The sequence below is a fragment of the Falco biarmicus genome, chromosome 7 (genome assembly GCF_023638135.1).
Source record: "Falco biarmicus isolate bFalBia1 chromosome 7, bFalBia1.pri, whole genome shotgun sequence".
Classification (NCBI taxonomy): Eukaryota; Metazoa; Chordata; class Aves; order Falconiformes; family Falconidae; genus Falco; species Falco biarmicus.
The window spans coordinates 37,961,908-38,103,322 of NC_079294.1; the positions used below are offsets into that span (position 1 = coordinate 37,961,908).

A 141,415-nucleotide genomic window follows, 5' to 3' on the forward strand; every position below is an offset into this window, starting at 1 on the left:
CCACGCAGTTCCTGTACCACCTCGGCCAAACAGCCCTCACCCCACGAGGAACAGGAACGCAACTTCTCCATCCTCTCCAGCTCCACACAGCCACAGAGAAGCTCTCGTGGCGGTGCTGGCCCCAAGCAGGGCACACTGTGGACACAGACAAGGGCAGCCTGCAGCAGCCAGAGAATTCCCAAGGAGAGCATCCCGCTGGCCCCTGCAAGGAAGAGCTGGGGATGCCCCAGAGGTGGAAGCACCGACCTCTCTGCTCCTACAGCAGCCCCAGAAAGGGGTCCTGCTCCCCGCAGAGATACGGCTCATGTGCCAACTACGTGGGCAGGCATCTGCACAGACCCAGCTGGGATTTTTGCTAATTAGCAAGGTGTGCTACGAGGCAGGTCTGCTCCCCTCCACGCGGCTGTGCCAAGCCACTAACAGGCCTGAGCGGGAACTGTGACACTGGGCTGATCCCCAGCCCCACACGCTGGAGCCAGCTGGGATGAAAGACTGGCTTCCCCACCACAGGGAGGGATGTTATGTGCTTGCACCAGTTTAAGAAGTTAAACTCGTTCGAGAAAACATCTGACAAGATTTAAATACCACAGCACCGACTTTGGCTCCAGCAGTCTCCAAGCTAAGGGAAAGCATCTGTACACCACGACCTTGGCCTGACCTAAGGGGGCCACTGGCCTAAGGCAGCCAGAGGAAGGCGAGGGCCACACGCCTCTGTCCGTACCTGCCACCCATCCCGGATCTTCTGGTTGAAGATGCCGTACTCGTAGCGGATGCCGTAGCCATATGCTGCCAGCCCCAGCGTCGCCATCGAGTCGAGGAAGCAGGCTGCCAGGGAGAGGGGAGAGCAGTGAGCTGCACCTCCCCGGCGAGCCAGGAGCCCTGGCAGACGGCAGGTCCTTCACCCCACGGCCAGCCAGTGGCCCCAGGCAGCAGCCCTACAGGGACACGAGCCAGGGCCAGCACCCGCTGCTCGCTCCCCAGCCACCCAGCGCCTCTCACCCCGTGCTGGAAAGGCTGGAGCAATAAACCCCGCTGAGTTTAAGTATCCCCCCCCACAGCGGACGTAAAGCAGGGCTGTGCCCCACCACCCAGGCAATGAGTGTTTTAGGGGGCTCACTCACCAGCAAGCCTGCCGAGACCACCGTTGCCAAGGCCGGCATCCTCCTCGATTTCCTCCAGCTCTTCCATGTCCAGCCCGAGCTACAACCGAGGAGGAGAAGGCGATGGGAGACTTTCTAAGTGCCCGGCCCCGTGCAGGGGAGGCACTGCTGGCACACACTCCTGGGTGCTGCCCTGCACCCACCGCTACCATCTTCCCCTGCAGGCGGGCTCCAGGAGGTGGGTGGAAAAGCACCCGACCCTGCAAAATCCATCCCTGCAGGTGGGACATGGCGGTTTGCCCCCAAAGCAGTCCCTCTCCCCCTCCACTGCTGCTGCACGGTGTGGCAGGGACAAGCTCTGGTGTTTAAAGCCACTACGCCAGCCTTTACAAGGGGGACACACACCCTTGACCTTGCCATGGACAAGCCTCTGGGGCAGGGGGCACCCAGACATAACCAGGGCACTGCTCTTGTGGTCCCAGACATTTTGGGCAGGTCTCCCAGAGCTCATTCCCAGCCCCACTTCCCTCTCTCCATGCCCCAGCCTCATGGCTGCAGCCCCCCAGGGGCCGGTTCCTGCTCCCCCAGCACCCTCATCTCCCCAGGGCAGGCACCCAAGGGCCCACCCCCCTGGCTCCAGGCATCACCCTCTAACAGAGACACCCAGAGAAGCGGCTATACCACTTTTCCAGGGAAATTTAAAGTTCCCAGCCCAGGATGCTGTGGGGAGGAAGAGGTTTTGCCTATGCAAAGCTCCTTGGGCAGCTCAGCGGGAAGTAAGACGGTGCCTTGCCAGGGCCGAACCACCCTTTCCCATGGAAACCCCTTGGTCCAATGTCCCGCTGATGTCCCACGGTCACAGCAAGTGGAGATGGCCCCAAGGCCACGGGCACCCATGTGGGAAGGCTGGACCCGCACCCCTCACATGGAAGTGGGCAGCACCTTCTCCCAAACCAACCGGCCACAGGCAAGTCCAGGAGCACCAGCACCGGCCACAGCCTCGCCGGTGTTCCACGGCACGAGGCTGCACAGCTCTGAATTTCATTGGCAGCCCCGAATGCCTACCACAGTATTGTAAGTGATTTATATTACACCAAACATTTTATTTTGGAAACGTTTGGCATTTGCATCTAGGGGGCTCAGCGTACGCAGTAAGGAAGATTTGCCTCAGAGCTTGACCTGCCACTGCTGCAAAGAGGATGATTTCCAAATAGTCACACCGTCTGCTTCCCCAGGCTACCACCAGGTACACCAGGCTCTTCCCCTCCACCCTCACCCACCAGCCGAGCCGCCATCCTCATTGCACAGTCAATAGATAAAATATAAAAAAAACCCCAAAAGTAAGTTCCTCTCCTTTGAATGTGTTTGCACAAAAGCTGCTGTTGTGCAACCACCCCAGCCGCATACGACGGCGTTGCTCACAAGGGGTGCAAACCACCAAAACCCTTCAATAACCTGAGTGCCGCCTGGTGCCAGCACCAGGCTGGGGTTGAGTTCGGCTAAGGTTTTATTCTCCACTGCCATCGATTACAGCTATTAATGGCCCCATGCGCACCATGAGCTTCCTTGCCATTTATGGGCTGGAGCCCTCATCCTGCCGGTGCTCTGCAGCACCGTGCTGCATCCCTCAGCATGCAGCCACCAGGCTGGGCAGCCCCGATTGAGCAAGCACCAGCACACGGCAGGTCCTGGACCAGTGTTTATCCATTACAGCACCGCTCGCAGCTGGGGAAGCAGTCTGCAGCCAGCATGGTGCAACACGGACATCCCCAGGAGCTGGAGAGCACAGAGCCCTCCTGGTCCAGGTCCTCACCGACCCCCTGGGATGCTCACCTGGTAGATGGCTTCGTCGCAAGCGTTCTGCAGCCCCAAGTTAATCATGGTGTTCTGCAGAGTCCTCCCCATGTAGAACTCCAGGGAGAGGTAGTAAATCCTCTGAAAGAGAAAACCATCCCTGGTCACCTTCCCCAGAGCTGGAAGATGCTCCCCTGGACCCCAGAAGCCACTACCAGGTGTTATCTGGAAACAAGAGGAAAAACGCAACTCTCACCAGAGTCAAGGTGGTTTGCACCAGGAATTTGAGGGCTGGGGCTCCCCAGAGGCCCCACGGCAGCCGTGCCCTGCAGCCCCTGCTCTCCCACTGCTGCTGTTTCCCAAGCGGGGAACAGCAGAGCGCCGAGACAGTTTTGTTTGGACAAGCTCCGGCGCCCTGTCCGACAGCAGGAACAACTCCACCATGGTCACCCCGAGCACGCTGGTGGCCACGGCCGTACAAAGTTAAACTTTAAAGAAGAGACATTTCCTAATACCACCCTGAGCTGCAAAGCAACCAGAAAACCAAGCGAGCCATCAGGGCCAGGCACCCACGATGGCCACAGGGACACAGGCTTCCTCTGCCACCCCTGGGGGGCTTGGTCTCAGGAGCAGGGCACGCTTTGGCCTCCCCTCTCGCCAACACCACGGGCGCAGGATACGGCCGGTAAGGCAGAGCCTTGCGTAAGCCGTGCCCCAGCGTCAGCACCGGCAGGTTTTAAGGAAGGATTTAGGCCGGAGGAAGCAGCTGACTTGACAGGTTTCCCCAGGACCTGCGCAGAGTCGGGCTGGGGACAGCGATGGGATGCGCTGGCCAGGATCGGTTGGGCTTACTGGTTTGGCCCCAGCAGAGCTGGGAGTGGTGACGCCGGGCAGGTGGCACCTGGCACGGCTATCCAGGCAGGTCCCCACAGTCAAGCCCTGGAAAAGGCTCATCTTTTTTCTCACCCCTACACGACACGGGGAGGGGAGCTCTCAGGGGGCACGGTCCCAGCGAGGTGTTGGCAGGGAGGAAATTGGAGCTGACAGGGCCACCCAGGTGTCAGGAGGGGATAAGGGCTTAATCCCCCCGCGGCCAGAGCCCCACACGGGGCAAGCCAGCGGGCGAGCAGCGGCGCAGGGGCTCCGGCACAAACTGGATTTCTCACGCCTGGGATCACCGTCGCACAGATGAGGCTTGTGCCTGTTTTAAACAAGGCCGGTTTGCGGCTTGGCTTCAGGGTCATCAACTCCCTTTGGATAATTCACCCTGGAAAGCTTTGCGGCTGCTTTTGGTAAAGCGCAGCCGGCGTGCGGGACAGTAAACACGGCGCCCTGCGCCCAGCTCCCGGCCAGGCTGCGCCCTGTTTGTTTTGCAAAGCAAAGGACAGTGGCCTCGGCGTGTTGATGTCCAGCCCCTGCGCTCGGCGGAGTTCAGGGGAACATCCCCCAAACCCGAACTCGACATTCCCCACATCCCCCTACCGCGCCCCAGACGTTACGACGCTGCCCACATCCCCCCTCTCCCACCCCATGTCGCCCACCCCGGGGATGCCGAGGGGGGGTCCCACCCCCACCTCCCCCCGCCCTGCGAGGGGGGGTGGCTCCCAGCAGCCCGGGGGGCGGCTCAGCATCCCCGCGCTCCCACCTTGGGGTCCTTCTCGTAGTAGTACTGCTGGGTGCGGATCCAGCGCCCCACCAGGTGGTCCCGCACGGTGTGGGCCAGGGCGAAGTAGTAGTCGCGGGGGGTGGCCACATTGCGGTCCTTGACCAGGGTGAAGTGGAGGTGGCGGTTGAAGCCCCGTTTCAGCTCGGCCACGCTCTCGGCCCCCACAATCCCGCGGATGCTGATCTGCTTCCGCCGCTCCTGGTCCGACAGCGGCCGCGACATCCCGGCGGGGCTGCGGGGACACGGGGAGGGGACACACACCGGCACGGCGTTCCGCCTCCGCCCCGGCTGGCGCCGCCCCGCCGCCCGCCCACGCGTGGGGCGGGAGCCTCCGGCCACCGGGGGGGAGCGGGGGGGGGCCCGGGGCGCACAGAGGGGCGTGCGAAGGGGGGGACACGACACCCCGGGGTGCACAGAGGGGCGTGCGAGGCGTGGGGGCGGACCCGGGGCGTGCAAAGGGGTGGGAGGCCCCCGGGGCTGGACCGGGGCGGAGTGTGTGCGCGCAAAGGGGGACGACGACGACCCTGGGGGTGCACAGGCGGCGGGTGTTGAGAGGCGGGACGGACCCTGGGGGCGCACGGGGGGGGGGATCTCGGGGACGCACAGAGCGGTGTGCAAAGGGCGGGGGGGACCCCGGGACAGTGCAAAGAGGAGGAGGGCACGGAGCCGGGGGCCAAGCACGGGTACCTCCCCCACGGCCGCACCTACACCGAGCAGTCCCGGTGCCGCCGCCGGGCGGGGCGCGCTTATCCGGCGGCAGCGGGCGGGGCCACGCGGCCCGCGGCGGGGGGGGCGGGGCCAGGGGGCGGGGCCGGGGCCCTGCGAGGCCCGTCGGGAAAAGCCGCTCGCCCGGCCCGGACGGGAAGTGTCGCGGTCCCCATCCCGGCCCCCATCCCGATCCCGGCTCTGCGCCCCTGCACCCCGTCTCCTTGCAGCCCTGCCCCTGCACCCCACCCCCTCGCACCCCTGCCCCTGCACCCCACCCCCCTGCCCCCCATCCCCTCGCAGCCCTGCCCCTGCACCCCTTCCCCAGCACCCTGCCCCTGCCCCCCATCCCCTCGCAGCCCTGCCCCTGCACCCCTTCCCCAGCACCCCTGCCCCTGCCCCCCATCCCCTCGCAGCCCTGCCCCTGCCCCCCATCCCCTGCACCCCCTGCCCTTGCAGCAATCTCCCCTCGCCTCCTCACTTTGCCTGCTCCGCAGTCCCTCTGGAAGTGGTGTTGGATCCCAGTTGGCTCCGAGCCGCTCGCAGCCGCCTCCCCAGGCAGAGCTGGGTGGCTGCCTGCCCTGCGGAGTCCTGTCCTGCCTCCGGTTCCTCCTGAGGGCAAGGATAGCTGAGCTGAGCGTACAACGCAACACCTCTTCCTCTTCCTCCAGCTGTGCCTGCGCAGGGTTTCCAGCCTGGCGCGCTTTCCCTGCCCAGTTCGGCAAAGCTAAACCACACACAGCCAAGGAGCAGCCAACGCCACTGCTGCCCCGCGGGCCGGCCAGCCCAGGCGCTGCTGGGGCTGACCCAGCCACCCTGGCCATCCCCTCGGCACGAGGCCGTGCGCTGAGCCGGGTCCTGGCAATGAGCTGCAGCAGCTCGCCAAAAGTTCAGGAACCAGCCCAAACTGCACACGTGCAATGCTGGAATAAAAGGAATGTGACCCATCTTCCTGATTTTTCACAAGGCAGTTGAGGGGTTATTATCCTGCCTGGGCAGGGTTGCCTTGCCCATAGGTGCCAGCCCAAGCAGATGGGGCCTCAGTGCCCAGAGCAGGCGTTTCATGCCCAGGACCTGCCCTCCGATGCAGGTGGAAACGGCAGCCGTGCAAACGGTGCCATGCAAAGGGCTCCGAGAGCTGCTGAGCGTGGGGCAGAGCCCTGGGTGGACCTGGGCAGACGGAGCCCCTGGTGCTGCTCCCTCAGAAGTTGGAGCTGGGATGCAGGAGCCCAGAGGCTGTGCCCTGGCCTCCAGGGGCCAACCCGGGTGGTGGGTGTCCTCTGGCCCTGGGCTGTTCCCTCCCCGCCGTGCGTGGCTGGGTTTTACATGCTGCAGGCAGGACGCAGTTTCCCGTATCCCCGGTGTCCTGGGCATGTTCCCTCTCTGGAAAGGACAAGCACCGTTCTGAGACATCACTTAATGCACTTAATGTAATGCATTAGTGTTTTTTTTCTTTAGCCCTGGACTCAAGCCCATGATGAGCTCAGAGGCTTCACATTGAAAACCTCTTCTGAGGTGCTCTGAGAAAATGCAGAGCAGGCGCTCATATCCAAGCAGAAAGCCCTTCTCAGGCCCCTGGAAGAGCTGGCCTTGCCTTTCCTTTGGAAATGACCCCAACGTCACTCATCCCTTCGTCTTTGCCCCTGTTTCTGGAAGAAAGATCCCCCCTGAAGGGATGTTGGTGTTGCCAGCGCTGCATCGCAATGCTGCTGGGCTCTTTCACTTCTTAACATCTCATGATTTCCGTCATTTTCTCTCTCTTCCCCCCCTGATCCTTATCTCCATCTCTCGTCCCGGAGGGGTCTCAGGGCAGGGGCTGGTGTTCGGGGTGGGGGGCTGCACTGGGCTGGACGCTCCAGCTTGTCCCCCTGGGGAGATGCTGCTCCATATCCAGCCTAGGCAATTCCCCTCTCCCGCCGGATGCCATCCCTCTTTCCTTACACCCCAGCTCCTCAGCACCCAGGACCGTCCCTTGGTCCCCCAAACTCTCATCCTGATGGGCTGCAGGCAGAGCGGGGAGCCCCAGGCAGGCACTGTGTTGCTGTGTGGCAGCAGGGCTGAGAGCTGCCCCATCCCCTCTCCCGCTGTCCCAGCTCAGCCGCGTGCTGGGAATGGTGCCTCACCACCGCTCCTCGTGCACACGAAGAAGGGCGGCGGGAGTTTGCTTGGCAAGGGAAAGGGTCAGCAAAGGGGCTGCTGGATTTGGCGTTCATGGCTGTGCCCGGGTTAGCTCCCCGACAGCCCTGCAGAGCTAATGCAGGGGTTGCAATCACCCATCTCCCGGAGCATCTCCAGCTCACGGGGTGGAAAATAAAAATTCCTGTCCTTGCTATCCCGTGGGTGCTGCTGCCTTACTGGCCCTGGCACCACCACGGAGAGAGGGTGCTGCAGTGCTGCCATGCCAGGGAAGGGGACATAGTGGCACCAGCTCCCCCTGCCCCTCAGTCATCTCACAGTGCTGCCGCCACACTGGGTTTCAGCTGGCTTCTGTGCCCCCCTCCCTCCCATGAACCGAGTTCTGTCCGTTCTCTGCGCAGTCTCCCAATAGGGACAGTGAGGGATGTGCGGTGTGTTCCAGCACCCTGCACTTGGCAGGGGGCGTGAGATGGGAGGCAAAGCCGGGAGCTGTGGTGGCACAGAGATGCTCTGGGAAGCTCTGCCCTTCTCTCATAAAAGTCCTTTATTAGAACAGCAAGCATGACACTTCTCTTCAGTACAGCGGCTGTATGCAGCTATCATCGCGTACAGGGGGACGACGTCTTACAATCACTGGGAGTCTAACAAGCACCATGAACATCCTAAAGAACGGGGGATAACGGCTGAGAGAGGAGCCCCGGGTGAGCCGGCCACGGGGGGCTCGTCAGGAATTCACCAAAGAGCTGCTCGGCGTTGTCCCGCAACACGGCTCTCCTGCAGCTGAGAGAAACTCCTCGGTGTAAGTCAACAAGATAGCACCCATCCAATAAATTAGGTAAACTTAATACTGGAGCAACAAGGGAACGAATGGGACCGTCCTAGAGGAGGGCACGCTGGAAGGGAATGGTCTATTTACACTTGTCTTTCTGCTGGACCGGTACTCCCATAGCATCCCACCCGAGCCCGGCTGGATGAGCTGCAGCTCTTGGGCCGGGCTGGGCACGCTGGCACCCCCCCGGCAGCGACACCGCTGCCCCCCCAGCTCCGCCAGCCACGCTGGGAGATGGCGCAGGACCGAAAAGCGAAGCGTGGGGATGTGCACATGCAGGCGCCCTTGGCACAGGAATGGGGGCTGGCGCCAGGCACGGCGCCATGACCTCCCACTCCTCTCCTGCCTCTGAATTACCGGAAAGTCAGGGTAGGGAGTGGAGGCTGACGGGAACTGCTGCCGGCAGCAGGCGCAGGCAGGGCAGTGGGCACATATTCCTGAGCGCGTGGGAGGGCTGTGGCCAGCTCTCCTTGCTCCCCATCCCCATCCTCATCCCCATCTTCATTGCCATCCCCACCCCCATTCCACATCCCCATCCTCGGGCTCCCTGTCAGACCCTCACTGCAGAATGAATTCTCTGGTGAACAGAAGGACACTATCAGTATTTAAGGCTAGGCTTTATATGGCAACTATAAAAAAATAAACACTAATCTCCAAAGAGCCAGGCAAGGGCTCTCCGGCGTATGGCTGTGGCACGTGTGCTGGCACCGGGCTGTGGGGAGCCAGGGGAGAGCACTGCGCAGGTGCTTGGTGCCGGAACAAGGGCCTGCCGGCACCCGGAGCACCTGGGGACAGGGTGGCCACCCCCTGCCCCACCGCTGCGCCCCACAGAAACGCTTCGGGGGGACAAGGGACCGGGCCGGGTGTTTTGGTAAGGACATGGAGACTGACTGGTAATCCAGGACCCACCTCTACACATGACCAAGGGCACTCTGCAAGAAAGGCCACGGGGAAAGAAATATCCTGCAAAGTAACGGGGCTGGTGTGGGTGAAAGCTTCCCCGTGGCAGGGGTCCCTCCTCGGTCCCTCCGGCCAGCCCCACAGGAGGGGAAAGCGCTCTGACAAACGAGACGAAACCGCCTGCCCCTCCCCCCCGCCCCCCGCAAACCCCAACTGAAATCAATAAACCCAAACCTAAAAGCGGACACAGAGGAACATCTCAGGCTACCTAGGTACTTCATCAGCCAAAAAGAGCTAAACAGCGAAGCGCACACACACAGGACAGCGCAGGAGGGTGGAAAGCAGAGATGGCCACAAGCCGGGGTCTTCCTCCCCGCTTCGCCTCCCCGTCTCCGGCTGGCGGCTGAGCAGGGACCCGGCGGCTCGGCGGCCGGCCTCGTCCCACAGGAGGGAACGGGCTGGCTCCTCTCATCCCGAGAAGAGGCAGCTGGCTCCAGGAGCATCCTCATGGCATGGCCGAGCGCGAAGTGTAGAATTCAGGGACCGGCAAGCCAGTGTGCAGCGTCACCTGCAACGAGAGACATGGGGCTCAGCCACGTCCCTCGGTGGCTGGTGGGACAGCTCATGGCACGGCAGCTGGCACGTTGCCCCCAGGGAGGGCAGGAGCAGCACCCGGGGGGAAGCAGGACAGGCTGTCCTCAGAATGGTGGCTCCATCTTGCGTTTTCATGACTCGCTGGCACTGCTGGAGCCCATATGAAGCGGGACGGCTGGTCCCAGCAGTACCAAGTCCCACATCTTCCAAGCTGGCTGCAGACAAATCCAACAGTCGGCTGCCAGAGAGGTGGGACGCTACAGCAGTTGGGTCTTTCTGCAGATGGGTAATGGAGAGGCCTGAAGGACACGCGGCCACTCAGTACAGGAGACCTCTGAGAAGCCCCCGAGCTCAGCACGTGCCGCACAGCGGAGGGGACGTGGCCAGTTGCTGGAGGAAGGTCCTTGGCAGCGGGGAAGCTGAGCAGCAGCAAGTGCTGGGGCAGGGCCATGCTACAGCGTGGGGGGGTGCCCAAGTGAAACCTTGCACGGTCCCTTCCAGCCCACACTACTCCACGATTCTGTGAAAACGGGAGCTAGGCGTTCGGCCTGGCATCATCTGGGGGGGGGGAGTGATGCGGCAGAGACTGTGACACAGGGACAAAAGGAAAGAAATACTGGAGACCTGATGCTCACTGTGTCGAGGAAAATCCTGGTCTGTAAGGGATACAGGCAGGCTCTGCTTGGGCAGCCTGCCTGGGCAAGGGGCCAGGGCACCCATGTGCTGTGCATCCGTGACTCAGTTCCCTCCACAAATGCTTTCATTTAGGAGGAAAGCACAATTCCTTCTTTTATTGGAACAGCAGCATTTTCCCCTTCAGATACAGACTTAGAGAAAACTTTTGGGTTTATTAGCAGCCTTTTATCAGCGTCCCAGGGCATTTCTGTGTCAGGGGATTTAAGCTCTGCCTTGCCCAGAGAGCTGCCAGCGAGCAGAGGTGCTCCAGAAACACACTTGTCTCTTAGGGCTGTGTAAGGGACTGTGGTAGGAACGAAACCCATCACAGAGCAGGGCGTTTTTATCACACCAAATTAATGCAACAAACTCCAAAACCAGCACAAACAAGATGGGCTTCTGTAATGTTTCCTAATTAAACACGGCATGTGACACATTTGCCAGCCCTTCTCCAAGCCGGGCAGACGGCCCTGCCTGCGAGGCGCTGGGGGTGGGACACTGGCAGGGATGCTCCCAGGGTTTGGGATGGTACCAACCAACTGCAGCCCCAGTGCTGCTGCAAAACTGTCACTGCCTTGGTGACAGCACGGTACGCCCTATACCCTGACGGACAAAATAAAGCCTGCCCTAATCCACCAATCCCTATCTTAGAGGCCACTTCGTGCCTCTGCCCTTGCACAGAGGTGATGCCTTGGACATCCACTGGCAGAAGACCATGCCAAAATGTTCTTCACCCTGAGGTCATCTGTTACGTGCAGCATGTCCTAGGATGTGCCTGGGCACTTGTGTAGTGTTGGAGGTGCAAGCAGTGGTAGAGTGGATCTGCCAAAGCCAGGCTGGGTGAATGTGGAAGGTTCACTGGGGGAGATGATGGCAGGGGCATGATCAGTGAGAAAAATGAAAGATGAAAATACCGGATAGGCCCAGGGAGCCACCACTTGGTGATGTTCAGGAGAGCAGAGAGCTTGGGAGAGAGGGAGAGAAGAGGGGTTTGAAACTCCCCAGAAGAAAATAGGCTTTCAAAGGTGCCCTTCTCCCTCGTAATGCTCCTGCCTGGGTCCTGGGATGGCTGTAAGAGCTGGTGAGGCTCTTGTGGGGTGTCATCATGGAACAGAATTGTCAAACCCCATCAGCCAGGAAGGGCTGGAGAACCTGGTGCTCCAGCAGCCCCGATGGAGAAACATGGAGCAAGGAGCTGGACACAGCAGCTGTCTGCAGGAAGGCCTGCCCTACTTCAGAGACTCGCAGGTGGTTTAGTGTGTGAGTTTAGCTCTTTCCAAACCACCCCTCTTGCACAACAGCCCTCCCCGCCCCGCAGAGCCCCCACGCTGCTGAGCGTCAACAGGCACCGCAGCCACAGCGGCATCAGAGGGACCCTGCCAGCAAGCTCACCCGCAGGGAACGCTGCTGCGGTGCTCCACAGACCACGGGCAGCACACGTACCTGCACGTTCCTGTTGAGGCTGACCGCTGGGAAGAAGAGGCCCTCCAGGTTCTCGAAGGCGACAGGCCCTTGCTGGTCCTCGTTGATGGAGAACGTCAAAGTCCTCCTGGTCAAATCCAGCAGCACTCCCACCGTGGCACCTTTTGTTATGCCACCCTCGGTTCTGCGGGGACGAGAAGATCAGATCATCTCTGTGGTTTCATGTCCCTTGTGCTCCCAGTTCAGGGTTCAGGCCATGGACCTCAAGCGCTGATGATACTAAACTTCACAGCTCACCTGGAGGCAGGCCAAGACCTGCATCCATCCCAGCCACGCTCACAGCTCCCTGGGCACCTCCTCCGCAAGCCTCCCATGGAAGTGCTCTCTGCTTCCCATCATGTCCCCAAGGGCAAGGCTGCCTACCAGAGCGGCCACAGCAACACAGCCATGGGGTAAAGCAAGTGGACCCGGGGAGCAAAGCTGCAGAGCCCACCTCAACACCTGCCCTAGCCCTTGAGGCTGCAGGAAGGTGACACCAGGCTCTGCCCAAGCTTCCAAGCCCCCCAGCTCTGCTGTCCCGTGGGGAAAGCGAGCAATAGCGTGGCACAGGGATAAAGGCAAGCACTATTTTCTTGCTGCACAAGTTGCAAGGCTTTGGGTGTTAATGAGAAAGGGGTGCCGCACAGGGGTGATGCCGTGCATGCTTGGGGGAAGTCAGCACGGGAAGAGTCACAGTAGGCAGGGAAGGAGTACTGGAGCCGGGCAGAACCTGGGAGGCAGGGACTGGCCTTCGCCTGGGGCAAGGGCACATCCTCTAATGGAGGTGGTTAGGAGTGATGTCACCCTTCCAGTGGTGCCACTGGAAAAGTCACGGGCTCTTACTTGGGCTGAGATGGGGCTGTGGTCTCTGGGAGGAAGACCTTTTTCCAAGACCACGTACCTGTTGGTGTGTGAATTGTTGTGCATGAACCAGCTCCGATTATTGTCCACGTACATGGCCCAGGCCTTGTCGTCCTTGCCCAGCATGGCATCCTTCAGGACATCAATGCGTGCCACACCGAAGGCTGGGTCAGGGTGGTTATCGTACCGATCGATTGAGAGCTCCCAGTAATGGAGCCCTTTGGAAAAGCCCGTTTTCCCCAGCACAACCCTGTCATCATAGCTGTTGCAGGTGACAGTCAGGTTGTCATTAGAAAAGATGATGTCAGCATGGGCAGAGGCAGGATCGAAAGAAAACCAAGCAACTGGAACACACAAACGACATCAGGTTAGTCTGGCGGGAGCAGAGCCGTCAGTGACCGAGCCACGCGGAGCGGACACCAAACAGCGCATGCCGCATGCAGGGCCGACACGCAGCGCGAAGGCACGGCGGGGCTCGGGCTGCTGCCCACCGGCGTGGCAGCGAGAAGCAGACAGAGAGCTGCACAGCGGAGGGGGCTGCTGGCTCATGGAGGGCACCTTCCATCACAGAAGGATGCTTTGAACTTGTGCGGCTGCAGCCTGCCAGCGTGGATGAGGCTTTACGGCCGGGACTCAGACGAGTTTTGCTTCTGCTGCTCCCCGGTGTCCATCTGTCACCATCCCCTCCCACTGTCTGTCTGTCTCTGCTCGTGAGCCCGCAGGATCCTCACCGCTTCCTAAAATTTGGCCCTAGCAGAAACATGCAATCCCGGCCAGGTCTCCAGGCTCTAGCTAACACAACTTACTCTTAGGACTAAGGGTTACTCATGCAAGCAACAGGTTGCAGGGTCAGGCCCAGTGTGGGAAGTGGACTGAGAAGTAGCAGATAAACTGCGTGTGTGCATCTGAGGACTGGCAGTCCGGGGAACCAAAAGCACATACAAAGGTCTACATCGACAGAGATGCTACGTCACACCAAGAAACCTCCCTGCGGAGCAACCGGCCACACATAAGACAACGAGCTAGCTCATGGGAAGGCTGGAAAATGCCCGAAAACCTCCACGACTTGGTACAGCTGCTGGTTTAAATGCACGGGACTCGGTTACTGCAAATCTGACAGATACAGTGTCACGTCCTTGACAAGACAGAGGCACGGGGTTTCACAAGCCACCAGCCCGGTTCCCCAGGTGGTTTTCTCCAGCGGTCACTTGAAACGTGAAGTGACACATCCACAAAACACTCTCATGCCTGCAGGAGTAAATACGGCTTGAAAAATAAAAACACTCTGGTGAGATTTATTCATTGGTTTATTGGATCGTTTCACAAGACAGCTCACATGCACGCGGGTGCCCCACTTTCACAACTCGACAGAGGTGATTCCGTACCTGCCACCATTTTTTTAATGTCAACTGTGGTTATTCCCAAGGCAAGGCATGCAGGAGAGAAAACAGCACATAAAGTTGGGTAAAGAAGGGAACGAGGAACAATTTCTGCTTGCCTGCTTCTCCAGCGAGCGCACGGACCTTTCAGCATTTTGCACAAATGTGGGGAGAGACGGAGCCAGGGTGGGCTGGGGCTGCGAGCGGGCGCAGGCTGGCCGGCACGGAGTGCGAGCTGCCCCAGGAGGGAATCCCGCCGGGCTGGGCACAGGGCTCCTTCTCCCAGGGGATGAAACGGGCCCGACCTTGCAGGCAGTTGGAAGGTGACAGGCAAACAGCTACCACCAGTGCTCGCTCCAATTAGCTGCAGAGGGGCTAATCACCTCCTTGGCATCTGGCCCACATTCAAGCGCCCTTAATGAATGGGAATACAAACTGCTTTGAGCAAGAGGATCAGTTCTTAATCACAGGGCCGCTTCCAGAGCACTGACTTCAGGCTTCTCTTTAAAACCACAACGGGGAAAAACTTAAAATGCCTTTATATCATTCATCAGTCACCATTCCGCCTCCAAATTTGCCTACCGCCATGATACTCCGAGAGTGCTCTGCAATCAGGGTACACACAAGAAATGCTGCTCAGTCACTAAAGTTAAAGATTAAAAAAAAAAAAAAAAGCAAAAAAGATGAGCAACACAGAGTAGATGCCAGTTAATTGTAATAAATATACTTGCCTAATTGAGAGTAAGGCGTTCCTTGTGTCTCAAAATTGCACCCTATAAAGAGATACTACATTTCACACATCACAGCTAAGAAACAACCACCTGAAAAACACTCATGAGCGTCTGACCACTAACTAAGCGCCCAGCCAGCCATGGGAGGCCTGATTCATTAAAAGCCAGAGAGCATGGAGAGGGACCACAAATATGGGTTGACCTGTGAGTTTGAGTGTGGACTGCTGGCCGTTTTGGTGAGTCTCACCTCTGGGAAGTGTGGAGCATCTGTTCTTTCATTGCCAGATCCCACCACAGCCTTCAAGAGCATCAAGTCTGATTGCTACCTGCTTGGGATGCCAAATCATTGGACTTTCCTCCAAAAAAGAGGCAGGAAATTTTAGCCTTGGTGGAACATCTTGGCTGCTTGGTGAATATTCTCTACATTGACTCTCAGTTGAACACTTCAAAAACACTCCTTGGGACTGACGAATGAAGAGCAGCCACTGGCATGTCCAGTGGATAGGGACCACCAAGCTCTCCTGGGCTGCCGTGTGTGCTGTCTGGGCAGGAGTGGGGCAGGAGAGGGGGTCTGGGGGGCAGGTGCCTGGCCTCAGACCCCCGCTAGCACCCAAAGGGCACCAGGGACCGGACTGCAGCCAGGGACTGATCCAGGAGCTTGTCCTGATCCAGGAGCTTGTCCTTGCCAGGAGGAGAGGGCAGCATGAAGCCCCATGTTGGCACTGTATGGGAGAGCTTTTATGAAGGATGTGGTATTTTAAGGAAACCCCTGTCTAGCTCTGTGACTGGTTTTCACCTCTCCTCTGGCAAGGAAACAGGCTTTTCACCCTGCTGACGTGCGTGTTGGTGGGAAAGCGTCTGGCCGCAGTTGCGCTCCATGCCATGCTGCTGGTGAGTGCCAAGCAGCACCTCCTGAGGCTGTTTTAATGAATCGCGCCCCGGGCCCCTACTCAAAAAGTGGTTTTCAAGGTCTCTGCGTATCGCTGTGACACAGATTCACCTGAGTGCCAAACAGCGCAGAGATATGAGCACATTCAGGACCCTGTTTTGCCCTGCCCCACCACCCCAGGCCGTGGCTGCAGAGGTCCCTACTTGCACACACAAGACCTGCTCACGGCCATCGCAGTGGATCTCGGTACACTGGACACAAAGTAAGAAACGTCCGTAACAAAACAGAGTCGAAGCCATTAGCGCACAGCAGTACGATGAGAAAAAAAAAACCAACATAAAAAGCACAAAGAAAAGAAAGTTGCAGGGTCCCGAGTTATTCTGGCAAGGGTCATGCTGCAGCATTCCTCATTCCGGGTTATGGGATGGAAATCAAACAATCGGGGGCCCCCATTCTTCCTGGGTTTACACCAGAGGAAGCCATAAATTACTCCACTGGAGCCCACGGCATAGTGTAAATCCAGAGTGGTGGAAGAATCAGGGCCCAGGATCTTTAGCAACGGAAGATGTGCAAAGACTTGTTAGAAAACAGCTCTGAGAGATGCACTGTGCCTGCAGCTCCTTCGCCGGCTGCCCGATACTGTCACTCATTCTGCCTGCACTGCCTATGTCCCACCACAGCCCATGAGGACCGGGCAACAAGGAGGCAAGCAAAGCGCTTGTTGGTGCTGCCAGACGAGCAAGGTATCACAGGAGTGGCTTCCTCTGCTCTGCAGGAAACAAGACTTCGATACGATCACGTCTGGTTTTGCAAAAGCTGAGCCCAATGCTCAAAGCTGAGCGGACGAGAGCTCACGTCTTCAGGGTCTTAAGAAGCCAGACTGCAAGAGGTCTGTGAGCTGGCCTTAGCCAGACCTTGCTTGCATCTAGACTTGCTTCTTTCTTAAGAAGGGTCTAGATTTAATCAAGCAAACTAATTTCGCAGAATAAATCTCACAGCAGAGGCTACGTTTCCTGGTTGTATAGGGAAAGCAAACCATCGAGATGTCCCCACAGGTTTCTCCCAGGGAGGGTCTGTTCTTCTGACTGTCCCTACACACAAAATCAATGCAAACTAGAGATGGGGGATCTGCTGTGCCAGCTGGCTCTGTGAAATGGTTCAGCCATGCTGGCCCTGCCAAGCACAGCACCCATGTAAGGAGTTACTGTGCTGCTCCGTCACCCCACGACTAAAACTGCCCATGCTGGTACGTACAGATGAAAACACCACGAGAACTACGTCACCGAAACTCCCTCTGTGGCAGGAGCAGGCCACTGACAAGCAGAAGGAGTTCCCCCTGCCATCTGCATGTCATGGGAAAAACAAACACAACAGAACAAAACAAACAAATACTTTGGAGATGCCCAGAAGCACAGACCAAGAGGAAATGCCAGAGGCACTCAGCTCACCGGCTGAATTCAGGGACTGTAAAGAAGAATGCAAGCTCAGCTGGTGGGCCGAAGATCTTAGCTCAAAGTAGGATCTCCCCGGAAAGCTGGGTTGTAGATTAAGGGTGGAGGAGAAAGGACTCATTCTACGAAGCTGCGATCTTTCCAAAGGCACTGGAAAAGGGAGGGTCTGTTCTTCTGACTGTGTGTCTAAACGTAAGATCAATGCAAACTAGAGATCAGAAATCAGGTCTGCTGGACGGTGTCACTCCATTGCCCGAGACCAGAGCTCGGACCAGAGCACAGACGCTTTGGCACGCACGGACCCTGCTTTGCTGCAGCGAGCATGCGTACGGTGTGTGGAGCAGAAATGTCTGGTGCTGTGCAACCCAGCGAGACCCTTCAGGAAAGCCTTGCCTCTGACAGTATCGGCAATGAACATATTTTCATCTTCCAAAATGTTCCCATGTCATCATGACAAATTCAATATGCTTTTCTTTAAAGCGAGTCCTGCACCTCTTCACAGTAATGCACCTAAAAAAATTCACAAGTTACCATGCACACTTCCCACCGTTCTTTAATAAATTTCATACCTTTTTGCGCACAATAATTAGTGGCGTAAAAACCAGTCGGTTGGTAATGCTGACAGGCATTTTGCAGGGCTATACTAAGCTACATTACCCTAAGTACCACCAAGCACCCACCTTACTCAAAGGTTGTTCGGGATGTTGTGTTCTTGGTATCCCTTTGTACCTGTCAAAACACATCTGAGCCTTACAGTAAGAATTTAACTCATGTGATTCACAGCACAATGTCAGAGTAGAGGGGACCTCTTGGGTCATCGGTTCCTGTTCCCCGCTAACACAAATGGTCACCTCCTGCGATGTCTACCCTAGCCTTCTCAAGGGATATGTTAACATGAAAACGTAGAATTCACCATCCTCCACACACTCAAATCAGATAAACTCCCGAACACCATATCCTCAGCTTTCCTGTCTCAGCTGTGAGTATGGATTGAGCTGGAAATCACATTAAAACACATAAAAGGAAACATTTCTTTGCACAGTGGATTGTAACTTCTGCAACTTGCTGCTGCGTGAGGCTGTGGAAGCAAAGAGCGTCAGTGGGTTCAGACACAGGTTAAATGATTGCACAACAGGTCAATAAATGGAGCTCAAGGTTAGGGAGGGATGTGCTCTCTAACATCTACCAAGAGTGAGACGAACTCCTACCAAGAGTAGCCGCATTCATGACTCTCCCTAACCAGTATCTTATGTTCCTGTAGCTCCTTGCAGACTGTTTTCCCTTGTGTTGTTCACCCCTTTCCAAAAGCTGCCGGTTAAAAAGCCCTGGTTGCTGCGGAGGGTCACTCCATGGCTAGTAAGGGACTCAAAGTTAGGCCCCAGATGTGGAACTGGGCTTGAAAGAAAATAAAACCTTCTGGTGCTCAGCTAGGCTGGGGAAGGGCTCTCAGGCTGTCGTGCCCAAGCCCCTTTGCCACAACTTGGCCAAGTTCGGCAACCCAGGAGAGGGGACGGCAGGGCACAGGGTGTGACAAGCCAGGCATTCCTCCCTGATCCTCTGCTCCTAGGCTTGTGTCTCACCAAAGATATAAGCCAAAACCAGGCTTGCCTTGAAACTGCTGTCATGCCTAAAGCTAGAGACTCGGAGCAGCTGAGAGAAGGGGGAGTGGAGACACGGCTCCACTCCCGTGCTGGCTCTCAGTGCAAGGCTGCAGGCAGGAAGGGCAGCAGGCGCTCAGGAGGGACTGCTGAAGGCACGAAGCAGCCCAATGGAAGGGCCAAGGTGTGGGCAGTCAGAGACCCATCGAAGGGTGAGAAGGGAGCAGCAGGTTTTGGCAGGAGGGAGGCTGAACCTCTGCGCCAGCTAGGAGTTCAGATCTGGGCTTGGGGGGCAGGCAGGGACAGTCCTCTTCAGCACTGTCAAACTCTTCTTCTCCATCTCCACCTGGAGCGAGTTGGTCCTTCATCCCACCATCCAGCTTTCTGGACAGCCCATGGGAAGAAACAACACTGGAGGGAATCAGAAGCCATCTCAGAAATCCTTGTAAAGAAAAGCAGCCCAGCAGCCAGCCCACTTGCAGACTCTAATCCCACTGCAACTGGGAGGTCTCCTCCTCTGTTCTTTGCTGCTGTGCATTAGGTGCCTGTTTCAGGGAGTCTGCATCCCACCACGACCAGCAGACCAGAGCCAGGGGCTTCTGCAAAGCCTCCCAGTGGCTGCTCTTGCTGCAGCCATGAATGCACCGAGGCTGTGGGTGAAAATGGGAATGTGCCAGGAAGAAAACAGACTGGGTCCCCAAGTCAACAGGAGACTGGCCAGAGGCTGGAAGATCTGTTGGATGGGGAAAGATCAAGACAGCTGGGGCTGCCCCAGCACAGAGAGGAACAGGCTGGGGGAAGACTCAAAGCCCCCCAGGGCTGCGGACAGCCAAGCAGTGCTGCTGCTGGCCAAGCTTTCTAAGATGTCTGTGCCTTGGGACAGGGTCACCTTGCAAACTTTCTTTCGGACCGATTTCCAAGTCTGCAGCTGAACTTCATTCAAGTGCTGAAGGAACAGGTTAAGCCAGGCCCCACATTGCAGTGCCTTGGAGCCTGCAGTGACGGTCCTGGGAGGCACCGGCTAAGATGTGACAGGGCAAGATACTCCTAGGGCTGCTGTGAACAGCCTGACATCAGCTAGGGAGCTGCAGCTCAAGGTAAAGACCATTGCCTTCGGCCCTTGCTGTCATTTGGCTGTGCTGATGATGAGGAACTTCATCCCTGGGAAGCCCCAGAGGGCCCAGCATGGGCGAAGGGCTCCGGGGCATGGATCTTCTCCCAGCTATGAGAGGAAACCATAGCTGGAAAGATTATAGTGGGAACCCTGCAAACTCCTGGCACCAAGCATCAGCTTTGGAGAGTGAGCTGCAATTTCCTCATCTGGAAAATGTAGTTTCCTTTGGGGTGGACAGGAGAAGATGTGCCACACCGCTGGATAGGAAGGTGCTCTGCACCTTGCTGTAGGCTTGCATGCGTGCCAACTTCCCATGTGCCATTCCTGACAGTGCTGCCTGGCTCACCTTGGCAGTTTGGCTGGGCAGGACCACAGAGGCATGCCTGGGGAGGCCCAAACACAATTTTACCCTCTTCTCACCCTTTTCTCTTTAGATGCTGAGGCCCTGCAAGCCATTTCATCCCCTGCTAGCCACTACAGGCCATTTCACTGCTCACTGAAGGCAGAAGAAAGACTTCCGTTAACTTCCACAGGCTGCAGATAAGGATCTTGTGTGCTAGGACTAGCCAGCTTTTAAGTAACAGCCTCTCAGCAAAATTTATCATAACCACTTACAGCAGGACAGCCATGTTCAGAGAGATGCTCTCTTCATATCAAGCCTGTCTCTTCTTTTGTCCTCTCTTCCCACACGAATACTGCAGCAAGTTGCAGAGCATGGCTGAAGGGGAAAGCTAAGCCTACTTCAGACAAAACAGCACTTAAAGGCCTGATGCTGCTGTAAAGGCCAGAAATAAAAGCCTAACCGAGAGCTGTGATGTGTGAGGCGGCTCTATTCAATAAGCCACTTGGATATCCAGAAGCTGCACGCAGATGTAATTTATTTCATTTTCAGTCCAAAAAGCTCAGGCAGCCTCTAAGAGCAGAAAATGCTCCAGGCTCATTTGACTTTTTCTCCCTCTTCCTTTTGTGCTGGAATAATAAATGCAAAAGCCCATTCAGTGAAAACACTGAATGCAGCAAACTTTCCTCTGATGCTCAGAAGAGTGAAACTTCTGTTGGCTGGCACAGACCAAGGCACCAGCCCCAAGCACAGCCTGGCCTGCTGGGACCATGAACAGCTATTTTCTTCCAGGTTCCTTTGTATTTTGGAGCTACGCAATAGGTGAGCTTGGCTCAAAAGTGAAAACACCTATGAGAGGAAACCATAGCTGGAAAGATTATAGTGGGAACCCTGCAAACTCCTGGCTAGAACGACTTAAAGCTGAACTAGTTTTGGTTAGGAAACTGTCTCAAATGGGTCTTATGAGACACAGATGGGTTGAGAAGCCAAAGCTCCGGTTTCTCCTGCAAAAGCTGGTGAAGCTGGGTAGTGAAGTGAGTGAGAACTGTTGACCTTCAGGCTTTGGGAGTGGTCCTGGCCACCCTCATGTGGGACTGGATCCAGGCTGTCCCATCTCTGGATCTCCAGAGGAAGGCTGCAGCCTCCTTGGCACTGATGCTCAGCTTCCCAAATGCACACACAGCTCTCAGCCAGACGCGTCAAGGCCTTTGTGGCCTGTGATTTGAGTTTTCTGCCTCTTGCCTGAGAAGGTTTGTCACAGCTTTGCTCTCCTCTCTACCTCTGTCACATATGACTCCCAGTCCTCACCGACCTGTCCTGCCCATGCATCCAAACCTGGTACGTGCCCTTTCCAAATTGGAATGGTTATCTCCTGCACCTGAGCACAGGCGAGCGAGTGAAAATGCTCTGCATAGCCTTGCTCTGCTTTTGTCTTCCATTCTTTCAGCAGAAAATCCTTTTTTCTCCCTGCTCAAAGCCACCAGAGATGCCTTATGGCTCTATGGCTCTCACTCTCCTTCCACCTCACCAGCAGCCCCATGAGCTGCGTGTGTTCCCTCTGACCCCAGACTGCATCTGCCAGTAGTTGCTGAGGCTGCAGGAACGTGCTGCTGCTGTAGAGCCAGCTGCCAGCCAGGGCTGGTAATGCTGCTGGGAAACAACATCTTGACACAGCTTGGAAGACAGATTTTAGTCTGGGAGTAAGGAAAAGGGATTCCATCAAGTGTGGAAAACTACCAAGGAGGGGTTTCTTGCCTGGCAGTAAGGCTATGGGGCAGCAGATGTGCTGCTGGGGGCTCATTCCTTCTTTCACGGCTTCATCACCCACTGCTTCTGACTCCCACCTCGTTTCTTGGAGCTAGCCTTACAACTCTCCACCTGCATGTCGGAAGCAAGCCAATTTTCCGCCACAGATTAAGTGTCTGGTGTGACAAATATACTTAAAGTCAGGTGGGGAAACTCTTCTGCAACCTGCAAGGGAGTGTTTAATACTCTAGCTGAGCACTTGCTGGTGCTGGAGTGATGCAGACGATGCGTAGCCGCTCTCCACCCCATGGGTCTGCAAGGACACCTGTGCAGTAATGTGGTCTCTCTGCTCTCTGTTGTGTGCTGCCAGAGGCTGAAGAAGACATGGTGTGGTTATGGCGTTGTGCGGCCATGCACAGCCCTTAAATGTGTCTCAGGAGCAATGTTGACAGTGTTGTTTTGTTTTAAATGGAATTAATGAAAACATCTGAGTTTCCCTTTGTGTAATACAAACCCTGCTGCAATCAAATTCTGAATACCTCTCTGCAGAATGCCTCTCACTGTACCTCCCCCCAAAACACCTTCTGCAAAGGAAAGGGGTGAGAGAGAAATTCTGCCACTGTCCAAGGCTCCTGAAATAACCTTTCCCCTACCGTCAGCGCTGGCTTTCCTGCAGTGATTGCCGAGGTACTGGAGGACCAGTGGAGCGGTTCCCTGTATCGCAATGCTAAGCTTGGGTGTGCTGGGCAGGCCCCACACGTGCGTGTGAGCAGTGTCTGAGTGTGTCAGGCTGGAGCTGTTGCAATGCCTTACCCTCAGATGTCTGGAGGACCAGGGTCTTGCTGTACGGGCTGACTCCTGTTTTGTTGAAGGCTTTGACACGAGCACTGTACGTGCTGTTGAAGTGAAGCCCGTCCACTGTGCACATGGTCTCCTTGCCCACGTACACCTCCTGCAAAGCAAGAACAGTTAGTACCCAGACCACAAGAGTCCCAGGGGTGGGAGAATAGCTCATGGTGGTCGTGATGCACAGGGTTCAGCCATGCTCTGCTACCTAGGGCAGACTTATGAGCACTGGATACAGCTAAAGCAGAGCAAAATGACCCCGTGATTTGTTCCTTGACAAACTTTGGGCTGCATCAAAAGCAGTCAGGCCAGCAGGTCCAGGGAGGGGATTCTGCCCCTCTGCTCCGCTCTGGTGAGACCCCTCCTGCAGTGCTGTGTCCAGCTCTGGGGCCCCCGGCATCAGGGGGACATGGACCTGCTGGAGCGAGTCCAGAGGAGGCCACAGAGATGCTCAGAGGGCTGGAGCCCCTCTGCTGTGGAGACAGGCTGAGGGAGTTGGGGCTGTTCAGCCTGGAGAAGAGAAGGCTACGGGGAGACCCTATAGCAGCCTTTCAATATTTAAAGGGGGCTTGTAAGAAAGACAGGGACAGACTTTTTAGCAGGGCCTGATGCGATAGGACAAGGGGCAATGGATTTAAACTAAAAGAGAGTTGATTCAGACGAGATATAAGGGAGACATTTTTTACACTGAAGGTGGTGGGACACTGGCACAGGTTGCCCAGAGAGGTGGTAGATGCCCCATCCCTGGAAACATTCCAGGCCAGGTTGGACAGGGCTCTGAGTGACCTGGTGGAGTTGCAGATGTCCCTGCTCGCTGCAGGGGGGTTGGGCTAGAGGGCCTGTAATGGTCCCTTCCCACCCAACCATTCTATGATTCTATGAATACTGTGCCACAAAACCAGTTCCTGTAGGGGATGGAGATGCTATTCATATTGGTCCAAGTCATAAGGCATCAATCCCAGCCAAACTCCCACTGAATCCCAGAAGAGCTCTGCCAGAGAATGTATACAGACTGAGCCCAGGACACAGAAAAATCCTTGCAGAAAACAATTTTGCATGCTCTTGGGTGGCAGGATCAAAGTGTGCTTTGAAAGAAAACAAGGTGATCACACCAAATGGGCACTGACTCACCAGCATGTCACGCTTTTGCTGCTGTAGCCCCGCTCAGAGGAATAGAGCTGTGCAAGCAGGGACAGCGGTGAACAGGCCTACAGGCTACCAAAATCCATGGCTCACAAAACATTGACTTGTAATTAGCAGATCCATGACAAATCCCTGTTTGCTGCCCTTCGTGGTGCAGATGGAGGCTCTGCGCAGGCAGCTTGCCTGTGTAGGAAAACTTCACTGCCCTGGCTCCCACTCCAGAGCCCGCTGTGCTTCGCTGCCTGAGTGATGGGGGTGCTGCTGCTTCCAGAGCCAACACTTCAATCTGACCCCTTTCCTTGCAGGTGGGTGCACATCTCCAGAGCTTATAGGGCTGCCTGCATGCTCCCCTGCACTGCAGAGCTGAGATGATGGCTTCCACCCCTCCCGATGCCCTGAGCGGGGCTAGGAGCAGCCCAAGTCACAGCAGGCCTGGGAGCAGCAGTTATTCAGTGCTCAGGGTCAAGGAGCACAATGTAGGTGTCCTAACAACCTGGGTGAGATTTGTGATGGAAAGCTAAGGAGGCCCTGATCCACCTGGGCTCCAGCACCCACAGAGGTCTCCTGCATCCAGCACCCCGCATGAGAGCACGGCTCCCACTTCACCACCCCAGGTCCACTGCAAGGAGTCCCTGTTAGGCTTGATGCCCAAAGACGGAGTCCTCTTGCCTTTGGGCACTGTCTCAATCTCTCCTGCCTGTTTGTGTGGGAGGTAGGTAACAGGCTTGGCTACACGCTGACTTCCTCTTGGCAGGACTGTCACCTGTATGACAGTCAGCACTCCTAGCTTGCTGGGTAAATCACATCCTGACACGGTCAGCTTGCTGCTTTTGGGCAGGAGAATAGCTTAATGATCTGAGAAGCCAGCAATGTTCCCCTTTGTGGCACCAGCTGTATCCCATCAGCTGGAGCAGCTCTCTATAAGCCTGGCAGCAGGAATAGCATGCACATCCAAGCCCCTCCAAACTGCTGGCAGAACGAGAGAAGATCGGTGCGCTGGGGAATTGCCCTCACCTTGCTGGGTGGCTGTGCTGAGCCTTGGCCTCCCCACACCCTGTTTCCTGCTACCTCCCTCTCCAGATCCCATCCATGCCACCTTTCTTCTGCCTCAACTCTGCTCTGGCTCCTGCATAGGTTTCTTGTGCATGAATTCAGAAAACACAATGGGCTGGTCCCTGTGCCTGCTCTGGTGGATGTGAACATGCCAGGATAATTATCAGTGTGTCGGATCAGAGAAAAATAATATTTTAATTGTGTAATTACAGCAATTTAAAAGCCCTCAGGCCTTAAACACCTCTGCTTGCTGGCAGCTGGCAATCCATGAGTCTCATGGCAATTAGCATACCTTGCATGAAATATTTAGCAACCTAAAAAGATGGAGCTTCAAATGCGTTCTTTGTGTTTGCAAGTCACACTGCTCACTGGAAAGGCATTTCCAACTCCTCAAATAACCTTGCTCCCAAAAAAAGCCTGCAGCTTGTCTGCATCATCAGCTTCCCTGGCCACCCCAGCAGCAAATCTCACGTTCCCACGGAAGGAGGGGGACTTGTAAAAAAGTCTAGAGAATTCTTTGGTCACTTCATGGCAGGGCAATGCTGGAGCCAGATGAAACACATTGCCACTGAGACTGGCTTCACGCACTGGGCACCTACCCTGAACTGGCCGCCGTTGCCATCATCGAGCTCCAGGATGTAGCCTTCCACCTGCACCGTCGACAAGGGGGGCTGCTTCCAGGACAAGGTGGCACTGTTGTTGTGGGTGCAACACTCCTCTAGCTGCAGGATCGGGGGAGCCGGCACTGGGGAGGAAACTAAACACAAATTAGTGTAACCCTGGCTGCTAGCACCACAAAGGAGGAGCAGGGGGATAGCCATGGCATGCATGTTTCAGCTGGAGCGTGGATGATGCGTTTATTGCCTTGGTGTGAAGCCAGCACAGCACAAGAGATGTAACTACGATCTTGTGCGTGTGAGGTGGGGAGGAAGTAGAAAGGACTGCTCTCCAAACAAGCTCCACCAAATTCCTCCACCCCGCAGCCTGGTAAAGCTGAGATTTACCCAGAGCTTTTCTGCTTTCTTCCTGTTTTCTAATGCATTTTGGTGAAATATGGCAGTGCAGCAATATACCTGGTATAGAACTGCCTGGATCCTTCACAGCAGCCAGTCCCAAATCTGCGACATTTACCCACATGCTCTGCAGAGCTGGCTGCAGCTGTGGGCCTGGCCACAATCTAGCAGCAAGCACTGCTCTCCTTTTCCATCGAACAAATTCACTACAACAAAGCAAGTGATGCTGGAGCAGCAGGGATGAGTCTCAGGACCTGCAGAACAGGGAGCATCTGATCTTTTTGCCATAGTAGAGTCTGTCCTAAAAGGGGTGGCAACTGCACAAACTATGACACCGGGTGGAGAGGTGAGTGTGTCTCTCAACAATGCCTTTTTAGCACCCTTGACCTGCCTGAAAGGGCTCAGGGTCCTTCCACCCTGTCTCAAGCGGAGCACCCATTTTGGGGGTTACTGTGGGGTCCCCAAGGCTGCCCCCTCTGCCAGCCCACCAACAAACAGCCCTTGCCGCTGAACACCTCCCGGGGAGGCACAAGCACATTTCAGAGAGGTCTCCAAACAGGCACCAGACAGTCCTTGCCTTCAGCCTCTGCACACCTCTGGTACTGAGGCTGTGAGGCTGTGTACCCTATAGCCTCCCATCAGCTACACAGGGGATATAAAGGACCGTCAGGGCTTTTTCTGCTCAAGCTGTAGATGCACGTGGGTATCACAGCCCACTCCTGCTCTGAAAAGCATGGAGGGGTGACAGCACAACAGGGAAAGGGGATGTCCACTGACACATCCCATCCCCTGCCCAGGGACAGCCCTCCCAAACCTCCTCTCAACAGAGCTGCTCATCCTCCATCCTTATTCTCACTGCGCAAAGTCTGACAAGAGCCAGAGAAAAAAAAGACATGGAGAACCCAGACAAGATATGGAGGAGCTACGGATGCCTGGGAGAGAAAAACCAGGCTTGCTGGCAAAGGTTCACCATGCACCACCTCCCTCTGCCACTCCTCCACCTCCTGGCTTGGATCCTCAGGAACAACCAGGCTGAGTGCCTGGAGAAACGGAGTGGTGAAAGCCCTCACATTACAGCTGATACAACAGAAGGGATGCTGCTTGTGCCCAGCATGTGCTGGCAATGGCTGCGGGATGCTCTGTACCTATTGCTCACCTTTGCTCTTTATCAAGACCTCTGGTGTTGCCTTGCCTCCCCCAGTGCTGACACCTGTTTGGGATCCAAACCCAACCTCCTGCAAAGTCTACAAAATGCAACTTATTTTCACAGTGAGGGTGAGATGAGAGGTCAGCCTCTCTCGGGTCTGCTCTGCCTCCACAGAGGAGGGTGGGCAGCTAAACCAGCAGCAGATTTGCTCTTATTAATTAAAAATAACTCCCCTGGGCTAAATTGAAAGGAAGGACAGGAACACGCTAACATCTCCACAATTGTTGTGTAAGCAAAAAAGTAATCCAGCCCTCCCTCGGTTTGGCTCCCCTCCCTATCAGAAAATGTTACTGACACTTCAAATTAACAGCCTGGTTAAAGATGAGCAACTATGGCCGCTCCCAGCAGCCATGCCCAATGCACCCTTCTCACTGCAGCAAATACCAGCGGGGCCATTATTTGAAAATACTTGCTATCGTTAGAGGAAGCGAGTGGTCAACAGCCTTCCTGTGCCTGACTGCTGAGAAATGCTGCTGTCTGCAAAGGGCTCCTGAGTCAGGAAATCCAGCTGTGAAGGCAATGAAGAACACGCCAGTCCCGCAGCTGGTGGTCTTTCCTCCAGGCAGCTCATTTGCACCCACTGAAGGTACAGGCCTAGATTCAATGTCCTCCTGAGCCTCCCTGCACCACAGCCCATTTGCATCTTCTGTCAGCTTTCCTGGACTTGCCAAATCACAAATTGCTCACAGGTTGCAGCTGCTCTCTGCTTCCTGCAACGCAAATGCAGTGGCTCTCCGTGCTACCAGAGAGTGAGCACAGAGAGAATGGAGAACAAGGAGGAAATTAAAACTGAAATGAAGGTCTAAAAAAACAATAGCGAGGAGAGGTGAGGGAGCAAAGACCCCAAGCTACGTGGCATGGCTCTTCATACCTTTGTATTTGGAGGGACACCGTGGCTGCCTGCAGCAGGCAGCTGGCTAGCTGGCCCATGCCAGGTGCTGCTTAGCACTGAGCCAGGGAATGTGTGTGAGTACAGGTGTGGGAAGTGCCTTGTGCTGCTCCTGAGACCCTGGTCCCAGCCTGCAGAGTGCTTCTTAATGAGGCAAACCCAAGCTCTCAGCACCTCAGTCTGGCACACAGTTGCCCAGGGATCCAAGACAAGGAGGCAGATGACTGGCCCAGGGGTGCAAAATAGGGTCTGGGGTGCCGAATCTTGCCAGAAGATTAAGAAACTCTCCTCTCCTGCCTCTTCTCTGTGATGCCTTGCATGGAAGTACTCAGCATGAACCAAGACAGGCTTTTGAAAGGCACTAGAAATATTCTTACCTTTCATCTGGACAAAGTCGAGCTGATGGATGGACTGCAGCAGAGGAGCATTGTCAAGGTTCAGGTCGAAGTCCGTGGTCATCCGAGGTGTGAGCGTCCCCTTTCCCCACTGGTCCTCGGTTAAGTGCACTCTCCTGATGAGAGCATCGGAGATCTGGTGGCAAGGAGCATCCTCAGCTACCGAGAGCCACCAAGGCTACATGCTGTGCCTTGTCCCTGCCCTGCTCCCCTCTTTCTCTGGGCCTCCCAGGCTGCCACTTCTGCCCCTGACTACCAAAGGCTGGGACTTCACACATGGTTTCTAGCATCGTCCTTTGCTGCAGGCTCAGATTGGCAGAGGGACCCCAGGAGTTTTGGGGACTATTTTAAAGGCAGGGTCTAGCACCAAGGGACCAGCTCAGGAATGAATGGTGAGATGCAGTTCCCCAGTGCAATATGACCATCTCTTGCTGGAGAGCCACAAGACAGCACTTTATGATCACTGCTCCAGAGATACGCTACCGTCTGCTGCAACCCTCTATTCCTCTGGTCAGAATAACAAATATCCCTGGCCTGGTTCTGCTTCTGTCCTGCTTCAAACCTACACGTGATGAGAGGCTTGATTTTATGACTGGAAAAGCCGGGGACATCATCTTTGGTGTAACCCCCCCAACTCTGCTGTGTTACCCTAGGGCCTCTGGCTGCATGATACCTTTGCCATTCCCCCCGCCGCCCAGACGTGAGCAGCTCCACACCAACCTGCAGGAAGCCGCTGGGGTCGTTCTCCTTGATGACCTCCAGGCAGTACTCCATCAGGCCCGTGGTCTGGCGCAGCTTGACCGTGCAGTGAGAAATCTGGTCTCGTACCACCTGCAATGGGACAAGAAAAGCAGCGTTGCTCAGAGCCGCGGGGTTTGGGGAGACAGGGAGCAAATGGGCTTCAGTGCTGCGTGGCTACACAGGGATGGGCTCAGGTCAATGTGAAAAGCGACAAAGACTCAAGGGAACAGAAAAAGGCAGAGTTGGCCAAGACTCATACATCAGATTCCAGACCTTTGAAAACCTGGTGCTAAACAAGCCTTGTTTAGCTCAAAATTATTAACCCACATAATTATTTAAAGCAGTAGGGCAGTTCCATGCTCTGTCTTTAAAGACAACTTCCAAAGCTTATGAACACCATGCACACCAAATGCCTACCTCCATAGACACATAGCTGCTGCCCTATCCATCCCTGGCATGCAGCCGGGCTGCAGGGCTGGCGCCGGGGCAGCTGCACCCAACCACCAGCAGCGCTCCTGGCATTTTGGTATTTCTGAGAGAAATGAAAGCACCACCTCCCCAGCTTCAGCTCTGACTCATGGTCTGTTTGAGATGCTCATCTGCCCACCGCCTGGGATGGACCATGCTGCAGAATTGCCTCATTTTCTCCACCGGCTGCAGCAGGAGTGTGGGGATGAGCTCAGAGAAAGAGATGTGCTAGTGAGAGGAGATAAATCCTGCTCGCCTTGCATCAGGGCTCTCTATGGCACACTGAGCTCTGTCTGGGGCTGCCCAGGCTGCATGCTAAAGCATGTCTTCTTGTACCCATGGATGGTTTCCCCAGGGGAATGCGTTTCAGCATCCCAGCAGCGAAGCACAAGCATGTGGCTTGGCCGGTGCCTGTGGGCTCTGCTGATCTTCCCTGAAACACAGCGGGGAGGACAGGGTGCAGGCTCCCGTACCACAAGGATATATTTGAAGGTTGGCTGGTGCCTCATGCTGAATCCCCACAGAAGGAGACAATGCAGGTCTGCACCCAGTGTCAGCAGGATTTCTGTCATGGGAGATTGGCAGAACAGCTCAGGAAGAGAGACTATGCTTTAGAGAGGAACGTGCTCACGGCAGATAATTTTTTTTTCTTCAAAGCTGTGTAAAGTTCTCCACTAGGATTGAACAAAGCTAGGCAGCTCTAGAGACCCCAGCTATCCAGGATGTTACAGACAGTAAAGATGAGCTTTGCCTCAGCAGCTGCAGCTGCAGTAGGATGGAAAAAGCTGCAATAAGCAGTGATTAACATTTCTGAAAGCGCAGTTGTGTCCTCAGCACCACAGTCAGTGAATCCCAGCATGCCCACCACTCCATAAGCACAGCAGCACTTGAATGACCACCCTGGGCTGGGAAGCACCTCCTCCTGTGAGCACCCCTACTGCTCTGAGGGATGAGGAGGTGAAAAGAAGCACATGTCAGCCTCCTGCGGTGAATAAATATGAAAGCTTTTCCATTCTCCCCACACAGCTGTATCTGGTTTTTTTCTTCTCTCGGCCATTTTATGAATGAAGGAACCCACTGGCTGGATACTTCTTGCTGCGTACTTGTGGTGCAAGTCAGGAGCACCGTGGCTGAGATGGGTGAAAGATCAGCCCATGGACTAATAATATGGTTGGACTCGATGATCTTACAAGGTCCTTTCCAACGTAACTGATTATATGATTCTATGAATCTGGGCTTCAAGGGGGGGTGATGACTCCTGCAGGGCAATCAATCACACCATGTGTTGATTAATTATAATTTAATCACCTCTACTTAATCACCTAACAGGAAGAAAAGAATTATCAGTCCTGCAGCTCGAGACAACATATCTGCTTCTGTGAAATGCCACAGAGCACTCTCCTAGATGGCTCTGGATTTTTTAGGGAGCAGCCACTTCTTGCTGCTTTTAGCAATCCCAGCCTATGGCAGAGGGAGGCCAGAGCAAGCCCAGGTGCTGGGAAGGGGGATGCAGCCGGTGCACCCTGTGTGCAGGGTAAACAAGGCAGCAGGGGGAGCTCCCATATTGTTCCTTTGGACCAAAAGACGTGTTAGGAGGCTTGCAGAGATGATGGATCACTCTGAGACAGGGCTAGCGAGCAGCATGATTGGCACACGCTGGTTTTGGCATCAAACGCTGTCATTAGAGGGAAGAGTTCATTCAATGTCAGTTTCTAACACTTGAGTGCACTGGAATGGCTCTGCTGGGATGGAGCGGAGACAACAGCTAGTCCTGGAGATCTGGACTCCTACGCTGACCTTTTCTGAAAGCGTGGGCAAGCCCCTGGGCTTCATTTTGCAGCCCTTCAAAGGATGGTCAGTCCTTTGGGGTGGGATCCAGAAGGTGCAGTGGGGGTGCAAAGCCTGGCAGCAACCTGCAGCCCCTGCCATGCAACGCCCCTTGCATTGATTTGATCTCTTCTGCTCAGGGAGAGGGTGTTGGGGGGCTGTTCCGCTCTTGCGCGGGATGTCAGTTGTATGGACGTTGGGTCCCTCGGCTGCAGACCACTGTGTAACACTGTGAGATGAGCCCAGCTTGTGGGCTCCAGCCTTGCTGTTAAGAGCATATCCTGACTGCACCAACAGAGCTGGAGCAAGGTTCTGCACTCCCTGCTGGGCTGGGCTGCAGATGGGTGGGTGGGGATCCCACCCTGAACGCCCAGAAAATCAGCCTCCTTTCATGCGAGGCCCTTCTGTGGGGAAATGCACATGCCACCAGGAAGACAGCAAAGATGGGATTGGTAAAACAATCTTCTTATCTTCTTTGCAGCTTAAATTTGTGTCTGATTTGCAAATGAATTTGTGAGCCTCTCCCTGCCCGAGTAGATGCTTTATAAGTATTATCAGCAGAATTGCCATCTGCTACCTCCAGCCAGACGTGAGCCTCCAAGAAACAGCATTTACTCGATGAAGACAGACACAGTGTCCCAGGACAGCCCTGGACATGCAACTGGATCCCCTGGCACCCACTTGGCCAAGAGATGGGGTTACCAGCGAGGCAAGGGGACCTGCCACCACTGCTCCGGTGTTAGCATGAGACCTGCGGGGCTCCCTGGCACTGCCTGGGAGGAGGGAGCTGGGGCATGGAGATGCCAGCCCAGGCTTTGCCCCTCTATCAGCAGGGTGAGGTGAGGCCAGTGCCAGGCAACTCCAGGCTGATTAATAACTGAGCTTCCTGGCAGATTATCCCTGCTAATAAAGGTCTGGTTGGGAGTGGAAGCGCTTGCTGCAGGCTGCCACTGAGGCTACGTAAAACTTTATGTATGTGAGTGCAAAACGAGATACAAGAAATTTCATTTAAATGTAAATAAAAGCTTTTTTTATTTTTCGTAAACGTGATCAAAGACCAGAACAGAAAGGCTGTGGAGTCTCCAGCCTGGGAGACATTTAAAACCCAACTGGAGGCAGTCCAGGGCAGCCTGCTCTAGGTGCTCAGAAACTGCACCAGAGAAGCCGCTGCAGCTCTGTCCCAGCCCGCACCTTCAGCCCCGTCGATCCTGCCCTTCTGTAACTCTGTGATCCCCTTTGGGGACCAAGCATCTATTTATCTGGAGAACTAGAGCGTGAAACAGCAGTTTAATTGTAGCATCTACACAGCAGGCAAGCCAACAGTGGAAATCCATGTTCCCTTTGCCACCAACAAACTGTTTTCAAGGCAAGAAGAGGGATCTTTGGTTGGGACCTAGGTAGGACTTTGTGGCATTACTGCTTCTGTGCTCCACATGAGAAATGGGATGCAGTCACGAATCACTTTGATTAGGGAAAGTAAAGGTTTTAAAAATAAGACACAAACATCTCCCACACCTTTGAAGGGACAGTCTAAACCCAGTGGGGCCGATGAATCAGAAAAGTTTTCCACGCGGCCTTAAGCATCCTGTGGTTCTCCTCATGCATCAGGAATTTCCACTCCCTGGGGTACCTCAGCTCCCTGTTACCCTGGTAATGAAGGGTATTTCAGTGAAGAGAGCTGAAAGTGAAATCTGGAGGTTCCTCAAGCCTTTGACTTGTGCAAGCAAATGAGGCTGTGTTGGGCTGAGGATCAGGAGGCCTCAAAAGGCTTGCAGTATTCACCAGACTGCCAGGGAAACCAGGCTGCCATGACTTCTGCATGAAGGTAGACAGTTCACAAACCTCTCCTGAAACTATGCAGGGAACACACCTCACTGCATGGTGGCATCTTCTGGGAAAGGGCTAATGGCTCAGCTGCTGAAGGCATTTGGGCAGTTCCATACATTTTGTTTGTGGTTGCTTTTATCAAATGCCTTTTTTTTCCCCTTTAGGTGCCAAAGGAGGCAACAGCCAGAACCTGGCTGCTAATCACTACCTATAAAAAGGACTTTTGCTGTGCACTCACAGCAGTTCACTACTACCTTAAAATAGGACATTTATTTCAAGAGCTTTTTTTCCCCTGTAAGATGACATTAACTATAATTTACATTTTAATACAGCTCCTAGAAGGCACTAACATCTGCACTCATCTCTACTTAAAACGTCTTCCTCACCTTCCCCCTCTTTTGAGTACTCAGCTAGATAACCAGTTTCCAAGGCACTCAACCTCACTTGAACCTTGGGTCCTCAGCGTCTGAGATGAGTCCTGCAGGGAGGTCACGTGCAGGACACGAAGCCTCCACTCTCCTGGCACACCATGGCCAGGGTAAGGTCACCCGCACAGTTGCAGGGATGGAGGGTGGTGTTAAGGGGAGCGGGGCTCCTGTGCTTCACTGCAGTGCTGCAAACCCAGATGGAAAAATCCTGGACGGAAAAATCCCCAGGAAAAATCCCCAGAACAGATCCCGACACTGATTGTGCTGAATCCCACAACCACGTGTCCTCTGAGCACAGCATTTCCAGGTGGATGTTTCCATGGTGACTTGCCTCTTGCTATTGGGAGAGGAGGCTCAAGCTGGAGCTGGGAAAAGCAGAGCTGCTGCGTTAACAACCCTGTGCAATGCTGGCGGCTGCATGTCCTGGAAGCTTGCATAGCCAGCTCTGATCAAAGCTTTTGTACAGCACCAACAAGTGTGGGAAGGTGTGATACAGAGACCTGGTCTCCAGTGCAGAGCCACTGGAGGAACATAGCACATGGACAGATGCTACGGAGGACAGACTTGATACAGCTTTTCAGCAGAACAAGTGGAAAGCTTGAGGGACATCAGAAAACTAGAGGCATCCCTGCAGCCTGATCACAGCTCTGCAGAGCTCCTCAGCCTCAGTGCTCGGCTCCTGGTGCTGATGCCCTTCCCAAGGTGGCCAGACATCATGACAGGGGAAAAACTGCAGAGTGTGGAGGGATTTGTAAGAGAAAGCAGTGGGCTGGTATTTGCATCTTTGGGAAATAATCTACCTTGTGATGAGCTTATCTGACCTGTGTGTCCTGTCTGGTGTTTCCAGAGAGAAATGGTATGGCACAGGAAACTAAACCGCACCGCCTTCTCATCCTTACACACCAGTCCTGATTCCCAATGACCTAATCCAACAGGGGACATCAAGTTCCCTTGGGCTTCCTGGAAAATCCTGCCTGTAACACCTAAAGAAGGGTCATGGACCAGCATTACATCTCTGGATATCCAGTGCTATAGGCTAGAGCCCTTGGTGAACGTTTCCTATATAATTAGCTCCCCTGAGAAATGTGACAACTGCTGCTTGCCTGCAAGGGCTCTGCAGTCAAAGCACCGTGGTGAAACCACAGAGCAAAGACATCCTATGACCTGAAGGCCAGAAGGCAGCCAGAATGGTCCACCACACTGCAGAAAGCTTAAAGGAGGTACATGCAGAGACCAATCCATGCATGCTGTGGATTGAGGAGAGATTTCTTCCTGGGACAGCACTGCAAGGAAGCCTCTATGTCCCCTGCACAAACCAGCCCATGCTGTAGGGCATCTTCCCTTGGCAAGACCATACTGGTCCTTTAAAAACCAGGGTCAGCGATGAGGAAGCAGGACAGACAAGGAGGTTGGTCCTAGAGATGGAGCAGGCACCTGGCCCCGCTGCTCCTCCAGATGTCATTTTTTAAAGCCTGGGTCCTTAATCTGAATCCAAGTGTAGGGGGTGGGTGGGGAAATGCTTCCAAGTTCATTTCCTCCCAAACCTCTCTCCACTCTGGAGTAATTAGTGCTGGCCCACAGGCAAACCTGGATTTGTGCTTGCCTCCATGAAATATGTGTCAAACCAAAGTAGGTCAGTCCTGAAGCTGAGCTGACCCCAACTCTGGCTGCCTCACAGAAATGGGAACTTGGGCTCTCCGGTGAAAGGCGCCTGTGGCACAGTGCCAGCCGGCAAGCTTTGTCCCTTCATGCCTCTCCTCCTCGCCTACATGGTGCCATGCCCTGCTGTGATGGCCAACCTCCCAGCAGGCAGGAGGGGCAGCCCACGGGGAGATCATCTGCGGCCAGGGCATTGCGGCTCCATGCCAGCTGCTGGAGCAGCTAGTTTGGATCTGAAAGGGGTCCTGGGTGGCACAGCTAAGCCTCACTGGTCAGTCTTATCTGCTCATCTCCTCCTCAGCTGAGATGCTCTGGGGACACGAAGCAGCAAGTGGACATGCAGGCCAGGCTGGGATGCTCTGGGCTGGTCTCCTTTGGGAAGGGGTGAAGCTATCACCAGCAGTCAGCAGCCAGTGTCCCATCCTAATGTGACCATCAGTCAGGACAAGCCCTGTGGTCCTGCAGGAAGACCCACCATGCATCCAAATTCAGCACAAAGTGCATGCCAGGGCATGTGCAGGAAGAGACGGCACCAAGCACACAGCATGCTGCTGCGGCAGGGTGGGCAGAGGTGGGGAGGTGGCTGTTCACAGAGGTGGCACAGTGTCACACCACACACATCATCCTTCCTGACACCCTGGAAGGATTCCTGCTCCCTCAGCAATGCTTCCAGTGCTCAAGAGCCTCAGAGCAATAGCTGGGGGCTTTTATCCCCCCCAGCCAGCCCCAGCCTTGGGCAGTGACAGGGACATCCCGTCGGGAGGCAGCTGCTCCAGACACAATGCTGCTCCCCTTTCATGTCTCGACCCTTCGAGTGAGGCCAGCCCAGCCTGTCCCCAGCTGGAGCTGCAGGTGCTGCCTTTGTCCAGGGGACTCCTTGGAAGGGGCAAAGGGGAAACTGCCCCATGCGGTGATGACCCGGGCAGCCCTTTCCCCTGGGTAACAGAAGCAATGCTGGGGATGGGGGTGGGGGGGACAGGCTGCAGGGTCGGTGGCGAATCTCGCCTCAGTGGCCTGGTGCGGCCAGGGGACCCTGTGTGTGCACAATGAGGATGCCAAGGAGGTACCCAACAGGCCTGGGGCTCTCCTGCAGCCCCTGTCCCATCTGCAGCTTGTGAAAGCAGGCAAGACCCTCTCTGTCCCTGTCCCCCAGGCCAGAGGGGAAGGATGTGCATTCACCCGGGCTGCATGTTAAGGCTCTGTGTCCCAGCCTGACGATGCTGAAGCCACAGGAGGCAAATCTCAGTGTGCAGGACTCTAGCTGGCACTCAGGTGGGTCAGGGCTGCACGACTCTTCCCACACAAGCCTAAGACCAAGGCAGCACCACTGCCTTTATTACTTAACCCCTCTACCCTGCAAGAATTAAAACTGAAAATCAAACAATTTCAGGCTAAAAATCTGAGCAACACTCCACAGGCTGCAGAGCAGAGGGGAGCAGCTTCTGGATTTTAAGCAGCAGCTGCTGTGATGCTACTGGTAACTGGATGCAAGCTCATGTGCCACATCTGTTGGAGAACCCAGCACCACGGAGCCCCTCCTGCCCACGCAGCTCCCTTCCCATGGTGTGTGGGGAGCTGTAAAAGCTTGGCCCTTCAGGAATGGAGGCTTGAGGGCTGATTTTAACAGAGTCCAGTCTGAAACCCAGCAGCTGTTTCTTCTTTTAAGGTCCAGGACTGCCTAAAGCCCAGTTGATAACAAGGGTGGATGGGGGTGGGACATACGTGTGCATGTGCTGGGGGGACAGGCAATATGGTAAGAGCAAGCAGTGGGATGCAGATCCTTTCTTCTGGCCAAAAAGTGAAAGGTCTCTGTGGGTTGTGCTGAGCAGGGAAATTACTTTGTGCTGCCTGGCTTTGTAAGAGTTTAACTAACCGTGCCATGAAGGGGAAGAGGGAAAGAGAGCCCACCAGGCAGTGGAGGTCCTCTCTGTGCCTAGAAGACAAGCTGGCGGCATGGCATGCCTATTTGAGGTTGTGCTTTATTGTTGGACACTGAGCACTGATGCTGGGCTCGGTCCCACAAAGCTGCTATTGTCCATCTCCTGATGGAAATGCTCACATGCCCTCGTGTTGCAGTGCCCATCATCTGCAGGCAGACAACTGGCAGCCTCCTCCTCCATTTTAGGCAGCTCCAGGAATCCCTCTGGGAGCCTACTGGGTGGCCCAAATCAAGGCCGGGGGGGGATGCAAGTGGAGCCAGAAAAGAGACATGGATGTTTCTAGCCAGAACACTGAAAAGCCCTTGCAAGAGGGACCCTGGAAGCACAAAGTGATGTGAAATGCCTCAGTTGCCCTGTATCAGTGATGGCTGAGGTGCAACTAGCTTGTCCAGCAGGTACTGGGCTATGCTACACCTGCTACCCCCCAGTCCCGGGTGAGATTTGACACTTTGCTTCCATTTTCAGCCGTAAACCAGCTGAAAAGACACAGTGTAGTGACTGCAGTAACGACACAAGCCAGGAGCCCCTTTTCACAGCTGACCTCAACGCTCACGTTGAGAGCTGCACCTCAGCTCCCCCAATGCCAACAATTTACCTCTCAGTGCAACCACCACCTTGAGGCTATGAGGTGCTCACCAAGTACAAAACACAGAGCAATTCCTGCTCCTGCCTGGTGATGAAAGCGGCATCTCATGACAACATGTGCCCCACGACTTCAGCTGAAGACAGCAGAAGTTACAGGCACTCAGCATCCTGCAGGATCACACCAGTAGCTTCAAACCAATGTTGTACATTTTCCAGCCTGTGGATGCTGTACACATGGTTGTGCTGACCTAATGACTAGTAACTGGCCCAATTCGGTAGGAACCACCACTTGGAGGAAGCAGCACTTTGTTCAGGGCCTGTCATGCTGGGAGTGGGCTGGGCATCTGCAGCAAAATGGAATTCAGCTAATGTGAAAAGCAAGAGCAGCTTTCCAGTGACCTCCCTGCTCCTCCCGTGGTACTTCACCCCAACAAACAGCACGACAGTCCTCATCCCCATCTGGTGCCAACCCTGCAGAAAGCTCTCTGACCACCAAGCCAGTGGGTAGGGGCTCACCTTCAGCTTGGTCTCATGCTCCTTGTTGACCCGGGACAGCAACTGGGCTTTCCTTCTGTTGAGGGCATCAATGAGGGCATCACACTGGGCCACCAGACAGGCCTCAAACTCCACGCTGTTCTCCTGTGGGTCAGAGCAGAGCATCACAGCCCGGGGAGCATCTCTATTTCAGTTGGGAAACCTTGTATTTTTTTATGACACCACATGAGCCATATTTATATATGCAGCTGCACCACTGCAACTCACAAATCCACAGCAGTAGCACGTGGGATGCTTACGCCCTTGGCTCATGGCAAATGCCACCATGGTGGCAGGTGAGGAACAGGTTTTGTCCATCCTGCCACACCCTTGGATCTACCTGTGGCAGAGATGGGAAGGACTGGGGTCTCTGCTGCTCCCTCCACGACACAGGCAGCTTTGGGAGGAGCAGTTTTTGGGAGGGCTGCAGGGGGTAATAGGAAAAGCCAGGTGTGGGCCCCTTTGGGAGGACATCCACCAAACCAAGCTGGGGATGATGGGACAGAGGATGGCAGAGAGCAGCTCAAACTGGTAGGAGGGGGCTGTTCCTTGGCCAGAAGACACAGTACCTGGATTTGCTGCACCATGTTGCGGAGTTGGACCAGGAACTCTTTTGCTTCCTTGGCTCTGTCTGACAACCCATTCAGGGCCTGGGAAAGCTGGCTCTGCAGAGGGAAGAAAGAGTGAGCTCATTTCCATGTCCTGGACTCATGCTTGCGCTGGAGGAGCTGATGTGCAATTTGGGCTGGGGATGGACTGCAGCCCAGCACTGCCTCCCCGGGCTGTGGAGCCTTCAGCAACCCACCAAGGTGTCCTTCTGCCCCTGCTGGCCTGAGTATAAGGAGAGGAAAAGGAGGGTTAGCCGTCATCATGGATGTCCTGGCTTTGGGAAGCAGATATTCAGTGTCCGCCTTCTCCACAGGCTTCCCTGCATGATCAGGGACAAATCGCACCCATCCTGGGTCTCAAAGTGAGCCAGTCACTACCTCTGCTGGATCTGCGCTCTCCAGGGAGCCAGACACCAAAATCCTGTAGGATCTGACCCATGCCTGCTGAGGCTGACTACCACAAGGGCACAGGTCAGGCCACCTGATTCAGACTGAAAATCTCCCAGTCCCTCCTGAAAGCTAACATAAAGCAGGGTCCTCCATTGCTGTGCAAAATACTGACTGCTCCTTCCTCCTCCAGTGCTAGGGGTGGGAGCACACACCCACAGCCTGCTCTGGCCTGTGCTGAGCTGAGCAGCGTAACATGGAAATAATAATGATTGTCTTGTGCTTTCTCATTTTCATGGCGCTTCCCAAACATTAACTCAGGAATCTTTCTCTTTTGCCATGATTTCAGCAACAGTTATTATCTCAAGAGCTGGGCAAATCACCCCTGAAAATTTACCTCTCAGGACAGATTTTGCCTCTTTTGTGGGCTGCAAATTGCCTGCAAACATCATGCAGGTTTTGAGGTGTGATCTTTTTTTGCAGCTGACACAGAAGGGAGCCCAGAAGACGGCTGATGTCCCCAAATCTCCAAAAACCTAACTGCAACCATCTCTCCTGTGATCAGGATGTTGGCACCAGGCTGGCCCCTGCTCTGTTGTGCCGTGCTCCCTCAGATGCTGGCACAGGGAGAGGGAGGAGGTGAGACAGGAACGGGGAGGAGGGGGAGTGATGGTGCAGAAGGGATGAGAGGTCAGCAGAGCGCAGTGCCTGCTGAGATGGTGCTGGGCTGAAATCAAGAAAAAAAGAATTGCTATCGAAGAGACAAGGCAGCAAATGAATGGCAACCATTTAATGGCCCAGAAAATGACCTTACTGCTGCTTCCCCAGGAGATGTTAATATAACCCTAGTGATTTCTGCATTTCCTTTGTAATTTATCGTGCCCATGTCATTAGGATGTGGAGCTAATCAGTGAATGCATCTCTAATAAAAATGGGATTGCTAAGTCAGCTCAGCAGGTCTCTGTCTCTCCTCCCTCCCCGCCCCGAGCAAAGGCTGGAAGAGAGCTGAGGCCAGAGCCCGAGTTGCTCCCCACAGCACCGGCAGCCCCATGCACTTCAGGGACAACCCAGCCCTGCCTCATCCTCTCTGCTGCATCCCTGCAAAAGCCTCCCTCACCCTGCCCCGTGCTCGCTCTCCACAGCCCAGGCACGACTCCAGCCCTCCCACATTTAGGAAGACATCTTAAGCTTGGCAAGGTGGTTTGCTGAGAGCCAAGCGCTGCAGGGCCCTGGTCTCCGATAATGCAGGCAATTAATAGAGAACATCAGCAGGAGTTTGTTATGTTTACAAGCGTCTCATTAAAATTGCAGCATGGTGTGGTTTTTTTTTTCCTTTAATAAAATCTTTAGAAGGCTTTTTTTTTTTCTATCAACATACATTTCAGAAGGGGGATCTTTAAATCAGCCTAACTCTTGAGGCTTCCCAATGGGAAAGCATTTTAAATATGCTCTTAAAATTTAATGAGCTCAACACCACCAGTGTGTGCTGTCCATGTGCAGCTCCTTCACCCTGGACACCCCAGACTCACAGCACAATGGCTTCCATAGCACAGCGAGCTTTGAGCCCGTACACAAAAAGAAAAAGATGGTCCATCGTGTTCAGAGCATCCCTCCCTGCGGTTTTACACTACATCCCCCTTCTCAGCTCAGCCCTTCCCTCTGCTCGAGATGTTCTCAATGCCACCAGTGCCTCCAGGTGAGGGGCACAAACCAGTCAGGAAACCATATTTTTTCCATAATCATAAGGTTAGTGAGGTGCACAGTGGACATCCTGCCCTGTGCCTCATCCCCAGCACGGAGAATGGGATGCCGACACCAGCATGCCCAGCTCACAGTGCTGTGCAGTAAGAGCCAGCATCACCTGTGCAAAGCTGATGATGCCAGCTCCTATGCATGGGTGGCCACAAACTCCTCAACACACATGAGAGTCCTAAGGTTTTGTTTTTCATCAGCATGAGCTTTGTGCCGGTCTCCAGGAAGGGTCCCTATTACGCCACAGGCTCTCCTGGAGTGGAGATACATTCCTGGACATGTCCCCTTTGAAACAAACATCTGCCCAGCTCTCCTGCTGCATCCCTGCTGCTTATGGCAAGAGTCATCCCGCCGGGGACTCAGAGCTGCAAGCCATCACAGTTAGCCCATTAAACAAGGTTAATTAATGCTATACGACAACGGAGTGTGTATGAGAATGTACGCAGGGACTCGTGGGCATGCCTGAATGTATTCATTAAGGGCAGCGCTGCAGGCGCAGTGACAACACAATTCATAACCGTATGCCACAGAAAAACAAAGTCCTTCTGGTTTCTGTTATGTTAATAAGTCAGAGGCTGCGGAGCAAAATTAGATGACTGATCAGGTCCATAAATTCTACAGGTACCTTCCATGACCCTTGGAGCAAACCCAAGCTTTAAGGCAGTCTGTCGCTTCAGAGAAGGATTTAATCACCGGACATGGAAGGTAGTGTCACAGGTTTCCCACAAGCATGTGATCCACATGGAGGGAGCAGGAAATAGAGACTCAGGAGGAGTTCTCCACATGGGAGCAGTTGGCTGGAAGGATCTCAAGCCTTGTCTCCTGCAGGTGCTATACCAGATCATAGGAAACAAGATGCTGTTAGTACTTCTGACACACACTGGAGGGATTTCCCCTCCCTGCAGAAATGCAGCACTTTGCATCTCCACATGGAAACAAAATCTTTGGGTCTTCTCAGGGCCAGGAACCCCGACCTGGGAACCACTGTCCCCCTGCAGAGCAGGGGATGGTGGATGGAGATGCAGCACCCTTCAGTGTGCAGTGGGCCAGCCAGCCAGCTTGCATGCGCTGGACTGGAGCAGAGTCCCACCTCCAAGCTAGCACAGGCAGGGGAATTAATGAGTGTGAAATGAAGAAAAATCCCATTTAGCAGCGTCTTAAAATCAAGTGAATTTGTTCTTTGCAGAAAGCTGGCCTCTTTTTCAATGCTCTTGTTTCAAGGCAGTAAGAAGAGACCTCTGTAATTCACATTAGCATTAATGGGAGCTAAGCATTTAAATCTCTGTCCCTGGAGCACTTAGGAGAGAATCCGTCCACTCTTTGTGCTCGCTAATAGCTCTGTAACCCTCCTTCCCAGGCATGGTTGACAAAGGGATTTCTGTCACTCTTTGATTCCCTTGTCCCAGAGCACGGATAAGCGGATAAGCGCAGTTGGTGCAGAAGGCTGGTGGCTCATAGGGCTGAGCAGGCTCCAAGAAACAGAGAAAAGCACCATTTTAAACTCTGCATCATCTCTCAGACAGAGCTGGTTTGGTTCTCCTCCAGTATAACCTAGCTGCCAGGGATGGAGCTCCTCCACGTTTACCTTGAGGCGAGGAGGGAGCTGGGCCTGTTATTTTAGGAGGCACCAGGTCCCACTCAGCATTGGATGCTGGATTCACAGCGTCGGCTCTGTGTGACAGCTCCATCTGGCATACCGAGAAACGCCCAAAGTTAGCTAGCGTTGGCCACCAACAAGAGTGAGGGACAGTTGCTCTCATTTCAAACCCCAACTCATTTGCAGATTCTGACACTAGACAAGATGCCTGGAGTATTCAGGAGAGACACCACTTTCCTCCTCTGCAAGCTGAAAACCGGTTGCTAGCCCTGCTCCCTGTGCCCCTGCACACCCAGGAGCTCTGGAGCCCTGCCCGCCCCCAGCTCGCAAGGGCTGTGCCTCCATGCAGGAAAGCAAGCTTGCGTGTGATGGTGAAAAGTCATGAATTTAAATGACATCAAGAAAGGACATTTCTGATCAAGGCCAGGCCAAATGTACACCCCAGTGCAGCATCTTCTGTACAACAGTGCTCTTCCAGCCTCAACAGTTCACAGCTCAGAAACCTGATGAGGCTGGCATGGCTTTCATGTAGCCTGTGTAACGCGCCTCAGATGTCTCTTCTACAGAACTAGCCTGTCTCCTCACAGACCAACATAAGCTTTTATCACCCACAAGGTCCTGTAGCAAGGAGTTCGCAGCTTAAGTTCATGCCTTGTGCAAGCCACCCCCTCTTGGCTGCAGCAGACTATGTCTTGCATCAAAGGCCGTTTGCACCTAAGATTTCAGATGACCACACCTCCTTATCAGCCAAAGATGGGCTACGTGCTCTGGGTCACCCCAGGACAGAAAACCTACCCCAAAAGAGCTCTTGGCATTACATCATGAGCCCAGTACCTGCTCTGACATCCCAAGTGTTGCAACCAGCCCCTGTTTCTTCTCTCCTTCCAACCACATCATCTTGCAGCCAGTTCCTCTGCTGGAGCACCCGTATGGAGGTAAAAGAGGAATAAGCCACGGAAAGAAAAGATGCTGTTCTGCTTGTACCCTCAAAATGAGCTGTCACAGATGCTGGAGTCGAAGTCAGGTGCTTCTTTCCTTTAATTAAAGCATAGGATCTACAGCCTTTGAATCTTGGGGCAAGCTTACTGTATGTGATGCCTGACTAATTAAAATGGGATGTTTAATTAAAATTTGCATTCAGTCAGGAAGTTGATGAAGCTAAACTGCTGCTAATTGGCTTTCGGCTCCAGTCACGACAGCCTGACTTTTGGATTCAACACTGCCCAAGAAGAGAAACCAGGAGCTCTGCCTGGAGCTGCAGCCTGGGCTGAACCCGCCCCTGGAGACTTGAGCCTGCACCACGGGGCGAGGGGGAGACCAGGCTGGACAGTGCCACATCCCGGGGTCCTGCAGGAGCTGGGCCTCATGGCAGACTGGTGACCGTGGGGAGCTGGCTGTGCCCTGTGCGGCGAAGAAGCCTGCCGACCTGCCCCAGGGAAGGCTCCTTCCTGAGCTTACTCCCAGCAATGATAAATGCAAAGACAAAATCACGCCTTCACCCTTCTCCCTGTTCCTCCTTTGCCACCTGACAATCATTCAGTCGCTCCTGCTAAGCCTGCTCTGGGGCTGACTTGGCATCACTGCTATGCACTGATGGCTAAAGCTCCTGGCTGCTCTCCAGCAACACCCACATGCCCACTGGCCATGCTGTCTCTGCTCCCACTGAACAGTGCCCAGACCCCTTCCCCATTTCCCTTGCACACATCCCCAAACTGTATCAGTGACCCCTGTGTACTTACTCTGATGAAGACAAGTAAATGAGTCTGAAACCTACTCAGAAACAGCTCTGTTTGATCACTGCTCACAGACAGCAGCTGCGAGAGCTCTGCCCACCAGCTCCTAATGCATGTGATGTGATGTGACAGCACACAGGGCTAGGCAGTTACTACCTGTGTGCATTTAACGACACCTCTTACCAAAAATGCCTTACACCTCTGCAGCTACTGCTATCAAACCTGAACCTCCTCAAAGGTCCTCCTCCTTTCCTCTCCATCCTGCTCTGCTAAGCCCGGTCCCATGAAATCACACTGGAAATGCAGATGTGCAGCAGACAGTAGGTTACACCCCAAGGCAACCTCATCCCATGCCCAAAAGGTTGGTGGAGAGCTGCACTTTCACTGCAGACCACTTCCTCTCTGCGTGCTGAAGTCCTTCAGCACCTTTGGAGAGCAAGCAGGCAACAGTCTTGAAAGCTGCAGACCAGCGCTTACTCCCAGGCCCACCGTGGCACGCCTCTGGCAGGGAAGTGGTATAGATACAGGCGACTGATGTTCTGTGTTTGCAGGATGAGCAAAGCCAGACCATCTTAGCTCCTAGTAACGGTAACCTTGAGCCAAGACAGGTGATAGGAACAGAGCATGGGTCTGAATTACGCCTTTCCAAACACCTCACCGTTCTGCTGCTGTGCATTTGACGTAGGTCCAGCTCAGGTTGTCCTGGCTTCCCATGAGAAGGATGTGCTGTCAGCCTGACATAAAGCCACAAATAAACTAACAGACGGGAAAGCCTACACGTGTCAGCAGGACACACATACACAGAGCCAAGTCTGTGAACAAAGCTCCTAGGTGCAAACTGCAGGCTAGAAATGAACCCCCGGGAATAGCTCCCGTGCTGCAGACAATGGGGGAAGCAAGGGATTGGAAGGCAGCAATCGCTACCGCTGTGTACCGATTGCTACCACTCCATACCAGAGGTCTTGGTTCTCCTCCTTCGTTGTCATTATGGGGGGGGGGAAACTGGAGTATGCAGGAGGAAGAAAAAAAGTAAATCACTACAATATAGCAGCCCCTGGGAGAGGAGCACCGTGCAGGCAGTGTGCCTCAGGGCCAGGCTGCTGCTCCTGCCTCTGCAGCAGCCTGGAGAGCAGCCGGGGTCTGCAAAGCAGATGATCCTCTGCACATACCAGGTGGGCTGGCTCTCCAGGGCAGGCAAGCACCTGCAGAGCACATTGCCTGTGGGGCAATTTTTATTGACATTACAGTTAATTCCATGGCCTATGGAGGGGCCCCTCTATCTCTAGTAGAGGCAGACACTACACCCACTACTATTAATCCCAGACCCTGGTGGATCTTTCTGGGGGAAGCATGCAGTTCTTTGCCACTCCAGTTCTGGGAAAACCCCAGGCAGAATCTGAGAAGGGAGGACACCTGAGATGGGGACACTTTGAGGTGTCTCAGCTCTGTGGTGGTGACACTCACGTGCAGGTCCACAAGGATCCCCAGCCCAGGCTGAGGCATGGGTGAGTTACAGCCTTGTCAGTGCAAACAGAGGGATGCAGTGGCTTTGGGATGCCCAAAGATCCAACCTGGCATGGCTGTATTGATAGTGTGGAGCAGCAGATCACCCAGCCCTCAACCCCTCTGCAGTGCCAAGGGTACCCAGCGCCCACAGACAGCAACAGGTGCTGAGCGTGCTCAGCACCCTTGGGGACACAGACTGTGTTTTGTGCACAGAGAATTTTCCTCCTGCAGCTTCCTCCCTTCTCTCATCTCCCATCCTTTCTCCCCAGCCCCATGCAGCAACACAGCAGACTCACGTGTGCCACCCAAAGCCACACTCCAGAAGAGACTGTGGGCCAAGCCAGGATGGAGGCAGTGGAAAATTCAGCTGGGAAAAAATCCTCACATCCCCTCTGCCAGGCAGACAGGATGTCTGCAGCCCTCCCACAAGCTGGGGGAGGTGATGAAGTGAGTTTTGCCCCATGCCAAGTCCCAAAGCCGGACTGCTGCCTGCTGGCTGGTAGGATTTTGTTAAAGCCACTTAGTTTTTGATAGCGTTGATAACAGAGCGGCAAAGATGTTCTGGGTGCTGCAGTGCAGAACAGAAATCACTGCCAATCCCAGTGGTGTCAGAGTTGGAGGCCTTATCAGCTCAGCCCAGGTTGTTCTTATTTATTCCTGCCCACCCTGAGTCATTGCTTATCAAGGTGAAATCTTGCATGTGGACACTCGTCTGTCCTTCCCTGCAATAAGGAGCTGCCACAGGGCTACGTGTGTTTGTTGGGTCTGTGGAGGGCTGTGCATGGCACAGTCTCCAGAAGCAGAACCTGGAATGTCCAGGTGAAGGGCAAGCCAGGTCAGACGCTGTGGACAGCTGCCTACCCCACACAAGCCTGGATGGTACCAGGATGCCTGCCTGCTGTGGCACAGTGCTGGCCTAACCAACCCCTTGGGTACACAGCTAAGCCTGTGTCTGCACCATTTCTGGCCCAAGCCCTGTGTTTGTGGGATTGCTTGCTTCCTTGGGATGCTCATCCTACCTCATCATCTCCCCTGTGTTCTCTGTGGGACGATGACTGCAATAACCAGCCAGGAGCCGAAGCCCCCAGTACCGACGTGCTGTCACTTGGGCACACAGATGGCCCCAGCCACTGGCTTTGTTCACACAGACACAAGGGCAGTGTATTTCCGCAGCAGGCAGAACTGATTCAAAGGCTCCAGCCTGAAAATAAAGCAAGTATATATTCTTTTCAAGCATAACCTTGCTAAAACCCTTTCATTGCCTTCCATGTGGCTACAGGATTCCCTGGCCTTGGGAAGGCAGGCTGCTCTGCCTCTCCCAGCCTTGCTGTGGGCAATGCTGAATTCACACTGATTTTCCTGTGTGTTTTATTTAGCCTGGTCTCACTGACATCCTGCAGCAGCAGTGGTAACGTCCATCGGTCCTCTGTACCAGCACAGTGACATGCCTAGCCCAGCTCACTGCCTGGCTGCCCAGAGCCCCTCACACATGGCAGAAAGGGGTGGGTTCTACGTCCTGACCAGCCCCAGACTTCAGGGGTTCTCTCTAAAAGGAGATTTCTCATGTTTTGAAAATGACCTGCTGCAACTTGGTTGCCAAGCTCTGGAACTGTGCGTTAGCCAGCACTGGGGACACTGCTGGAAGCAAGAAACTTAGGGTATAAACATCAATTATTCTCTTTGCGTGGACTTCAATGCATGTAATTGCTATGCCAAAATTGTGAAAGAAAGGGCCTCCAAGACCCCCTGTTATGAGCAGCGTGCATGACGGTCTAGCTGGGATGCCAGAGCTGTGGGTGCCTGGGGGGACAGGCCACATGCTGCTTCTTCCACTCTGAAATGGCAAAGCATTTTGCTCCTGCTGTGATTCCTTGTGCTCACTTGAACCTGCTGCTCCCTGGTTCACAGGCCTTCCATGGCCAGGACAGCTGGTGCTTTGCAGCCTGCAATGATTTCTCGTACAGGCTTTGAGAGAAGCCTGTACGAGAAGGAGAAGGAGGACTGAAACCTCCAGCTTCCAGCATCTTTGCACTTTGACCCCACTTCTTCAAAAGACAAACAATCAGGCAAAAAAACTCTCCAGCAGAAGATACAGCTGCCAAGCGGCCTGTGAGATAACATGCCAGCGGCTGGCTTCCAAAAATGTGGGGACGCCAGATGAAATTATTATACACCACTGGAGCCACAGTGAACTTCTGTCTCAAGTACTGCTGTGGGATCAACCTTGGTTTAGCTTAGGCCCCTGGAAGAGGGCAGATCTAGGAAGATTTCTTGCAACCTGATGAAGGCCAGCTTTGCACACAGGGACACTGTGTTGATCAGTTCCTTTATGGCAACTTGCTTGGCTGTCTCTAGTCCCTGGGCTAAACAAATACAAGAGGTATGTAATGTCCTGGGCTGCTCCTTGTTGACAGTTCCTTGCTGTGAGGATGTGTTGAAGATGCTCTGTCCTTGCTTTGATATAGAAAATAGTCCTTGCTTTGATTTTTAGGGAGAAGAAACATAAGCACCTACTAATAGCCCTTTGATATTGTCCAATTAATTCCTGTTTTGCTTCATTAACACTCAACAACAAATCATCTTAGCTTTTCACTGGCAAAACATAACACATGTCCCTTTGAAATCCCAGACAGAACTGCCAGATCTATTACAGCAACACTGAGAAAAAGACAAGATAAGCAAGGGTCTGCTACCTGCCCACAGGGACACAGAGGGGCAAACAAGGTAAGGGTGAGAAACTATTTAAAAAAGGCCAAATATGGTGGACTGATCGGCACAGATCTGTACAGTGAGTAGATGCTGAGATCTGCTTTTCCTATATTTCAGGAGGAGAGACACTTTGGACTCACCCTTGCCTGGTTGTGCTTCAGTTGCACTGCATTAGGTGTGCTCCTGGAGTGCATCCTCCAGGCTGCATCCATGAGAGGAGTCCAGGTCTGCTGCAGCTCTGCACACAGACATCAGGGTGGACATGCAGGGTGGGAGTATTGCAAATGCATGTTGCAGCTTTTCGCTGCAGGCTGTTTTTCCGAGCTAAGCAATTTCCACATTCTGGTCTAGGTAGCAGTCTTCCTTGGAGTCTTGTAACCAAGATGATACTGATTGAGTCTGGCTTCTTCTGGGATCTGAACTCTGTCAAGAAGGCCACAAACTTTGCTAGCGGCTGGTTTGTGCAAGCAAGACTAGAATAAATGTGTCCCCGTTGTCCCTTGTGGGGCTGCTCAGGGCACAACAGGCAGCAAGCAGCTCAGCTCCCAGCTCTAAAGTCTACAGCTAGCCGAGATCCAAATGGGATCCTCAGGACACATCTCTTCCCCCTGCAACACTCACAGGCAACCTTGCAGGCTAGGGGGGAAATTAGCACAGGCTGGATGATGCATTTGTGCACAATCCTCCTGTTCCTTACATCAGCCAGGCCTGCTGTAGATGCAGGGTCCCTCTCCCGGCATCAGTGCACCCAGCAGCAGTGTCTTGCCAACCGTGAAGGGTGGTAAAGTTTACACACTGGTGCTTGCCTCCTCTTTGTTCATGCCTCTGCAACTCTGGGGTAGCTTTGCTGGTTCTACAACTGACAGTCACCAGGCCCAGCAAGTCTGAGTAACCAAAACAGGCATGGAGGGCATGCACCTTTGCTGTGAGATAGCGGGGAATCTGTAGAGCAATTAACAAGGCATCAACTGAAAGCAGTGTTTGTTCGCCACCTTCATCAGATGCATGAGTCCTGTCACTACTGGAGGCCAAGATGAGAGCTCAGGGAAAAGGGCTCTTGTTCTGTCTGCATTAGTGATGCCCAAGCCTTGATATACAGCAGACTCCACCGCCAGCTTTGTGCACCTGCACAGCCTCTGACTTCCACAACAGTGAAAGCTCTGCGAAGGATGTGACCGACATCACCAATCTACCAGCACCACAGAGATCCTCCCACAGCCTGGGTACAGCTCCCAGGTACCAAGGGTGCAACACCTCATCTCCAGCCCCACAGGTGTATGCTAAAGGAGTGCTCTTTGGGCTGAGGAGATGTGCAGATATGATGGATGCAGACACTAAAGTGACATGGGCCAGCAACAGAAGTATGGGCAGCTCCATATGGGTTGTAAGGAGGCTGGTGCGAGGAAGCAAAGAGATGCTTTGTGTGGAAAAGGCCCAGTGAAGATCCTGGTGCAAGCCAGTCCGTCCAGAGTAACAGTAGCACGCAGCTCCCTTTAATGACTGTGCTGAGCCATGTCTTGAGGACTGCGATTGTAATGATGGCTGATTACTGTCACTTGTGGCCCAGCTGGGAGCACACTGATCTATAGTTGCTGTCGTGTGGCTGGTGGCATTTCCAAACCACTCTGGAAGCACAGGGCTCATTTGCTGTGTGTCAGTGTTGTTATGTTTTGAGAGATGAATGAGGCTGGCGAGAGGCAGAGGACAGCTCGCAGCCGAGTAATGACTTCTGCAGGCTTCCCCCCCCTCCCCTGCAAAGCATGGTCCAGCAACAATGTGGTGTCCTGAGCAGGTGGAAAAGCTTGTAGCTCTCCTGGACCAGCACACAGCCACATCCCTAAGCAGATGGGCTGGTTCTTTATTAGAGGTGCAACTTACAGGCAGAATAAGCACGTACACTTCTCTCTGAAAAAGCTGGAAACACACTGTCTTGCACACTTTTCCTATATTTGTGGAAAAAGTAGGTTTAAGCACCCTTTGGTGCTCTCCAGCCCTCAGCGTGGCAAAAGGCAGCCTTGTGGGCACTGTCACTGCAGCCACTGGGGCTGTTTCACAGGCTCTGACCCCTGAAGACAGTGCCCGGGCATGCTGCTCCTCCTGGGCTCCCACCTGCTGGAGCCTGCAGCCTGTTTCCCTGATGGCTGGAGGAGTCAGGAGGGACAGCATGCACCCCTCTACCCTGGAGTGCCTCTCTCATCTGCAGAGGGGCATTCCCACCGGGCATGGCTTCTGCCAGGCTCCCCTGCTTCCAACTGCAGCTGCTGCTAGCACAGGGGCAAGGAGATGAAACGAGCAGAGCTGAATCCAATTAGAGAGATCTGGAAACAAGAGAGGAGATGGGACCGTGTCCAAGTTGCTGAGAGCTCCGTGTGCCCTCATGCCAAAAGAGGAGAATCACAGATGAGGAGGACAGGATGCCTGGTCCTGCTTAAGGATCCTTTGGCCAAATGGTGGTGTCAGAAAACTGCAGGCGAGAGCTGAGCACAACAGCATGCAGCATGGCTTAGCATCATACCACAAGCCCCGTTAGCATGCCTGGCGCTTGGGCTAACTAGCCTGGGTGCAGCTCCATGCTGCACGGGCCATGCTTGGAGGAAGCTCTCGAATGGCACCACAGGTCTGCACTGTGGCCTCCTGCTTGAGATGAGCAGACTGGAGTTGAGCCCAGCTGGCAAAGGGCTTCCTTGGACAGAAATCAGTCAGGGATAAGAATACAGCTGTCAACCTCCTAACAGCACTGGGGCTGCCTGCTGAAATCAGGCACATCCTGGCCTGATCAACAGATTTCCTTTCCCTAGGGATGACAAAGGGCAGGACATGTTGTAGACAGACTACAAGGGAAAAGCAGCCAGAAGACAAGTCTGTGCTGGAAGGGAAACTGCAGAAATTTGGCTTCCTGTGCCTTGCAAAGTGAGATGCATGTTACCCAGAGCTGCTGTTTATGCTGCTTTCCTTTGCTACCCTTACCAATGTAGAACCAGCCCTGAACGAGCACCGAGGAGCGAAACAGAGAGATGGCTTATTGACAATGCGTTACCTACCGGTCTGCTGCACAGCTGTTGAGAAAGTCAGTGCATGACAAATATTGGGAGTAATAACATTCGGCAGTGCAAGGTAATCAAGGCAACTGATCTAGTTATAATAAGCCTCAGTGAGCGCAGAGTTCAGCTTCTGGAGGAGTACTCTGCAGGTCCGAAGGAACTGGCTCATCAAGCAAAATCTTCCCTACCTCAGGCAGCCACTGAAATAGCATTATTATTGTTTTTAAAACGTAACAAATTCATTGCACAGCCTTAATTGGAGAGAAAGGCAGTTAATAAAACTAGTCACTGCATTTTCTCAGAAGGCTGCTTAGCAGCTAATCTCTACAGCAGCTGATCCCTCCTTAGATGGCTGCTCTTTGTGGTATTTTCCCTTCACTCTGAATAAGCCTCCAAGCCCCAGATTCCCCTTCCCACAGCACAGAAGACATAAGGGAACACATATTAGGCATTCAGCTTGTGTCCTGAGCTCCTGGCCATCTCCAAGTGTAGTCTCCCCTTGATGCTGGCCTCTTAGCTCAAATGCTGTCCTCTTGAGATGCAGTGATCATCTCTACGTCATCTTCCTGGCAGCAGCAGTCCTCCATGGCTCAGTGTTCACCTCTGGCTCAGGTGAACGCTGGGCCAGTGAAGTGACACACACAAGAAACCCCAAGCAGCCAGCTCCAGGGACTATCCCAGGGCACACTGGAGAGGGAGCTGCCTCTACAAGGGGTCTGGAATTAAACAAATGGCAGTGGAGGAGGTTGAACAAGATAAAAAACTCAAATGGCTCAGCAGGAATGCACTGCTAAGAGCATAGACTCTTTTTAGGAGCCTTCAGGCATGCTGCAACAGTAGGAGAACCTGGAGAAATGGGCTTAAAACCAGCTTTTTTGTGAGTGATAAAGGAGTGTGCTGGTATTGCATCCATCTAGCTCCACTCTCTACTGTGCACAGGGAAGAGTTGGTCATGGCAACTCCCCAGGCAATAGCATGCTGACACATGGTGTTAACCTTAACAGAAGTGCTCTTTCTTGGCCTCGTGTTGGCAGGAGAACTGGGCCAAATATTGCTTACTTTCTCCATAAAAATCAAATAAACTCCATAAAGATCAAACAAATCTTCTGTTTTTTGCTGTTTGTCTCACCAAAGAAAATTTCCATTGCCTAATTTGTCTAACTTGCCTAAAAATGAATTTACAAGAGCAAAAGCTGCTGTAAGGGAAAAGCCTGGACACAAGGCTGCCTTCTGACCCACAACACTGCTGCAAACAAAAGCAGCCTTCGTTCTCTGGGAAAACTACTTTGGGATGTAAAGGACCGCACCAGTAACACCCTCCAAGAGAAGGTTCTTCTGCACCATTCTTCCCACAAGCTAGTGGAAGACCTCAGGAGAGGCAACAGAGCCTCTTACCGAGGTGGAAGGATGTACATCCATCATAGGACTAGAGGTATAGTCACCATATGACCAAGATGCCACTGTTGCTGTCCTGTGAGCATGGCATGTCTGGCCACTTCTGGTAATTTTATGTCAGTCACACACCCAGGCAAGGCCCCATCACCTAGCTGTTCATGCAAGCATGCAGTATGCTAAGACCATTAGCTCCCAAACACTGCAGAAGGGAATGGGCTCATTCTAGCCACATGGCGAATGCAGTCCTGGTTCTGGAGAAGACAGGCTGTGGGGTGCGATGAATTCCCACCAAAGCTTTAGAGACAGAGAAGCAGCCGCTCTGGTCAATGGCAAACTCCAAAGGAGGCCTCCACATGATGCTCAGGGAACATCTCACTATGGTCAAGCTTGTCAGCTCTTTCCAAGGACTCCCATGAGCCTATGACATGAAGAGTCAGAAGTGAAATAGTGATGGTGTTACGGCCAGTGTTAATTACATATATGAAGCAGCAAAACCCTATCCCTGCTTCAGCTCACTGCTGCAAAAGGCTCAAGGCTGTAATATGTTGCGTCACCAGGGCTGCATCCATACTGAGACAAACCTCTCAAGTTTTGGTCTACATTTTTCTTGCAGAATTCCTTAAACCCACCTGTGCATTGTGAAAATGCCCAGTGAACAGCCCATTTCCTAAAGGTCAAACTCAGGTTTGTTGACAGAGTGGTCAGGATAGAGGTTCAGTATCTCTCTAGAGGTTCAGTATCTCTCTCAGTGGAGGAAAAGCAATGCAGCAGCAACCTGCTGGCATCTACCTAGCAAACACCCCTCAGGTGCCAGTGCTCCATTTGACCTTCCTTCTTCTTCAGGCTCAAGTTGTGCCAGAGGACGAGTCCATCCAGAAGAAAAGGAGCTCCCCAGGGATTGCTAAGAAATGGTCATAATTATGCAAAACAAATGAGCACTAGGGGAAGGACTGCCAGAAAAAGTCAAGGAGCTTTAAATCACTTCCAATCAGGTCAGTAATAGGGAAAGGCTGGGGTTTGGCTAGGTTGGAACAGCACAAACTACTGCTGCACCTTTTTATTAAAAAACATCTGGGGGACATTCTTGTAAATTCTTGAAATTCCCACCTGGCAAACCCTGTCTCCTTAGAGCCCACTTTTCTCCATGGTGCATAGAGAAACACGTAAGCAAAGACTCAGCTTACAATCTCACAGACCAAGATCTGTGTTCTGTATAGAACAAAGGTACTGTGGATGCACAAGCGTGGAAACAAACCAAGACCATCAGCCTGAGGGTGAAGCTGCCAGGGGACCAGTACACCAACTTTGTGGGGTACGGTTAGCATAAGAGTACAGAGATGCCAGGCTACTCCTGTGTGCAAGCACCAAGCATCTTCTCCTATGCAGTCATCCAGGCAGTGCATGGGGTCCTGGCACTGCCCAATATCCAGGAAGGTGCACACTGAAGATCCTGTGCTTTCTGCCTTAAAATTTTGCTCCATCTGCCTTCAATCCAATTACTGGACACTATTCCCACTCGGCATGCCTCTGTGGTTACTCACAACTTTAGCTCTTCCATCCCATTATTGCATTAAGCCTCTCAATCTGATTACTTTGTTTGGAGTGAAATTTAAACTTGATTAACTGCATAAACAATGACTTTTACCAGTCCTAGCCCAAACATAGGAGAAAGCAGGCTGAAGGCCCCATGGAGCAATTCCTCTTTCTGCAGTGAGACTATTGACCATCCTTTTGTCTTGTCCTGCAGCCTTTAATAACCATCTGTGTCCTTAATCTGGCACAGTCATCAACAGGCTTAACAGCTAGCCAACACCTTGACTTTGCTTTGACATTTAGTTGCCTAGAAAAGCAAACTGTATTGCCCTCTTCGGCTCGGAGCAGTACTCACTGAGGCACTAATATGGAATACACCCCATCACTGCCATCGGCTGGCATTCAGTGCACTCACTCTGGCTGGCACGAGTGACTGCAACTCTTCAGCACCACCATTGATGACCATGAAGTCCCACCACAAAGGGCAGCTCAATGAAACTGCCTTCCTGCTGAATGTGGTCCTGATTCTGCATCCAGGAGGCCTGGAGTCTAAGCCCTGCTCCACCATAGCTGACCAGTGTGATGCTGGGCAAGTCCACTTCTCCCATCTCCTGTCAGTGCAGACTGGAAAGCTCTGGGGCAGTTGGGTGGGTGGGCACTTGGTCTAAGGAAGCCTCATGTGCTTCCTAAAAAGGTAAAAGCGCAACTTTCAAACAACACCAACATGCAGGCTGACACCAAACAGGTCACACAGCCTTAGCATCCTCCTGACTCTCCGTGTTGTCAGTCCTGTGCAGTAAGTATCTCACCAGCCATCTGAACTAAGCCAGCAATGCACTGCGGCTTCCAGAGATCCCAGCCTGCTGCCTTATCAGCAGCATCTCATTTCACAGTCTTTTGCCTCTTTGGCTGCAGACCAAAACTGGGATTTTGCAGAACATCAGCAAGCACTCGTGGACTTAGCTGAGGGGAGGTTTTCAAAGGCACAGATGCGAGACGGCATCTCACTCCCTTTGGCTACCAACACACAGGCCTTCCCTTCAATGGGAGGAAGCACGTGTATCCCCCCAGCATCTCCACAAAGTGGGGATGCGTCACGGCCTTGCACACAACCCATCTGCTGCATTTCCTAATAAATCCTTGATGCTGCAGCCTCTGAGGATGGGCTGGTTTACCCAAAAGCTTGTCTGCCTTTCCCAAACGAATAAGCTTAACAGAAGTACGTCCTCTCCTGCTCAAATCTTACCTTGGGCACATCCAAAGTCCTGCACAACTACCAGACCGTTGCTTTTCTGTGTATGTTCCTGGTGGCTATTTGCCCTGTGGAAAGCAGTCTGGCATGTGCTGAAGTTAAACAGCGTCAGCACTGAGGGGGCTGGAGTAGATGACCTTTCAAGGTCCCTTCCAACACAAACCATTCTATAATTCTATGACTGCAGCCTACAGTTGGTCTTTTCCATCATTGCCTCAAATCTAAATGCTCTCAGCTTTCAGCCTTCCTTCCTAATCTGATATTCCCTGAAGGGACAGTGGCTAATACCTGTTCAAGGAGATGGTATTTGGGGTCATTAGCACTTATTCTAGCCACTGCCCATATGCCAAAACTCCCAATCACAAAGTCTGGTCTGGGAGAAGGGTAAATTTAACCACATTTCCACTGCTACAAATTAAACACCAAACTTCTCACTCATTCATGGAAACACAAAGCCTGCAACAGTTCACTATAGGCTTGAAGACCATCACAATCCCTCTCTCCAAACCTCCTCTTCTCCTCTCCATGCATGCCCAGCTCATTCATTCCTTCCCCTGTGGTCACTCCAGCTGCTCTCCCTGCATGCTATGACCATGGTTTACAACTGCCTCAATGCCTGGGTGCCCCAAACTGTCACCATCTTCCAGCTGAGGCTGCACCAGCAAGAATTTCCCCAACAGGAATGATAGCTCACAGCACCCTTTTAGAGTGTTTCTTGTGCTCTCCTCCGAGGTCTTCAATCGACTGTGCTGTGTATGGGATGTGACCAAATACATCACTGGGTATTAGTGTCTCTTTGGGCAAATACACCACTACCTACCTAACCCTGGAGTACACAGCAAATCCCTCTCTCTCTGCTTCTCTGACACACTTTTAAGAGAACGTGAGTTCTTTGTTCCCGTTTTTTTCTAAATGTTGCTTTTGGCTAGTGCTTTAAAGCTTGTGTTTAACGGTGAGTGCCTGATGAGCATAAAAGTGAAACATTAAATCTCCTGAGATGTTCTGTGTAACAAGGATGCCCCAGAGCCATCAGTGAAACACACTTCAGGGATCTGAGCACTTCCAGCAGCTGTCCTGAGCTCTCCCTCACATCTCTAGGAAACAGCCGAGCTCCGTCTCTGCCACAAACCCTTGTGTGATGGCTGAACCACAGGCAATATGGCTCGAAACATCCGTGCTCTGTCATTTAAGTGCAGTGGAGTAAGCTCGAGTGGACATCACCATAACACACTTGGCTGCAAGGTGTGACTGCTCAGGAGCTGTTTCGCAGTCACACCTGAGCCCCTGTACAGCAGGGCAGCTCTCCTGGGGACATGCAGAGGGCACAGCTGAACAGCCCATCTGACTTACCCAGCCCATCTGTGCCAGCCAGCTTGCTCAGCAGAGACAGTACCCATGCTGGAAGATCTCTGCTTTGCCAGAAGTCATTGGCAGACAAGATTTTACTAGCAACAGAACATCAGCAAATTATTACTGATTTTATGCTTTCTGCCTTTGATAAGATTGCTGGTATCATACAGCAGCAGCAGGAGGAGGAGAAGGGAAACAAAATCAAGATGCATATGGATCAACTGGCCTTTCTGCTTCATTCCTTCCCTCTCCAACAGGATGGGAAACTACTCTGGAGACCACCACTTCAGATACTTGCTTTCAGCCATGAGCCTCTTGCAGACTCCATCCAGTCGAGGCAAGAGACAAGAAGCTCTCAGCAGTACAGAAGCATTTCTCATGCCTGGGAAGCAGGGATTGTAGGTTTGGCATTGCTTCTTCTTATGCCTCATTAAAGATCCAGAGGCCAGAGGAACCTGCCCCAGGTTGAGCTTACTAGAGCTGCTGCTTCTGATCAGAAGGCTGGACTTGAGCTCTCTGAAGTCTCTTTTGATTTGAAGTTTTCTATGACCAAAGCTGTATTAATAAAGAGCTTTTGCCTGACATGAACATATCTGCCTGAGCAGAGATGCTCCCACCTAGTTGCCTACTGCAGTTTCAGTGTGGGGACAAAGCAGCTCCAGGCTCTTCAGCAGAGCAAGGCCACTGCCAAACCCTTGGACTTCATGTAGTCCTACCTCTACATAAGTGATTTCTCTGAGAGAAGTTCCTCTTTCAGCTCTGGGCAGAGGGAAGGCTCTGCAAGCATGCACTGAACTCCTGCTCATTTAAACCAATGACTGTTGTCAATGCTGTGCATAGGGGAGGGCTCTCCAAGGAGAAAACCAAGGGCAGGTGCAACAGAGATCAAAGGGCAGGTCCAAGGACCAGGATTTCATATTACCTTTGAAGAACGACTTTAGAAATACTTCCCATCACCATGGATACTGGAGCACTGGCAACACAACACTCACCATAGCAGTAGAGATGCTCAGTTGGCTGCTGCTAAGAAAGCACTTAGAGCAGAGTAAGGAAGCTCAAATCTCACTTCAAGTGCAGGAAAAACGCAGTAAATCCAGCATTTCTCCTCTGTTAACTCCTTCCTCCAGACACTGCAGTCTGAGGCCCTACATCTGGATCCAATCATCCCAAGCTGGAAAGGGTTCTCTTTGGGATTACTCCCAAAATGTGATAGCAACCAGACTGCATTTGGTGCTGCAGATTAACCCAAAAAGCTAGTCTGGACCACAGAGACTTCAAAACACAGAGGGACCAGGACTTACAGGGAAGGACAGAGGTTGGCGAGCATCCAATTCTCAGACTAAGAATAGCCAGAAGTCCTGCTTCAAACAGGGAGCAGACTATGTGTGCACTAGATGCTCTGCCCCCATATTGGGTGTGCACAGGGGTTATTTTGCAGGCCCCTTGTCTTCCTCTGCCTGGGTGCTGGAGATGGCCTCAGGCAAACAAGCTCAACACTACTGTAAACCTCAAGCTCCCTAGTAGCCATCTACTCCCAGCAGCAAGACCCGACTGCTCAGCTTTTTTCCAGTAAGCTCAGGACATGCTCCAGTGGCTGCAGCACATTGCTCCAGAGTCCATCAAATCAATCCCTTGGGACATGCCATGGTTTTTTATTTCTGGGGATGCTGAGCAGAAAGCAACCCTGGCACCCAGACACACGCACCACCCCGAGGTCCTCAGGCCTCCCCAGCTGCACAGATGCTGCAGTGAAACCAACAGAGCAACTCTGCAAGCATCCCGTTTGCTAAGGAGCACTGAAAGGGTACCAAGAGGCAGAAGACCCAGACCTCTGGTCTCCTCATTTGCTGGCTTGCAGGCCTATAATCCCTTTTGGAAGCAGGACAGCATGGCACAACACAAGGCAGGAAGAAACAAGCAGCCAGTGGAAGGGGTTTAACACCAGGTCCTGCAGGGACCACCTACCAAAGCCAGCAAGGTGCCCAGAGCAAAGGTGCAGGGCAGTGCAGGAAGATGCGAATTCGGCAAGTGCAAAGATTTAAAACCTCTGAGATTTCAACTTCCAGCTCTCCTAATGCAATCCAGGAATGAGCTCTTTGGAAAGCCCATTCCCTCGAGCTCAGAGGATGTGTCTGAAGTGGTCTCTTGAGAGTCCACACTAAGATTTTTCAAGGAAAATAAACTACACAGAGAGGCACAGAGCAACAAAAGCCCTTGAAAGCAGTATGAGGCTAGGTGTAAGCAGTATGAGAAGGGTGTAAGCAGGGAAGGATGGCAGTCGTTATCAGGAAGGCTAATCAAATGAACTGGATGGATTATGTGAAGATTGTAGACCCATTAATAAAAAAGAAGGAAGAATAAATCAATAATTCTGGAAGAGCTCAGATAATGAATGCCTTTAAAAAAATTATTCTTTAATAAGAAAGGACGTATGGCTAATTATGAAGTAATGAAGGACTTGTCAGTGTATCTACAGAGAGCAAGGAGATGAGGGGGCTCCGTACCCAGAACTGAAGGATATCCGAATCACTGGAGCTGAGCAATACATCTTAGTGTCACAAGGAAAGCAGTTAATGGACTCACTGAATCATTCATGATTATTTATGAAGAAGTGAAGAATCCAGGAAGCACCAAGGAATGGAGGGGGGAGTAATTCACATTTACTTCTGTAATACGGGGTTTTTTTAGAGGAATGAAAGTGCTCCCAAGACCTAAGAAAAAACAATGTAAGGAGAAGAGGAGCCACAAATACAGTAATTGGCTCTAAAATTCTCTAGAAAATACTAACCTGTCTCAGTGTGGGGAGGATATACCTGGATGTTGGACTCTTGCATCCTCTTGCAGCAAAGGCATCACCAGCAAGGCCAGGGCTCATTCTGCAGGCAGCCCAAGCCTCACCAACCTGGGCCCCACCTCTTGGGAGGGTCTCCAGCAACTTGGCTTCTGCAAGGACTTCAGATGTGTGGTTGGGATCTGAGCACAGCCAGGTGGATGGATAGCCAAGCTGGGGGCCCTCCATGGAGCACAGCAGTCAAAAGCAAGAAAACCACATCATGTGGAGGAGGAATATCCCTGGATAGGTAAATGAAGGTTGGCCAACACCACTAAGAGTAGGAGCCAAACAGCTCTAAGAGATCTTCCTGGCCATAAACATGCATGAGAAACAGATGTGAGCTCCAGCCAGGAAGAACATGGGAAGATTCACACAGCAATCACCTCCACCCAGTTTGAAATGAAGAAGTATGCTTGGGAAATAGTAAAATGAGAAAAAAACTGAGGTGTGCAAGAGATGTCTATGCCTTCAGAGCATGAATCCAGCTCCCCTGTGCAAGGACAGGTACCTCTCAGCTGGGCTGAGAAGGGGCGACGACCAACAGAGAAACTGGGAGAGAGGGAGCCTGGCAGAGGCAGAACAGGAGCAGAGGAATCTGGAAAGGGCAGGAGAAACAGGGCGACAGCAGGAGACTGAGTTGAAGTCTTGGGGCTGACTAGCAAAAATATTGCACCTCAGTCTAAAGTCCTGCATGAGACCTTGGTTATGTGCACACCATGCGCAGAGCCTCCTCTAGCTGACGATGACACCTTTAAAAATCCAGACATACCTAGCACTTGCTTCTGTGCTGGCTCTGCCCAATCGGTAGAGGGAACAGAAGTCAGTTCCCTTTATCTCTTAGCAGTGGCTGCAATCACCTAGCAGGAATCACTGTTCCCTTATTCTCCTACTAAAACATGAACATGTCTAATGTGGGATGAGAAATCGTTAAAACCCTTATGAACAAACATGGGAATTTGGTACCAAACACGCTGACTAGCCAAAGACCAGATGCAAAGCAGCAAAGGAGGGAGAAAATAGTGCTGAGGAGTGTGGCCACAGAACAAGAGCTGTCTCTCTCCTCCACCACCCACTTTGTGGGAAAGGAGCTTTCAGGAGGCCAGGGAAGTAATGTGGGAGATGCAGAAGGGCCTGAGAAGATCAAGCAGCTTGTGATATTTGAAAGGACAGTCAGGGGTGACACAGAAGTGATGGTGATGTCTCCTTGGGATGTGACAGCCAGAGGAGGCCATGAGGTCCAAGGGGAAAGGGCCATTCCAAGCTGGCATCCAAGTCAGGGGCATGGCAGGAGGGATGTGGTATGGAGGATGCTGTGACACCTCCAAACTGAGCCTCTCGTGGTCACTGGGCAGCAGGCTACCTTTCCCATCAGAGAGATGACCTGCATCTCTGCATATCCCAAGGTAAATCAGCAGAGAAGACATGCACAGCCATTCCCAGGAAGTAACAACTGTTGTAATAAAAGAAGCCCATCACTTTGGTCTCTGACTTGTGGCCGCTGCTAGCTACATTAATGAGGCAACTCAACGAGAATGTGATTTTTAACTTGGAAGCTATCAAGGTAAGGGAAAAGAACTGGAGAAACTCTCTAATTCAAATAGGTGAGTGGGGAAAGGGAGAAATGAGAGACAGGTTTAGTTCACAGAAGGCACATCAAGTGGTTTTCTTAAGTTGTAAACTGCCTTGTAAAGGGCCACGTACAGGATTAGCAGGTGGTATCTCAAATCTCACACAAGGCTGTGCAGTATTTACCTTTACAAACAAAAACTGTTTTATACCACAAAAGTACAAAGAGAGTTGGAAGTGATAAATTTTATCCCTTTTATATAACACGTCTTTTTCCTTTTTTTAAAACAAGGTGTCTCTGAGTCCTCATGCCATCTATATTCAACAGGCACTTGGGGACCCCTCTCATTTCACAAAGTCAGGAAAAACCCCACTCTTTCCACTGTAGTAAAAGGTTTAAGTCACTGGTTTAACTTAGGGGGAAAAGAAGTCTCTTGCAACAAGCTCGCTGAGGGTTTGAAACTCTTGGGGAGGTAAGTGCTTTGGTAATGTTTATAAGCTCAGCCTCAAACCCAGCACCAAGCTGACAAGCTTGTAGTAGCGGTCCGCAGCATCTTGGGACTCCGTATTCCAGCGTCCAGCTCTGCTGCAACTCCAGCAAATGTTAAAGAGAACAGGAGAGGATCTCCCGGGTGCGGAAAGCAAACACACCGCGATGTGCTGGCAGGGGCTCGAAGCAGCTTGTTAAAACGCTCTTTGTTCTCCCTGCTGCTGGATGAGCAGCAGCAAAAGCAAATCTCAGATGAGCATCCCTCCTCCTGCTACTTAATTCTGGTCCAGTGCAGCAAGGATCTAACCAGTAAGCAGAGTACCTGCTCAGGAGAAGCATTATCTTAGCAGCAGCCCGTACACGCAGCAGAAGGACTGCATGTAGCCCGACAGTGTTCATAGGTGCTCTGGCAAGTATTGGTTTCATTAGGTATACTAGTGTGGTGCAGAAGAAAAGGGTGCGGGGCCTGCCATGGGTGTCTGAGCTAGGATGTCCATGCCACAGAGCTGGAAAAATAACAGATCCACTCTAGCGGGATTAGCACAGTGCTCTGCCTGAGCTTATTAGCCCTGGAAAATTTGATGGCCTTCTACAATGGGGTTACGGTGTTGATTGGATGACGGAAGAGCAAGTGATGTCATCTACTTGGACTTGTGCAACGCATTTGACACTGTCCCATATGACACCCTCATCTCTAAATTGGAGAGAGATGGATTTATATGGTGGACAAGGAATTGGCTGGATGGTTACACTCAAGAGTTGTGGTCAACCGCTCGATGTCCAAGTGGAGACCAGTGACAACTGGCATTCCTCAGGGGTCAGTATTGGGACCGGCACTGTTTAACATCTTTGTCAGTGACATAGACAGTGGGATCAAGTGAACCCTCAGCAAGTTTGCCAACGACACCAAGCTGTGTGGTGTGGTTGACACGCTGGAGGGAAAGGATGCCATCCAGAGGGACCTTGACAGGTCACGAAGTTCAACAACGCCAAATGCAAGATCCTGCACATGGGTCAGGGCAATCCCAAGCACAGATACAGGCTGGGCAGAGAACGGATCGAGAGCAGCCCTGAGGAAGGCTCGGGGGTGTTGGTGGACGAGGAGCTCAGCATGGCCCAGCCCGGAAAGCCAACTGTACCCTGCGCTGCATCACCAGCGGCGTGGCCAGCGGGTCGAGGGAGGGGATTCTGCCCCTCTGCTCCGCTCTGGTGAGACCCCTCCTGCAGTGCTGTGTCCAGTCTGGGGCCCCCAGCATCAGGGGAACACGGACCTGCTGGAGCGAGTCCAGAGGAGGCCATGGAGATGCTCAGAGGGCTGGAGCCCCTCTGCTGTGGAGACAGGCTGAGGGAGTTGGGGCTGTTCAGCCTGGAGAAGAGAAGGCTGCGGGGAGACCTGACAGCACCTGCCAGTGCCCAAAGGGGCCGACAGGGAAGCTGGGGAGGGGCTTTTTACAGGGGCCTGGAGTGCAGGACAAGGGGGAATGGCTTTAAACTGAAAGAGGAGAGATTTAGATGAGATATGAGGAAGAAGTTCTTCACTATGAGGGTGGCGAGGCGCTGGCACAGGCTGCCCAGAGCAGCTGTGGATGCCCCATCCCTGGGAGTGCTCAGGGCCAGGCTGGATGGGGCTGGGAGCAACCTGGGCTGGTGGGAGGTGTCCCTGCCCATGGCAGTTGGGCTGGAACTGGATGGTCTTTAAGGTCCCTCCCAAACCAAACCATTCCATGATTCTATGACTCTTATTTAGTTCCCAGGTGGTCAGCTTGAGCATCCCTGTCATAACCCCTTGGTTTCACAATCCATATGCACAGGACGAGTGTGGATTTTTCCCACAGCTGCTCCAAGCTCTTTGCCCTGTCTGCACCACCCAGCTCCAGGCAGAAAGCTGTACAGTGCAGCTCACCTTCACCTTCACCAGCACCACTGGCTTCAAAGCACTAGTACTGTGAAGTGTCTGTGGTGGCTTCTCACGACAGCTTGGAAGGAATAAAGGACAAGGGCTCTGAATGCAAATGTTGCGGAAAACCAGGGTTTCTAATGTAACTCAAAATGTGAAGTTTGGACTTCTTTCAGCAGCACATTGCAAGGCAAGGGGGTAAATTACAGAAGTGCCAGAGCCTGTTCCTTTGGATTGCAGCTTTGATCCTTCAAGATTTTGACTGACTTAAATATGTTTCTATTTAAACTTACAACCAGTTTTGAATACAGCAGGGAAAACCAGCTCATTAAGCAAAACTTGCCCAGGCCTATCCTTCCTTCTCTCAAGCACAGGGAGGGGGCTCGCAGGGCTCCCAGCAAAGCAGCAACAAAATGCACTCGCAGGAGCAAACAGCACTGTGGGCTGCAAGACATCACAGGCACTTCCACTGTGGAAAGGCCCCGAGGAGACACCTGTGCACCACAGGACAAGTCCTTAAGAGGAGGAATGCGTCTCATGCTGGCAGCTGTAACAGCCCCGAAATAAAATCTGTTTCGCAAGGCAAATAAATCGGTGCAACTTAATGGCTTGCTTAAGCAAGTGTAAAGCCCTGCTCAGAGTAGCACAGAAGCAGGTCCTCCCACCTACCACCCTTTGGGGACACTGCATCAGTATGGCCACGGCACTCCCCACATGGACCCCATCTCTCCCAGGCACAGGGAGGGCCCAGCCAGCTGACCAAGGCCACTGGAAACCAGATATCCCTGGGTGTGCTGGAGGGAGCATGTGGAGGGATGTGCAGGGCTGGGGCCAAAATTCTTCTCAGCAGAACAAGAGACCCTTCTCCCCTGTCCACTCTTCCTCCACCTGCCTCATTCACACCCTATCATCTCCATATCCCTTGTCTAGGGCCACGGATGTTACTGTTTTTTAATTAAAGACTACACTGTCTGCCACTCTAAACACATAATATTAAAAATAATCATTTGTGTATCAACTGTCTTGGAATAAATACTGATGTTTTATTGCAGAGCTGCGCAGCTGCTGAGGCTACCTGCTTGTAAAATAGTCTCAGTAACAAAAAGGTATTTATGCACATACAAAATCGTGAACGCAGCAAGTTGTTACATAAACTGTTATATAAATTACTTACCAATAGCACATAAATTTTCAAATTCCACCAACCTCATGCTGGAGGGGTATATCACTTCAAGTTACCACAGCTATTCCTGATGGTAGGGATCACTCCACACAAATGAAGGAGGCAGAATCTGGCCTTAAATTACACACTCGGCACACATTTATGATATTACTTGTATTCAGAGATCTCATGGCTCCTTCAGACTGTAACTGCAAATCAACTTGGGAGACGCCAAACTAAGTGAACTGTCTGTTTAAACAAAATGACTGCAATATAATATATATTGATTTTGTAAACATTTTTCTGAGGTTAAAAGGTATTCATAGAGATGGTCACTGGGCACATAACTCTGCTCCAGATCCCTGCTAAGCACATTTATTAATAGGTCATATACTATAGCAGAGTCTCAGGCAGTCTAAACCAGCACAGCTCCCCTGAACTTGACACTGCAATACCTGTTCTTGCCAGGTGATGACATTGGTCCTGTAAGCTTCATTATATTTAATTTAAATCAAATGTATTTTGGGGCATGTACAAGTAAAGTGGATGTCTTCTTGGGTTCAGGAACCCTGCTGTGACAGAAACACTTCCGGCATAGTTTAACACCTGGTAGCTGCATAAATACAAACTCTACTTGTATGTTTTTGTTTCAAATCACACTCATTTTACTGTTTGTAACATAAAAGGTGATGAAAACCACATTCTCTAGAAGGGGATTGTTCCATGACCTACCTGAAGACAACTCTGAATAAACCACACTGCCTGGTACCCTTCAGACAGCCTTGGTGATCTGTGCTGGAAACCATCAGTCCACATGCTGGGTGAGGAAAAACTCCGGTATCCCACCCTTCCAATCCCAGCCACCTGATTAAATATGAGCTCAACTCACCTATTTTCTGGCTAGCACCTTTCCTCTCATTTGACAATATGATTGCTCTCTGTAGTAGGGAATCGCTGCCAATTCAATGATAAAACCCCAAGGAGCCCTTGCAGGACTGGGGGATGATGAAGCCCTCAGACACACAGACTTTATCAGGACCTGGGGAGGACCACTGCGTGCGCTTCAGATCACATGCCGACTGCCAGTCAGGTGCCATATCTGGAGCTGGGAAAGCACAAACCCCTCCAGTTTTGCAAGAGTACCTAGGTGGATCATTGGGTTTCTGTCAACTCTCATCACGTGCGCAGAACAGAGATGGGACAATCACTGTGGTCAATGGCATTTGATGGCATGATCTACACAAGGCTTTAGCTGTATCTTGAGACCATCAAGTTCTGCACATTTTGCCATTCCAGACCCACCTGGCATCAAACTGCTCAACTGTCATAGAACCACAGACCGGTTTGGGTTGGAAAGGAGCTTTATAAGTCCAGCCTCCCTGCAATGAGCCAGGACATCTTCAACTCCATCAGGTCGCTCAGAGCCCCGTTCAACCTGACCTTGAATATTTCCAGGGATGGGGCATCTACCACCTCTCAGGGCAACCTATGTTGGTGTCTCACCACCCTCATCGTAAAAAGTGTCTCCCTTATATCTAGTCTGAATCTATTCCCTTTAGTTTAAAACCACTGCCCCTTGTCCTATCACAACAGGCCCTGCTAAAATGTCTGTCCCTCCCTCCCAGATCTCTCTGGGGCCACAGGCTGGTTTGTAAAATGTAGGGCTCTTAGACCTGACATGACTCATGACAACTGTAACAATTCACAGCTTTATTAAAGCCAAATTTGTGGCATATGGCAGGAACGGCTTTTATCCTACCATACACAGCCTGCTGCAGTCATGACATAAATTATTGCCCCAACTTTCCTTTTGATGCATCACAAGATGAACCGAGGTGCCAAATGCTGAGCACATGTAGTCCTGCAGTAAGACAATACGTGCTAATTGCCACAAATGACCTTGCACGGTGTCATCCTCCTGACACTGCCTCTGTCGGGTTGCAAACGATCCCAGGAACTGAAACAGCCCCACAAAAGTGTCCCGGTTTTCCCACTCAGCAGAAGAAACATCACTTAATTGCAGGAGGTATTCCCCCAGGTCACATGCAGCTCACATTTGAAGCAAGCTGTGTATTCCCCTCTTTTCTAGAGAAGTCACAGGAGAAGGATCATGCTCAGGGAGAAGATGCTTAAGTCAACGAATCTATGTCAATTTACTCCAGCTGAGAAATAGGGCAGGAGCCTGGGGTAAAGAGCACCTGCTTATAAATCTGATCTCACTACTTCATTTCCAGTGCTTTCCAAGAACCTGAGCACAGCCAGACTTTGCTTCCCAATGGCACCCACTCTCAGGTGAAGACTGACCATGCAGCTACCAGCATGTAAGACAGCTACAAAACCCTGGAAATCAGACCTGTAAGGCATGAGCTAAAGCCAGCTAAAGCACTAATGAACAGCTCCACAAGCTTTGGTATTTTTCCCCACAATAACCTACTCATGCAAGTCTCAGAATCCCACCAAGAAGACGTGGCTTGCTTGCTCCTCCTCCTGCTGCACTGCACCGCACCGCACCGTGCTCTTGCTCGCTATGCACTACAAACTGCCCTACAACCAAACAAAGTAGCTTTTGCCTGAGCAGAAACAGGGTTGTTCCAAAACAAAATCCACCTGCACTGCTTCTCACAGCATCCTGCAGCCAGCTGACTTGCTTGTATCATGAAATGTCTCTAGTTCAGTCACAAAGAGGGTTCAAATGAGGTTTCAGTCTCATCAGGTAGAGCTCCTTACACTCCCTCCGTCACCAGGGGAATCATAGAGTCATTTAGGTTGGAACAGGCCTTTAAGATCATCCAGTCCACCCAGTGGTCTATTTCTCCTGAGAGCAGTTAGGAAAGGAGTACTAAAGAGCACTCCACTGTCCCTGAGTCCACCCCAGCTGCTGAAGCGCTGCCGCTGCAAGGTGGGCAAGGAGAATGCAGCTGGAAGCACAGGGTGGGATGGATCCTACCTCCTTTTCCCTTTCTTCCTCTCACCCTTCTCTCCTGCAACAGATGCATTCCTCCATGCCTCACACATCGTTATGAGACATCCCAGCACCAAAGCAGTGTGGTGGCCCTCCTCTGGCACCTACCTACTGCTTACAGCTCATCAAGAAATCACACATTAGGCCAATCATCCACATCTGGCACATCTGTCAGAAGCAAATACTGGGGCATGGTAGCACGAGCCAGAATAACAGGCAGCGTCAGCCTGCATCTTGGCAGGGTCTGCCCACCGGAGATGTGGGCAAGTCACCAGCCTGCCAGCAGCGGAGGAAGGATCCTCCTTGGAGCTATTTGCAGAGTGCCCTTCACCATCTGACAACCCAGTGCCACAGTAGGAAATCAATAGAGAGCCTAACCATTGCCCAAGTCACAGATGGATCAACTGATTGGTCATCTGGTTCATAGCTCCAGAAGCACAGCATGATACACACAGTTGATACGATCAAATAACCTTCTTGCCCCTTGATCTGGGCTGTCATCTGCCATTCAGCAGAGCAGAGGGGAAGGTGCAGCGCTTGGCTCCCCTCCATCCTGCCAAGCAGCCAGAGGGCAAAATTTTAAATAGCACAAAACCACAACTCTTTGTGGGTATGGGATATTTTATTTTTTTTTTTTTAGCCAACAACAAATTTTAACTGCTGCACTCTGAGGGAGGTGAGAAATAATCTCATAGGTGACAACTGTCTACACACTTGTTCTGATTCACCAAGCTGTGGGCTGATGGCGGCACAGACCTAAGCAAATGCCCTTTCAGGTCCTCATTTCCAGGGAATTCAGTGTCAAGACAGAAGAAGTGTTACAACAGGATGGATACAGGACAAACTCGGCCATGTCTGAGCTGTGGAGCTGAGTGAGTTCTATGCAACAGTGCGACATGAACCATTGCTACCGCTTCTCCTAGAAAAGACCTTCACAAAGAGCTGGCTGTAGATTAAAAACGGCATAAGAAAGAGGCAGTCAGCTGAACTACAAAGGAGCACTAATAAAATATATATCAGGACAATCAGAGGCATTTTGACTGGTTCCTCAGACAGCCAGACTAAGACTTAACTGGTTTTGCCATGAAAGTCGAAGCTTGTTTTACACTTCTATCTTGTACCTCGCCAAAGAAAGAGCGCTGTGTTCCCAGGAAACAGTGGCATCTGTCATCGAGCCAAGGGACAACGCCAGCTCTCACCCAGCACACAGTTAATCCCATGCTGTTTGCACATCAAGGGCTCTCACCAGTTTACCATTTCAGATGCCCCAGCACAAGAAAGCATTTAAGTCATGCCCTTAAATCTCTGAGACTTCAATTTAAGACTGAACATGTATGGAAGTGCTTTCCCAGGGAGAGAGGTTGATGCTCTCATTATGTCCTTGATGGGATTTCACCCAGCCCTGACAGCTACAATGCCCTCTGCGTTGTCGAAGTTCTCAGTACATCTCCATGTGTAGCAGGCGGTGCCTGATTATGAATTTGCATTACACCATGATCAGGTTGCTGGGCTGGAGGAAGGGAGCTGTGCTAAACATACATTTCTAAGAGGCAACTTTGAACAAGCTAGTGCAGTCTGAGGCAGGGGAAAGGACAGACAGGGAGGCTATGCAATTATTTGCCCAGGAGCATGTAGCAAATCCTCAGCAGGGAGAACTGACCTCCAGTCACAGCAACAAGCCCACCCCTTCTTTTTCCAGCATCCTTAGAGAAATGTTGCCACAGTTCACTTCCTCACTGCAGTATAAATAGCTGGAGCTGCACTTGACAGCATCTTCCCACTCCTCCCCTGCTTCAGGCTGAATCACCAGGTGCTTTGGATAACACAGTCCAGCCCTGCCAGGAAGGGGAGCAAGGGAATGGTGGCTCTGACCCCAAAGCAGTATGTCTGTGTCTTGAAATCAATAAATACGCCTTGTAAGAAACTATCCATTTCAAAGCTTGACACAACCCCTGCCCCTCCTTCTCCCATTCTCCCAGCTTTACATACTCCAGTGAAGAAACCACAGCAAAAAAAAAATCAGATAAAACCGTTTGGAAAGGCATGCTTTCCTAACAACAACCTGGAGTCAAACCCAGACCTCTGAGTCTGCCTCTACAGACATAAAGGTCCTTCCCAAGCAGAAAGCCCACCAGCACAGCAAAGCCCCCAGCTAACAAAGGGACAGAGACCCTGGGCAGTCAGTGCACCGAGTGTGGGGCCAGAAAGGAGCAGTTCTTTCCACTGCCTACAGCTGATGCCTACAAAGGTCAAGAGGTAAAAAGCCGGGAGGAAGAAAGTGGTGAAGTTAAAAGAATTAGTGAATTAATGCCTCTTGAATCAAGGGGCATTGGTTATCTGGGAAGACAGAAGGGTTTTCATCAGAGAAGACCCCAAGAGCTGCAGGTGGATAGCAGCTGCAGTTCCACAGCACAGGCTTAAACGAGTGATGCTACGGATGCATTATGCACCCTTGAGCTGAAAAAGCGCAGCCATAAGCCATCTAATTCACACACACTAAACATGATAAGAAAAGGGAACTGACTGTGCAAATCCAGAAGGGCCAGCCAGGGGAAAGGGAAAAAAAAAAAAAGAAAAAAGAAAAAAAAAAAAAAAAAAAAAGGAACTAAATGCAAGGGTCTGACCCACCAAAACAGAAGAAAAAACTGGATCACTGGTTGAAAGATGTGCCATGGTTCCAGGGTTCACGCAAATAATTCAACTGATCTTTGTCCAGGTGTATAGGCATTACACCTCTACCCCAAGCTGGAAAAAGCAGCAGCCCCAGCGTGGGAACCCGGGCTGGGATCTCCACATCAGGCATTCAAACTTGCAAACATGATCTTCCACTCAAATGGCTCAGTGCTGCGGCATCTGCTTCAGTGGAGCCCTGCTCATTTACACCAGCTGTGGATCTGACCTCCTGCTGTCGGGCAACGGCAACCCTGGCTCCAGGTCACAGCACTTCAGGCAACAAATACGCATGCCTTATTAACATCCCATCCTTTTTTAAAAATCCATCAACTAATATAAGGTTAGTAAAGGGGAAGGGGTAATTAACACTGATGGGAAATCCCTCAACTGTTAGATCCCTTCCAGAGCAATTTCTGCTGACTGTGTTACGGAACTGAGTGTGTGCCTATTAATGTGCCTGTGTTTCTGTAATTCAGGGAATTTAGTTAATCAAATGCAAAACCAGAGCGCAAAACCTAGTCCATGCTGCACCCACCGTGTTTTAGTTTGGTATTGCCTCTCACAGTCAAGGACCTCTCTGTTATCACCTGTTGCTACAGCCACATGCTGGCTTAAAAAAATTTCAAAATAAACTTGGTCTTACCTTTCCTAGCTAGAAACTCTGCTCTTAGCAGAAAAAGTTGAGCCTCCGCTGAGCTTTTCCAGCCAGCTCCATGTCAGGCTCTCCCCCAAAAAGGTGTATTCAATTCTGAAGGCAAAATGCGAGTTAGTTCAGACAGCCACGAAAATTTTCCTCAGTATAGGAAAGCTGAATTCTTTGACATGCTGTTCTCAGCTCTGGTCTCCTTTGCATTATAAATGGTCATTTAACCTTTCTGCATTAATCAGTGAGGTGCCACTGGTATGGATGAGAGCTGGGCCCAGTTTCTATATACATATGTGTCTCCCTGTTACAAAGTTTAATAGTTTTCATTTTTATGACTGCCTGCTAGGACCCTCATCCACTAAGCAACCCCTCAAAAGCAGTCCCAGAGCACCATCTTACTTGCACAGCCTTTTCAGTTACAATGTGGATGGTCCATGAGAATTTGAGAAATTCACCCAGAGTTCTAGTACCACTGCTTTACTCTTCACAGTAATCGAGCTACTGCTGCACCGGCCTCTGCCTCTCCTTCTAGGATGCTACCTGAGCTAGGCTCACCAGAGATTTACATGATGAGATCTCTTTGCCTTATGTGCTTGCTCTAAATAGATATTTATCCAATTCATCCCAGCAGGACTATCTGAATGAACAGGGAATGAGCTGGCTTATTTATAAGCCAATTTAACAGGTAAAATGCATACCACAGCCACACAGAACACCTCACCTCAAGAACAAACAAAGCAAGGAACAAAGCTGACAAAAGAGCAGCTTGGAGAGTTGGGGAGCTGTAATGTTTCAACTGCGATTTTTTAAAAATTATTCTTTCATACAGCTGGGAAGAGCACATGCAATTTAAAAGCACTCTGTTTTAAATGAATATGTATGTGAATCATGCAAGTTAATTAAGAGATGCACAAGACTCCTTCAAACTTTAGGAAAGAGAATGAAAATATCTCCAAATGGTATGTGTTGGGTCTCTAGAAAGAACACTACAAGACTTCTTAACAGGATTTTGTAGTCATATGTGAACAGGTTCTGTTAAGTGACACCAACCCAAGTTTTCCCTCTAAAAACCTGAACTTTTGGGTGCTGGTTTATTTAGAAGAATGTGAATAGGCAATGCAGAGCAGCCCCATAAGCCTCTTGAGAACATATTACCAACAAAGATCCACTCGGCACCACTGTCAGCTCTCTGAACACATCTTGTGAAACCTGGTAAATAAGCACCAATGCCTTTTTCTCACTCTCATGTAATTTATTTAACAAACGGCGAGGTTCAGTGTTTGCTCTGCTTATTCATTCTCCTGTTTTTTCAGGACAAGGATGTGGTGATAGGAGAATCTCTGGTGACGTACTGATACCTGCTGAAAGTTCCACGAAAGAGAGACAAGAATTAGAATCATAGAATAATTTAGGTTGGAAAGGACATTTAAGGTCATTGACTTCAACCACATTAGTCCATTTTTCACCCATTTCAGCTGCAGTGCTCCTGGCTTGCGCCACAGTAAACACAGCAACAAATATCAAGCCAGTGGGATTCCCTTCACTCATAAAGTGGACAAGAGAAGAAAAAACATCAGATATAACTGTGTGGGGGGAATGGAATGGGTTTGGTATTTACAGAGCACAGGAACCTTCTGGATGAAGACAGATCCCACCAGACACCAGTCTGCGCAGAGATGCTTAAAAGCCTTTGGAGAGCCTGAGCACAGATGGTGCAACACAGCATCGCCCTGTCAGGTTGGTGTATTTTTGGACTTCCCACTGGAACTGACGAAGCTGCAGTGATTTACACCCGCTCTGAGACAGCTCTGGGCCCACTTCCATTTGCAAATAACTAAAAGGACATCTCTTGGCATCAAGTGCCACGTGGGCTCCAAGAACACCTCGTAGAACTTGCTGTACCGCATTACCTTTGATTAACATGATATTCATGGTTGCTCCTTACTCCATTAATAGCAGTAAGTGTAGAGGAAAGAGCCACCTGACAGAAAGCTGTTTTCTAAATAAATTAATACAAGAAGGCAGCATCACCTCTGGATCCCAGGCAGACACAAGCTGGTGTAAATCCATGGACCTTAGTGACATTTCTCTGATTTTTTTCAACTTCAAAGCATCTCAGCCTGATTGCCACTCTCAAGGATTTGGCCACAGAAAAATGGAGCACTCAGGAAGTCTGTTTGGCATTGCTAGAGAAGAACAGGAGGGATGCTGCTGCTGCAGATGGCAGGTGATGGAACAAGGGTGGTGGGATTCTGGAAGGCCATCAAACAAAGGCTTGGGAAAAAGCACTGCATCCAACAGGAAAAGATTAAGGATTCTCCCTGCTTCTGTTTTAGCAGTAAATATTTTACTTTTGCAAAAGCAAACAGATCTTCATCATACAGCAACTCCCTGGATACTTCCCCAAGCACTGTGGACCGCAGAAATCACCACAGACCCAACAGCAGTATGTTCTCAAGGCCTCAAGAAAGCAACACCCCATGGAAGATTCTCCAGCAACTAACACAGAGACCCAGCCAAGTACGCTAATGAATAATGCTGTTTGCTTGTCCCTGTCTTGGCTCTGATGCCTGCTGTCCCCTGGGCAGAAACTAAGAGGCACTGGTAGTGTTTTCCACCCCTTATTTCACCCCAGATGTGTGAACCAATTGGAATAAAGTCGTACCTAGTGTACATGGGATTTTTTGTTCTTAAAAGACGTCCCCACACATCCCTCATCCCATCTGTGCTAGTGACAGTCTGGATAAGCTGAGGTCTAGATAATACCTCTGCTAATTAGCCTCTGACTGCTAACAGTCATTACAGCTGATTCAACAGAGTGCATAATGTCCGTTCACAGTGTTGGTCTCTACTGCAATCTGTAGAGATGCTGCAGGGGTTTGCAATCTGAGGATGGTTTGTGTTTTCAGCCTGGGCAATCCCATCCTGGGCAGTTAAATCACACATAAAAGTGAAAGCACTATTTACCTTCCACTGCAGTCAAGACCTGTTTCTGCTCCACTACAAGAGGAACTGAATAGGCTGCCTAACCTGCTCCCCTTTCAGCATCAAGGCAAAGCAGACAGTGGTCCCACCCCAGAGTCTTGGTTTAAGGCAAAAGGAATGTGAAAGAGATGCTAGTGGGGAAAAAGAAGCAAAGCCCCTGAGCCCCTGTAAAGAAAACCCATGATCTCAACCCAGAGCAGAGTGAAGCTTCTTGCTCAACTGCCCAAAAGGAGAGCACAAGCTTGCATCAGCATTCACTGTGGGACCACTGACCTCTTCAGTTTATTTCTGCACCCAGTAAATCCAGGTTCATGCTTGCTGCAGTTGGGATACCGATCTCAAAGACAAAAGCAGGCTCTGGCAGGCATGACCCACTCCAGGGAGGGTATCCAACCACAAGGTGAGACATACCAGGCACTGCGCAGAGGATAGCCACATACACAACAGCACTGGGCCACAACCCAGAAAGCTTTCACACCTGCTTAAAAGCCACTACAAGAAACCATGAACTTCTGGGAAATCTTTCTAATATGCATCGGCAGGGGTAAAATGTTTTTAAGACAGAGCTTGATCAACTGATGGATGGGATTCACGGCTGTCAGAGACACCTAGGGACTGCACAGTGTGACCCCGGAGGTCCATTCCAGTCCATCTGTATATATGTATATATCTATCTCTCCACAAAAAAAAAACATTAGCAAGCTGCTGAGCCTGCACTCACCACATACTTCCCAGCAAAAAGCAAGAGGAAGTTGAATGCACAAAGAATAAATGATTCAGCTCCATCTTGTGTTTCTGCTTTTGACATGCCAAGCAACACTCCAGCTTGTCAGGATAAAATCCAGACAGCTGCAATATATGTACAAAACTGGGACAATTCAGATTAAAAACCCATTTTCCTCTGTTTCTCTGAATATTTACCCCTCTCCCAACAGCTGTCCTGAAAGGTAGATAGGAAGAGAGAGGATTTCCCACAATCTGTGGCCGGCTTAGAAATCCTAGCTCCCTGAATTATGTTTTGATTGTGCCTCAGCACAGATTATTTTGAAACAATCATCTGCGAGAACCACACAATCAGCACTCTGCTAGAGGAAAGCAAAAATTGGGGCAGTTCCCAAAGAGGTTTGTAAAATCCCCTTTGGTCTCCTTTCTAAAGTGAAGCACGCTGCACTTAACAGCAATTGCCTAGGGCCCAGCAATCATGTACTGACGCGTGAACGCTGCTTTCAAGAACAACAGCTCATCAAGGCAGTCTCGGGTCATTGCAGACTGCAGCAGTCTCCTTGGGTCAGAAATTAAGAGCACAGATGTATCCCAAAGAACATTTTGCGCTGAGAGGTGTTGTAATCACAGAGGAGAATTGAAGAGTTGACAATTCTGTCCTTTCCTGCAAGCTGTAGGTACTCATTACAACCACTCATCACAGCAAAAAGATCAGGCAAAAAAGGAACAGTCACCCTCTCAGCAAGTTTGTCTTGCTGTCAAAGGCCTCTCTCCTCAAAAAATGACACACAGATACTTTTGCGAGAAGTTCACCACTCAAATCCACAGGTGGTTTGGTTCCTAATGCCCAGTACAGGATAAAGCCTGAAATATCAACAGCCTCTCCCCTTGATTTTGTTACATGGCATCTCCAGGAGCAATCTGAGCTCTGGCCATGAAATCCCTTCTTCAGTTATACTGTACTGCCACATTTGACTCGGTCTCCTTTCCCTCCCCTAACACAAGCAAACATCAGGAAACAGCAGTAACTCCCTGCAGAAACGCAGGCTCACTCAAAGCAGGTGTGATTTCACTTTCTCATTTCCAAAAATCTGAGAGAAATCACATGAAAATCATTATGTCAAATAATGTCACAGTTCCACGTCTGTTAGCTACATCAATGAAAATCTGCACTGCTAAAGCTCTCCCCCGTGAAAAGGTATTCTGAAAGAAAAGCTAAGCATTCAAGGAAGAGCAAGCCATCCTAATCAAGAAAACAAGGACTGAACCTGAAGTATCCGAGTACTTGCATATGAAGTTGTCCAGATGCTCACGTGTCTAAGCAAGCACCTTGCTGCACCTGAATCAAAGCAGGAAGGTGAAGCTAAAACCTTATGAAAAGGCCTGGCACCCATCAGGTTTCTCTTGTGCTGGAGAGCAACATCGACAGCTGGACCCAGCTCCACTCCTGCTCTGTGTCATCACAGATCGAATGGTTTCATCCTCCACCAGGAGCTGGGCCAGGACCAGACTCTGGAGAACAGACCGCTCTCGTGCAGCAGGCACTTACTGGGTTTTGTAACAGGCAAGAGAAACAAGATACTCACAGCATCCGACAGCTCATGCTATGCTAACATGTCAGTGAAGAGCCCCTGCGCTCCTGTGAGTGGGTGAGCAGTCACCTGTGCATGGTGCCCCCCAGCAGCCCAACACCAGTTGGGTGCTCCCGCTGGTCTTGGGAGTAGTGACAGCACCCGATGCGTAAGGACAAGGGCATGGGGCACCAAAACTGCTCTGGCACACGGGCTTCATCTTTGCAAGAGTGCTGAAAAGCTGGGGAGGAGGTAAAAGGGGGTCAGGACAAGCCCTATCCAGCAGCAACAGGAACTGCTGTACCCTCTCCACCCACGGCAACATAATGCGGTTACACTCTCCCCACAGCCCTCTCAAGGGGCATCATGTCAAGCGACAGCCTGTCCCTGTATGCACCCAATGACCCAACACAGGGTGCAGAGCTGCAGCTCAGCAGTCTGCATCCTCCACAGAGCCACACACCAGCACGCAGCCTGCCAAAACATGACAGGGATGTTCCTGTCAAAGTGATCCAGCCGAGCCCCTTTTGATGGGGGAGGGGGGGGGAATCACACACCTACTCATCTCTCCCCAACTCCTTGTCACAGGTCCCTCCACCTGCTCCTGCCTGCACAGATTTGCTGGAGCAGAGGACAATTATTTCAATGTTCATCTGACGAGTGATGCTCATCCCCTTATGCCCTGTCCGCCTGTGTCCCAGTCACTTCTGCCCCAGTTCCTTCAGCGAGGGGGTCACTGGCACAAAGAGGGAGGGAGGCAGCGGAGTTGAGCTGAAGCTAATACCAGCTGCATCCCTGCCTCAAGCACTGCAAGCCTCTCCTCCAGCGAGGATGCGTGTGGGAGTGAGTACGCTCAAGAGGAGCTGATCAGTATTCAGTGAAAGGCTCCGCTACCGCGCTGCCTGCTCACCCACTGCCGTCCCTCCTCCTCCCCATGATGGTGTGCGGGAGGAGGCAGCAGCCCTTCCTCAGCAGCAGCCCTTCCTCAGCAGCACCCAGCTCCCGCATCCCCGTCCTCCCCCGCCGCAGATTTATTTCATGCCATCCTCCTCATGAAAGCATCACTCCCCATCACTTTTCCAGCTCTGCAGCACAAATGTCCCTGATCCACCCCCACAACATCACCCATGGGTCCTGGCTGGCTCCCTCGGCAGAGCTTCGGCTCGTGGGGGCATGGCACGATTTGGTGACCCATGAGGAGCATTACCTGCCCCGTGCCAGGGGACAACTCTCATCTCAAGCAAGGGTACGAAATGCAGCCCCAGCGCAGGAGGGGGCGAGTGGCGATGCTCCCAGCCTGCCAGCTGAGGCAAGGTGGGCTTCATGGGGCAAGGTGGGCTGGACAGGCGGCCCCGCACGGCCACCTCCAAGCCATCAGGCTCGGCCGGGGCTGCTGGCAGAGGCCAGCCCGGGGCCGGGTCTCACCTTATGGAGCTTCCACATGGCGCCCAGGGCTTTGACTTCGTGGCTGGAGTGCTTGCCCTCCTCGAGGCACTGGTAGCAGACGGGGCTCTTGCACTGCACGCAGTACATGCTGTGGTTCTCCAGCTCGTGGTCGGTGCAGGTGGAGATCTTGCGGGGGCTGAGGCGGCGGCTGACGCGACCCTGGGCCGGTGGGACCAGGCGGTGCTTGGCCAGCGGGCCCCGCGGCGGGTGGCAGCGCAGGCGGCAGGGATCGCAGTAGAAGACGTCGCACTGCTCGCACATGACGGCCGCCTCCTTGGGCGCCTTCTCGCAGAGCTGGCAGCGCAAGGCCGCCGCCCTGCCTTGCTGGTAGCGGTCGATGACGCCCTCCAGCAGGCGGTTGCGGGGGAAGCCACGCAGCCCGCGCTCGTCCAGCACCAGGCTGCGGTGGCACTGCGGGCAGGTGAGGCAGGCGTTCCGCGGCGGCGGCGGCGCCAGGGCGGCGGGGGGCGGCGGGGCGGCCGGCGGAAAGACGCGGACGCCGTTGGGGGATTTCTGGCAGGGGGTGGTGGGAGCGCTGGCGAAGCCGCCGTAGGAGCCGTAGCCGCTGTCCGCCTCGCTGTACAGGCTCATCTTATCCAGGTCCAGGTAGTCGTAGTCGGAGACGGCCGAGCCCGAGGCGCGGCGGCTCTGCGGAGACTCCGACTCCGGCGTCTGCACCAGGATGTTGCGGGCGCACGCCTGGCACAGGTTGTGCGAGCAGGGCAGGATGATGGGCTCCCGGTAAAAGGAGCCGCACACCGGGCATTTCAGCTCCTCTTCCATCTCTTCCATAGGGGAGGGAGGGCAACGGCGCGGCACCGGCAGCGGCCGCGGCAGAGCCAGAGGAGCCACCCGCACCGCCCCACGCCTCAGCGCCGACTGCCTGCCGCCCGCCCGCGCTCCGCTCCGCCCCGCCCCGCGCCTCGCCATTGGGCCACCGCCGACGGGGAGGCGGACTGCGCGTTGCGATTGGCTGCGCCGCCTGTTCGTCACCCGCCCGCCCGCCGGCGGCGCTGCGGGGGTCTCTCCTCAGGGCTGAGGTGCGGAGCTACGAGGTCGGTGCCAGCCCACGGGGCTTGGCCCTGGGGCCACCCCCGCCGCGGCTCCCCCTGCCTCGCATCCCGACCGTGCGTCCTGCGGCAGCTGTCCCTACCGCCACGGGCTGCTCGCCTTCCCCGCGGGCTGCTCGCCTTCCCCGCAGCAGCCTGCCCCAAGGCCCAGGGGTGCCCCCCAAGATGGCGGCCTCCCTCGGGCCCCCACACTGCGGTGTCCCGTGGCCGTTGAGGGGCTTCAGGGGTCTCGCTGCCGGCAGCGGGAGGGCCGGCAGGGTCCCGCTGCGTGCGGCTGGCGCGTCGGGGCTGTGTGTTGGGTCACTGTAGCGAGAGGCAGGTCCCAGCCCTCAGGGGTACTGCAGTGGTCGGCTCAGCCTGCAGGGAAGGTGGCCTGGGCTCCTTGCAGAAAATCCCCGCTAGTTCGATGGCCGCAGGACTGTTTGCAGCCTCTCTGCTGTTTGGTTTGTAAGGGGACCCAGCAGGTGAGGCTCCGCTGTGGGGGGCTTTTGTGGGGCACTGAGCCCTGTGGCCCTGGCTGCGTGACAGCAGCAGTGCTGCAAAGGGCAGCAGGGTAAGAAAGGAGCCCCCATTCCAGGGAGAGTGTATCTGAGGGGAAGCTTTGCAGAGGACGGGGCATGTGTGCGATACAGGGGCGCTCCAGGGGCTTCTGCAGTTTCCCCTGACAGCACAAGGTGACTTGCTGGAGGCGAGAAGCCTGCTGAAGGACTAGGTCATGAGGCTGTAATGATAATTATTAGAGTAACCACACAAATATAATGCAACACACTCTTTCTATTAACTGTATCAGTAAGGTGACTGCGTCAATAGGCAGGTCTGCCCTGGCATGTTGGGGGCACAGGCAGGGTGCTTGGGCTGGCATGCCATGGTCCCTGAGCCTGGGGTGCCCAGTGGGTGTGAAGGGGCCTGGTGGGTCGCCTGCGGCTGGCTTGTCAACTGTGCTTAGTCTGAAGGTCATCTAAGGTCTTCAAAATATCCTGGCAACATGCAATGTGGCATAGTGGTTCCTTTTCAGCCAACGGAAAAATAAGATTCCTTGGAATGTCTCTGTGTTGTCTCTTATTCCCCTCTCTGTGCACGTGTTTGGGGCTGCCCGTTAGCGCAGTTGCTCTGCACCTCCCGTGACAGTGTCTTTGGACCTCTCTTGGGAGAGAAGCCGTGAAGTGAGAAATATGGTATGGGAGCTTGAGGGCAGAGTCCGGCCTGGACCGTGAAATTGGTGCTCAGAGGGGCTGCAGAGTCTGCGAAGCCACCGTGGGGGCGGTGAGGAGCCAAAGAAGGTTGGTTTCTCATTCCGCCTATGCGGCGCAGGGCCCTAGCCCAAAGGAAAGGATGAACCCTTGCTGCTGTTCACAGGCAGTTACTGAGGGTGTGGAGAGATTGGCTTCGGGATCCCGATGCTCAACAGCCAAGCCATGGGGTGACACATGGGGATTTGTGGCAAAGCTGGGGAAACTGAGGCAGGTTCACAGCAACTCCCCAGTAACCATGAGAGGGTGAGGGCTGGATGCTGATAGGCCCCTGTGACTGAGGCTTTGGCCAGTCTGGGGCCAAGGACCAAGCTTAGCTGCAGCTCCACGATCCTGGGCAGAGGGGTGGGGGAGCCCCCAGTGAGGCATGTCAGGGCAATTAAGTGCTCTCCAGTGCCCTGACACACTGTGTGATGGTCCCTACTGGCAGGGATGATCTTGTGGCTTCCAGGAGAGGCAGGGATCTGACTGGTGCTGGAAACATCTGGACAGAATGGCACAGTCACTTGTGCTCTCTCCTCCAGCTGCTTGTACGTGCATGTCCAGAGTGCTGGGAACTGGTAGATCCCGCTACCCCAGAAATCAAGGTTATTATTTGAAGTAGCCAAGCTACATAATACTCTTGCCACTGCTCTTGGGCGTACCTGTTTTCATGGTGGGGAGATGACAGCAGTACTGGGGGGCACCCAGAGCTGTCTGTCCCCTACTCATGGATTGTGTGTCCCTGACATGGGGCTATCTACCCCCTTCTTGAGGAGTCATTTGTTGGCCACTGTTGCTGAGCCACACTGTTAATCTGAGCCTTGGGCAGATGAAAGGGATATGGTGCGAGTGGCCATGGTGGCACAGACCTATTGTCAGCTGCTTAGTAGTTCATCCCTCTGCAGGGACATGAGTGACTCCGCAAGCCGGGACCGCTGAGCCTGAGCTGCAGTGCTGCGTGGGCGAGCACAAGGACAGGTAGCAAAGGGATCAAGCCGGAGGAGAGCATCACTCCCAGCATGCCTGCCCATTAGCCAACAGCTAGGGTAGGTACTGAACAGATTTGAGTGGGATTTATCAGACTGAGCCTTGAAAAGTCCAATCCTTTGAAGGGATAGCTTCGGGCAGGGGCACCAAGGGGCTCTTCCATCTCCACTGGGTTCATCCAGTTCCTAGGATCTAGCGAGCAGGTACAATTTCAAGCTCCCACACTGGTTTTCAGAAGGGGGAGAAGCCCAAGAGCTGAGATGCACAAGGAAGGCACTGCCATTTCTCATCCTGATAAGGAGAACAGGACTTCCTGAGTCTTCCTCTCTTCTGCTCCATGCAGGGGTGCTCTGTACTTTCCTTTCTGCTTCTTCAGGCTCCTGCTGGCTCTATATCGACCAGACACCATGGCTTCCCCTGGACTCTGCTGAGCTTTCCTCATTTGCTCCCTTTTGGTGTCTGCTCAGAGCTGGTCATTTTTTCCCTGCTCTCCTTCCTTTAGCTGCCCTTTTGTCAAAGTAAAACCATCATTTCTTGTTTGCTCTGCCTCTTGTTTCCTTTGGCCATTTTTCACTCTGGCAGGTATATGATGCTATTTCCGCTGTAGTGATATGCTGATCATGTAAACAGGCATAAAAAGAAAAAAGTCCTACAGTGAGGAATGCAGCCAGTGCATTTGGAAGCAACCCTTGTTCGTAAACATTTAGCTGTTTTCTTCTTGGCGCAGCAGCTTATGCCTTCACTTTCATCTCAGCAAGAGGCAACTGTCCCCATGCTCTGGCTGCGTGTTATTTAGTCAGACTTGTTACTGCCCTGAGAACTGTGCAGCATGCAGCTGTGAACGTGCAGTAATTACTTGACCCAACTTCAACATTTATTTGTCTAATGTCGCTGTGATCAGTGATTACAAGTTAAGGGCTCAAGAAGTCATCTTGTTCTAAGCTAGCTTTTGCTTTTCTCATGTGCCTGTTGCCAGGAGCTTCAGCTTTAGAAGTAGCCCCAGCTCCCACTCCAGGAATGGTGCATTTCCATTTCTGTTGCAACCAGCCTCTGTTCTGGGGGATGCAGAAGACACTGCTGGGCTGAGAATTAAAGTCATTGGGACCCTGTGTAAGCGCTGTTGCATCCCCTTGGTGATTTGTAATAACAAGATGCACTGTTATAATGAATATCAACTGCCTGACAGCTTGCAGGTGTTCACTTTCTGCTGGAAATGTGGATTAGAAATGTGGATCAAGCTTGGAGATACTGACAAGAGCAAGATGGGGCAGTGGGTAATGCTGTTTGAATCGTATGTCGTGTGTTACCCCCTGTAAAAAAGATCACAATGCTACTGCAGTTCTGTTAAACCAATCAGAACGCCACAGCAATGGGTACGATGGAAGGGCTGGAGGTGGCCCATGGTGCTGGGACCTGCTCCCGCATCCCCCTCCAACATCCATCCCAGCTCCCAGGTTGCTCAGTTGTTCCCTGAAAAATAAGAATATGGGGAAAGAGAAGACGGGCAGATGTCACAAGGGCTACAAGGCACCACAAGTAGAGAGAGGAAAAGGCATGGAGAGCATGAAAGGCCCTAGTCTCACCAGTTCCCTGGCAGGATGGAGGCATGGGCTGGGGTGATGACCAAGACTTGCCCAGTGCTGGGAACTGGAGGGAAGAATCTAGCACAACATTCTAGAGTTATCTTGGGGAAGGGAAAGTCTTCATCACAAACTGGGACAAAAGATCTGAACCTCAGCATTTCTCCATGGAAATTCCGCAGTATTCTGTTTTGTAAAATCCTCATGAGAGGAAGCTCTTGGTGATGGTGACACAAAGGTGGAGGTGGGCAGCTGGAAGCAGGTCCCGAGCTCACCCAGCGGGACCTGCAGGACATGCAGGGACCCCCGGGCAGGGGGAGCGCTGTGTGGCAGGACACTGAAGGCAGAGGGCTGGGAATCCTGCTTGGGAGGCAGGGGCTGTTTCCTCCGTTTTAACAACAAAATGTTTTTTTCTTGTTAATCTTATCCTGATGACAAATAACCTAAACTTCGCTTGCTTTGGGCAACAGTGATTCCTTAAACCTCCACTGCTTTACATTTATGTGTGTGTATGTGCAAACGTGTGTCCACTACAAAATTTTCTGCTGAGTTCCCCACCAGCAAAAGGACAGAAGGAAGGTGGGACTTGGGAAATCAATAGCATTCACATCTTAGACTGGATTGAGGAGCAGCAGGTCACAAAGCTGAAGGCTGTCTGTCGCTAATTAATCTGCTAGCATCATCCCTGTGATGCTGATTGATTTCCATCCACTGGAGCAGAGAGGAGGGAGCCTGCCTGGATCTCCCGACAAGTGGGTTGCCAGCGGGATCTCAGGAAGGTGATAGATTGTCTGGCTCCCACCTTTGCTTCTCTGTACTGCACAGCATTTTTGGGTCCAGGTTGGGATTACAAAGGGAGAGGTGGACTGGGGAGACGATGGTATGCCGCACAAGGGCACACATGTGCTTCAGGTAATGGGTAGCCAGGAGGGTGAGTTTAGGTTGATTTATGAGGCCCTGAGCTGGGCTAGAGCTAATAAATAAAGGAGAGGAATGAGCCAAGACAGAGCGCTTGGCAGTCTCCTTTATTCATCGCACTCTTGTAACACCTTGAAGAGATAAACACAAGAGTGGAGAAGGGCTCCGGGATGCCATCCTGAGAGGACGGGGTTGGGACATAGCTGGGGTGCCCCAGGGCCTTCCCAGAGGTGCCGCCATGCTGCTGGAGAGGCCTCAGGTGTCCAATGCAGGCAGATGATCTTCCACTACCGCATGGGAAACCTACTTCAAGCTCTGGAAATGTGTTCTCCTCTCAGGCCTGGAGGTACCACGTGAGGTGCCTTGCCAGCTGTGTAGGGCCTCTCCAGCCCTTTGTACAGGAATACACCCTTCCCTGTGTCTACTGGAAACATTTCAGCGCATGCAGCCTGGAATTAGACTTGCCTTTTTATGACTTCAAGACATTGGCAGTTAATTCATCCTATCATCAACCAATATACCCTGATCCTCCTTCTCCTCAGTCATTTTGAATGGATGAGCTCTTGGCTGACAGCAGAAATCCTTGTTTATTAGTCCCTGCATGCATGCATGACCTTGAAATCCATATCCCCACTGTCATTCCACTCCCCCAGATCACTCAGAGTTTTCAACATATCCTGCTTCTTCTCGGCACTGAGGACACCTCCTGGCTTTGCATCATCAGCACATTTGCTGAGGTCACTGTCATCTTTGGCGTCAACATCATCAGCAGAAATGCTGGCAGGATGTCCAGCAGGGTCTGACACTCCCAGGGCTCTGCAGTAACTGCCTCCCAGCACAAATTTTCAGAGCTTCTTGCCAGTTACATCATTTGCTCCAAGCTCCGATTCAGATGCACTGAAGAAGCTCAGAAGGTTGAAACCACCTCCCATTTCTTTCTGAGGTCTCTTCTTTCCAAGGAAAAGTGTCAAATTATTGTGGGTGATCAGCCTTCATCGAACCCAGGTGGCATCTTCGCCCGTTTTATCTCACTGTCACCAACTTGTCTGGACATGAGGGATCCAAGAAACACTTTGTGCCTGTAGCCAAACCGTCAAGTTTTTGAATGTTTTGATGGCCAGTTCTTAAGAACCAATCTCCCCTTGCCCAGGACAAGTTGCTTTCCATTGTGCAGAGCCTGCTGCAGTCTGAAGGCTGTTGCCAGCCCTGTTGCCTCACTTCTGGCAGTGAACTGCAGCTTCCTGGGATAGTGATGAGCTTTCCTGAGGCTAGATGGATTTTGGAGGCTAGAGAAGAGATTCCCAATGGCAAAACACTCAAGGCCAGAATTTTTCCTTTTTGTAGGATACAGGCAAAGCTGCTGGGAAGTAGTGACAGAGAAGCCCTGTGTACCTAGGTGATGGCATGAGTGCCATCAAATCACAGAACTGTAACTCCTATTTCAGACAAGCAGCACCCATTCAGTCACAGGAGATTTGCCCATTTTTGAGCTTGGGGCTGAACCGGTGTTGGGAGGAGACTTTCCACTGACCTCGGCAGGCTCTGAGTCAGGAGCTACACAGATCACAGTCAGAGTCAGTAACTCACTGCCTGCCTCCCGCCCCTGCTCTCCAAACAATTACACTTAGGGCTTGTTTGGCTGATGAGCGACATCTCTAGACTTAGGTCCCCAATACACCAAGAAATTTATTCATTGCCACCCGCAAAGAGTGGGTGTTAAATAACCCCCTGGTTTGTTACTGCTTAAATCCCTCTGAAAAACCTACAGAGGTGGCTGAGGCTGCTGCTTGCTGTGGGCAGCTGAGCCCCTTTGGTGGGGAGTCTGGGTCCTAAGAAACACTAATGAGAACATTAGCAGTGTAATTGTTTTAAATATTTAATGATTTTTTCCTTTAACAGACTTTAATTACAATCGCTGAGCACACGCTTTCCTTATTAAAACCAGCACTTAAGCAGCAGCACAATGTAAAGATAAAACCCCAAACTTGGCAGAACTGTTGTTCTCAGAAAAGAACATCTCTGAGGATGTTTCATCAGTGATGCCAGCAGTGACAGTGGGCAACAGCAGGTGCGTGAGCCCCGGTGTGGCCATGACTCTCTGTTACCTCCTGAAAACATCTTCTGAAAATAAGATGGCAAAATTGCTCCATCAGGTAACTCCCAGCCTGGCAATATGCCAGGACCTGGGGATGTCTGACTGTTGCAGGAGGATTGTGAAAGGTAAGCTAAATGCTTAAATGATGTCTCAGAGTGAGACGTATTGAAAATCTGTAAATCTAAATTTTTTGTTTACTTTCAAAGGTGGCATCATTTTTTGGTGTGGGTTTTGTTTTTTGTTTTAGTTGTTTTTTTTTACTCTGGGCAGCTTGTGGAAAATTTCTGATTTTAATCAAGAGAGCGCAGAAACCATTGCTAATACACAGGAAGAGCTAAGTTGCAAGTATAAATTGTGATGCTCCTTTGACCGTTGCATCACATGCTGCCCACTTACTCATCTCCCTGAGATTAATGCCCCACTTCTCCAGCCTGTGACTCATTTTGGAGAACAGCAATATTAACTCATCCCACCAGAAAAATCTGTCCTTCCTCCCACGGGCTGGGTTTGTCTTCTTCCTCCTTTTTCTGCTGCCCAAAGGCTTGGCTGGGGAACATTTAGTGGTTCAGAAGATGTGTTGAAGGTGTGATATTCCCTGCGTCTTCAGCATTGAAAAGGAAACTCGCTCCGACCAAAATTTGTTGGTTTCGCAAACGTTCCAAGGCTTCTTTAACCACAGTAGGGTCCTGCCATAGGGAGCCATAACACGTGCAAAGCCCTAGCAGAGCGGTCGTGCCAATCCACATGGATATTTAGCTGTGCTGAGCCAGTCTGTGTTTGGTTTCTCCAGCAGCAATCTGAGTGATGGAGGGACATGTGCTGGTACAGCACGCAGAGGCCTGGTGGGGCATTCAGCTTGCCTCGCCTGACACCAGCACAGCAGGCAAGCCACTGCTGGGAAAAGGGAAGAGAAACTGTATGCAGGGGATTTTCTCCCAGGAGGCTGGTTTTGGGGATATTCCACAAATATAACCTCACCTCCAGGCTCTTCTGTGTCGTTCACTAGAACCCAGAAGAAAGCAGCCAGGCACTTGGGTGATGTAGATGTCACCACAGATAAGCCAGTGGGGAGGGTCTAAGGGGGCTTGAGGGTATTGCAAGAGAGACGCTGAGGGAGGGAGAAGCCTGTGGCATGTACTCCCCAGCAGGAGCCGCAAGGAGAGGAGCAGGGCCAGAGCACAAAAGTCTTGGCAAAATGGCCATAACCGCTGCAGCCAGGACCTGCCTGGCATCATCTGCTGGCGGGAGGCTAGGGAAGTGCCAGAACTTAACAATGCTGGTGCTTCAAAAGCAGAGCCTGGGGCACTGGGGGCAGGGATCCTCTCGAAATGTGGGTGGAAGTATGTGGCCAGGAAGGCTGAGTGGCCTCGGGAGCCAGGTCAGCCCGTTTGTTCCTGAGCCAAACCAGCATCTGGGGAATAATGAAACAACCACCCCCTCCAAACCCGCACAGCAAAGCACCGGTGAGGGTAGGCATGCAGGAGCCACTGAAGGGGCCTGGTGGGAGCCAGCATGGGCTACTCTGCTCTACCAGCAATTTGCATCTTGCCTGGGTCCCAGCTGGGCGCCGGGGAGGTTTCAGTCCCTCCAGACTGTCAGCTCAGGTCAGTCAGCATGCAAAAGCCTTTCTTTCTCATCCCTGAGGTCCTGCTGGTGATTGATCATTTCCCGGTTGTTTCCCTGGGTGTTGGAGGGATCTGGCTGGTGCTTGCCATGTGTGAATCAAACCCAGGGTGCATTCATCGGCGCTGGCTGAGGCAGAGAAGGCTCAGGGCAACCCTGGATTTCCTGAGCTGTTAAGCAGTGATAAATTCTGGGCTGTCTGCAATGAATTACCACATTTCATTGGAAAATGACTAGAAGGTTGTTGGAATCGTTTTTTGTTGCGACGGAGGGAAGACGCAGTCGCTCAATATGAGTGATCAGCAGACTTCGTTTATTGTCCCTTACAGTCACCTTTTATGCCTTGTTATAATTAGCTCATACATATTACAAAAGTTAAGCTCATTATTGGTTAGTTGCCTAAATACCAAGCCCGCCCCTAGTTTCTCTTCTGTAGTTTTCTGTTCCCACCTGCAACATTCTTTTCCCACCAAAATCTTCCTGTTATTGTGTAACAAGAACAGCCAAAGACAGTTATTTTTGCTTTACTTCAGATAAGCTGAGAGCAATGTGCATTTTTGTCCAGCCAGCTGGACTATGTCTATGTGACCCTTTTCAGCTAGCCAGTTATCCACATTTTCTACCCCAGTAGATATTCAGCACACGCACATGCCAGACTGGCTTCCCGTTAAGTTTTGCCCTTGCTTCTCACTGGGGAGGTTATCCACAGTAACACCCCAGCTTGAAACCCCCATCTGCAGGGCCACCGATGGCAGAGACAGGTCTGTCCCAACACCGTCCCTCTGTGATGGCTGATCAGGTGCTTTACACTCCCACTCTTTCTGCATCGCCTCCCACTGCCATGGAGCGAGCTGTCCCCTACCAAAGGAAGGGGTTAAGTGTGCTGGTCTTAACCTGTGCAGATGCAACCCAGGGTCCTTCTTTGCCTCTGCAGGGTTCCTGCTCTGGAGACCTTCCAGGAGTTAAATCGCAGTTGCTAGAAGCCAACCCCAGCTGCAGCTCAGCAGACGCCGCAGCATGGCGAGCTTGCTGCACCCGGAGATATTTCACCAAGTGGAGCATGGGAGCAGTGCTGTGCTGATGGGCAGTTATTTATCACAGCCGCCCCTCCATCATTTCCCATTGCGCTAATAGCTGAGAGGCTCAGGAGGGCAGTGAAGGCATTTTGCACCTTGCTTCCCAATTAGGAGAGCAGTAAAAGCCACCCTTTCTTGGTGCACCAGGGCCACATCCCTGCTGACGAACTCCAGCAGCTCTGGCCATGGCTCCTGTGGTGCCTGGAATGCAGCTGAGGAACAGGACCCAATGTATTTGCAGGATATTCCTATTTTCAGGCAATTCCTGCTTGCTTTGAGCAGAATGTGTCTCATTCATCAAGGTCAACACCTGTTCAACCTCTACTAACATCTGCAGTACAGTGTGCTTCGTTGAGCTATCTAAATATGTAAAACTCGATATGCTAATGAGTGCCTGCATTCACCCAGGCGTTACAAAAGTGCTTCAGGAATAGCTTCCCCATTAAGGAACAGTGTGCAGGCTGTTTTCTTTCCAAGCCTCATTCCACCCATTGCGGCTTACAGCTGACAATTTTGGGGAAACCAGTTGAAAACTTTTTGGATGTATCCAGTGTGAGGCCAAAATCTAATGTATAGCTGAGTGTAGTGCAGATTTCTTCTCGCTGCCATGGTAACCGAACTAACTAAAAATAAAAAGTATTCCCATAAATGTCAAAACACACCATGCTTCCATGACGTACGGAGTATCTGACCTGGAATCTGTAATCATTATGTAACAATGTTTAACATTACAGTAATTATATGGTAAAATTGTCTGCAGGATAGATGTTTTGCATAACTTTGGTAGTCAGCCTGCTTCCCTGTATCCTTTGATATTTATGTTGTTAAGGTGATAACTGGACGCTTAGTGTAGCTGTTTAACATCTGCTATGATGTTAACATGCGAAAGGAGACACTGTAATCATTAAATTGGTGCCATCGTCCATCTTCTATAAATTACCACTAAATAAATCACTTTCCGGGGTGTGGCAAACTCTGGACTTCTGGAAAATCCGCCTGTGCAGGTAGCAACACCACCTGGACTCAGACAGCCAGCCTTTGGGCAAGACCCCATGGCATGCAAGATGCATTTTTGCTGCTCTCTCCCAGACATGCAGATACCTCACCAGCTTGTATCCCACAGGAAGAGGCACCCCTGTCTGATGCCTCTGTCCCAGGACTTGATTCATCTCTTCCTAAATCAGACATCTGAAATAAGGCAGGGGCTTGGGAAGGGAGCCTGGGGACACTTGCTCAGGTGTAGATGTCTTCATGGTGGGCATCTAACATTAGGTGGGATGAGACAGATGAGCTGATGCCCATGTGCTGAGGATTTTTGTTGCTCATCTTTTTTGTTGCTTCATTCAGATGAAGCCCATGACTCCAGGACACACACCCTGCTTCAGAGACTTCTCAAGGTGCTGCTTTTGTCTCTGCTGAGGTCAGCAGAAGGTGCCACCATGCCTCAAGGTGGGTGTGCTGATGCTCATGCTGTTGTGTGTTTTTCCCTTCCAGGACAGCTGATGTGGGAAGTGGGTTCTTGCCAGAAGGAAGACAAAGGTGAAGAGGCAAGGTGTCCTGGGCAGGCATAGTGAGAGACAGCACTCTCCCCAGGGCCATCTGGCCTTAGATCCCACATCCTGCCAGATGGATGCCAAACCCTGGCAGACAGAAGCTGACCTGACCTGAAGCCACAGTGGTGGCCAGACTACAGCAGAGATGATGATGGGATCAGATACCCCACCTCGCAGTGGTGCGACAGTATCTGCCCTGGCACTGCTGCTGTCCTGGTGCTGTGTCTGACCCCCGTGTGCATCCCATACAAACGGGGTAGGCAGGAGAGCTTGTTCAGGAAGGCTGGCTGTCTTCAGGGGAGGCTTGGATAGGCTTGGAAGACCTGTGCTCCTCTCATACCCATTGCCATTTCGGCGGCCACCTGGGCTTGCTCCCTGAGCCAACAGGTCCTGAACTGAAGGCTGTGGGAAGGACAGCAGGAGGTAGACCCTTCACTCCTCCCACAGTTGCCCCTTGGGGCTGGAGTGGTGCAGGTTCAGCTCCAGCCCAGGGTGGGACTGGTGGCATTGATCCCATGCTCACCATCCACAGAGGAATCACTGCTTCCAGCTTCTGGGCAAGTCTCCCATTCCTCCTGCCATGGATAACGTGGCGTGGGTGTTCCCACAAGCTTGTTGCCATGCAGTGACATACTCAGATGAATCAAGGAGGTGGTGGAAGCACTGAGGAGATGCGAGGGAAGCAAACCAGGCATATTCCCAGACCTGACAGCCCACTCCTCATGAAGACTTGCCTCTGGCTGGCAAAGTCACATTTTTAGTGTCAATAAAAGGGCAACATGGTGAGAGGACACAGAGAGAAACAGCATCTCCTCCTGGGTGGCAGCTGGGCTTGGGGGGAATGCTAGGCTGCTGCTCACCTGGGGAAACATCCAGATTGCCAATGTGTGTCCATGGGTGTCCAGTGTTGTTGCTCTTGCACACCATCACTACCTCCTGCTATTCTGCTACCGAGGTTAACTTCCAAAAAGCTGGAAATCTTTCTTCGGAAGCGTTACTGCCAACCACCCATAGATCCCCTGTGCATTTAGGAGATCCAGCACCCAGGCATCCAGCCCAGCCTCACAGCTGGAAGATGTTCATCCCCATGAAAGCAGATGCTGGAGTAGGTGAGCAGATGATGTGTGCAGGAGAGGATGTGGAAAGAAAATATCTCATGAGACACGTTTGATACACCATCCCACTGGAAGCTGAACTGTCCTCGCTGCACCTTCTCTGTGATGGGCTGAGACTTCTCTCCTGGAGGGTCCTTGCTGTCCTGGAAGTGCGGCAGGATTTTACAAAAGAAGAGTTGTGTAGACACCTTGCCTGGGGCATTGCTCTGGGCAGGCATACCCCAAGGCCTTGTGACTGTAGCTGAGAGCTGGCAATGGGATGTCACCTGCCGGTCCCCCAAGGTAGGTACCAACCCCTCCCCAAGCAAAAGCCTCTTTCCTCTTTTTTCCTTGTTTATTTTTAACGACCCCAGGGCACCAGAGTGGATGCAATGAGCATGGCTGGGTGGGAAGTGGTTTACAACTCCTCACCATGTGCCTGTCCTGTCCCCAGGAGGGGACTGAAGTTTGCTGCAGAGACACTTCTCTGGCATGTTCCCACCCAGCTCCGCCATCCATCCAGCATGTGGGCTGCCCAGGCAGGTAGGTACACCGACGTCACAGACTGGATGTTTGGAGATGATGGTCATGGATGTGGTGGGGGAAATACTGAGCTGGTGTAGAGGTGGGGCTCAGACTACCTTTGCCGTGCTGGAGCTAAGAGGCAGCCCTCCAACCTGAACCTCATAAAGGAGATTGCAGGAAAGGAGACGTCTGGACCATGGAAAGAGGAAGGGGTGGACTCCAGGACATTGATGCTCTATGTTTGCTCTGCAGAAGGTGACTTCAGGCTCACAAACAGCCAAGAAGATAGATGTATAACTACCCACGGGTTCAACAGCAGCCAGGTGAGACCATCTCCTGGCTGAAAGGACAGCACTGACTAGCTATGGCTGTGTTCCTGGCACGGCTTGATTTGTAGAGGGCCAAGACCTGCTGGACACTCTTCTTATCTCTGAAAGCTTTTGCACGTAACTCATGCTTCCCCTCTGCTTTTGGCTTTGATTTTTAGCAGAGAAACATCAAAGGTTTGATGCATTTGGGAGCAGAGGAGCGTGGGGAACAGGACTGGAAAAAAATGAACCTACAAAAGAAAAGGAAGAGAATTAAAATGAATCAGTCTAGTTATTCTGGACCTTGGAAAAGCCCAGGCAAGGAACAACTCTGCTGTGATGGGGTCTTGCAACTGCTGGACGTCCCGGAGCCAGTGGCGAGTGCTGGCTGCCTGGCTCTCAAGGCTCTAGCATGAGGCACAAGTGATTGGGACAGGACAAGGGAAAACTGAAGGATTTTCATATCTAAGAAAGGCAACTGCTCTGAGGGTAAGGGCCATGGCAACATCTCTGCCCGTATGGATGTAAAGGGCTTTTTTCCCTCCCCGAGGAGAGTGATGTACTGGTAATGCTGATACTGTCTTCCTTCTCCTCTTCCCATGATTGCTCTGCATCCATCCATGCCCTTTCCCCTGTGCCGACACATACCTCTGCATGCCCAGGGTGCTGCTGCTGTTGTCTAACTGTGCTTGCAAGGCAGCACGCAGCCAGGGCTGCAGCCAGCTGCGGTTCAGCTTTCAGGTACCCCGGGTGCCCAGCGTGACCCATGGGACCCAGCAGCTTCCACCAGGTCTGTGTTGGCACTGAGATGCGTTGGCTTTTTATTTTTTTGGAGATCCCTTCTCCCATACCTATTACTTGCTTTTTTCCCCCTTTTTAATTTTTTTTTTGTTCCTGCTACCATAGCAACCTGGATAGATTCTGGTCACGGCTTTGGCCTTCCCGGCTGCAGATAGCCACAGAAACATCAATCAACAAGTGACACACCTCCCTGGGGACCAGCACAGCTAGGGGTGTCCCCTGTGGGCAGGGACATTGCTGCATCCCCAGCAAAGAGCAGAGCTTACCCTCCAGGGATGCAGTCCCTTCTCCCTCTGCCCGTGGCTCCTCCAGGAGCAGGTGCTGGAAGGCTTTGAGGGGTCTATTTTGGGCAGCGGCCACCTGGGATGCCCTCTCCACACTTGCTCCTGCCTCGCTGATGCCCAGAGGGGTGGCAGGAGCTGGGGCAATGTGCGATGATTCTACTTCACAGACTGCCATTTGGGGTTTAAAAATAGAGCTGGTTAATAGGGATTGATCCCTCCTCATTGTCACCAGCAGCTCCTTTCAGCTCCCCTGGGAGGCAATCCATGGCCATTCTTGCTCCCTGCTCAGCCTGTTGGGTACCAAAACTGCCAGGCAGCTTTAGCCATGGATGGGGAAGAGACATGCCACCCTTCCTATCCTGTGCTCCTGAATCCGGAGCATCCATGAGCTCCTTCAGTATTTGAATCCCCAAGGCGCTGTGTGTTGAGTGCTACCTCCCTGCCTGCGTGACAAGGAAATGGTGTGTCTCCTCTGCCTAAGCCCAAGGAGAGGGATTGTGTTTGGGTGACACTGGGTGACACTGGGGGGGGTGTCTGGGACTCCCTAGGGCACATCAGTTGGCATGCTGGCCGTGAAGCATTTGCCATGAAGCTGAACCAGGCTTTAGTGACCACCATTCATCCAGGATGGGTGCTCCATGGTGTCTTCAGTGGAGGACTGCTGAGATCAGGGGACAGAGGGGCAAGAGTGTCCTGGCAAGGAGCAGCTCCAGGATCCATAGGGCTTGGCATGTGGGGAGTTCCAGGTAGGCTCAAGGTGCGCAGGGAGACTATCTCTTCCAGGAGACGTGTCCAGACTCCATCCATGCTCAGCACAAGCAGGTCCCATTGCTATGAATTTAGCAAGTCTCCAGAGAGTTGTCTTCCATGGACTTGTCCACCCTCCCCTGCAGCCCTTGGAAATGTTTTGTAGCCAAACACTGTGTGAAGTCTGGGGTATTTCAGAGCCTCCCTCCTGGGCCTGAGAGGTCCCCACTCAGCCTGTCAGGCCAGCAGTGCTTCAGATGTGGTCAAGCATGAAGAGAAGCCCAGCCTGCACTCGAGTTCTCCTCAGCACAGAGCCCACAGGCAGAGGTGGGGGGTCTCAGATCTCTTGGGACATTTAAGAAAAGGTCCTTGTGAACTTCGCAACGTTTTACTGACAGCTTTTACTGCTGAATTCTCATTAACTTGATATTTTACTTAACATTTTAGCTTTTATTTTTTCCTCAAAAATGGCTGGTCTGTTCTGACTGAACTTTTCCAAAGAGAACTGGCACGGGAAATGTCAGCTTTGGCTGTCCAGAGTTCAGGGCAATGCCATAAGCCACTGATAAAGCTCTCTGAGTGGGAGGAGGTGGGCAGTGTTTGTGATGGAGGATGACATTGGCTCCCGCTAGAAAAAAAATCTGCTCCTTGGTTCTTCTTCTGACCAGATTTAATATTCTCTGTTGATACACGTGATTTTCAGTGCTCAAATGGACCCTCAGTCTGAAGTTTATTTGCATTTTAATAAGCCATCTTTGATGGAGAACACCTTACTCTATTCATCACCCACAAAAGAAGAGTGAATTGAAAATTATGCAGGAACTTAACACATCTGAAAGGAAATTGCAAGCTGTGACTTGACTTCACTGAGGAATCTGAAGATCAGATGATCCTTCTGCAACAGACATCAAAAATGAGCAGCATCTGCTGGTGCTGAGGCCGCACAAGGGAATGGCTTTCATGAAAGGATGCTCTTGAATGTAAGGTGTGTAATTTAAGAACATGAGAGGCCATACGCGCTGGACCCTGAGCTGGGAGCTTCTCCAAACATGTAGGGGAAAAGTATTAGAGTTGAGCGCAGAGTGACCCTTCTCCAAGCCACCTCCTCTAGTGGTTCAGGGACTTAGATCTGGTTCGAGATGTTTTCTTGAAGACCTCATGGAGGCTGTGGGCTCAGGTAGGATGTGGTGAGAGAAGGAGAAGGAATGAGATAGAGCAGAAAGGCTCCATGGGGAGGTGGGGAGTACAGGATTAGGTACAATATTCTATTGTGCTGCAAAGCTCAGTGCAAACTGCTTCCATCAGAGCAGCTCACTTTGCAGCATGAGGCCCGGGAGGGATGTGCAGCCGAAGGCATGAGGAGTATCTTCCCAGCTCCCTTTCTCTTGTAATCCTCTTTGGCGGATGCTGCAGCTACATCTGTGCCCGGGGGTGGAGGTTTGCTGGAGGAGGAGCAGGAGGTGGGCAGACAAAATTGCTGAGGCGAAGGCAGTCCAAGAATAGGATCCCAGCGTCTGAGATTTTCATTGTCATCTCTGCTATTGAGCTCAGGAAAATTTAGCATCATCCAAGTGAAGCAAAGCCACCTCTGCAGCTCTGCCATTTGCAGTTGGAAACAGGGTCCCCAAGCTCCCTATTTATAGCTCTTTAGCAGCTGCTTTGCTGAGACACAATGTGCCAACACAGGGTGATGGACATACTGAGGACCCTTGGCTGTGGTGTCCAAAGCTGATCTAAGGGATTTCAATATCTCTAAGTGGTTCTGAGTCCCACAGGCAATGCCAGGCTGGCTTTGCAGCCCTTGCAATGCTGGCTGTCACCTCCAGGGAGAGGAGGTGGGTGGCAGGTATGTCCCTGTGCCACACTCGGGGTCTCACCTTCCTGCGAGGGGGAACCTACCTCTGCCCTCACCAGCCCCCTCCTGGGGCATGAAATATCTCAAACACATAAGCATGAGGAATGTTAACAGGGAAAAATGCATATTATTATGGCTAGGAAGAAGATATCAGTGGAGGGAGGAGAGGAAGGAAGGAATCATTTATGGCAGATGTCCCCACACTGCAAGTACTGCCTGGCTGTGGAAAAAAAATATCATGTAAGCTAAGGGGAGTCTCACTGCTTGTCTAAACAGTTGTAATAGAGGAAAAGCGGAAAAAGTTTGTTACATCCCATGGCAGCAAAGAGAGGAGCTCTTGCAGATGCATCCAAAAAACCTTAAAACTCAAAGCATCCCCAAAGAGTGGGCTTGAGAGCTGGATCTGTGAATACTGCATCTCTGTGATACGAGCACATGCAATTCATTAATTCCCAATTAATGGCTGTAATTATCTACCTTACATAAATAACCAGCTGTAGCATAACACAACCTTACAAGGTGCCCTGACTCACAGAGCAGTACCAGGAAATAATACATGCTAAAGATAAACCTTTATCCAAGTAAGGAGTGAATAAGACATTTGCCTTTTAGAAAGAGGATGACTCTAGAAGTAAAAAAACTTTTCCACACAACAGGTCCAAAGCACCACTGACTCATTATATTTATAGGAGAAATTACTTTTCATGGGAAAATTTCAAGCAACCATAGGAAGCCCTAATCTGTAGGCAAAAAAATACAGCAGAAACCCCACTGCTGCTGGTCTTAATTCCTACACGTTGTTTTTCATCCACATTTGCATTTCTACAGGCTGCCCCCAGGGAACCTCGGCTGATCACTTCCCCCAAATGCCTTTAAAAGTATATGGCAATACATTCCTGGCAAGGAAAGGTACCCAGCAGCAGGTGCCATTCCCAGAGACACTCCGAGAGGGCAGCAGGGAAAGCTGGAGCCAGGCAGAAGTCACAGGTGCCTGGTCAACATACCTGAGGATTTTATAGAATCATAGAATCATGCAGTGGTTTGGGTTGGAAGGGACCTTGAAGACCATCCAGTTCCAACCCCCTGCCACGGGCAGGGACACCTCCCACCAGCCCAGGTTGCTCCAAGCCCCATCCAGCCACCTTGAGCACCTCCAGGGATGGGGCATCCACAGCTGCTCTGGGCAGCCTGTGGCAGTGTCTTGCCACCCTCACAGTAAAGAATTTTTCCCTAATACCTAATTCAAATCCATCCTCTTTCAGCTTAAAACCATTAAAACCATTATTATAGGAGAAGGGAGGCTCTTGGAGAGTTGTGACTCCTTCCTGATTGATGTGGAGGATGGCCGCTGCCAAGCTCCCCTCCAAAATGGTCATTGCAGAGGGAAATGACTCAACTTCCAAAGGTTTCAAGCACCAGAAGGGTGCTTCCTTCCTCTAACACGTGGCAGCAAGGGCATGCAACAGTCCTGCTGGCCCCACAAACTCTTGCCAAGCTCCCCATAAACCCCTCAAGGCGTGGGGGCATGGGGGACCACAGGGCACAGGGCTGCCAGGTGGTGGGAACATCAACGTGTTGATTAGCTGAGCTCTGTAGGGGCAGGCTCTGTGGCGTAATCCAGACGGATACCCAAAGATGCACTCCCAAACTGCAACAGATAAAAATATCCAGGGAATATGTGTTGCTCTGACTAAAGCATTGCTAAAATAGAAGAGTGCGCAAATGTCTTTTTAGCTGCTCCTTCCGAGCCTCCTGCCTTTTCTCCTGCGGGGCTGCTACCCACAGATCGCTGGTGGATTTATGTCTCACAGCCCTCGTCACCTCCTCTTGCTGTGGATGTGTTCCCTGCATGCTACCTGTGTCTGGGAGGGCACTTTTCTTGCTGGGATGTTGTTTTGTACCCACTGGAGTGGGCATGAAGAGTGAGGTTAAAATATCACTTTGCTTGAGTTTATAAATTAGTTGTAAAAGGTTTGGGGTTTTTTTGGGTTTGGTTTTGGGGGTTTTTTTTCAGTTTTTTTTAGAAGCTCCTCAGATTGGGACAAATTGTGGATGTGCCATTTCCCCATGTGCTGGTTACAGTCCCATGGCTATGGTGCAGAGCTGCAATATTTACACTGTAAAATCTTCCCTTGTAGGATGGTAAAATAAAATCCCTTTTTTTTTTTTATGCCTTTCTGTTTGAAATCCAGTCCTCCAGGTCTGCTGCTGTCTGATCTGGCCATTAGACAAATTCTGTCATCGCCGCACATAGAATCACAGAACAGTTTGTGTGGGAAGGGACCTTTACAGGCGCTCTAGCCCAACCCCCCTGCAGCGAGCAGGGACATCTGCAACTCCACCAGGTCACTCAGAGCCCTGTCCAACCTGGCCTGGAATGTTTCCAGGGATGGGGCACCTACCACCTCTCTGGGCAACCTGTGCCAGTGTCCCACCACCTTCAGTGTAAAAAATGTCTCCCTTATATCTCGTCTGAACCAACTCTCTTTTAGTTTAAATCCATTGCCCCTTGTCCTATCGCATCAGGCCCTGCTAAAAAGTCTGTCCCTGTCTTTCTTACAAGCCCCCTTTAAATATTGAAAGGCTGCTATAGGGTCTCCCCAGAGCCTTCGCTTCTCCAGGCTGAACAGTCCCAACTCTCTCAGCCTGTCTCCACAGCAGAGGGGCTCCAGCCCTCTGAGCATTTTTGTGGCCACCTGTGGCTCACCCATCAGCTGGGATGAACAACCTAAACTCCCAAGAGCAGATTTCTCCACCACCTACACATGCTGTTCGCCACTTCTCATTAACCTACCTGGCCAGCAATTGAGGCAACACTTTTTCTGCCAATTGCTATTAGCATCCGAAAGGTAGCAGCCCCCCAGGGAGGTCACTGAAACCTAGCCGGCTGTGCCTCCTCATTACAGCTTCACACAGGACCAGGACTGAGCTGAGAAGGAATCAGGAAGGAGCTGGGGATTGCCAACATGCCTTTCATTGGTGCTGAGCTCCAGTTCACCCCCAAAGCTGGGGACTGCTGGGCACCCTGTGCTCTGCAGGCTGTGAGGGCTCCACATGGTCCCTCCCAGTGTCATTGCTTTCCCTGTCTTGAGGAGACACCTGCGGGGGGGATGAGTCTGGGGGATAGGGCTGTGGGCATCTGCTGGGGAAGGGGGACTCCACCTCCATCCTGAAGACAGGGATGTCTGATGCCTCCAAGTCCCTCGGGTCCTCTCCCTCATTCAGCACAAACCTGGTCCAAGCCCAGGGCTGGAGGAGCATCTGGAGGAGCTTTGCTGGCTGAGACACAACCCCCCCTAAGCACATGCAGGCTGTCAGCTGAACACCCCAACGGCGCTGCTGGGTGTCTGCTGTATTGTCCATTCCTGGGAATGTGCCTATTCCTTATTCATGTTGTGTGAACCCGCTCTCTGTTTCCTCCAGTGGATAACTATCGTGGCACACAGCCACAACAGCACGTGGCTCCCCATGGCTGCACGCTCTGCCACGTGGGTGGGTTTGGAGCAAAGCTGCTTGCCAAGGCTGCAGTAAGGTCCTCTGGAACCCCACAGCAGCTGGAAACCCAACCCAGTTGCTAGCAGAGCCCCAGTGACACCCATCTGATGGCTTGAATGCTTGAGCTACAAAACAGGGGACTCTGCACCACTTGCTTCTGGGCAACACGAGCCAGCACTGGACAGGAACCTGCCAGAAGGATGGAGGAGAACCAGGCAGCAACTGTGGCCCCTTTCGTTTTTGATGAGCCTCACAGGGAGTCACAGCAAGGAGGACAAGCCGAGAAGTGACAGCACAGCTCCTGCCATCCTGCCAGGTCAGGGAATGGTCCGTGCTCTGGCACCCAGCTCTGCTGCCTGCACGGCAAAAGGGGATGAGCTACCTTGGTAGGCAGCTCAGCCATGCAGGACGTGTGGGAAGCAGATTATTAATCCTTTTGAATCCCACAACAAGTGTATGTCACCCTGTCCTTTTGCACACTTCCGCTGACAACAACAAAACATGCACTCATTGTTAATGGCTTACGAAAATTCATTGGGGGCTGCCACTGCAGGCTGCTAAAATAGAGGCTGCTCTTGATGCTAAGCCAAATCATTTGAGGTTTTCAACTCAGTGATCATGTAAACAAACTGTCAGATGTCCAGATGCAGGCATGGAAAAATATCCACGGACTGTAACAGTGATGGGGCTCATCATATATTAATTTACTAATCTGATTGTTGTGAATAAATTAAATGACAGTGTTAGAAGTATATTCCCTGGGCCTGTGTCCTGCTCTATTAAGATGTGATGATTTTGCATCTTGGGCCACTGGGCAAATAGAGCTGTGTCTCAGCGGTAAGCTGAACCAAAGTCAGCTACATGTAGCCCCTTATTTTCAGATCAGTAGGTCTCAAAGTGTGAGGTAATATGCTGGTGTCTGCTCTCTGTTGTGGTAAGCCAGGAAAAGTGTTAGGGAAACAGACAGGCAAATAGGGTATGAGAAAAAGTAGTGGCTTTGTAGCTGTCTCTCTCACATGTAGGACCATTTTCCACTGGAAAATACGTCTCCTAGATTTTAAAGCAGAGTCATCACGCTGTGCAGCACTTTTGATCTGCTAAGCATGGGCCAACAACAGCTAGCGGTTCTGTACGGTGCAGTGCTGCAATAGAGCATCACCCTCCGAGAGCCAGGCGAGACTGCGAGGCTCTGCATGATGGAGAGTTTATCCCATCCCCTGGCAATCTGTTACGGTGATTCATTACCTTCCATTATAAAGGTGCATCTTATTTCCAGCTTGCATTTTTCAGACTTAAGCTTCTTGCCATTGGATATCATTATGCACTGTTTATTAGATCAGAAAGGTCTCCAACACATATCTCTTCCCCCAGGAATGGCACAGTGGGATTGCATTGCCTTTGTGTTGTTTGATGGCATATATATTAGCTTTCTGGTTTTCTCTGAATTTTCTAGCACTTCTCTTCTAGGAGCCGCATTTGGAAGATCTCTACTGCCAAATACTACCAAAGAGGGTAGTAAGATCAGAGGAACAGCTGTGCTGTTCAGCTCATGGTCCATGCAGTTCATGTCTCCAGCTATGGGCTTATGAGAATGCTGTCACAGCAGGGCAATATATAGGATTTATTCCCCAGGTGTTCTCTCAGCACCTGTGTGTTTCCTCACCTGTACAAGGTTTGTCTGTTTGCAAAATCTCAAGAAGTCTCCCTTCCAAGAAGTCACCCTGGCTCTCCAACTTTTGGCTTTCCCAAAGGCCTTTGGCAAAGATTTCCCCACGGGACCCCAGCCTGGTGGGGCTGGAAGGGACCTCTGGAGCTCACCCAGCCCAACCCCCTGCTCAAGCAGGGTCTCCTAGAGCGGGCTGCACAGCCCAGGCGGGTTTGGATGTCTCCAGAGAAGGAGACCCCACCGCCTCTCTGGGCGGCCCGGCCCAGTGCTCCGGCACCCTCACGGTAAAGACGTTTTTCCTCACATTCAGGTGGAACTCCCCGTGTTGCAGCGTGTGCCCGTTGCCCCTTGTCCTGGCGCTGGGCACCGCTGGAAAGAGCCTGGCCCCGTCCTCTTGGTGCTCGCCCCTAAGATATTTGTAGGCATTGATGAGATCCCCTCTCAGTCTTCTCTCCAGGCTCAACAGCCCCAGCTCTCACCCTGTCCTCACCAGGGAGATGCTCCCGTCCTCTAATTCGCTGCACATTGCACAGACACTCCTAACATATCCAGTGCACTGGCGAGGTACTGCGCGCAGCCATTGCCTCTCCTAACACAGGCACTCCACGCATCATGCTGTGACCCGGGCACACTGCTCCAGCAGTGGCTTGGAGCCCAGATTTCTTCAAAGACTGCTCCTGGCATCAATGCATTGCCTCTTGGCCGCTTGAATCCAGCCCCAGTTCCCAGTCCCATCTGCCTCGTGGTGGGGAGGCAGGCAGCTCTGCGGGGAGCAGTGTGGGCCAGCCTGTCTGCCCATGCTCGCTGCAATGGCATGTGGGGCACATGGAAGGGATGGAGACAGGCACAGGGTCCCACCACAGCACAGGAAAGCTGGCCTGGGGCTATGGTGTGGCTGTACCCTGCCATGTCAGGGCACTGGGCAACCACAGGCTCCTGCAGCCCCAGTAATGATGACACAGCCCCTTGTCTTCACGTTGCTCCTGCCCAGTGTTAAAAATGGGTTGGGGCAGCTAAACCACTGAAATCTCTCAGGAAGAACTTTTCTGGGGCCAGCCCTGAAAAACTGTGCAGGAGCTCTGGTGCTTCTTTCACAGGACTGAGCCCTGGCTCTGCACCAGTTCTGCAGAGACACGGGCCTTCACAGCGCTGAGTTGAAGATGAAATAAATTATCTGTCTCCTCCAGCTCCTCAGGGTTTGTGAAGCTCCTGCCGCTGCCAGCTGGCCATGTGTGGGGTTTCTGCTCTGCCTGCTGGCCTCTGGCCACAGGGACGCAAGGGGACTCCCTGGCAGGCTGAGAAGAAGGCGAGTGATCCCAGAGCTGTGATGGGAACTTGGCTGTGCCAGCACCGAGTTCCCTGTTGCCTGCCTGGGAACTGGGATAGGCTCTGGGTGGGAGAGGGACTCAGGCATATGGGCTGTGTGAGGAAGAGAGGGGACCAGCTTAGCTTGGGGACACAAGAACAGCTGCAGGGCTTGGAGGGATCTGATCCCTTCCTGGCTGTGCCCTGGCAGAAGGGACCTGCGGAGGTGGCAGTGGCTTGTGGACCACCACGTTCAGTAGCCACCAAGGAGCCCGCCTCTCTAATCCCTCCCTGGACTCATTGATGTGTTTGGCCCCAGCTGCACCCTGCAGCCATTTAATGATGCTGCCTGTGCATCAGCGAGTTCCCTTTGCCAGCCTGGTTCCAAGTGAGTCCAGAGGGGTTCAGGAGAGCAGAGACCAGTGATCCCACAGAATAAACACCTGCCGAAGCAGAGCAATGCCTCCAAGTGTGTTTTAGCTGAACACACTGCCCCTCTCAGCAAAAGGCAGCACTCAGGGAGCAGAGACTTGCTGTGGCTCCTGATCAGTGTCCTTCATCAGCTGCACCACTGATTGCAATAAATTCTCACTAGAAAGAAATGAGGTACGAAGGCAAACCAAGATTTCTCTGTTGTTCAATCCAATAGTTTTCACTTGTTGATTTACATGATGATTCAAATCACTGATTTAGATTAATTTGATCTGTCCCCAATCCAACCAGGCATCTTGGTCTCAAATGGCATTTTGTCTTCTGTTTCCAATTGTGCATCTTTGTTTGGCCTAGCAGCACTGCGCAGTGTGCCCTGGTTCCTGAGACCTGCTGGAAGAATTTTGGTTGCAGCCAACCTGAAAAGTTACCTCAGAATTGCAGCTGTATTTTTCTTTTCACTTGGGCTTTGGGTTTTGTTCCGTGAGTTTTTTATAGCGTGACATTTTCCTATGTGACTAAAGAACCTTAAAAACAAAAGGGGGAGGAGATGGCACAGGCAGAAATGTGGTGTTGATCGAACCATGATGACAAAGCCCTGCTCATGTCCCAGCTTGAATTGTGGGTGTTCCCAGAGTCTCCTAAAATTGCCTTCACCTCTTTTCCCTTGAGGGCCCCATGGCTCCAAAACCAGCAAGCTCTGTGGAGGGTACACACCCTTCTCCTGCTCCCTCTCCCATTGTTCATCCCTGTAGACTGGAGACCTCTGTGTTCCCAATGCTAGACACAGCCAGCCCTTCACCAAGAAGCTCTCTGGTCACGGACAGGGAAGTGCCTGCAGCTTAGCCCGGACAGGGATGGCACGCCGTGCCCAGAATGCCACTGTAGCTGAGACCTGGAAACTCCTCTGGTTGCTGCACAAACCACTTTACAGCCTCTCCCCTGCCCATTTTTTGGAACAGAGCCAAGAGCATTTGGGGCCATGTGGCCATCTTGACCTTGCAAACACCAGCCCCTGCTCTCCTGAGCCAGGAAAGGCCCTTGCTTGGCTCCCTGCTGCAGAGATACATAAATGGGTCCATCAGCCAGAGCTTCCACTCACTGGCATTGTCTAATCTTCAAAAGTGCAAGGACAATCAGCATAATGACTTCATTTACAGTGGAAATCCAATTACTGCAGGGAAGCATTTTATTAGGGTGGATTTTCTCTGCAGCTGCCACACATGGGGAGCTTGCCGGCCAAACAACAGGGTCACTGGTGCTGGTGCACAGTTCCATGTGCCTGGGCGTGTGTGGTGATGACAAGGTGTGCACAGTTCCATGTGCCTGGGCGTGTGTGGTGATGACAAGGTGTGCAGAGCAGGACATCGCACCTCAGCTCCTGCCCTGGGCTCTTGGCTCTTGTGTGACCTGTGCTGTTCCTACAGCCGTGTCCCAGCGGTCTCCTCTCCCTTTCTCATTCCTGTGATGTCCAGCTGCAACCAAGAATGCACTGCCCACCTTGAGCCCCCTCTGCAGGGGCTTGCAGCAGGATTTTGTTCCATGGCACACCTGGGCCCTGCCAGAGAAGGCGAGAGCAGGTCCCATGGGAAGCACAGCAGCTCTGCCCACAAACTCTCTGAACCACATCCCCACCACGCCAGGGATGCCCTTCACCCCTCTTCTGTAGCAGCCCTGATGAAGGGAGGCTGGCTTGCTGCCAATGGTGCCTATCCTTCCTTTCCCAGCCCCTGCAAATCTGGCGGGTTAAAGCAAGCCTGGCTTTCCCTCTCTGTGGTGAACTTATGGGGGTTTGGGTCTCTAGTGAAACATCCTTAAACTGTTCCCCTTCTTCCGTGCATTAACTGCTGAGAGTTTGCTGCCAGCTCACAGCTGTTTTGAACTTGGTGAAACTGGCCCTTTCAAAGAGTTCAGTACGTACATCACTGAGCTCCACCATATTTCTGCTGAAACACAACAAACACTGTATGAATAAGACTTGGAAATGATCAAGCCTGACATTATCGTAATGCAACCAGCAGACAAGTGAGGCGAGTGGGAGCTGCTGCTGCGGAAGGCATGGCAGCAAGCAGCATGAGACATGCCTCTGCAGGAGGTGCCTTCAAGAGCCATCGGATCCATGCAACTGCAGCGCAGGCACTGCGAGGGAAGGGAAGGCAGCGATGATAGTTTTTGCTGAAAAGCGGAGTTCACCTTTGTGGCAATGACAGATCGCCTCCCTGCTATCACTGTGTTGCATTATGTTACCAAGAAAATTAAATGGTTTCTGCTGAGGAGTGTTTTATTGGCTGTTGGTTTGCTTGATTGAAGATTCAGTTTTGACTCCAGCAGCATGCAGCAGGCTGGGCTGTTGTCAACATGGGAGAAAAGCATAAATAAATGAAAATGCAGGACTGAGCGATAGGGAAGACTGCTCCTTTATGGATCTGTTTTGTCAAAATCCCTCTTGTCTCTTCAGCCTCTGATTTAGATGCTTTGATAGAAACCCCTGGGTCCCACTTTTCCCATGTTTGGTGTTTGACCTTCAGACCCTCCCGCACCACTTGCAGCTTCTGCCCTTGCAGGGCGGGAGTCCTATGCTCAGCAGCAGAAGCACGCTGGTATATGGTGTGCAATGAAAGGTCCATGTGCTTTTCCTTTGAATGGCCAGCAAATACCCCATCACTTTTCAAACTAATTCTGCAGCAGAGATGGGATCATGCAGCAGGCTTCTCAGCTGCCAGTTCAACACCTCTGGCTGTGCAGCTCTGTTGGGGCTTATCACAGATGGAGTCATGCTCTTCACTCGTAAGAGAGAAGCAATGACATACTTTATTGATATAAAATAGTGAGTTGATGAACTCCAGCGGTAAATGCGACAGTGGCTTAACAAGATTCGATGGCAAGGTACATTTGATTATTTACTGCAGAGAGGACAGGGTCAGACAAGCCATCAGGACAAGCCTCCTGTACACCCTTGCTTTCTAAACTCCTTCTCAGAGAGGAGTCTACATGTAGCTGGATCCAGTCCTGGTTCCAGACTTGGTCAACAGTTTATGTCTAAGGGATTATACCTGCACAGCCAATCACTTCGCTAAGATTTCAGTTTAGCACACTTAATCACTTACTGAGGATATGTTGCGGCAAGGAATCTCTCAACCCCAAGGTGTAACCCTGAGAGGCGCCCTACTCAGAGGGAGATCCTGGCACACAGCCCACCGCCATGCAGGAGAGCTCACCAGGCCCTGGGCTGCCCCTATTTATGGGGTAAGATAATTGACTATCAGTCATATTTGCATACTGCCAAGACGTCTGGGTCACTGTCCCAGACAGCCTTTGGCTACCATATTGCCATCCATCCCCCAAAGTCCAGAGTAAGCTGGATGCAGCCACCACAACCCCATGGGTGATTTTGGCTTAGCCAGGGGAGTGGGGGGCTGCACAAGCAGCTACCCTGTGTCTGTGGGTATCACAGACTTTCGTGTTGCTTCCCAGCCCATCCCACACCAGCATCACCAAAAAATTACTCGGTAGTGCTCTCCAGAGGTGCTCAGAAAATGTTTAAGCATAATAATCACCACCTCCCTGCTGGCTTTCTGATTCACGCTGTGACATTTAGTTTTATTCAGCATATTCTGACTGAAAAAAGCATTTGTGATGATCGCAGCGAAAGCTTCCTCATGCTCACTTAGGTATTTCTCTTCCCTGATTTAGTAGACTGAGCTCTGTCAGAGGAGCGCGCTTTGCTGTAGAATACTTTTTTTCTGGCCCAGCATTACCTTTGCTACCTAAAGGTGAGTGGGTACACACTGGAGTGGACTCCTAGGAGAGAAGCTTCTCTAATAAGCTTCTTCGTTAGTTTCTCAATGACATTTTAAGGCAAAGGCAGGCAGGGATCTGTGGGTGAAGGAACATTTTGCATCAGCCTACACAGCATTACAACACCCTTGGTAAGCAGTGTGTGGGCAAGTTGTACAGGGTTCTTCACAACAGAAATGCAGATTTATGTGCCAGAGAGAACACCTTCCGAGGAACAGAGGGCAGAGCTCTTATTGCAGAATTATTGACTCAGTTATTCCCTGAAAGCATATTAAAATGACTCTGTTTTTTATTACAAAGGGATTAATAAATCCATACTTTGTTAGTGCAAATAGGTTCCATTTGAATCTACAGAGGGCATGCAAGATCAGCCAGCTCTTGCTCTGCAGGTAGCTGAGTGTAACCCCTCAGGCCCTCAGCACCAGCAGAGAGCAGTGGAGAAAAGTTCAGTGTGACAAAAAAGACCTGCTGCGAGTGATACAGGACATCCATCCTTATCATGCAGCTTGGCAGTGTGCATACCTGATGATTGTGTTGGGAACACTGTCTGGGATTGCAATCCCCAAAGCAGGGAAAAAAACCCCTCACCTTAGCTATAAAAATAGTATGAGAAGCTTTTAGAAACCCTTACAAGATGTCTGTTAGAACAAGTGTGGCAAATGCACACCCACTGCATAAAGGTACTATCCACAAGCAGAAATATGATTATAACATGTTTCCACAATCAACAGGGTAAGCATACAGCATGATCTACATTGGTACCACCACGTCCCTCACTGCCACTTACAACCGCTCAGTTGCCCACCACTGGGTTTCTTGGTGTCAGCAGAGGACGGAGGGATTTGTACTGCTATGGTCAGCTGGAAAAGAGAACAAGTCAGAGAGAGGATCTTTGTTGACTGGGTTTGCAATTAAAGACTGACTCTGTATGACAAATCCGGGCCATGAAAAGAAAGTGTAAACAATAAAGTCCAGAGTGAGATCCAAACTCCTCCAATCTCAGGGAGTTTGGATCTCAAATTTTATTTTGGGCTCCATGCAAGTCCCTGCCATCCTAATCCCAGCCCAGAAGAGCAAATACCCATCAGTGCCAGCCAGCAACAGGGCTACTCACAGAAGGACTTCCTGGGGAGAGAGGTGGAGGAGAGGTGTTAAATGCAAAATCATGATGTGCTGTTCATACTCTTGTAAGCCTGATTCAGAGCCCACCAGTGTCAATGAGAAGATATTTGGCTAGATAAGTATGGTTCCTTCTAGTAGAACAGTTTTTGTTCTGTTGCCATACTACCACTGTGCTTCTCTTTTTCCTGGAAAATAGAAAAGTCATGAGGAAAAATGTTCCCCTGTGCTCAAAGACGACAACTTGGAAGTGCTGTCTCCCTTGCTAGCTTCACTAGGGTCAGAAGTCTTGTTCTCTGCCTCATTAGATGCTCTTGCTGCTATTTCTGTGCCACTCTGCTTGATTCTTTGATGCTAAACACTCCATTTGAGATGTCTTGTTTAAAGAAAAAATACCAACTTGATTCAAAACTCTTTTTCCAATTAACCAGCAGCGGGCTTTCTGCCAAGAGTCAGCCACTCTGTCTCCTTCTGAACACAGAAATGCGTCCTGCTTTCAAGGTGCTGTAGCGCTATTTGTGGCACTGTCTGGCACAGTGCGGTTTGATCTCAATAGCAATGACACAACTAGAAAGAGGTTGGCATCAATACCCACGCAGGGCAGGCCGAAGTAAGTGAAAAAGGGATGTAAAGAAAAGGAGAAATGAGGCAATTCCCCACAAAGAATACCTGTGGGATATGCAGAAAATCAGACTATCTTCCCCTCTCCCCATGGCCCTTCTGACCTCAATATCCACAAAGATGTTCTAATCTAATCTGATCTAATAATCCAGCATAATCTTCAAGAGCGTCATGAACTGCATCTCACCAGTATTATCTAATAGCAGTGAAGTAATGGGCCTGTTACAGATTATGTTGTCTATCTGCAAGAATTATTTTTGGCTTCAAAAGCAACATTACTTCCTCACTAGCTACCCAGAAAAACCTCTTCCAGCCTCTGCTGGAGAGACTGCAGTGAAAACGCAGGCTTGGTTGTTACAGCCTGTGCAAGTGAGGCTGGTCTGCTCTGCTACGCAGGCTGGTGACTGGGAATACATCCACATGCAGCACTGGCCACAATAAACACTTTCTGGTTCTTGTTGCCTGGATCCAGCATCTCACATTATGTAGGCTTCATTTCCCATGGTGACAGGGAAAATGTAAGGTATACTGACATCTCCTCTGCCTCATGAATTTTTAAGAACTTAAGAATTTTTAAGAATTTAGAAACTGGGCTTGAACTGGAAGGTCTTTACTGGCTGAGTATAATGAGTTAAATATGGCCTATTTCTGTCTTGTCTGAACGAGCCCCTGTGCACGTAGCATCTGATGGAGTTCCAAAGTCAGTACAAAAATACCTGCACAGACCTTCCTCTTGCAAAAGTGACAGTTTACAAGAGAACAGTTTTAAGAGCATTTTCCCTAATATGTCCTTGGACACCCTTAGGCAGACTCCTGTGCTGGCCTCAGGGCAACAGGTTTCTTGTCACTAAAATACAGTAAATGGGTTTCAAGCAGAACAATATCCACTGTCTCCTGGAACCAAGGGTAACTTTCAGATTGGTGCAAAGTGATGTAAAACCAGCAGGTCACTAGGGATTTACAGCCATATCATTCTGGAGTAAATAAATACTTGGAGGGCAAGAGATGGTCTTTTTGTGCCCAGCTCTGCAGTTGAGTGTGCAAGACAGTACTTGATCCAGCTATCCCTCTATACACACAAGCTTTGCTGTGTACTCCGGTTTGTATATCTTTTGCAGCGAAACATTATCAGCAGAGGAAGTAGCAACACCTACATTTCTGGCTGCCCAAAATTTCCCACTGCAAGCTCCTGCTTTCCGTCTCTTCTCATTTTCCCAAGCTGAAATCTTGCCTGCTGATGTTTTCCAGACCACCTAGCTGCCTCAGAACAAATATTCCGGAAGGTTTCTGCTAAAATCAGTTCTGCAGTTTGAGACAGAAGCTGGGGCAAACAGGAGGCTTGTCTCATGCAATGCTAATTCTCACCTGTGTTCCTCTGAGGTTATCTCACTCTTCCCTGATTTTGATCAGAAACTGGAAATTTGGCAGTTCAGCAACCCTTGCTTCGGGAATACGCCTTTTGCAAGTCTCATCAAAGCTTGCCGAACTGTGGCTGCATGATGCTCTTGTGACAACAGGTGTGATGGTGAAAGAAGCAGGATCTAACCTAGGAGCTGTTACAGCACGGCCCTGTGATCTGAACAACAGTCTGAAAATTAACTGGCTTTTACACCAAACGCAGATTTCTTCACTGTACCTCTGACAGGAGACAGAAACACTGTTTGTGAAGAAGTGAAACATGAGCTAAAACAACAGCATGAAAGATCAGTCTCTGAGGAAATGAGTAATTCTGTATGCAGTGCAGGGGAAGGAGGTCAGCAGTACACAGGGGAGGGGACTGAGGAGAGGCTGGTTTTTAAATACATGAATATTGAATTCCTTTGGTAGGGGAATTCCTCCTGTATGCGGTATCAGGCAGAAGTCTGGGGGGAAATAAGGACATTCCTTTCTTATTTATTCTTCCTTGAAGGTGTGCTCACAACAAAACTCTGCTCTGAGAAACGCTGTACTAATGCAGGACAAAACCTTGCCCCAGAAAGCCCACATGAATGCAGGGGATGGCAGCACAAAGGCAACAGTGGACAGAGCAAAAGGTGATGCCGTTAGTGTGGTGGCAGCTGAGTATAATGAAGTCCTCTTGACGTCTTGAATGTGGAGAAAGGCAAATGGAAACTGCTGGAGTGGGAAACTGTTCTCTGGCATAACGCTAACTATTTTTAAGATGTGATAGACTGTGCTGTGAGGGAAGAGCCAAAGGATGGCAAGATGCTGGGGAAAAAGCTGAGGGCAGGGGAGAAAGAAATCAAGAGATGGGAAGGGGTCAGGTTGCTGGAGTAAGAGGAGGGTTTGGAGAGCAGAGGGACAGCTACTGGCACTTGGTCAGTTTATCAGCTGCTCTTCCCTGAAGTGTCAAACACAGAACTAGAAGAAATGCAGTTTGAGGAATCCAGAGTGTTAGAAAAGACGACAGAGGGGTCTGCGCAGGAGAAGCAATGAGAGCAGCTCAGCTCACCTGCCAGTGCGCCCTGGTCTGCGGGAGCTCTCTGGGCTCCACTGACAGGACAGGAACTTTGACGCTTCTCCCCACACGTGTGTCACGATCCCAAACCAAATCCCACCTGGATGTCCCCAGACCAAAGAGGCAAAGCAAAGAGGAAGATGAAGCTCACCAGGGCTGCAGGGTGGCCTTGCAAGAGAAGGAGGGGTGAATCTTCAAGGGAGCAGAATCTCTTTGACACAGCATTTGATATGGAAAAAGAGATAAAAATTATTTCAGAATATTGGCACAAAAGAGGTAAAGCAAATGAATAAACATGAGAGACAATACTAATTGTCTGAAACACAATCTGTTTGACTTTTGGTTTATAAAGATCTCTCCACTTTAGTTCCTATGGTAACTATTGCGCAAAACCACACTTTTCCTAATCATCTCCACAGAGTTTAAAGCAATTTTGCAATCCAATCAAATGTAAAGAAGAGTATTTGTTTTTGCATTGAGAAAAGTGCTACCTAATGAGCAAACAGTGACTGGGAGAGGCCAGATTTACAATTATGACCCTAGAGAGACACTTAATTACTGAATAATTTGCAGCTACTGGAGTTTCTTAGCACATAGGGGAAAGGCTGATGGATAGTGGTTGTGAGAAGGGCTGTTGCAACTCTGAGGTCTTCCAAGCAGTTTTCCAAAGTGAGAAGGAGCAAACCTTGCTGCACATAGCATTTTCACCAGCCAACACAAACTGCAGTCAGGCATGGATTGCATAACGGCAAAAGCTGAGACTGTGAAACTCTTTGCTCACGCTGAAGCTGTCAAGAACCTGAGCCCCTAACACAGGGGCTTCTGTGCTGAGGCAGCTCAGGTACTGGGGAGCAGAAGGCCGAGGCTGTTGGATAGGAATGTGCTTTCCAATGGGGGTTCTCCAAGCACAGTCCCCTGTGGAGGGGAGGTGTCTGCTAATCCTCCCCCAAATGTGTACAGCATGAAAGCCATGCTAACAGGCACCAAGCCCAGTCTTGCTTCTGGGAAGGCAGTGGCACCCTCTGTAGGCTTCAGTTTAGGCAGGTAAAGTTGAATTAATACCCTTGATACAGAGGGTATCTCTCCTCTGTAGGAGGAAGCATTGATGCATGGATTGTCTTCCTGGAATGAAATCCAGAGCTACAGCAAGGTAATTAGCTCTTGACTTTAATTCTTCTGACACTGAAGCCCAGAAAACTCTTCTGAGTGGAATTCTAAATGCTAGCTTTCCCAAAAGGATGAAGCTGCAAACAGTCAAATAAAGTAGGCAGGCAGTTTTTCTTCCTACAGCACTACAAAATGCATCCGTAGGCCTGCCTGGGACTTCCAGGGTCAGCCTGATTTCACCTTGGGCTTTAGAACAATGACTTCATGTCTCCTGCCTCGTATGATTATATGCAAGAAAGCTCTCTGCATCATCTCTTGGCATTTCATAAATACAGGCTCTGTAAATGAGGTCAGGGCTCTGATGCTCATACCTCATCCAGGGATGCTTGCTGCAGACCTTGGTCCGTGTTTTGAAATACTTACCTGCCCAGCACACTGACATCTTCAAGTGGTCCTTCAAAAGGTCAGCCCTGGGCAGACAGCCTCTGTGCTCCTACTGCTCATTCATCTGGTTTAGTGTTCAACTCATTGTCAGGACATATAAGGGTACTTAAAAAAAGGAAAAAAAAGGAGAAAATACTTAAAAATAGAGTGGGCTCGATTTGTTCACATTTCAAATATAGATGAACTAACATTCTGCAAAAAAAGCAAAAGAGTGGGTGAATTTGCGTGTAGTTTTTTTAAATGATTTTGACCACTTACAGAATGAGTTGAATTATGAAAATTTCATTTCTGTGGCTTTAACTTTGGGGAAAATGTTAAGACATTCAAGCTTTTTAGTCTTTTTTTCATTTTCAGCTCAAAAGAAAACAAAACCCAAAGGAAGCAGAGTCTTTCTACTCCCACTCCTACCTGTGGGTTCTGATTTTGTGAGGCAGAGATGTCATCCAGAAAAGGATGATTTCTTGATTACACAGGCATTTTTTACTTTATCATCTTCCATCCTGTATCAAAACCAAACAACTCTGTGGGCAGGAGAACGTATCAGCCTTGTTTCCTGGGCTCAGTGCCTCACAGCTGAATGTCTCCTTGTCTGAGAAGTGATCTTGCCGACTGTAGCTTTCCCTGTGGTTAAGATACTCATAATTCCTTTTCCCTTTGTTAAGCAATAACCTGGGTTTATGCTTCAGCCTCTTTCTGTGCATCAGCAGTAGTCAGTAACTGAACAACTCTTTTAATGAAACATACAGACGATATTTTTGTAATGCCAGCCTTGGTCAAAATGTGAGCTTGTGTACTGTGGTTGTGTTGGCACAAAGGACTGTAGACTGACCACAAAATCCCCTCTACCTCAGCTCCTTAGAAAAACAGCCTAAAGCCAGAAGTACTTGAACAAGGAAAAAACCCTCTATGTTAACAGCTTGAAAGACATCAGGGTGCCCCTAGCAGGAAATACAGTTCATTTCTAACTGAGGAGGATTTTCTTCCTTCACTCTCTTCCCCATTTAGAAGCAGCCTCAACTCTACCACTGCGTGGCAGTGCTGAAAAAGAACATGAAAAAAACTCACTAACCAGTGAACAAATCAACTCAGCAGGGTGGAGCTCAGCCCACGAGGACAGAAAGTCCCTGCTCTGCACTGTAGGGTCAGTTTTGCAAACAGGCATTTGCACCTCCTGACCTCCACCAGCAGAACTTCGTTCCACTAGAGGAGACAGTGTTTTGCTTGGGGCCTTCTCAGAGGATGTGGATATCAGGGTTTGCTGAAAGGAAGGCTGTGGGCAGTCTGATAGTGGTCCCCGAGGCTCAGGAGAGTTCTCACTAGTGATCCTACTTTCCCCTTTAAGTGATGGTGCAATTGGAGGCCGACGTTTGTTGTAAAGGCAGGATACACTGTGCTCTCAGCACAGATCTCAGCAGACAAACCTCCTCCTTCCTGCAAACACCATCACTGAATTTTAACACGAGCATAGCACCTCTGGCAGGCAGGCCCAGGCATTTTTCCTCGCTTCTGTATGCAAGAAAGCATGGACAAACTCTGCAATAAGAGAAAAGGTTAAGGACCTGTAGTAAAACTTCGTTAGCGTGTGTTGGCCTACAATTTAACTCTGGCCAACTGTGCAAGGAAAGAGCCATACCCAAGGATCCCTGTTTAGATTCAGGACTAAGCAGAGAAGGGCAGTGCCAGGATGGTCTTAGAGACAAGTTACTCAAGTTGGTCAAGACCAGAATCACAGGGCTCCACAGCCTCACAAACGTAAAAGTATCTGGTATTGCTCCCATGGAAGAGTATCACACCTCCAAGAGAGCCTGAGGGGAAGAAGAGGATTGGGCTGTGGTGACTTGTAGAGGAATTATAAAGGAATGAAGGCAGGTTAATTAACATTATTAATATACAGCTGTGGGCTTGCTTCAGGGGCGGTGGGTTGGCTGGTGTGGATAACATGCAGCTGTCCTGGGTCTTGCTAAGTAGTGAAACAGCTCTAGGGACCGTATGGAAGAGGAGCAGCCACTGAAGAGAGACCTGGAAGAAACAGAGGGAGGAGAGAGAGTGCCCTGGAGGTAGCAGAGACAAGGAGAAGGATGCAGCAGAGGCAAGAAGCGGGTGGAGTGGCCTGAAGAGGATGAAGGAACAGCACAGACAGTAGATGAACTGTTGAAACCTTGTGGGGGGATTGGTGGCTGTGCTGGGGCAAGGTGTGACAACTACTTATTGAAGTTAACCTGGTATGTGATGGTAAAAGCCTTGTTGCAGCCTACTAGTTTTTTTGTGCTGCGACAGTGACTACTGGATTAAACCTGTGCTGTCCCTCCACACTGCACATTTCTGAAAGTAAGTCATAAAGCAACATTTATTTTTTTTTTTTGCAAATCTGGTGTCACCGTAATAGAGCAGGCACAGAGGAAGGGAAAAGAGGTAGTGTTGGATGATGTGTTTATTTTTTAATATCGCTCAGGGCCATCCAATGTTTGCTTTGTTGTTAAATTTCTTTATTCTTGATCCTTGGGCAATGAGGCAGACATTTCTCCAGTCAGCTTGGGAGGGCTGAGATGAAGAATGCATAAAAGATGTGGTCAAGGCTTTCTTGTTCTCAAATGCCTCAAAAACTTACAAAGAAACAAGGCAATGTTAATGTAATAATAACAGAGATAAAATAATTCACAACAGTAATTACCCTTAAAATTTTTACTGGAACCAAGCAAATGCTGCATAAAGTCATACTTTTCAGGGTCTTCCAAGCTGTTTCCTTAGGGAGTTTGGTGTGCCTTTGAAGCTACTCTTTATTTACAGTGAATGCCTATTAGCTCCTTTCTCCTTGAGCCTAGGACCATTAAATGGCAAAATCACTTTTCCTGCCTCACAGTTCCATAGGTGCTCTTCCATGTGGGACTCGGCCCCAGAAGAGTTCTGCTGTGGTATCGTCTAAAGGCTGTGTTGCAATTTCTTCTGTTGTTGCCTGTATGCCGTCACATTTTTTTCTTTTATTAACCTGCACATGAATTAAATCAAATTCATCCTCCATGCAGTCATCTGTTTGGATGTGCTGAAGGAAGGGACATTCAGTTACCCTCTCATTCACCATGAATAAAAGGTGGGAACATGTTTCTATCCATTCTCTCCAGGATGTAGATCAGAGCCATGTTGCTTGGTAGCCACCCAACCTCTGCTCCACTTGGGACACATTTGTTTATGCACTTATTCTTCAATGCATCTTAAATTATCAGGATGTATACTGCTACCTTGAAGAACAGAATCACCTAAGTTGGCAAAGATCTTTAAGATCATTGAGTCCAACCATTAACCGAAGGGAGTTCTTCGCATCTCATCACTGATGCAGAACGGAGAAATTCTTGGATTATCAATAACAAATTAAAAAAATTATGACTAAAATGGAAGGGCAGTGAGCAGGGAGAGTGCTGTAAGCAGTGATTTATTACTGAATCAGTGAATAACAAGCTTCATCAAGTGCTTATTAATCCCTGAAGTGTTCTTCTACAGAAATGAACATACACATTGTACTGCAGAAAAGTTGCCAAAATCTAAAAGAAAAAAAAAAAACAAAACCAAAAAACCTGAACCCCAAAGGCTGATTTATTCTTTTTCCTGCACTGGTCTAATGGCTGCTGCAGTCCAGCTCTCCCCACCTGCCAAGGGCTGAAGCTGTGGGCTATGAAATTATAGCAAAGGCCCCTTTGAAAGATGCAGGGAAGGAAATGATCCAGGCGGAAAAGGCAAGGTGGCATTATCACAGCCACTCCTGACAAAGAGCTGGAGAAAACTTTGTGGTCGAGAAAGTATGTGCATATGGGGAAAAAAAAGAGGTTCCTTCCACTGAAAAGCTCAAGGTGCTGACAGATTGCAGTGAAATGATGTGGGATTTGTCTGCTCATTACTGGTGACCTTTTTCCTGACTTTTGCTTGAGGATTAAGTACTCAAGTACTAAGTTACTTTCTGCCAGAAGTAACTAAAGCTGTGGCAGAGAGAAGCAGGGGTTGGAGTGAGGGGAATCTGTCCTCCCTGTGACCTCATACAGCAGTTTCCTCCCCTCACGGTGGCCTGCCATCTGCCCCAAGTGCTCAGGGCTCTCTCCCGTTCTCCAGGCTGGGAACGGGGCACAGGGGAATAACACAGCTGTAGTATTTACTGTGGCTTATTTTGTACCTTGCAGCTGTTTGTCATCTGGGTGCAAAAAGCAGAACTTTCAGAATTCCAAAATGCAGGTGTTTTTTTAAGTGTCAGTGCAAGAAAGGACAAATAAATCCCACTCCAAATGCCTGCCTTACACAGAGGGTCCTAAACTGAGTCTTCACCATCTAATGTCTGAAATGCCTGTATCTGTCTCTAGCTCTGCAATTCAGTGTGGTGAGGATGCATAAAGACGTTTATCTCTCTGGATAATTTTGTTGCACATCTTTTATATTGGGAGTTTTGAAGATTTTCCTTAGCTGCGTATTCAGACCCTTGTCTACATTGTTACCAGTTGCTCTGGAGCGGTCATGAGACATAAGTGAGTTTGGATAGCTTGGTCATTCTGCATCTCTTTGCTTTGTTACAGTTGTCAGAAATGGAGAGGCAGCAGCAGAAGCGTGCATTGGGCACAGAGAGCAAGCAGCCTGTGCAGGCCCCCTTGCTGTCCAGCTGTGGGGGGCTGGGCTCCCTGGGGAAATGGCATCCCACATACAGCAGCAGGGGGGAAGCAATGACTGTCCACAACGCCGGGAGCAGGGCTTGCCATAGCAAGGCGTCACCAAGCCTGTCCCGGCTGCCGCCCGTCCCACACCTCCAGTGAGGACCGCGGCGGGGGGGCGGTGCCGGCTAGAGTCGGAGGCGGGAGAACCGGCGCCCCCCATTGGCCGGGGCAGCGTCCGCGAGCCCCTACAGGTCCACTCTCAATAGGCTGCCGCGCCCCCTGGGCTCTCCCTTTGGGCCCGCCCACAACAAGCGAGCTTAGACACGCCCCCCGTTACGCGCATGCGCTTGTCCCGGAGGCGCGAGTGCGCAGGCGCCAGTGTGTGCCGCCGCCGGAAGGCAGGGGCGGGCGGCGCGGCAAGATGGTGGCCGCCGGGCGGCTGCGCGCTCGGCTGTGCGCTTGGCTGTGCCTGGCGCTGGCGGGCGGCTCGGCCGCGCTGGGGAAGCAGGGCCCAGTGAAGGAGCTGTCGGACGGCACGTGGCGGGAGCTGCTGCAGGGCGAGTGGATGGTGGCGTTGTGAGTCGCTCGGGGGTCGCTCGGGCTGCTGGGCCCGCGGGGTGGGGGTCTCAGCGGCCCGCTCTGAGGCCGCGGGGGCCCGAGCGGTGCAGTTCAGTGACAGGCTTGTGCTGCCCCTCAGCTACGCCCCTTGGTGCCCCGCCTGCCAGAGCCTGCAGCCCGAGTGGGAGAAGTTCGCCGGGTGGGGCGAGGACCGGGAAGTGAACGTTGCCAAAGTGGATGTCACGGAGCAGCCGGGTGAGAGCCTGTGGCGGGGGCGGGCTGGGCGCTCCCGGCGCCCTCCCCGGGGCTTTGGGCTGCCGAGCGCTCGGGGCAAACCTTCCCTGCCAGTGTACGTGCTTCTAGGAAACAAGCGGGATTAGTAGGAAGTAACGAAGATCTTCCATGGAACTCTGCCGAAGGCAGATTGGTCTGTGTGAACTAAACGCTCAGGTCTTTCTTAATAGGTACAGGGGACAAGAGGATTCCTCTAGAGAGTGATTCAGAGGGTTTCAAGGAGGCTTTTTGCTTTACTCTTAAAGCACCATACAGGGTGAAAATGTGGTTTCTGCCTTCCCTGTGGTAGTGCCTCTGTTTGTTGGCAAAAGGGGTGAGAGTGAGAAGTCTGGTATCCTGCAGCTGAAACTCACTGCTCTGAATTGCCCTCACGTGATTGTGGGATATGTAAAAAATTACCTTCTCCATGCTAATACTTTTCTCCAAAGTCACCATGACTTTTGAAATGTGCCTCACTTGGGATTATCTTCTGCAAGCACTGGAGGTTGCGGATCATGTGGGAAGAGGAGAGCATCTCTCTCTAAACAGCTGCAGCCAAAATAGTCAAGTAGAATAGTTATCTCCAGGCATCTCCGCCCCCCCCCCCCCCCCGGGAGAAACTTTCTCACCTTTTGTCCAGAGACCTTTCTTTTTTAGACTATGTGCAGTACTTAGATATACATATGTTTGAGCTTGATCACAGAGTTTGATACCTGGGGTAGCAGCTGTTTTTATTTTGGTGTATAATAGCATTTTTACTTAAGAGTGGTCTACTGTTCTGAAGATAACTGTTTTCTTGCAGGATTAAGTGGACGATTTATCATAACAGCTCTTCCTACCATCTATCAGTAAGTATGCAATGCAGCAGGATTTTTTGGAGGAGAGGGGAAATATTTTTTTTCCTTTTCTTGGGAGCACATGAATGAGATTTACCATGCTCTTAAAGAGTGTGAGTTACTTTACCCTGAGACAACCACTGTCTTACCTGCTGTGACCTTACAGTACTGCCAGTTGATTCTTTTTCTTTTCCCTTCGGGCCTTATTTATTCTATTTTTTCATGGGTGTTTCTATTTTGCAATCTTTTCTCCACAGGTTGATTGCAGTGCATTTGTGTGGCAAGTGCATTAGGAAGATCACTATCTTTTTATGGAATTGCAGCCTAAAGCTAGCCAATATACACATGGAGTCAAGATTCTAGAAATACTTGTAGACAATATTTTTTGGAAAATGTTTTAGAGCTAATATCATCTAAAGCAAAGTAAAACTTTAAAAAAAAAAAAGGTGAGGTAATGGGAGGGAAGATGTTGAGTGGAAGCAAATGTTGCATGCTTGCATTGTCTAAAATAAAGGACTTTTTTTGGTTTACAGCTGTAAAGATGGGGAGTTCAGGAGATACCAGGGTGCAAGAACTGTAGCTGATTTCGTAAATTTCATCAGTGACCAGGAATGGAAATCTATTGAACCAGTTTCATCATGGTTTGGTCCTTCCTCTTTCCTGTGAGTTTTTGGTAGGGTTTTTATGGTAACTTGTTGTCAAACATGCCCACTTTCAGGACATGTTGGTACAGGTCCTTAGGTGTGCCACACCTGGTGCTACCTCCTTGATGATGAGCCGCTTGTGCAGCAGCTCTGTGCTGGTGAGAAGTATGTGAACATGATGGTGGGTGGTCATGCCTCCTGCAACAGCTGTGGGAGGGTTGTGTGTGCTAGCATAGCAGAGATGTCCTGAGGAAGGTTTACTTTAAGGCTTTAAATAGTTATAGGCTGTATTGTTTTACTGAACTCTTGGAGGTAACTTACACTTGAAGTTCTTCTTTTGTTTATACAGCAGATGTGTGTTTTGCCCAGCTAAGTTCTAGGAGATCAGCAAGAAAACCTGGAAAATAATACAGCAATGTAGTTTAAGATATGGGCTGGCCGTTTAAGAAGACACAGCTGTAGCAAAGTTAAAAGCAGAGTGGAAGGGTGAATGTTCCTTCACTGAAGGACAAGTGAAGTGGGGAGACTGTAGTTTGAGAAGAAACCTGCTCAAGAAAAAGAAGAATTTTTTCTACTTCTGTGCCTTTGAAGTGCTTTTAGTTGTTGCTGCACGTGCTGTGTGGTGGTTTCAGAGTACTTCATGAACTGTGAGGGATAAAGCATGTTGGGGACACCATTGGTTGTGGCAAATGAACCCAGTTGTTTGTGGGTTTTCTTCTGTCGGAGCAATGATGGCTAAAACACTTCTGTGCTAACTGTACTGTGCTTATAGCAGCGTTCAGTTTATGAATTTTATTTCAATAAAAGCCGTAGATGCTCAATTCTTACTATCTTGAATAGAGCTCCAGCTGGTTTCTGATAGCCTGTTGATCCAAATGTAACTTAGAACAGAAGCAAAAGCAACTAAATTCATATGTTAGCAGATCCAAGTCAAGGAAGTTTGTGAATTCATAGTTGTCCGTATGTGGAACATTGTACAAGCTGATGTTGTTACCAAAGGTAGCCTTATGGGAAATGAGTGTTTATTGGCATACAAGACAAAAAAAGAAGGTAAAAATCAGAGTAGTTAGAAGGAAAACCAGCTGTGAGCAGAAAGTTGTTCAACATGGGACTAAGTAATGACCAGCCAGGCAGATCGGAAGATACAGGTTTGTGAGCAGCTTAAAGATGTTTTCAGTTACTTTTTTCTGCTTTGTTTCAGGATGAGCAGTATGTCAGCTTTGTTTCAGTTGTCCATGTGGATCAGGGTATGTGCTTAGATCTCTACTTTATTTTTTAACAGACATGATATTCAGCTATTCTTGAAATGATTCTCTTGTCTTTTATTCCAGCACTGCCGTGGCTATTTAACAGAAAATGTTGGAATACCGGTCTGGGGCTCATATGCTGTTATTGCGTTGACAGTTGTATTCTCAGGAGTAATACTGGGACTTGTAAGTGAAAAACTTGAAATGGATTGGCTTGTGACTACTGTGTATTACACTAATTCCTCCTCTGCTTCAGTCTTTGATAGTAAGATGAGTTATTCTTGGGGTACCCAACACCCTGAGCTGGAAGACCGGGACAGGGAGCAGAGTGAAGGCTTCATAATCCAAGGGGAAATGGTCAATGACTTGCTACACCACTTAGACACACACAATCTGTGGCACTGGGTGGTTTCCCCCCAGGGTACTGAGGGAGCTGGTGGAAGTGCTCACTGAGCCACTTCCCATCATTTGTCAGCAGTTCTGGATAACCAGGGAGGTCCTGGTTGACTGGAAGTTAGCAGATATATCGCCCATCTTCAGGAAGGGCTGTAAGGAGGATCTAGGGAACTACAGGCCTGTCGGCCTGACCTTGTTGCCAAGGAAGATTATGGAGCAGATCATCCTGAGTGCCATCACGCAGCAGCATGTACAGGACAGCCAGGTGATCAGGCGCAGTCAGTATGGGTTTGTGAAAGGCACATCCTGCTTGACTGACCTGATCTCATTCTGTGGCAAGGTGACTCACTCAGTGGGTGAGGGAAAGGCTGTGGATGTTGTCTACCTGGACATTAGCAAAGGTGTTGAAGCTGTTTCCCACAGCATTCTCCTGGAGAAACTGGCTGCTCGTGGCTTGGAGGGCTGCACTCTTTGCTGATAAAGCGAATTTAAAAACCTGGCTGATGGCTGAGCCCAGAGTGTTGTGGTGAATGGAGTTAAATTCAGTTGGCAGCTGGTCCCAAGTGGTGTCCCCCAGGGCTCAGTGCTGGGACCAGTCCTGTTGAATGACTTTATCAATGATCTGGACGAGGAGGTTGGGTGCACCCTCAGTAAGTTTGCAGATGATACCAAGTTGGGCGGGACTGTTGATCTACTTGAGGGCAGGAGGCTCTGTAGAGGAATCTGGACAGGGTGGATCGATGAGCTAAGGCCAGTTGTGAGGCTCAAGAAGGCCCTGCACTTGGGTCACACCAGCCCCATGCAACGCTACAGGCCTGGGGCAGAGTGGCTGGGAAGCTGCCCAGCGGGAAAGGGCCTGCGGGTGCTGGTTGACAGCTGGCTGAACATGAGCCAGCACCGTGCCCAGGTGGCCAAGGAGGCCAACAGTGTCCTGGCTTGTGTCAGAAACTGTGTGGCCAGCAGGGCCGGGGCAGTGATCATCCCCCTGCATTCGGCACTGGTGAGACCGCACCTTGAATCCTGGGTTCAGTTTTGGGCCCCTCACTATAAAAGGGATGTTGAGGTGCTGGAAGCTTCTAGAACACAAGTCTAATGAGAACTGGCTGAGGGAACTGGAGTTGTTTAACCTGGAGAAAAGGAGGCTTAAAGGGAGACTCCATCGTGCCCTACAACTACCTGAAAGGAGGTTGTAGATAGGTGGGGGTCAGTCTCTTCTCCCAGGTAACAAGCGACAGGACAAGAGGCAACAGCCTCAAGTTGTGCCAGGGCAGGTTTTGACTGGATATTATGAAAAATGTCTTCACCAAAAGGGTTGTCAAGCACTGGAAAGGCTGTCCACAGAGGTGGTGGAGGTGCCATCCCTGAGGTATTTGAAAGATGTGCTTAGGAACAGGGTTTAATGGTGGGCTTGGCAGTGCTGGGTTGATGGCTGGACTTGATCTGAACAGCCTTTTCCAACCTAAATGATTCTTTGATTCTGATACGCAGGGTGTTTGGAGATTTAAACTTACCTGTCTTTGGTTTCAGATGATGGTGTTCTTATCAGACTGCATCTGTCCATCCAAAAGGCGCAGACCCCCACAGTACTCTGATTCAGGTAAGCCCACTGTATACTTTTAATTCAGTGAAGCTGTTTGGTAAACCTTATATAATAGATATTGGTCTGTAACTTGTGTCTGCAGGACATGAGATTTAATGTAGAATCTTACACTTGTGATTGATACTTTGCTTTACCTGCAGCTGTTTGCCCTTAGGGTTTATAGTGGGCTTGCATTTTCTATTTAGCTAAAGCTAAACTATTCTTAAACAAATTTTTTTAGGAGAGGAAAAAAAATGTTTTTACAGCATTTTCATACCTGCAAGATAGGAAATTCCATATGTGAAGGGAGGTAAAAGTTTTCAGTGGAGCTCTCAGTGTTGTTAAGATGGGGGTTTTTAGGACCAAAGTGAGGATTAAAAATGAATTTGTGTTTCTGTGGATGGTAAGTGGTTCAGTTTGGGGTTAGTCTCTGGAATTTTTCAAGGTGGTCTTAAAAAGTAATGGAAGAAGATCTGAATGCTGGTTTATGGTTTGTAGTAACCTGACTCATTTTTTTCAAAGCTGGAGGAAGTTTTATATTACTCTAGGTAGTCTGTAATCTGTTAAAACTTGTGGGTAAATTCACGCTAGCAACAATTCTACATAAGATGTCATCTTAAGTGACTGACACTGGAAAGTGCTACCTGGATTAAATTAAATAAAATTCTGTGCTAGCCTGTGGTGTTAAAAAAAGTGTATTTCACATGGTAATGGTATTTGTGTATGCACATTTTCCATTCGCCTTAAGGAAAGCTAGCTCCAGAGTCAGCTCAGCTGCCAAAAAAGCTGGATGAAGAGCAAGAAGCAGATGAGGAAGATATCTCAGATGGTGAAACGGAGGGTAAAGAGGAGTCCACCTCATCACCGAATGCTGTTAGGCAGCGCCCAGTGAACACTGCTGCTACAACGGCTAAATCTTAGTTTTATTTGCATGCAGGATTAGTGTTTGAGTCACCAACTCAAAAGGAAATAAATATCAAATCCTTCAGCTTGAAGGGAAGAATGACTCCTGTCATGGTAATACTGATGTGTTTCACAAATTTTGGGGGGGGGAAAAAGCATTTTTGGCATCAGATATTCAAAACTAAAATATGCTGTTGCTAATGGCTGAAACTTCTCCTGTCTGTGCAGAGAAGTGCCAAGAAGTAATTTGTGTGGCTTCTTGAATGACTTGTTCTATAGGGATTTATTTTTTTTAACAGAGTGTAAAGCAGTGTACTTGTTGCATTAGGGAACATTAGCAAGGAAAATGCACTAACCTGTTTGCTGTTAAAGTATTCAGAAAGGTTTCTCAGTATAAATTTATCTAATTGTACTCTGAAGAAATGCTGAGGGGAAAAGTTCCTTCAGTTATGGGACATGTTCCAGGCTTTTCATGTGACAAAAACTGCTTTCTGCTGTGACAATGAGTGCTATAAACCCCTCCAATCTTTCTTCCAAAGAGGTTAAAGTCGCTGTCTTCATTCAGAGGAACAGAGGTTGTGTTCTGAACAAAAACTAGAGAGCTTGTCTCTGCCATCCTCCCAGATGGAAATTACCACCAGCACTTTGTGTAACGTGGATCCTCTGGCTGACCAGAAACCTACTATTTACATAGACTTCTTTTAGAAAAGGCTGTAGAAAAATATGTGAGTTTCTTGGCTAAGTAATTCTTCTCTAGAGAAATTACAAGTAGCACCATGAAGTCTTGTTTGTCTCAGTGACTCTGATTCAGGTAGGAATAGTTTACATCTAGGGTTCTCTGCTGAGTGCAAAACCTGTTCATTCATCCTGCTGAGTGGCAGTAAATCATCAGTGATTTCTGCTCAATCAAATTTTACTGCAAATTCAGTCGGGCTGTATCTGGTCTGAAGTTGAAGTAACTGCTTCTGAATTTCTTTTGCAGAAAGTCATCTTTTCTATTTTTGCTAAACCCTCTTGAAACAAAATACCCTGATTCTTTCTTTAAAAAAAACTGTAGTCTGCTGTTTTCTGTATGGTATTTGTTTTTACTCTGTATAGAAATAAAAAGAATGCACATGCGCATTGGACCAAGTGTTACCTTGCATCGCTTGTAAAGAATTTTCCATATTCTTTCAGTGAATTTCCAAATTATTTGTGAGGGAAGAACTGGCCTAATATTGAGCACACATAGGTGTTTTGACAAGCCTGGTTTTGCTTTTTTTTTTGTTTGTTTCAGTTTGGGGTTTTGTTTGTTTTTATGTTTTAGTTGGCTTTTTTTTTATGTTGATCTGAGTGGGTTTGCAGGACTGGCAGTTGATAAATCTGTGTCGATAGTAAACTTGGTCGTGAGTAATTAAGACCACAAACCTAGAAAACCTCTTGATGATATTTTCATGCAGCCTCACTCTAAAGCCAGGCTCTCCTAGTGATCATTAAGAGGACAGAGCATCAGACAAGGAGTTCGTAATGAACTCTGTGGGATATGAAAGATATATTGGAAAAAACAATAATTGGAGCTCTCGCAGGTGAATCTGCTTGTAAAGCTGTCAGGAATACACCATGGTTTTTGTCAGTCTTGAATGCTTCTTTGTAAGTGGCATTTGAAGTATATCTGATAGATCATAACTCATCCTCCACGTTGCGTATGGAAAAAAGCGATTCAGCTATCCAACTACCCAAGTGAATCTTCCAACAAGTTCTTAGGTGAGTAGGAATGAGTTGTTCTGTAAGATGTTCTGGAACTTCCTCCTTTGACAACTTCTTTTTTCTATTCCTGGACATTGGTGCCCTGGAACGACTTAGGACTTCAGTGCTGGGTTAAGTGTTAGGGAGATATAACTGATGCTTGAAAGGGTCCTTGTAATTAAAATCTGAGTGCTCCTGTCATTTTTAAATACCAAACTTTTCCTGGTGTTTGAATGAAGACCACTGTGTGCCATAAATGCCCTTAAAGGTGTTGGGCTTATGGGATTGCCTTAAATTCTCTAGAAGCTTAGATTTTAGCCTTTGTCACTAGTAAAATAAAGCAATAAATCTGTGATATGCTGAAGAGAACTAGTAGCACAGTCTCTGATAAATGGTGTGTTTCATTAGTTTTGAGAGGGCTTGAGAAGACAGGGGATGCAGGAATGCTGTATGCTTTCCTTTGTTCCTGTGTTGTTAGGGGAAGAGTGTTGAATTGTTTTAAAAGTGGAATTATACGGGCTGACTCCTGGGAATATATTTAAATGTAGCTGTTATACATGCAGGGGTTTCTACTTTTTCAGTTACTTTAAAACTGTTTGTGCAATATAGAAAGTATATACTGATAACTTTTGGCTAACTTTTAACAGAACAAACCACCTCTTTTTTTTCTTGCTGTATTTCTAGACTCCTGGTTTAACAAGAACTTCTAGCACTAATTTACCTTGCCTTTGCCTTCTGCACACCTACCTTTTCTTACTGCCTCCCTGCCTTAGGCAAGTAACCAAATTTCAAAACTGCCTCTTAGTGGTAAGTGTTTCTGGAATCCAGCCTCTGTGGCAGACCTATGCTTGTGATTAGTGTTAACTTCTGTTTTGATTATCCATAGGCAGACTGTGTTTGCAGATCTCTGTAAATCTTACTGTTCGTATTTTTAATAACGTTATGGTTTTGTCCTGTGAATATTTAAGTTTCTTCATATTTTTTTTAAATAATTTAAAAAAATAGTCTGTATTCCAAAGATGTTTACTGAGGCTGAGCGAAGATTGCAATGTAACAAATGTGTATAAGAGCCTGTCTTTTGTGTGTATTGATGATGCTTGAGTATCAATTTTGTAAAAGTCAGACAGTCTTTCCGTATTACCACCTTGACCAAGCATGTCCAGCCAGTTTCATTCCAGAAGAATTAATTACCTGTAACAGTACTTTTCTTTTTCGATGTTTCTGAGAGTCTTCAAGTAAAAAATAATCACCAGCTTTGGATTCCTGTGTTTGTGTATTTATTTTTTTTTAACACTGTATCTTGCTGTTTAGCAATGAAGCAAAACTGCAGCTATTTCCATGGAAACATGATTGTCATAACACTATAGCTAACACACCATTTGTGCTGAGTCTTTCTGAAAATAAAAGTTTGAATAATACTTCAAAGTAAAGCTGTGCTGAGGTATACTTGTGGTTTTTTCAGTTGAGACTGGTTTGGGTACCTCACAGTGAGCTGACCACTTCTCATTTTGGTTAGATGGTTGGTATGGTTGGGGAAAGCACTTTCACACGTACCAGGCTTCAACAGTGATGGTCGTAAAGTGAGTTCTTGTGCTGCAAAAAGAATGTAGGCTGGAGTGGACAAATTCTGTTTAAAATTCAGTTCTTTGTAACTTTTTTCCTGTATTTGCGTAAAATGCATGCAAATTGTATTTCAGCTACAGATGGACTCCTCCCCTCTTCCACCTACACACTGTATATCAAATCTTAACAACTGAAGGGGTCAACACTGGTGAGTTTGTCTTGGAGTGGGAAGCTCAATTCAGAATTATATGGGATCTGAAATGAAAGAGGCTGCTTGAGGAGGAAACAAATCCAGACAAGGTATGCTCACAGCGCTAATGAGTAACAGCCGGCCCAGCACAAAATTTGCCATCAGAGGGTCTGTCTTGCCTGTTCCCTTACTCTTTCCTTCATCTTTTCTCTTAGGAATGAGCATTGAGAATGTGGTAGTTCTAGCATGTGAGTGCTTAGTCTGAATGCGTAGAGTTTTCTGGAAAAGTGCTGTAAGACTCTTGCAGTTCCTCCCCAACAGGAGTAAGGAATACGGATTGCCTGGGGACTTCAGTGGATGCTCATACAAACCTAACTTCCCTCCCTTTCCACTCAGTGTATTGCATATAACAAAGTGATTGCCAGTCCAAAGGAAAAACAGGGCAAAAAGTCAAACTGAAGTATATTTAGATAGTTAAAATTGTTGGGACTAGCCCAATGAGAAACAAAAAAGCAATTATGCTTAGGCAGCAATCGGTGTTTGCCGGATCGCCAAAGTCAGCTGTAAGTTTAGTTTTGAAGTGAGTAGTTTCAGTTATGACAAAGGTTGATGGGGAAGGAGAAACTTCAGTGTCAGTGTGCTGTAGCACTGTTTCGAAACACCGAAGGACAACATCAATTTTAAGGCTTCTTTGCTTTAAAGAAGAGGGATTCTATCTCCTGCAGCTGTCTTGCCTCCTTGTTTGCAAGTTCTTGGTTTGACCTGAACAGCATCATCTTTGGCTCTTCCCTGACTTTTATTTCTGACTGCTATTCTGACTACTTAATACCTTACAATCTGCTCTTGGGTCAGCTTTTCTTTGCCTTGCTGAACTCCTTACCTTGCTGTGGGCTTCATGAACTTCAGTAACTTTGTAGAGATTCTGCCTCAGTGTGCCATTTTTCCTCACTATTCCGTATTTAGCACTCTAAAACTTTCCAGATACAAGTTTCATTTCTATTTAGCATTGCTTACAGAAATTCTCTTTAACTGCAAGGCAGATCCAGAAAGCTAGCACTTAGGTATGCATCTGATGTTTAATAGCCACCTGTAGTCTGTGAAAGGAATAAATATATTTCTTTTATCTGGTGAGGTACTTGAGTATATGCATATCCCTGTTGTAGCACTTACTGTATTTGACTTTTAAATTCTTGCATATAAAAGCCAGCCTTCTGAAAAGCCCCTAGAACTAGATTCCTAGCAATGCTGTAGGCTGCATGCTGGGATTTGCCTTTTGCTCCTGGCTTACGGGTGCTTTTAAGTTCTCTGTGCTGATAGTTGTAATAACTGGAGGAACAGCTGGTGTTGGGATCCCACGTGGACTAAAGCGCAGAGTAGATCAGAGACCCAGCCTTTCCTGCAGTGGGAACTGATGCCTTGCTTTTGGAGAGCCCGCTTCATTGAGAAGCCATGGCATGGTGCCTTGGGGGCTGGGAGCAGCTGCTGGGCTGTTAGCTGCCCTGGCATGCACGTCAGTCTCCTGAGGCTGAAGTCATGGGAAGGATCTGGACTTCCAGTTCAACCTCCCCAAGACCCAGGGGGTGCTAGCATGTGCTGAGGGGTGATGGTGGATGTGGGCTTGTACGTGACTGATGTCCTTGAAGTGACAGGCACCTGTGAGTATCAGAAGGGGAAAAAGACACCAGTGAAATCTTCTGGGTGTCTCTTTTTAAAAGGTCCGTTTATAAGTTAAATTATGCCTCCTGTATCAAGGAGATTTTCAAATGCTAGTTGTGAACCTGTTAATGCATGACCATCATTAAAGATAATATTTTTGTTAGCTGCGCTTTGCCTTCCAGAGTCTTCATGATTTGCTGAGCCCAGACTTCAGTGTCGTTAGTGGGGGGTTTGTGTGCCCCCACCATGTGACTAGTAATTTCTCAGAAAGATTATGTCTCTGAATCTTTTTTTAACCTCCTTGGCATGTGGGATGGTTACTCCCCTCTGAACGCTTGCTGTGTCAAAAGACTATCAGCTGAAGGGAAAGCGGGGTTCAGAGTAAAGATTTCTTCTTGCCTGTGGCTGAAATCACAGGGATACAGCATGCTGTTTCCACAGGTCAAGTTCAATTGGTGTGTCCTTTCCCTGTTGCATTCCCCGTGTCAGCATAGGCACCACAGTGACAAGGGAAGGCTGCTTGCCCCATTAGCGTCACCGCACGAGGCTTGTTCCATTTCGGTGAAGCTCAAGCCTGCTATTAGCACTGTTGATGTGAATCTCTTCCACCTGACTCCTTGGACTAGCCAAGATCTTGTTCACTGACAGACCACAGTGTCTGTTTGTCTTGGAATTGCAGTTTAATCTGTCAAAAAAACCAAAACCCCAAGGAGGCCGAGTGCTGGGTTTGGATGGCTTGAATTTCCTTGATCGTCTGCGTCAATGGGAAGAGCTTGGAGCCAGCAGAGACGCCGGGCACGAAGAAACAGGCAGGATATAAACTGAACGCAGTCCACAGCTGTACGGCAGAAGGAAGAGGGGGGTGAGGACCTGTGTGGCTCTCGAGGGGGGTGACGTTGTTACTCCTCAATAACAAATAGTGGCTGAACAAAGCCTTTCCTTACCTGTGCCTGTGGAGCCTGGCTGTTTCCTTCGCGTAGGCTCAGTCCTTGGGTCTCCCAGGAAAATAGCACACGTGTTGAATTTTCCTGGCTGTTTATTGGATCTGCAAAGCTGCCTTAGACGATTGCAGAAGTGGTTCTCCAAGGGTAAGTAACAGTTTCCTTCTCTTCCTCCTCTTTTCTCCATCCCCTTGTGAAGTATTTGGGAAGGACGTGAAGTGTGGTCTTACACAGAGTTTATTTCAGCAGGATTTTGTGAACATGAACTTGAGATTAAATGCTCAGTGTTAAGCAGGTTGTGGTGTGGACTCTTGTGTATGCCCAGCTGATCAGAAATAGAAATTACGTCTGATGTGTCCCCCCTGGGCTGGAGCTTGTGCCCATGGCCAAACTTCCCAAAGGTTTTGAGTTGCTGAAGGATCTTTTGTGAGTGGTGATACCATAACACAAAGGCTGATAAATCCTGTGTAAAGATGAATAAAAGCAAAGTATTGCTGAAGTATCTCTTGTTCAGGGGGAATAATCTGTGTGTAATCTCTGCTATGGTGTATTTTTAAAAACAGGAGTTTGTAGTCAGTTTGATGTGTGTGGTGGGCGTTGTCATGACAGATTTCTAAAGGAACTGTCTGGTATGATGCATTAGTTGTCAGAGCCCTAGACGAGGATGATCCATCCCCTTCCAGATCCGTCAAGGCTCTAGCCAGTTGTCAGCCCAGCCGAGAGAGCGGAGCAATCGCTGAAGCCGGCCAGGTCCCCCCCTTCGAGTGGGATCTGAGTTTTTCTTGGAGGTTTCTGTATGTTTTCTTAAGCATGACGGACAGCAAGAACAAACCCTGCCAGGAGCTGTCGGCCCCCGGGGAAAGAGTTGTTTGTCTCGGTGCTCTGCTGAAGTTCTGCAGCGATGACTAAAACTCAAACCACCATGGGGTGGTGTAGTGACGCCTTGCTGGGTGAGAGGAGGCACAATAAAGAGGTGGCTTTTTATTATTATTTTTGCAAGATGTGCTGATGTCCCTCAGCTTGTCCATGATATCCTGATGTCCTGTGGTCACTTTGGAAGACGCCTCATTTGTTATCTGAGAAATCAAGACCTCGGTTGTAGCCTGCTACAGCGGTTTCAGCTCCTGGTGAGGTTGGGGCTGGATCTGGGTGCAGGGCTGTATGGGGGGAGGTGCAGGTGGCGCTCCCCACTTCAGAAGGAGCTCAAGGGCATCACTCTTTACTTTTGCCTATTATAATTAGGTAGCTGACCAAGAGCTAATGCTTGCCATGCTGCTCTAAGAACCTCAGAGCCTCCAAACGGATCTCCATTCTGGGTATGTATATATAGGTTATTATATTTTTTTAATTTTTTTTTTTTAAAGGGCTTTGGAGCACATCTCTGGAAGGGCTGCTCTAGCTTTATTCCAGAGAGTTGTGGAAGAAATTGCGTGACCGAAAGGAGAGCAAGCAAAAGGAACCATTTTACCACGTGGTGGCAATATGGAGATGCCACAGAAAGATTGCTTGGATCTGTGTTGCCCCTGGAGGAAATCTTCCTTCTAAAGAGAGACCTGAAGTAATTTTATGTCTTAAAAGAGAATGGTAAAAGCCTGAAATGTAAATATTTTCAGTTGTTCTAAAGGAAACAATAGGTATGGGAACAATACGTACCTATGAGTAAGCTGTGTCACCTTATGCTGTGGATGCCCATAGCATAGCTATGTGGGACCAAACAAATGGAAAAAGCAGGTTACAGATTAGGGAGAACTTTTCTGAATGAAAGGGCACTAGGAAATGAATAATTAAGACTGAGCTAGAGGAAGCACAGCAGGAGGGGGATTGGCTGGAGGTAATGATAGCGAAAGGAAATGTCTAACTCCTGCTTTGTGCTCTCGACGGATGGATTTATTTTGTGGTGACTGGGATCACCACTTGAACTTCCAGTCCCAGGAGTAAACAATGAACAGGCAGAGAATAAACTCTTCTGGATTTGTAGGAGGCGGTGTGAACCCTCTTTGGCTGGTTCTGTTTTCATGTGAGACTTTCTCTTTCAGAAGAAAGTGTCACATACGTGAGCTGCATGTACCCAGCCTTTGGGTGACATCCCCAGTGGGTCAGTGCCTTGCTGGGGGGATCTGCTCCTCCGCAGGCTGATGGCTCGCAGCACCCTTGGGAACACATCCCCAGCACTGCGGCACATCTCGCAGCTGGCCAGAGCACACAGTCTTCAATGGCAGGTTGTACGTAAGCAAGAGCATCCTCAAAACTGTCGCCATTTTCCCTGCCCAGCTTTTGTGTGCTCCTTGCTCCTTTTTCTGCTGCGTATCGTGCTTGACCAAGAAGATGGAGCTGGAAAGCAGCTGGCAACAGCGAAGACGACTGGTGCCATGGAGTCCTGGCTCCATGGGGCAAGTGATGGGGGAACCACAGGGCAGGAGCAACATTTTGGCTGCTGTGGGGAGAGCCAGGCTTATCTTTGCATGCTCCTCTCTGGGGCTCTACAGAAGCTGGGCTACACAGGGCTGGGAGGGGAAGCAAGGCTCTGGAAAGGGCAGGTGGTGAGCAGAGCTGCGATCCTGCCCCAGGGCTCCTGCCTGTGCTGCAGCTGGCTAGATTTTTTGCCCCGTGAGTAAGGATAAAAACCAGTTTTGTCTTCAGGGCAGCAAATGTCAGGGTTTTTTCCCCTCTGCTTGCTGCAATGTAAGCCAAATCGGCTCTGTGCCTACGCCTGGCGTGCATGCCCCAGCAGGATCCCTGCTGGAGCTGCCAGCGAGGCAGGGATCGGCTGTTGGAGATCCTGGAGGAGCACACCAACCTGACCATGCCTGGCCTGACCTGCGCTGAATGACAGGTATGACCCATGGGGCTACCCACCTTGAAAGTGGAATCCCCACTGCTGAAAATACTGCAGGAAATATGTGCACAGTTTAAATTGTCAAATAAATTGAATACAGGAGCATATAGAATAATCCCGCCCCTAAAGAAGAATACAGGAATATAACCTTGTTACTTAAATCCCAAATTGCCAAGTTTTGAGATAAGATGTGCTCCATAGTGTGTTTTGCTTCAATATGTTGATAACCTGTTTGCTCTGATAACTGAATAGGTAGAACAGTGTAACAAACCAGTTCAGCCTTGCTTCCTGTAAGGAACAGAAAGACATTTTTAGGAGATTTTTCTAGACCCCCATGGGCTGCGGGAGGAGCTTGCTAGTCCCTACACGCAGACTGGCTCCGTCATGGAGCTGTTTCCAGATTCTGCTTCATCCAGGAGCAAAAACTGCAGTGGAGGCATGGATGTAGGATCCTGTTTTGAAGATTTCCCCATTCTGGTATCATTAACCCTATGCTGGCCCCTGCTATGGGTTATTTTGCCAGCTGTGCTGATTAGTCATTCCCTGTCTCCTTATTCACTTTGCTGTTTCTCCTCAATCCCTTCAATCCTGACACGTATTTCTATTAATCAAGCCCTTCCCCTGTCTGTTTTTTCTGGCTGGATTTGCAGAAGTGGTTTATTTACAAATCTCTCCAGAATTGGCCTCTTACAGTTAAAAGGGACACGGGTGTTGGTTGAAGGAAAGCTGATTTTTGACAAACTCAGCATGAGAATGAGAACAGATGGGGACTTTGATGAATTAGATTTTGCTAAATGTTGTCCTCCTGCAAATCAGCTTGGTTTTCCCTATTAGCATAAGAAGCAGGAAAAAGGATTTAATTTCTCTAAACATTTCTCCTTAATGATCTACCTCTCCAGCTTAGAGATTTATATAGCTGCTTATCAGCAAAGCAGCTGAATTCTTCCCACAGAGAATCGACTGCAATTTTGAGTTCATTTCTGGCACTTCTTCCCTGGGATGAAAACTGTGCTTAGGAGAGGTTGCTGTTTTTAAATGGTATCAATTCAGATTTTTATATGTTTTTAGGTTAACTGAGTGATTTTTTTTATTTTGAAAGGTCATGAGGAGGCACCAGCACATTCTGGAGGTGCTTTAGGCTCTTTGCTGCTCCCTGGCAGTGCTGCCAGCTCTCCTGTGCCCTGATGCCTGTGCCACGGTGAGCTGCCGTCTGCAGGGTCCCCAAGCAGGGTGGAGGGTGGCATCACTCACTGGCCCTGTGCTTGGGGACCCAACCCACAGCACCCATCGCATCCCACACTGATACAAGACATCACCTGCAAGGTTGCTAGAGCCGATGGGCATCATGGTAGGTGTTGTCCCACCTGCGCTAAGAGCTGCCCCTCTCTGTTGCTTTTTCCAGGTCTCAGCTCCTGGGGTGGAGGTTACAGGGTATGAACAGTGGTGTGACACCTGTGCCTGCACTGCGTTTTGTCCTCACCCTGGGGGATTTACAGCCTGGCTGGGCAGGATCCAAAAAGCACTGGAGGAAGCAGCGCTCTCTCCTCTGGGGAGAGCTTCTCTGCCAGGGGAAGGATGTAATGCTCAGCAACTTGCTGCTCTTCCTTTGTGGTACCTGTTCTCCTTTCCGTCACCGCTCAGAAGTGCAGTCCTAAGGGCAGGCAGTGGGCAGGTGTGGGGGGACCCCAAGGTTCATGCTTCACCTCCACATGCTCGGATGCTAACCTCACTGCACTGATCGCATTTAGGGGTAGTTCAGCTTGCCTGGAGTGGGGTCTCTGAGGGGGGACGAGGGCTCTGCCACGCTCAGGGATGGAGGACGGTTGTAGTAGGTGCCCTGGGATTTATCTGCTGTGTAGGCAAGTGGCTGAGAGAAAGATGGAGCGGAGGCAGCCCCTGGGGCTTTGCCAGGGCTGCTCACCACGTGTAGCTTTGCTGGGTTTTACTGCAGGCTGTTGGTGAAGCATGGAGCTAGCATGTTGTGGGTGATTCAGCTCTTGATGCTGAATGCTGGTTTGTGCTCCCTCCAGCCCAAAGGTTGGCAAACACTATTTCCCTCTCTGATTCTACCTCTGATCCTCTCCCATATCCTCCTGCTCTGTCTGCCACCCAAGGGCCAAAGAGATGCTGCTCTATGGATACCAGACATGGGTGCTGGGTTTGCCAGGGGTGCTGGGGATGGCAGAAATGACCCTGTTAAACTGCTCTTGCAAGGACTCTGGAGTCCCAGGGGAACAGGATCCCATGCTGTCTCACTGTCCCTTTCAGAGGGCGGGAGTCTGCAGGGAGATATTTTTGAAACAGCTCAGCTTTAATTATCCCTTCTGCCACTTGTAGGTCCAAGTCTGGATGGTGAGATAAGGGATCAGATGCCTTGAAGGAAACTGCTTAGCAGAACTGCAGGGATGGTGTGAGTAGCTGAGGATTCGCACGCACTGTGAGTAGTGGCTTGTGCTGGGGGACAGGGCTCTGTGGGCAGGGGCAACCTATGCACCCTGGAGGTCCCATCTGCCTCGTGGGGCAGTAAGCAGGGAGGGCCCGGGGGCTCAGCCTTCCCAAGGACACTGCCTTTCCTTTGACTCCTGGGGCTGAAAGCTCTAAGTCTTCATTTTGGGTTTTTTTTTTTTCCCCCCTCCTCTGCTCCCCTGAAGCGGCACAGCTCTGATTTATCACGTTGGTCACACTGTCTTTAGCGTTGTCCATTAGTCTGAAACTACTATCATCTTCTGCAGTGTATTAGGTACCACAGCATCTCCTTTTATATTAGCCTGTCTTACCGTGTCCAAGTCACTGGATAAATGGAGACTGAAGCAAGCTGCTGCAGCCAACTGTCTGGTAGGCATTTTAATTTCCCGTGCTGTAGGCTGCGTTGATCACAGAAAGCATACTGGGGACATGAAGAGCTGGCAGAGCATGGGAGGGAGTGGGAAATTTCCCCGCCTGGCTATCACTGTAAGCCCTCAGCACCTCCCATCCTGCCTTTCCATGGCACCCTTGTAGTGGGGCTGGCAGGGACTCAGCACCCTGTCCTTGGCTGGTGCGCAAAGGTCTCCTCCACGCTTTGGTCTTCTGCTTCCCAGGCTGTTGCAAAGCCTGGCCCAGTGCTGCCCGTGAGAAGCCCACTTACCCAAACCTGTGTCTTCCTCCATGGCAGAGCAGGCAGGGTCTGGCATGGCTGCCCCTCCGGTTGTTCCATGTGGGGTGTGTAACCTGGTGGCTGCTCGCTTCCCAGGGGAAGGCAGCTCTTTTTGCTGTTAAGTACTGAGTTTTGGTGGCTCCAGAAAACAGCTGGGCAGCAAGTTCCATTTTGGAGGCTGGGGTGGTTGCGGCTGCACCAGCAGCAGATCCTGGCTGGAGCTCAGCCTGCTGCAGCCACGGGCTTCCTGAGCTGATGGCTGGAGAGGAGGGAACCCAGGGGCTGCTAATCCTGTCAGACCTGTTAACGGCTCCAGAGAGTGACTCTGAAGGATCCCTCAGTGTTAAACCAGACCTTCCTAACTGAATTTCTTTTCCATTTAATTTCACCCAGCTAGAAGTAATAGGAAGGGGTCCAGGCATAGACTAATAGTCTTGGTGCCCAGGGCTGCGCGCGTGCTTGCCCAGGCGTGAGTCAGAGCTTTGCATGAGGATGGGTTATCCACAAGCCTGGGGGCATGGAGGCTCTGGCCTCATCATTCTCCTCCAAGGGAAGAAGGCTTGGCTCCAGAGGTCTGATGGCTCTAATAGCAACTTGTCTCCGATGGTGGCCAACGCTGTCCCCAGGCTTGATCTTGACACCCGGCTGCCTCACCGCAGAGTGATCTTCCCAGGTGCTCATCGCTGCTGCAGATGGGGTTTCAGACTGCTGCTGGAGATGCTCGGGGGCAGGTGAGTAAGCCTGGAGAGTTGAAAAGCCAGCCTTTTAGGTAAAGCTGAAAATGCGAACCCCATGTCTGCTGATGACACCAGCCGGGCAATGCAGTGGGGAACTACCCTCAAGGAGCCTTCTCCAAACTGCCATAGTCCTATCTTTTGCCCCCTGCCTTGCTCAAACCATCCTGGAGAGCATCCCACAGAGGGGTGCTTCCCACCTTCCCGTTGAAGGATTTGTGAAGCAATGTGTTGAACCTTGCAAGTGAATAGAGAAATGGGAGGCGCGTCTCCTGGGGAGAGACGTGCCAATAAATCCATGGGAGACAGATCCACCTAGCTGGAACGAGGAGCACTCAAATGCTGTTTGGCTTGAGTCTCTGGCAGGGTGTTTCGAAGAAAAGCCAGCCTGCAAGATTAAAGGTTTAGTCAATGACTGCACAGATGTCTTGGACATCCGAGATGGTTCATCCAAGCTGCGATCATGGAGCTTCCCAGTGACAACTGGGAAGGGGTAGATCATCTTTCATCTCTCACCCGGTGCCTAATTTAGTTGCGAAGGACGTTTGTGCATCTTCAGAGCCATAAATCACTCTAATGGTTAGGTTTTAATCAGAGATGGCAGGCTCATGTGCTGAGATCGTATCACATATGCCGATGATCATCTCTTCTGTGGGAAATGAGGCATTTGTGCATGTATATTGTGTGTGTGTACAGGATAAATTACTCAAATGGGCTCTTGCTAAGAAATTATGCTGGTTTAATCCTGAGCTTTGTGCATCACAGTTGTTATTATGTGAGAGAGAAATGGGAACAGCGACAAGCTTGTACTTCTAACGGGGGAGTGAGTGAGTCTTGATCAAGACTTTAGTGTGTGATCTGTATTCACAATGGCTTGTCTGACCGCTCCTCCTTGGGTTTTATGTCTGCTTTTCTGTTTTAATCATTTAATTGTATTGGATTTTCTGGAAGGAGAAAGAGTCCCTTTATGTGAACTCCTCCTATAAGACTGAAAAATGGAGTTTAATTATCTCCCCTTTATTTATTTATTTAAATGCCAAGGGCTTGCAATCCTTAGCAGGTGCTTCTGCAAAGCTGCTCTCCTTGACGGGATGCTAAAATGAGAAGCTTCCAGGGGACATGACTCATTTGCAGTGTGAGTTACTTGTTCTGCTTCGCTGAAAGCATAAGCAGTATCAGAGGAGATGTGATTACTCACGGCTGCTCTTTCAGTCAGTACTGAGCTTAGAAACTATGCAGGCAGCACAGGCACGATCCGAAGTGCGGCTGCATGGTGAATTATTGATAAGGGAATAATAGCAACTGGATATAATCTCCTTGCGGAATATGGGGAGTAAATCTTCTCTACTGTACAGGGAGTAAATCTTCCCGTTAGAAGAACACTTCCCAGCCAGGGGAATAACGGCAGCGGGAGGTTTTCCCTGAATGAAGAGCATACAAAAAGAGGCCCTGGGACATCCAGCATTGCAGGGAAAGGATTTGGCTGCAAGAGAGACTGTTTGACTCACACACTCACTCTTCGTTTGGGAACTTCTATATACTTAGGTAAGAAGAGCTGCAGGTCCTCCAGGAGAAAGAGGTCATTTAAACTCTGGAATTAAAACAGACATCCCCTTACCTGTCAGGGCAGGTAGAGAGGAGTGGGTGGCAAGATCAGAAATGGGTCAATGGGGATTCCCTGGGCTGCCCTTGTCTGAGCTGGTGGATCAGATGGCCCAGGGTTAGCCTGGTGTTGTGCTTCCAGGAGCATCCATCGGCCATCCCAGAGACCTGATGTGCGCAAAGCCTGGCACCTTGCATTGCCTGCTCTGCCACGGCAGGTGGACAAAATGCACAGGGGTGTTTTGTGGCCCAGGCAGTGTCCCAGCGCTTGTGCTTTGCCTCCCAGCCCTGCCGCATGAAAGCAGAGAGGGGGAGATTGTCCCCTGCCCTGCGCAGCCTCCGATGGCCAGGGGCTTGTGATGGGGCATCACAGTGCCTAAGTGCCCTTTTGTCTGTGCTGCTGCGGGGCTTGTCTCGCTGGGGATTTAAGTGAAATGTAGACTCAGCTCCTCCTGGATGGATGGGAGAGGTTGTCCACTGGCCCTTTTTAGTGGCCTATTATGGTATAAGGAATACAAATGTGTGTGTCTGGGCAGCTGGAGCAGAGCTGCAGTGCTGGGGGAGGGGATAGCATCACCGGCTGGCTAGGGAGGCAGGAGGGCTGCAGTGCAAGCCTGGCCGGCAGGTAACTTTTTTGTTTCCAACTTAAATAATGCAAGCATGTCTGCTGGTTTTGGTAAGCTTTTCTCCCAAAGTGGTTCACTGCGCACAGTGGAGGACAGGGGGATGTCTCATCATGCCCTGTAAAGGATGAGAAGTGCCCTGTGGCTGGAGCTGCCACGCTTCAGATACGCCGTGGGCTGGCATGGGGCTCGTGGATGCACAGAGCGATCTGTCTGCAGAAAACACACGGGAAGGGCAAGGCTGGGCAAATACTCTTGACGAAAGGACCATCTGTCAAAAACATGTGATTTACACCAACCTGATGGTGTTTGGAGAACCAGCCTTGCTTTACTGGCTAGCCATCTGGTTGTCACAGGCTGAGTTTGCACTGGCAGGGAGGGAGGGACTTTTTCACCCCCCCAGGGCTATGTTCTTCATGTTCAGTATTGGAGAACAAAACGCAGCCTGTGATTTGGGGAAGGTGCATTCATTTCCTCATCTTCATATGGATTTCTTGCTCTCCCCATGGTAGACCACAGACTGCCTGGTGGGTTTGCTCTGACCTCTAAGGGCAGCTGATGCTCAGCTGAAGAGGATACAGGGCTTCACCGTGTCCCCAGCATTTTCATTTCCTCAGCTGGAGGACAGAGAGGGTTATATTGGCTTTGCTGCCACCTCCAGCTCAGCTGCTTTGCTTGGGGGGAACCTGTTGCAAAGTTGGGGTGAGTTGGTGCCTGGGGAAAACTCAGCAAGTATGAGATGACTGCCCCACCTCAGGAAAGGGAAAATGTATCTGCTGTTGTGATAGGACAAGGGGTAATGGTCTCTAAACTAAAAGAGGGTTGATTCAGGCTAGATATAAGGGAGACATTTTTTTTTATGCTGAGGGTGGTGGGACACTGGCGCAGGTTGCCCAGAGAGGTGGTAGGTGCCCCATTCCTGGAAACATTCCAGGCCAGGTTGGATGGGGCTCTGAGTGACCTGGTAGAGTTGTAGATGTCCCTGCTCGCTGCAGGGGGGTTGGGCTAGAGGGCCTGTAAAGGTCCCTTCCCACCCAAACTGTTCTATGATTCTGTGAAAATGAAGCAGCACACCTGAGGTTTTGCAAGGCACCTGTAACGGAGCTGTGAAGAGAACTTGGATCTAACAGGCTTCATACTGGGAGTCATAACCAAAATATACTTCTCGCTTCTGCAGGCAGCGAGTTCTGCTTGGCTCTGCTGTCTGTGCCAGTGCCTGGCCTCCGGAGAGCCGGACTAATTGCTTGCTGCATGGTGCCACTGTGCTCAATAGATGGATTGGAAGATTGCAGCCCAATTGAAACCAGTGGAGTGATTTGGGGACTAGTTTTTTTGTTTGTTTGTTTTTTAAGTCTTAAGTGCTCTGATCCCACGTGGGAGGCTGTTACTGCTTCTGAACTTCTCACTGCTGTCAGTGCTGGCTTTGCCAGGAGCTGAGTGATCACTGCAGACCCACCATACCATTGCAACCATCCTGAAGCGTGTCAAGTACTGAGGATGTGAGCTCTGTGTGCTGGTGAACACTTCTAATTAGCGTATGCTGAGTGTTTGACGGTAAATAATACAACAACGTCAAAATGTCTCGGCCATTGTCTGTGCATCCTTCATCATTGGTGCTTGTTGCCACCTTTGTGAATACGATGGATGGAGAACAAGGTTTTGTATAAAAGGATGAGCGGGGGGTACGGTAAGGGGAAAACTTTTTGGCATGGAAAAGCTGAAGACAGACTCACTGGAGCCATTACTGACCCTCCTGCCGCCTTTAGCTGTGCTGGGTTTTTCCCGTTCACATGCTGGTGTAGCCGCAATCATGCTCCTTGGCTGTGTGCGTGGCTGCACTGCAGACCGGTGCGTGGATGCTCGCAGTGTTGTCACTTCCCTAGCTGCATTCTTGGTGCGGGGGATGGGGGGGGGCGGATAGTCTGGGGACCACCAGTCCCGAGAGCTGCTCCTGCAACAGAGCAGGTGACACCTGGACTGAGCTGACACTCAGTCCCTGATGATGACTGCAGCAGAGGATTGCTGCAAAACCAGTGTGTTCCCAGTTTCCCCTAGTTTGCAGGCAGCTGGGGTTTAAGTGAGCTGTAGAAGGTCATGTTTTCAAGCTCAGGTGTGTACACAGGTAAGAAATCTGGGCTTTGTGTGGATCAAATGAGTTTCCAGTATCCCTGCTGCAGACCTTCAACGTTAGGGACTGCTAGGGCCCCTCTGGGCTCTGGTGCCAACCCTGTGTTTTCTCAAGTGTTTGGCTGGGTGCTGTCTGGGGCATCGTCTGTCACCGTGCATGGCTGGAAGGGGTGCTGGGGAAGTTTCCCAGTTGCAGGGATAGTAATTTTGGGGGTTGTGGCTTGGCTGTGCCGCCATGGAGAGCCACATCTGGACTGTATTTCTGGGAATCTATAGAGCTGAGCTCTGTGTTCTCACTCAATTATAGTGGGACACTTGTCAGCAATTTCTTGGTTTTATTTCCTGCAACTTTCCAAACTCGGTGGTTTTTTTGGGTTTTGTTGTTTTTGTCTTGGTTTTTTTTGAAAAAAAAAAAAAAAAAGAACAGGGGAAAGAAAACCCCAACAAAAACTCCAAAGCACATGACATAGGGCTGAAGTTCACCAGGAGTGGACTTTTTTCTGGACAGGAATGAATAAACTTCTGCTGTAGTGGTGTGTGTGCAGGAAGAACAAGGCTGCCTAGAGAGGTGGTCAATGCCCTGAGCCTGTCCATGTTTAAGAGGCATTTGGATAATGCCCTTAATAATTTGCTTTAACTTTTGGTCAGCCCTGAAGTGGTCGGGCAGTTGAACTAGGTGATTGTTGT

The 141,415-nt window shown here is 50.8% G+C and overlaps 3 protein-coding genes across 14 annotated transcripts in view; 1 reads left to right on the forward strand and 2 right to left on the reverse strand.

Moving 5' to 3' along the window:
• Positions 1 to 4,952, reverse strand: part of LOC130152707 (glycogen phosphorylase, liver form) — a 12,230-nt gene extending 7,278 nt beyond the window's left edge. Inside the window, exons 1-4 of the mRNA XM_056346696.1 lie at positions 4,540 to 4,952; positions 2,934 to 3,035; positions 1,122 to 1,200; positions 722 to 825 (exon numbers count right to left, since the gene is read on the reverse strand). Of these exons, the coding sequence (XP_056202671.1) occupies positions 722 to 825; positions 1,122 to 1,200; positions 2,934 to 3,035; positions 4,540 to 4,782 (528 nt within the window). The 5' untranslated portion in view covers positions 4,783 to 4,952. The remainder of the gene's footprint in view (positions 1 to 721; positions 826 to 1,121; positions 1,201 to 2,933; positions 3,036 to 4,539) is intronic.
• A 2,975-nt stretch (positions 4,953 to 7,927) lies between these two features.
• TRIM9 (tripartite motif containing 9) lies at positions 7,928 to 79,215 on the reverse strand. 12 transcript variants are annotated; one of them, XM_056347254.1, is made up of 13 exons: positions 78,321 to 79,215; positions 39,094 to 39,189; positions 38,507 to 38,629; positions 29,236 to 29,346; positions 28,498 to 28,651; positions 25,611 to 25,756; positions 22,783 to 22,921; positions 17,169 to 17,357; positions 14,832 to 14,873; positions 14,107 to 14,130; positions 12,762 to 13,065; positions 11,843 to 12,005; positions 7,928 to 9,698 (listed from the first exon to the last, which is right to left on the reverse strand). In XM_056347254.1, exons 1-13 carry the CDS (start codon positions 79,131 to 79,133, stop codon positions 9,636 to 9,638), a joined length of 2,367 nt encoding a protein of 788 aa, XP_056203229.1. In that variant the 5' UTR covers positions 79,134 to 79,215; the 3' UTR covers positions 7,928 to 9,635. The 12 variants fall into 12 exon arrangements, with proteins under 12 accessions (XP_056203229.1, XP_056203228.1, XP_056203233.1 ...); XM_056347253.1 differs by having other exon boundaries at positions 25,611 to 25,768; XM_056347252.1 differs by lacking the exon at positions 7,928 to 9,698 and adding an exon at positions 10,280 to 11,363.
• Positions 79,216 to 117,535: 38,320 nt separating this feature from the next.
• On the forward strand, positions 117,536 to 126,580 carry TMX1 (thioredoxin related transmembrane protein 1). The gene is made up of 8 exons (XM_056346003.1): positions 117,536 to 117,735; positions 117,857 to 117,972; positions 118,793 to 118,838; positions 119,360 to 119,488; positions 120,672 to 120,717; positions 120,802 to 120,903; positions 122,641 to 122,710; positions 123,441 to 126,580. Exons 1-8 carry the CDS (start codon positions 117,581 to 117,583, stop codon positions 123,611 to 123,613), a joined length of 837 nt encoding a protein of 278 aa, XP_056201978.1. The 5' UTR covers positions 117,536 to 117,580; the 3' UTR covers positions 123,614 to 126,580.
• The last annotated feature ends 14,835 nt before the right edge of the window (positions 126,581 to 141,415 follow it).

What these genes read in the sequence shown, in the direction of transcription:
- TRIM9 (XM_056347251.1), bottom strand. Translation starts at nt 79,133, where the DNA reads ATGGAAGAGATGGAAGAGGAGCTGAAATGCCCGGTGTGCGGCTCCTTT. An exon ending in AACGCCTTACTCTCAATTAG is followed by an intron (nt 14,131 to 14,831) that starts GCAAGTATATTT and finishes GAATAACCACAG; the next exon opens with TTGACATTAAAAAAATGGTG. An exon ending in GCCTCAACAGGAACGTGCAG is followed by an intron (nt 11,364 to 11,842) that starts GTACGTGTGCTG and finishes CTCTCTCCCAAG; the next exon opens with CTCTCTGCTCTCCTGAACAT.
- TMX1 (XM_056346003.1), top strand. Translation starts at nt 117,581, where the DNA reads ATGGTGGCCGCCGGGCGGCTGCGCGCTCGGCTGTGCGCTTGGCTGTGC. An exon ending in GGCGAGTGGATGGTGGCGTT is followed by an intron (nt 117,736 to 117,856) that starts GTGAGTCGCTCG and finishes GCTGCCCCTCAG; the next exon opens with CTACGCCCCTTGGTGCCCCG. An exon ending in AGTTGTCCATGTGGATCAGG is followed by an intron (nt 120,718 to 120,801) that starts GTATGTGCTTAG and finishes CTTTTATTCCAG; the next exon opens with CACTGCCGTGGCTATTTAAC.